Below are 112,973 nucleotides of genomic sequence, written 5' to 3'. Positions count from 1 at the left end.
GACCAAATAGTGACCAGTTTTCCTCCTGCTAACAGCCTGCTGAAATCTCCCAGTGTGAGTAAGTGAGATTGTGCTATATATTTTTCTCTTAGAGCAACAAAAGGGAAGGCTTTCCTAGAGTTCAGCTGAAAGGGTATTGACTGACACAATCTTACACGGTTCAGGGGAGGTTTATGGTCGGAGGCAGCTTCCGTCTGTGGTCAGCAAGTCCTCTCTGCAAACAGAAACAGCACTGGGCATTTTCAGAGATGAGAGGGGCAGAGATGCTTGTTCAATCCTTCAGAGTTTCTAAACAAGGACATCCAGGGGAGAACTCAGCCAGGGCCACAATTACCCCCTAAATGACCCATTCAGTGGTTTGGAGCTCTTACCAAAATAAGCGTGAACCCTTACTGTGTACTCTGGTTCAGCTTGAAGAGCTAACAGGGAATTAGGCTGATTGAGCAGAAAGGTCCTCACAGACCCCTCGTACAGGGTGTCTCCGGTGACTGATGCACACCTGCGATGATGGGAAAGAGAGCAGCTGAGATCTGAGAACCTTCACAAGAAATAATAACTCATTTTGCTAAAGCATTTGACCAAATTATGCAAGTTATTTACATTAATTATCGTTAGACTCATTTCAAGTGATTTTTGCACATGTACACTACTGAAAAGTTTGGAAAATTAATAGCTAAAAATAATTTTGTAGTGTTTTTAAAATAAGTCTCATATTCTCACCAAAGCTGCATTTATTGTAAAAATAAAGTAATAAAACAGCTGCAATTACTCAGTGTCTTCAGTGTTACATGATCCTTCAGAAATCACTATACAGGTCCTTCTCAAAAAATTAGCATATTGTGAAAAAGTTCATTATTTTCCATAATGTAATGATAAAAATTAAACTTTCATATATTTTAGATTCATTGCACACCAACTGAAATATTTCAGGTCTTTTATTGTTTTAATATTGATGATTTTGGCATACAGCTTATGAAAACCCAAAATTCCTATCTAAAAATTAGCATATTTCATCTGACCAATAAAAGAAAAGTGTTTTTAATACAAAAAAAAGTCAACCTTCAAATAATTATGTTCAGTTATGCACTCAATACTTGGTCGGGAATCCTTTTGCAGAAATGACTGCTTCAATGCGGCGTGGCATGGAGGCAATCAGCCTGTGGCACTGCTGAGGTGTTATGGAGGCCCAGGATGCTTCGATAGCGGCCTTAAGCTCATCCAGAGTGTTGGGTCTTGCGTCTCTCAACTTTCTCTTCACAATATCCCACAGATTCTCTATGGGGTTCAGGTCAGGAGAGTTGGCAGGCCAATTGAGCACAGTAATACCATGGTCAGTAAACCATTTACCAGGTGCCAGGTCGTGCTGAAAAACAAAATCTTCATCTCCATAAAGCTTTTCAGCAGATGGAAGCATGAAGTGCTCCAAAATCTCCTGATAGCTAGCTGCATTGACCCTGCCCTTGATAAAACACAGTGGACCAACACCAGCAGCTGACATGGCACCCCAGACCATCACTGACTGTGGGTACTTGACACTGGACTTCAGGCATTTTGCCATTTCCTTCTCCCCAGTCTTCCTCCAGACTCTGGCACCTTGATTTCCGAATGACATGCAAAATTTCCTTTTTATCCGAAAAAAGTACTTTGGACCACTGAGCAACAGTCAAGTGCTGCTTCTCTGTAGCCCATTTCCTGCACACGCCTGTGCACGGTGGCTCTGGATGTTTCTACTCCAGACTCAGTCCACTGCTTCCGCAGGTCCCCCAAGGTCTGGAATCGGTCCTTCTCCACAATCTTTCCTCAGGGTCCGGTCACCTCTTCTCGTTGTGCAGCGTTTTTTGACACACTTTTTTCCTTTCCACAGACTTCCCACAGAGGTGCCTTGATACAGCACTCTGGGAACACCCTATTCGTTCAGAAATTTCTTTCTGTGTCTTACCCTCTCGCTTGAGGGTATCAATGATGGCCTTCTGGACAGCAGTCAGGTCGGCAGTCTTACCCATGATTGCGGTTTTGAGTAATGAACCAGGCTGGGAGTTTTTAAAAGCCTCAGGAATCTTTTGCAGGTGTTTAGAGTTAATTAGTTGATTCAGATGATTAGGTTAATAGCTCGTTTTAGAGAACCTTTTCATGATATGCTAATTTTTTGAGATAGGAATTTTGGGTTTTCATGAGCTGTATGCCAAAATCATCAGTATTAAAAACAATAAAAGACCTGAAATATTTCAGTTGGTGTGCAATGAATCTAAAATATATGAAAGTTTAATTTTTATCATTACATTATGGAAAATAATGAACTTTTTCACAATATGCTAATTTTTTGAGAAGGACCTGTAATGTGCTGGTTTGATGCTCAAGAAACATTTCTTTGTTGAAAACTCTTTTTGCTGCTTAATATTTTTTTGGAAACAGTGATACATTCAAAAGCAAGATTTAAAATATATATTCAGTATGTACTTTTAAAAGGACGCATTAAATGAAAGTGGCAGTAAAGACATTTATATTGTTACATAAGATTTCTACTTCAAATAAATGCTTTTCTTTTGCACTTTCAACTTATTAAAAATCCTGTAAAAAATAAATCACAGTTAAAAAAATAAAATAAAATCAGCAATGTTTTCAACACTGATAATGATTCTGAAGAATCATGAAGTAATTACTGAAGTCTACATTAATGGCTGCTGAAATTAAAACACATTCAAAAAGAAAACTTATTTTTAAAAATTTCACAATATTACAGATTTTACTATATTTGGATCAAATAAATAGCCTTGATGAGTATTCTCATTGAAAAGACATTCAAAACTAATGATGCCAAATTTTTGATCAGAAATATAGTTCATGGTAATATTAATGAATTTTAATGTTTTGTTTTGTATAATATTGGTACTGTGTTGAGTTGCCATTTGACATTTATATGTGTTTGTGCGATAGTGAATGCATGTCTGCATATATTCTTATGTGTGCACTCAAAGAAGAATCAGACTGCTCCTGTATTTACACGCATTACCCTTTTTGAACCTCTGAATCCCTCCTTGACTCCACTTTTGTTGTAAGGAGCAGGAAGGATATCATCACTTAGCCTGTGTAAACAGCAGGTCTGCTGTTGAACTGTGGCCTTGCAACTCCTATTGACACACATTCCACTGACCACTGATGAGTCCCGGGTCTGCTAGCGCGTGTCTTATGTGCCCCGTGTGACAACGTGTGAAAGTGTGTGTGTGTGTGTGTGTGTGTGTATGTGGATATCAGTCAAACTTTAAAAGGAACCTGTCAAGGAGGTGGCAAATCAGCTTTGCAGGCAGGACAGTCTACAGATAAAATGCATCAGTCTACTTATTGATTGATTGATTGATTGATAAAAATTAAATGAAAATTGACATTAAAATAATAATAAATGTATTATTGTTAAAAATGACAATGGATAAATGAAAATAAATTATCTTTCAAAATTTGATTGTTCAATTTTTAAATAATTATATATATGTTACAAAAAGTTATATAATGAACAACAATGGGAATATGTGAATGTGTGAGGGAGAAATGGGCATGCTTTTCTTTGACAGATCTATTGTATGTGTAGGCATGACCTTGTAAATTAATGCAGCCATCAATCCACTAAATTCTCTTTGGATCCATCCTTCCCCTTCACACCAAAAGCCTTTTTAATTTCACCTCTGACAAATATGCATTATCTAAAGTAAAAGAGTTTAATTTAGTGGACGTATTATTTGAATATTTGTACAAATCTATAGACCTAAAGTAATTTAATGTGAAGCTCCAATGTGGCTAATAGGTTGTGTGCTTGTCAATGAAGTTTTCATTTTCTAAATGCACTTCAGCCAGACAAGCCCCACTACCATTAGAAAAGCAGCGAATGAAGCTGGCCTCTGATTATTACGTCCATGGGAATACATCTCACTTAAACTCTCGAGTGAAAGTAATCACATTCAGCCAGCTGCGTGTCTAACTACGCCTATAACACTCTGTGTATTATATAATTTCTTGAAAAAAAACAACAACACACAAATATATTGGGTAGCCTACTTTTAATATATATATATATATATATATATATATATATATATATATATATATATATATATATATATATATATATATATATAATAATTAAATATATATATGATCCTGGACCACAAAACCAGTCATAAGTAGCACGGGTATATTAGTAGCATTAGCCAAAAATACACTGTATGGGTCAAAATGATTGTTTTTTATTTTATGCCAAAAATCATTAGGATATTAAGTAAATATCATGTTTCATGAAGATGTTTTGTAAATTTCCTACTGTAAATATATTAAAACTTAATTTTTGATTAGTAATATGCATTGCTAAGAACTTCATTTGGACAAATTTAAAGGCAATTTTCTCAATGTTTTGATTTTTTTGCACCCTCAGATTCCAGATTGTCAAATAGTTGTATCTCAACCAAATATTGTCCTATTCTAACAAACCATACATCAATGGAAAGCTTATAGATCTCAATTTCAAAAAATTGACCCTTAAGACTGGTTTTGTGGTCCAGGTTCACATAGTGCAAAACATTTCTCACAATATCACAGTATATTCACTATAGTTTAGAAAATGGTAATAACATATGACAAGAACTCAGAGTTAAACTGTGTCAGAACAAATTCTTCTTGATAATGTCAGATAACTTTGATAGAAAGGTATGTAATGAATTAGGTTGAATAGCTGTCAGCTGTTTAATTTAAGTACACAATTAGATAATAACAAGTTAGGTCAACCAATTAGTCTGTGGAGTAAAAAAAGGTTGCATTAGCAATTAAAGAAAAAACATGGTCAGGCTAAAGTGTTTGGTCCCAAATTTTTATCAGTTTTCCTGGTAGTCCACTGTATGTAGAATTTTTGGGTATAATATGTCACAGTTTACTTTAATTTTGCAGTCCTCACTTACATAAATGAACTATAGTGTCCTGCACCCACTAGTAAAAAAATATCAAAGACTATATCTGCTGTCTGAATCATTTTTTATTGACTGTATATATATTTAATATTTTAATATCTAAACTTTAGCATTTTAATATCTAAAATGAATGCATTATTACCACTGATCTGTCTAAATATACAGTATAAATGTATAATAATATATAAATCATTGTTTATCCCAGAACCCCACTGAACCACGAACGAAGGATTAACTTTTTTTTATTTAATTTTTTTTAAACTATTATTAAAAAAAGGGGAAACATGCATGGGTTTTCCAACGAGTAAATCAAGTGCTCGACAACATTAGCCTGGGAATAATTTGGTATTGAATGGGTTAAATGACCACTAGGTGGCGCAGGGTTAAAGTGTGCCAGTCGTAATTGTGTTTGCTCATCGGCGCCCCTAGCGGCAGCGCCCGTCACTAAAGTGTTGTTACGCCCCTCATGACCGCCGAGCAGCCAATGGGCTCCGGGAGGCAGAGTTCTCCCTGTGGCCGCCATTAGAGAAAGGAATCCATGAATTCAAATGGAAACGAGCAGGAACACAGACCGAGTATACGTTTTTAAATGAAAATGAGCCATTTCATGTAGTTTCTAGTCACCTCTCGACGCTTCTAACGCGGAATGTTTTTCGTTTTTAAACCGCTTTCGGTGGGGATGGAGGTATAAGAGAGTCGTTTTTAAGCTAAAACCGATTTTAAGCCAAGGGGGAGGGGGGAGAGTTGCCTCTTTTTGCTCTCCTTTTTTCTATTTTAATAACACATTCCTCTATTTTTACATGTAATCTATTCCCTCACAGCCTCGTCGACCGTTGAGGCCGTTCTTTTTTTTACCTTCTAATTCGGGCTGAACGCGGGAGGCGCGAGCGATCGAATGGGGCTGTTGAATTCCATTCCCCCACCGATTGTTTAAAAATAATTCCGTTCACATTCGACTCGAATTCGGAGAAACGTTCTTTTTCTTTTTCAATGGAAAGCCCGCTGATGGGATGTTCGAGCGCGCAGTGAAAGGATGAGTTCTTGTTTCGTACCGAACGGGGCCAGCTTGGAGGACTGCCATTCCAATCTATTCTATCTGGTAAGAGATTTAAAAACTAAAAGGAAAAAGCAGCCATTTTTAGCCACCTAGCATGCTAACATCAGCCCCAGTGGAGAGAGAGAGAGAGCGAACAGGATCAGGGCCCAGTGTATGTGTGTGATTCAAACACACGCTGCTTGTTTATTTGCTTATTTGTAAGCTTTTCTAAAGAGATTACATGTTTGTAGTGTTTTGCACCAGATGGCTTAACGCAAACCGGCTGTGTGTTTTGATTTGATGTATTTGTAAATTGCACGTAACGAAGAGTGTTGGCAGAATGAAAGTTAGAAAATTTTTACCAGCACTTTGTGCAATTATAAATAACTCCGCTTCATTTTTAGAAACCTGTTATTTTGGGAGTTGTGTAAAACAAAGCATTTTAGGCTTCAGTTCAAACTCCATGTTCATATGTTCGGGGGTGTTTATATGTTTACACGCTTCTCTGCAGGCTTATTTTTGGGTCATTCCCTGAAAAGGTGCATTTCGTGTCTCTCTAATGTGTATTTAGCAAATGAAAAACGTTTCTTTAAGCATATTTTAAAAACACAAACATTATTAATATTATTATTTAGATCTTTTCCTGGGAATGGCCTGTGTTTTCAACTTCTTGCTTTGTTGTTAAATGTGTATTATTAATTTTAATGTAGTTTTATACCTATTTTTTATGTATATATAATGATGATAAAATAAAATCGTGGGCACAACGTCTTTTTAATAAAATACTGTCCAAAATACTGTTTCCATCTTAACTTCACCTTACTAAAATGATGTGAAGTTCCATAATTCAGATTATTTTTTGTCATGATGACATCATTCTTTAATTTTGTTTTTCATAAGCCCTGATACCTTAATTTGTACACTAAGCAGCCAATTATTGGAAACTGGATATTTGTAGAAATAAGTGTATTAAATTCCCCTTTACAATAATAAACATTTTGGAGTGTCATGACCTTGAGCCAAATTCTAGAAAAAGCTAAATTAACCTGAAAAACTTTGACTTTGCATTAAAGGCTTAACTATATTCCAATTATTATTTTTTTATTGAGGTGACATAATATAATCTATCTACTCTTAAAAAGGATGCTTAAAATCTTACAGAAATTACACTTTTTATGGAATCACCCTTTTACCTGATAGTTTTGACAGATTTGATGCATTTGCATTAATCGCGTGAGCCACACATCAGTTGTTTGGCTGAAAATAACCAGTGCTGGGTTTGGGGTTTACCTCGCGTGCAATAAGAGACATGGGGTTTGAAATAGATGGGGCATTCCTGGAGCCTGCAGGGTTGTTTACAGCACTTTTCTGCTCCCTAACACACACACACACACACACACACACACACACACACACACACACACACACACACACACACGTGCTGGCGTCCCATTGACTTCTATTGTTCTTAGATTAAGCTAATTATAATTCCTATGGACCAGCCCTGCATTTTTAGATTTGAAAACAGACGTTATTTGTTCGGTGTATGCATGTTTTCAGAAACATTTTCAGAAACGTGTCCTTCACAGCAAAACAAGTACACAGACACACTCTCGCAAACAGTGTCAAGGCCTTGTGGTGAATTATATAACTTCAGCTTATCCAGTTTAATGCCTGCTGTGTTTTATTACTGCCACAGCACAATCTCTGATATTGTCTGAAGATGGATGGCTCCACTGAGAGCTTGTTTGCACACTTTGTTTGAATGTATTGCTTGATGATTTGAATATGAATAGTTGCAGACTGCAGTTTTCCAGAAACTCGTTTGCGCTCTTAGTCTCGGAAGAGGCTTTTTTTTTTTTAGTTACAGGTGTGCCAACTTTTTTCCTCCTCATGTTTTTTTCCCCCAATATCAATTACTTTTGTTTTTTGTGGGGTGTGTGAAATATTCAGATAATAAAAGCCTCACTATATGATCATGCAGAAAAGTACATCTGCATATTTCTCTGTACATGTAAGCTCTTAAAGTATTTGTCCCCCCTTTGTTTTGCTTGGTGTAAATTTAGCACACCACTGTAAGGCTCAGCTCATGGGAAACTCTTTCTCACCTCAGCACACAAATTTGTTGCCTCATGACACACACTCATTTTTAAGTTTTAGTGCATAATATTAGCCAAGCAGGTGAAGTAAATATGATTTTGAAATTGAGCGAGGAACTTTAATAAGCCTCAGCCAACATCTTTGTAGCCAAAAAGATTTTATTAAATGTTTGTTTATTCACTCTATTTATGTCTAGCATAGCTATTAAAAATGCTAGAGGTAATGTTGTCAGATGCACATTTTCATGTAATAAGTTGAAGATAAATTGTGGCTTCCTGAGATTGACATTTCACATTTTGTTATACTAGTTGGGTTAAGGCTGGTTCACATGGCAGGATAATTAGGCCGATTTTAGCCCCGATTCACCCCTTCCGACAATCTTAGGATGCTCCGATTATCGTAAAATAATCTGATCAAATATTCCTGCCGTGTGTGGTGTGTTAAGACTGCTCCTCTCCTCTGCTCAGAAGGACGTCGGGACCGCTCCGATCTCAAATCGGGGATATCCAACATGTTGGATTTATTTGGCCCGATTTCTTCTCGTGTGTGGTGTCCCCCGAGGACAAACGATCACGCAGCCTGTGGACTGTGGCGTGTAGCCAATCAGAAAGCGAGGTGATGAGGCGATGAGGAAGTACCGGGAAACAAAATCAAAACAGCCGGCGGCATGGCGCACCAGAAAGTATAGTCCATTCTCGCGTTGTCTCCACCTCTTTGACCATCGCCTTTTCTTGTTTTTCTTATGTTTTTTTTTCAGTTAAAAACAAAGCACAAACTATGGCCACTGCATCCTCTTCATCCGCCATGATTGTTTACTCTGAAGTCACATTTGATCTCGAGGGATTTTGCGAGATTTCCCGTCTGACATGGGAATCCTCGGGAGTCAAATCGGTTCGTGTGTGATGTGTTGATTTTGCTGTGTGGCTGCACACCACACACTGTACAACCAAAACTGTTAGACCCGTGATTTTTTTATCGCCGTGTGTGGGGTCTCTCAGGTTTGGAAAATCGGCCGACAATTTTAAAATCGTCCCGTGTGAACCAGGCCTTAGTGAGGTGGATTTTAGGGATCCGCCGATCTATTGGCCTCCGACATTTATTGGCCGCTTTTTGATTATTTTAAAGCCTTCGGCATATCGGAAATAGCATGAAAAGGTCTGATACTGATGGTTTATTAATTACCTGCATAGAAACAACGAGTTGCATGTCTGTTGCATAATCCATCGTTTTTTTCTGGGCAAAATAATTAAATACTTACCAAAACAAAATAAAATCTATTCTATATGTACAAAATATAGTTTGTCAGACAGCATAGTACGGCCTATGCAAATGTGACACTGATACAGCCAACCGGTGAAACGCCCGCGATCAGCTGTAAATTTATCATGGGTAAATCGGCAATACACTGGCGATACACTGGCGTCCCAGTTTATCCAAGGATATCCCATGAACCACTAAGCATTTGGCCTACATTTAAGTGAAAATGAATGGCAGGTTATATGCAGCTTTTTGTTTGAAACCAGTGTAATGCCTGTTTCACACATACTCCGTCTGCAGTGCCCATGTTAACGGATTGGAGCGTTCACATTGCACGCGGTTGCGGTCCGTCGGTGCGTTCCAGGAGCGGTGCGTCTGCAGCAGTGCAGCGATCGTTTACGTACCGAGTCTATTTTTGCTGTGCTGCACACGCTAAAAATGAACATCGATTGACACGGAAATGCACTAATTTCACAATAAATTGATACAATTTAAGGCTACTGTGTTTCACAGTCAACACGTGGCTTTTTGGCTAGGTTTAAAACAAGACAAAAGGGCACTTTTAGATAAACAAGGCAACAATATATGCACTTTTATGGAGGCAGAAAAACAAGTTCTTTAAAACCCGTGGGATTGCTTGTAATAAAGATTTAAATGCAAAAGGCACGAGAGTCCGCTGTTTCTGTCAGTGGTGAGTTTTAATTTGAAATGTTTGTGATAGCCTAACAAGAAAAGTAGGCTAAATGTTGTGTTTTAATGTGTTGCCGCCTGCTTGAGCAACTTATTATACAAACCTAGAAGTGAAATGCATAAATAATACCTTGTTTATATTTGAGTTTAAACTAATGTCTATGAAAGATTGTTACTGTACTGTGATAGAGGATCACAATGCTGAAAAAGCTTTTTTAGTTAATTTTTTTTTAACATCAAAATAATGGACAATGTTGTGTTTGTGGTAAAAAGCCGCGGACCAGTAGCGGACTGCAAACGCGTCCTGTGTGAAAGCACAATGAGTCCATGCTGTTTCTGCATCGCATAGGTAACGCAAACGGACTGCATACGCACTGCAGACTGAGTATGTGTGAAACAGGCACAACTTCTGTGAACAGAGAATACCGAATAAAACTATATTGGCTACATAAAAAGGAATACATAGGCCTAAAGACAAAATATATTTCACTTAAATCATTAACAGATTAACAAAACGAAAGAAAAAAATTGTGCTGATTTCCGGATAATTGTAACGCACTCCGAAGTTTATGGAAAAAAACGAGATGGCTGACTGCAGTTTTCTTTATTTTGCAAAAGCTTTACAGTTTTGAACGATGTTTTGCTTCTATCTGTATAACCAACCAGCAATGGTATGACCATAAATTACCCGTAACAGCTGAGAAAACAATGCAGTGATCGCGTCGGTGCCTCACATGCACATACAACATATCTTTGCTAATTTGACATCGCAGCCTGTTCATTATCAAAATAAAATATAGTTAAAGAAACATAAAAAGTTACACTGCTCAATTTAAATAGTCTGTAGTACAGTCTGCGCCATTCAGTGTGACCAGCGTGTGCCTCACTGCTGATATAGCCTATATGTGTAGGATGATATTTTACGTCGATAATGCGAGTGAAGAAAAAAACTATAGTTTATTAATAGGTTAGCAGCATCCAGATACTTCGCGAATATGGAAACATTTGGATTCGTGCAGAATGAGAGAGGTAGGCTTCAGTTTCATTTTTAAATTAATTCGTTTTGGCTTGATGCTTATTTTTAGCACAACTTTAGAGGATTTGTTGTGGAGAGAAGGGAACTTAAACTTGAAACTTGAATTTAAATAGCCTAATTGTGTTTGTAATTTTGCTTTAATTAAGCTGTATTTTAGCCTACATTATTTCTGAATGTAATAATAAAATGCAACGTACAGCCTACTAATTTAGGCTGTTTTTTCCCTCTCAAAACGCTTAGGAGTAGCGCTTTTTTTTTATCCATGCTGAAACATTTTTTAAATATCTTGAAAAAATGTTTTTAATTCGTTGACAGTTTTTTTTCTTTTTTTAGCTAATACATTTGGTCTTTGGTAAATCTAGAAAAGATGATGCTGTATTGGCTACGACTAAGGGAGATTAGGACTCTCTTCATGATTTTTTTTTTTTCCTTTTGTATAAATTAACGCTGAACTTTATAATTATTTTTGGCAAAGAAAAAGTAAAAAAAAAAAAAAAAAAACAACGTTATTAGCGGTATGTTTTCTACTCAAACTGGTTTCACAGAGAAACGCATGAACAGAAACGTTCAAATACCGATTTGAGTGAACCCAAATTTTTTTCTTGTTTTTATGCCCTGCTTTATGCAATATCGGAATCGGCCAATAGTTGTTTAAAATCGGTATCGGTGCATCCCAAGTCGTTATGCTTCTGAAAATATTTTGAAGATGAAATCTTTCAGTTAAATGGATTTAAAACAGTCACAGTTTTTATTTTGAGTGCATGTGAAGCTATTTTCCTGTCATTGGACGGTCTCCAGGGGCTATTGGTCTTTGAGCGCTGATTGACTTTTTTGAGTGGCTGAAGCTATGTGAGACAGACACTATTGATAAGCATCTCTCGGGAGTGAGAGCAACAGAGAAAGCGTCCGATAGTTTCGGGCCGTGAGATGGAGTGCGTCTCAAGGAGGTTGTTGGTGTCACTTCACCTGTAGCTCAGCTGTTTGCATTGATTCTCATGAGAAGCATCTGCTGTCATTCCTGGCAGCGCTCGGAAGACTTCTTGTAAACCTTTTGTGTAAAAGGGGGAGAGAGGAAGGAGAGATGTTGTGACAAAGGAGGAAGTTATGTGGAAGGCCATGACCCAACAAACCACTCAAGTTTAAGTGGAAAGTCAAAGGAGCCAGATTCTTTAAGCCAAACGTGACTCCTGCCCTTAAAACACACACTTTTTTCCGTTGATGTTTTTGCATATTGTGGTCGTTTCCAATTTTAGACCATATTGAATTCCATCAAAAAAATCACTTTTTGGAAAAACAAGAATGTTGTGCTGGAAAAGTGGAGTGCTTCATGAGGCTGTTTACTTTCCTCTTCCATTTCTGCAAATTTCTTCTTTATGCCTTTAAGGCTATTCTGACCTTTTCCCCCCTCATCAGCTGTCAACGGTCTAAACTTCGACCGCTAGATTTGTCCCATTTTTAGTTTCACTAACAAGTGTGTAACAGCTTTTGCTGCTGTATATTTTTTTTTCTGTGCATCCTCTGCAGATGTTCTCTTTGCATATTTTGCAGGTGTTTGATCTGCACTCCTAAGTCAGATGGAAATATTTTCCAACAGCTGCAACAAGTTTCACTTTGCAACAAATGAACATTGTGAACATGACTGTAGTGTAAATAACTGTCTTTTTCCATCTCTGGATTTAACTGGCAGTGCAAATGAGAAAGACACCGTTTTTAAGCTTGCCATTAGTCAGAGTTTATAGATTATAACAATTAATAGTTGTTTTTGTCCTGATGTCTTTATAAATGCAGCCGTCCAGTTTATGAAAGCTGAGGTCCGCATGACCTGGTCAATTAAGGATGTGCATAACATCACATAGTTTTATTTGTTAATTTGCCCTCATAAAGTATTTATTTTTATTCCCTTCAATATTTTTTATATTCCCATTTTCATGTATTTCAAGTCTTTCTTTTCTATGCTTCACTCATTGTTTTTCTGATCTCTCTTATCTGTTTCGGTCTGAGTATAGCTGATCTTACAGTGGATCGTTAAGGCAGGATTAACTCCTGGGCTGGGGTCCATTAAGTATTTCATAGCTCGAGTGCTGCTGTTCCAGGGTCTGTTCCATCACATCAGTGCCGTTTATCTTCAGTCTTAAAACCAGATAATAGATCAGCACTAAGACTTTTAGGTGCTGCCGAATGCATGCCTTTTCGCAGTTGGTGAGCGAACAGTCTTACTGACAGAAGCTAATGAAATCTCTCTTTCTCACAGGCTGATTTGACAGGGATAAAATGGAAGAGGTATGTGTGGCAAGGTCCGACCTCGGCGCCCATCCTGTTCCCAGTCACCGAGGAGGACCCCATCCTCTGCAGCTTCAGCCGTTGTCTGAAGGCGGATGTGCTGAGCGTGTGGAGGCGGAGCCAGAGGCAGGGACGCCGGGAGCTCTGGCTCTTCTGGTGGGGCGACGATCCCAACTTCTCTGAGCTCATCCACCACGAACTGACAGGTAAGCTTTTGAGCGCAACTCTGAGTTTGTTCCAAAACCTAGTGATAGCATCTTTGAGCATTGTCAATGTGTAAAGTACTGGTGCTTTTATGTCAAGTCGATATACATGTAAAAAAGATGGTTCATGCTGTCTAGGTAGCCAGCTCACTATGTTTCACTGGCTCTAATGAAAAGTCCTTTGTTTTGCGTTTTTCAGTTTCTTTTTTCCTTTTCGCCCACTTTATCTCTCTTTCTCTATCGACTGTGGTCTTTCTGAATTTCTTCCTCCTTCCTCTCTCACACCCACACACTCTTTGCATGTGCATTTTAGTTACTTGTCATCAAAATGTGCCGTAGGCCCAAGCAAAGATCTTCGGTTATTGTTTCTACAGTTCCAGTTTAGCAGTCAGCGTCTGTCACTTGCGGATAAACATAAAAAGTGTGCCATTAAGTTTATACAAGCTATAATATTTTAAATGTTTACAAGAACTGTTAGAGTGATGAAAATGGATCAAGAGCCTTCTGTTGTGCTTGAACCGACTGGTCTGAAGATGTTTGATTAATCTCTGTAGAAGTTATCACCTGTAGATCTGTGTGGCAAAAATGATGTGAAATGCCTTTATAATTGTGTTTTCTTTTAAGATCAGTTCTCACTCTGCTAACCCAGACCTGAGGGTTATTGTTGTTTTGGTTTAGTGTTGTGTTGTATGAAACAGAGCAGCGGAGTCTGTGTGACGGCGTCACTTCTCATCCGAAGTGTGCGAGTGCAAATCCCTTGGTTTGCTGAAAGACAAAAGAAAGGAATAGGAAATATCGAGGAAGTTTGGCTTCATTTTTATTTCTGAAGCTCTTTGAAGGATGGAATAATGAAGAGCATCGAAGCATGAACGAGCAGAAAGCATCATGGATGTCTGCGGAAAAGCTTTCATTTTCCACCTTTCTTTCTTTCCCTGTTTTTTTTTTCTTTCCCCTTTCCTTTATGGACCTGTCCCATCTTTATTCATGCCTTCTTTTACAGTGAAAAACAGAAGGAAAGAAAAATGGGATGATATAGAGGAATAGGAAGAGGCTATTTATTTTTTTCCTTTGTCCATTGACCCCCCTCATTACCGTTCATTGTGCCAGAGGATGGACAGAAATGGAGCCTTACGGGGAAAAGAATGACCAATTCACCCATTCCATAATATCCCTCTCCACGAGAGATATTGCTGTATTTTTCATTCGTTTGTGGAGATGCTATTGCTATAATGGCTGCATCCCAGTTGTGCCTCATGGCTCTCAGAGGAGAAGTCAGACATGTGCTTCTCTCTTCCTCTCGACACCTCTTGTTTATTTCTTCACTCGTTGGTCTCCAGAACTGTGGGAACCCTGTAATATCAAGGAATTTTCGAAATGGTGACTTCGAGGCCTGGATAAGTAGTTTTTAGTGTGAACAAATATTTCAAGTTAAACCCTGCTCTAAAATATTTATTTGGTAAGAGATTGCTGATCTTGAACAGCCAGAAAAGTCAAGGAAGACTTTTAATTGGTCATAAGGTGTTGGAAAAACTGTCAGAAGAGCATTGATTTTATTGCAGTTTTATTTTTTCCGAGTGCTAATCCAGATTTTCAAATGTTGCGTTAAGCGGAGTACTTTTAATTTGTTCCTCTTGTAGGCATCTGTGGTTCTCTGTTCATCTAATTCAGGATCAGATACAGTGTCAAACAGCCTGTGTTTCAGGACTAAATGTTATGCCTGCGGTCGTCTTGAGATCAGCAGGGTCATAGCCACTTGACCTTCTCTCCTTGCTACACACTTGTGAACCTGCTGCTCATTCAGCATCTCTCTTGACACACACTTCTTGATGTCTTTCTCACAAGCACACGTGCAGTCGTGTTTCTGCTGGCCCTCGTACAAACACAGCGGAGGCCCACAGGATGCAATAAAGGTTAAGCTCTTAAGACATACACACGCGTAAATATATTCTTCTGTGCTGGATTACGTAGCACCTGATATAGATCCCTACTGGCACCCTGGCAGTGAAGGTGTGAATCAGTGAACAGCAGGTCCTGTGAGACTTTAAAGGGGATGGAGAGAGAATGAAAGCTGGCACTACCACTTCTCTCATACGCTTCACTCTAGGAACACGTCTCAGAAGGTTTCAAGGACCACATGAACAGGGCGGAATTCATGTGTCTTGCCGTAATGAAGCCTTGTTCCAGTGTTGTCAGTTTACTCTTTGCTTCACAATGTATTTTTTACTGAGTGAGAACACGATGTGTAGTGTGAGAGCATCATGCTTGTTGGACATAGCAACAGTAACTAGGGTTGGGTATCGTTTGAATTGTATCGATTCCAATTCTTCTTAATGATTCCTAGTTTTGATTCCAATATAAAAAAATTAAGTCAAGCATTTATTCTGTCTTTTTACCAAGCATTCTGTTGCAGCTGAATAAGATGAGCAAAAATCAGCAGCCTACAGAACACTTCAAGAGGAACTTTGCCTATGCTTTTAACAAAAACTACTAGATTAATATAAATTTCAAATATTGCAGCGTTGAAGACAAGTAAACAGTCAGTAATAAAATAGGAACAAACAAATCAATTAGCAATAGCAAAAATAAATACAACTGAACCAAATTTCAGGTACAGAAACTTTAATGAAAAATTTATAAACACTGCATAGTTTTCTGTTCATAAATAAAATATAGATAAATTAAAGTTATTAAATGCATTCAGTCAAGATCAGTGAATGATTTTCTTTCGTTCTATGATTAACATTAATGACAGGCAGCGTGTTTATAGCCTGCTGTCTCTTGAACGCACGCAGATCTAAAAATACTGTACATGTGTGTTTTCTTTCTCATCTGTTTACGATCACATAAGACAAAACTGGCTGTGTCTATGGTTATATACTGACATAGTTTTCTGCATACTGGTCTATAAATATGAAAGAAATGAGTTCTGACCCGGAACAACTTTTTCTACAGTGGAAATGCATGGAACTGTTTGAGAACAGACACAAAACTGGGAACCCCCACGCGAAGTGACCTCTGTTCTCTATGCTTACGCTTCAAATGTGTGCGCTGCATGCAAACAAGGTGCAAGTTCTTTCTGTTCCTGCAATTAAGTAGTTTTGAATCACATTATAATGTGAATGCAGGAATCGCTAAGCAGAATCGAAATGCACGCGTCTTATTGAATACCCAGTTCTTGGAAATTTGGAACCGGTTTTCGATACCCAACCCTAACAGTAACTAAGTAGGGCAGAATGCATTGGCGTTTACATTACAAATATAGTGTGGTCAGAATTATTATTATTATTTATTTTTTATTTATTTTTTTTTTACTTTGAGTGTGGTTTCAATTATGTGATCCACAAATGTTTTGAACCGCATTTATTCCTGTATTCAGCTTGGCCCACTTGTGATTGGATGTTAATACAATAGTGTAACTCTGAGGCTTTGTCTGTGGCTGTTTCAGCTCAGATGTTGGTGTCTCTGGATGTTTATTCGTCCATGTTTGTTCCTTCTCCCCTCATACAGCTTGTTAAAGTCTTAAAATTTAGCGGTAAGTGCCATTCCTGTCTGTTATCTAATCACTCCCGTCCCAAGGGAAGAGCAAGTGAAGGAAGAGCTTGAAGGATCTTCTGAAGCCATGTATTTAATCACTAAGCGAGTGGAAGAAAACATGGAGTGCTGTTTTGGAGATGTAATGAGACAGGAGGCCATTTGGCTGATGTTTGAGAGGCAACTTTACCCGACTCTGAATGGAATGCAGGAGAGAGCCAATCCTAGTGCTCCTCTTGCTATGTGATGGAATGATCTGGAATAACCGAACTGCCATTGGAGTAAATGAGCATCTCCTCGGTAGACCACGGCCCTCTATTTTTATGTAAATGTCCGATCGCCTCCCCTCCCCCTTGCTGCTCTCTGTTCCCGTCGGTGGCGCTTGCTGATGTCGGTTCTATCCAGGGGCATCCACAGAACGAGACATGAATAAGGTCTTTTTTCCCTCCTCCTTTCTGTCTCTTTCTCTCTCCCTCCCCTCTACTTTTCCTCTCTCTCCCTTTTGCCTCCCTCCTTCTCTTTTTTTCCCTTTCCTCTCTCTCTGATCTTTTTTGCATAGAAATTAAGGAGCTGTAGTCTGTCTGTAAGGGTAATTGCTGTAGGGCTCATTTCTTCCTCATTTTTCCTCCTCTGACACTCGTCTGCTACACTTTCTCGCTCCCTCCCCCGTCTGCCAGTCTCCCTGTGGTGCGAGTTGTGCTGGCAGCTTCTCTCTCCCTCTCTTTTTCTTCCCGTTCTCTCCCCTCTTCTCTCTCTCCCTCTGGGTTTTTTCTCGAGGGCTACCTGTTTACCGCATAGCTCAAAGACAGCTGCTGGTGATACCCATTATGCTGAAGGCTGACGGGCTTTCAGGCTATAAAATTAAAGCTCATAGTCATAACGACGTTTATTTTGTTTAAATGACATTTAAATTTATGTTTTGAGAAAAAAGGAGAGCACAGACTTTCCTAAGAGTATAATCTTCTATATATTGGCTTACAATATAATACAGTATACAAGATAAAGTGTGTGATTTGAGGCTCTAGTGACTCTAATACATTTTTTTTTAAATGGGTTTCCTGCCAAAATATTTTTTACTTTTACAACCAAATTTTATTTACTACTACTACTACTGATTATTACTATTATCATAATTTTTTTCATTCACAAACTAATTGTATTTACTTCCATTATTATTATTTTTCCTTTTACACTCTGATTTAATTTATTTATTTATTCCCTGTTCGACAACCTACTAACCAATCATTCATGAATAACAATCAAAAATATTGGCGAAACCTATTTTGGGTCAGTCTCAAGTTTTTGCTGTGTAGGGCCACCATAAAACTAACTGCTCCATGTAGTATAGAAATTACACACTGCACCTTTAATATGTGTGCGAGTGTTAGTTGGAGCAGTAAGCCAAGTGCACCGAGAGCCCATCAGTCGCAGTAATTACAGATTGGCCTCTGAGAGTCTCCCACCAACATAATGACACAAGTGGTGATGAACACACTTTATTTAGTATTTGTCCAGTTGTCACGTAGGCCATGACTCTTAGGCACACTGGTGGTGTGCTTGCGGCTTGACTGGAACTGTTTGTCAGACACATGAGCAGTGCATTTTAGAGCAGGAATCTTCTATTGGCAAGCTGTGTGTAGCGTGAACCCTCGGGCCACAGAGCTGAGCCGCTCAGAGAAAAGGTTCTTTGAAAACATGTTGGATCCCATCGACACAGAGAGAACTGAGTGCGCTGGAGGAGATGATGTCTGCTGTTGCCTTTCCCTGACATCACTGCGTGTCTGAGGACTGTGGGGGTGTTCAAAAGTGAGATCATCCCAGGAAGGCCATTTGTAAACCCTCGGCTTGCTTCGACCTTTGACCCTTGGCTGGAGAGCGCTGCCTCCAACAGGAAATGATGTCAATGCAAAAGGAAATAATACAAGTTCCTTTGCTTCAGAAGGTGTGTTGTTGTAGTTCTCAGTTTCCCCCGGGCTTCCGCCGTTTCCTCAGTTTTAAACAGACTTTGGATACCATAACAGTCAAGCAACTTGATCAGACAATCAGACATTGTGCCAGATGCCTACCAGAAAACAGCATGGGTCTTGTACAAACACATTCTGTTTAGTGATAAAAAGACATTTCTAGGTCACCTGAAATTGGTGTTATTTCATTTGTTTTATTGAAGGAGAAAGATTTGGGTTGATTTACACTGCTGGTGGTTTGCTGCTCGGCATTACACGCAAAGCTCCTCTTTGTTCTTCTCTCCGCGTGTGTGAGGTCTGATTTGTATTTTTCCCCCTGTTAATCTTGTTGTGCCATTTGACAGGTTAAGGGCTTTGTGTTGCAAGACTGTGTGTGATTTCTGTAATGCAGGGCTTTGGTTGTTTCTGTTGAAATGCAATTGCTGCTGTCAATAACAATCTATTTTATGCCCTAATGATTGGAAACATCAGTTTACATTGTGCTTGAACGTTGCTTGTGTTTGGCTTAATGGTCAAGACCTGCAGACATGTGAAATAGATCAATGCTTATCTGTCCCTTTTAGCGGGAAGGAACCTGGTTTAAACCTGTTCATGGTGGTTTTTGGACAGTCGATGAGAAACTTATTCAGTAGGGATGCACCAGTACAGAATTTTTGGTAATAGATCATTTTTAAACCTTTTTTTCCAGGATACTTTAAAAATAGAAAGTTGAAAAGAGTATTTATTATATAAATATATATTTTTTTGTAACAAAAAAAAAAGTCGGTGCTGTCACTTTAGATAAAATGAATTCATTTTAGTGGAATAAAAGTATTAATTTATTTTAAAAATCTGTCCGAAACTTTGGTGACAAATTAGAAGAGTTAAGTTTCGTAATTAATGAAATATTGTCATAATATATCAACTGGCAGAAGTGTCAAATAATATTGGCTGTAATCAGTATTGATGATTATTGTTCCCATTAATCCATCTCTGAAATGCACTTCCAATTTTCATCAAGTGCTCTGTGTCTGTGCTGCTGTAACTATGGTGTAGTCGGAGTTGTTCACCCTGTCCCGATGATGCATTAGCTTTTGTACTTAATTCCCAAAACCAAAGAAGAGGGGAGCCCTGCCTTCTCTTCCCCCCATCTTTATGCTTTTCTCTTCTCAGCATTTCTCTGTTTCTTGCTGTACTCTCCTGTCATCTTTGGAAATAGTCATTAATTAGTAATTGAAGCTCTCTGGTCCTTGTAAGGCTCTGCTCTCATATTCAGAGAAAAAGAACAAATGAGAGCAAGAGAGAAAGGAAAGCCAAGGGCACAAGGAGAAGAGAAAGGGATGGAGGTGCATATAGAGAAAGAGAGGGAAGACCGATTACAGCAGAGGATGAAGATGAGCTAGAGAGAAATAAAGAAAGATGGAGATGGGGGGAAGAGACAACAGAGAAAATAAGCAGGAAGAAAGAGAAGAGGCTCCTGTAGCGCACGGCCCTGGCTCTTCCCTGGTCTGGCTCAATCCCTGGGGCCCAATGGTTGAGCAGACATTAATCTCTCTGTTTAATGACCCTACAGCTGATCTAATGACTCCTGCATAGGAACCTGTGGCTGTGGGGAGCAGCTCTACACTAAGGGGCAGGGCTCACTGTCCTGCTATTATGAGCCCATGTGTCTTAGGGATGATAGTATGGTGCTCACTGCTAGTGTACTGAATAATAAAGGGGACTGCTGAAAAGACCAGCATGTTCTGGCCTCCTGGTTGTGGTCAGTATCTGTATTTCTATTATAAAGCTCTGTATTTCTCACTCTCTCTACACATTTGCAAATAATTATGTTTATGTTGTATATGTGTAAGTGTATGAATATATAATCTTAAAGGGTTAGTTCACCCAAAAATAAATTTCTGTCATTCTTTACTCACCCTCATGTCATTCCAAACACATAAGACCTTCGTCCATCTTCAGAACACAAATTAAGATATTTTTGATGAAATCCGAGAGCGTTCTGACCCTCTGAGGTAGTAAGAACATTGTTAAAATAATCCATGTGGTGTCACTGGTTCAACCGTAATTTTATGAAGCTATGAGAACTCTTATGCACAAAGAAGAAAAAAATAAGGGTGAGTAATTAATGACAGAATTTTCATTTTTGGCAGAACTATCCCTTTAATATAATGTTTATTATACACATTTTAATATATAAACTATATACAAACTTTGTAGTTATTCATTATTGTAGTAGTAGTAATATTATTTTGTACAGAAATATTTTGTATGGTACAACGACATTTTAAATATTACAATTTTAAATAATATTTTATGAAATCAATTTATTTTAAATTTATTTACAATTTTAGGAGTGATGGTCTTGGGTAATTTTCCATTTCCATTTGTTTTTGGAGCCTAGTTTGCTTACTTGTACATTGTTTATCTAAAAAAATACAAATCTATTTTTAATTGGAATTTTTTAAAAAAATGGTTAAAGATACCTTCATTCTTATATTTACCTACATTTTCCAATGATTACCCAGTGGTGCATTTCCCAAAAACAAATATAGTAATGATTTTTGCTGTTACCAATAGAGTTCAATAGAACTTGCGACCATAGTTAGTGAACCATACTTGTAGGGAACACAGCCCTGGCTAGACTGTGGGAATGATGTGGTTTGTGTGTTAGTCCTAGACTGTTACGGGTGTTGTCCTGAAGTCGATTCAGTTGTTTCCTCTGATAACTTGAACTTTGAGTTCTTAAAAAAAAAAAAAAAAAGGTTCAGTATCTTACCCTTACAAAACAAACACAGCCAGTGTCAGTTCAACAATACTTCTGTCACAGCTCGTGTGTTTAAAATGTTTAGATTTAATGTGAACTCTTAATGTAAATTATGCTCGAATATGCGTTTATCAAAATATAAATATACCTTAAAAGGCAGCACTGTTTATGCATTTATTTATTATGAATTACTCCTTAATATTGTTTTGCTCCCCAAGCTTAATGTGTTTATATTTCAAGGGTGTTTAAGTGCCGTTTGCACCCTGCAGTCTTTTGAGCGCTTGTTTCTTTGTAAGCCAGCTATCTTCCTCTCTTTGTGTCTAGCGCTCTGTGGGCAGTGGTTAGACCATAAGAGACAAGGTCATAGGGAACGCTTGATAGAAACCAGGTGCCTCCTCCCCACAGTAGAAATGGTGAACACGATGCTTTGGATTAAATGGGTGAGTTGCCATTGACACTCAAAACAGCACTTCTTACGGTAGCTATTTATATAAAAATGGGAGATGCATGATTTGCCGTTATCGAAAGTGACAGTGATGCCTTTATCGGTTTTCCATTATCTTGGGAAAACGGTTATTAACTAAAGCTGAGATTTCATACTAAAACATATAGTTTTAAATCAAGGTTGTCATCCAAAAGCGTTAGTGTGTAATTTCTACGCCATTCCTGCATCATTAAACATAATGGCATAAAATCTGATTTTTAGATGGATTTCCCAAATATCTTCTTTTGCATATTTAACTTGGTTTTATGAAATTATCATCTTCAAATGGTAGGCATGAAAATATTTTTTTTTTTTTTTTATGTTACATGAATGGGAGACTTTCATGGACTCTGCGGTTAACATTTCTTACCATGAATGATCCTGTCAAGAGTGTGTTTCGGTGTGTACAGGTGAAAAGTAGCTGACCCTGTACTTCGAGTATTAAAAGATGCATGAGACAGCCCAAACCACCTCATTTTCTCTCTCACTCTCTGCCTCTCTTTCTGCTTTGACAAAAGACAAGGTGTTTCATTGTTGCCAAGCTGTTAGTCAAATCAATGACATCCTTTAAAAGTGAATTGTGGTACTTGCTGCCTTTTCAGAAGACATCAACGAATTATAGATTTGCCTTCTGGCCTGATTCCAGGTCTTCAGCTGCGTTCAGTCTGCGCTTATTTCACCATATGCAGACACACTCTGACTGAATGACCTTATGATTTGGACCACAATGTATCTTCTATATAGGAATGATCTGAATGTACTGTGCTTTTACTGATGGTTGATCAGAGTAGCCATGAGTTACATTAGTTTTTATTTAAACATTTATGCCAAAAAGCAATCATAAGGAAAACATTTAGAAAGTTGTTAGCTGCAATTAGTACAGACACTACAGATCTGCATTTTAAATATATATGCATGGGCAGAAAAATGTGTGATTTGTTAGGAAGATGTGTATGTAAATTCAGCTTTTTACATGCAAATAATCAAGTGTGTGTTTGTTGTCACATAAAACTAAATGTGTCTGATTTAGGACACTGTGGCAGCAAATATGTTGTCAGACGTCTGCGGTGTTGGGGAATCCTATCTGAGCTGTTTGTTACTGTTTTATCAAGTGGATTTGCTGTGTTTCCATCTGCAGACCAGTGGGCGGGCAAGTGTGGGAGGGTGGGTGGGTGGTGTAATGCGTGCAGCCCCTGGGTGCTCATGGGAGCTGTGCTGCACAGAGACATGTTTGGAAGGAGCTTAAGAGCTGCCAGATTTAAGCAGTGACTCCTAATGAGATTACTGAAGCATGGAGGCCACAGCCGAACGTGATCCAGAAACAAACCAGTGCTCGGATTTACGGCCTCCTTGGACACTGTACCTGCAAGACTACTCGGTGCAAGTCAAGATGGCATTTGCTAGAATCAGTGCATCTGATTAATTAAAACTTGTCAAATCAAAAATACAAGTAGAATTCTTGTTGCTTTAAAATTAACAAGAGTTTCAAATATGGTTTTCTTTTTTTAAACTGCAGGAAAAGAGGCCCCATTTAAATTCAATTAATAACCCAAGCTTTTAATTGATTTAAATCCAGCAAGACCTCTGGATTTTTTCAAATTTGAGTGATTAGGTGTTGCATTGTTAGTCACATTTAGGTTATTTAGACTTAAAGGGATAGTTCGCAAAAAAAAAAAAAAAAGGAAGGTCTTTCATTAATTACTCATTCTCTTGTCCTTCCAAACCGGTAAGACTTACGTTCATCTTTGGAACATAAATTAAGGTATTTGTGATGAAATCCGAGAGTCTTTGTTTTCTTTGTGCACAAAAAGTATTCTCGTAGCTTCATCAGATTATGGTAACATGGACTATTTTTACAATTTTCTTACTACCTTTCTGGGCCTTGAACGTGGTAGTTGCATAGGGTCAGAAAGCTCTCATATTTCATCAAAAATATCTTAATTTGTGTTCCAAAGAAAAAACCAATTTTTGGAAAAAAGTCATTTCTTAGTTCAGTTTAACTATAACTATCCCTTTAAGAAAACACCATGTAAACACCAAATAAACAGCCCCGTCCGTTCATATACATCTCGATATATTTGCATTTGCATTTAAATAATAAAAAAACTCACTTACTGCTTTTTATTAATTGTTACTCAGGTAGTGCAAAACAAGTACAGAAAGTGCATTCTGTCAACTTTTTTAGTGCATGCAATTCACAATTTACTCAATCATCTATTAACAAACATACGTGTTTATTTTAGCACTTCCATCAGTAAACACGCAGCCTGCAAAACGCTGAAATATCAAAGAAATAATACAGTTAAACAAGAAAGTATCCTAAATAAGAAAATTAAATACACCCTGTCTACCGGACGCGAGCTGTGCGACACGACAAAATACTATAGAACTCATTATCCACATGACATGAAAAATCCCCGACAGTAAACTGCCTTATTCTGTTTATTGGGTACTGACACAAAGTTCAAATGTCCTGTGTAGACAGACTCAACCTGTGTAGACATGGTTCACTGTTCCGCCGCCAAGCAAGCGGGCGCATTAACGCCTTGTCTGCTCGCTCTTTCTTTGAAATGGGAATCGTTGCCACATTTCTTGTTAACATCTTCCATTTATCGCTGTCTCGTTTGGAGAAAGTCTCGTTTGGAGAAAGCCTCGCCAAACCTGACCAGCCAGGCCTTTGCGATCATAGGAACTTGAAGACACTTGTACAAACGCGGATGGTTGACATGAATGGAGATGGCTGCAGATCGGTGATGTAGTATTTGGTTTCCCAACAAGGTCCATCACCCAACATAAAATTAATTTGCTGAATGCAGAATAAACTGTATTTTCATGCGCTCAAACCTGCCAATCTAAAGGAAACACTGTGTATGGTGTTTGAGGTCATTTGTGAATTAGGCTACCATAGACTTATAGTCTAAATAAAATTCGTATTATGCTTGTTATAGAGTGCGTGACGTCACGTGCACTATTGCCGGTAGCAGTAAACTTGCGGTGACGCGGTTGTCATGGTGACCGTCACATCCCTATTTGTCTGTATTCTGGTGGGGTACAATTAATAGATTTGTTGTAACTCTTTTTGTGTGTGTTCTGCAAATTACATTCCTGTATGAATGGCAGATCAGCTGTTTATAGACAGCAGCAGGTTGGTGACTGGGTCTCTGTGTGTTTGTTCTCTCCACAGGCGAGGATGACGGTGTGTGGGAAAGCGGTCTGTCCTACGAATGTCGAACTCTTCTCTTCAAGGCCATTCACAACCTGCTGGAGCGCTGTCTGATGAACCGTAGTTTTGTGCGCATCGGAAAATGGTTTGTCAAACCCTATGAAAAGGACGAGAAGCCCATTAACAAGAGGTAAGACTACTATTTCATTCAGATGTTCTTTCATTTACTCGCATTATCTTAAATGGATTTTATGTTATCTGTAAGCATAAGGATTCATTTGATCACGGCTTTAATGGAGCTTGCATTTTTTGCATCCTCCACTAAGGTACTTGCATTAGAGAAAAGCTTGTTTATGTAGCTCAGGTTTCTATACAGAGTAAGATCTAGACCAGATGGCCTCAAATCAACCACACTTTCTTCACAGTCTGACACCAAAACGTGAATATCATTGCTGTCCAAGCATATTTACATACTATCTCAGTGGAGATTTGAATACAGACCTGGTTGCTTATCCAGAGATTGGCTACTTGTGCTACAGTGCAATAATAATTTTTTTAAAATGCTGTTCTCAGGCTGCAATACGTTCTTGTGTGTTTGTGTACATTAGCTTCTTGCAGGGCGTGCAAGCGCTCTGTCTCAAGCTCTGGATTTCTCCCTGTCAGCATCTGTGCTCTTTGATAAGAAACTGAGACGACGTGTGTAGAGGTGGAAAAAAAGAGCAGCTTGGCTTTTCTCTGCCCTCTGCCACAGTTCTCTCCTCACAGCATCATTTATTTGCGCTCTTCTCTTCTCTTGCTCAAGGTCATTTATACACTCTATTAACACAGCCAGACAGCTTTCAAGTAGGTTCAGAATTTTTTTTTATTCTGTCATGCTACAAATCACAGTAAAGGTTGAACGTCTTCAAATGCAAAGCAAGATATGTATTTGAGGCCTTGTTTAATACTGAAATTAATATTTTAATCCTATAGTCTTTGAATTTGAAGGATCAGAGGCTGTTTGTTAAACATGGTTAAAACACACATTCCTTTGAGGTCTTTTAACAAGGCTCTAACTGCGAGTCTGTGTGTTTTATAGCTCTGTCTGTCTGCAAATCACTGCGAAGTGACACAAAAACGGAACAACAGCGTTTCCTCCTTCAGCTCACCCTCTTTCACTCACACACAGGCACTTTCCTTCCCTCCCTCTTTCTGTTAGTAGTGTGTATAGAAGATTTAGCGGTCATAGAGAATCAGTTTTTCTAATTTTCTAATACTTTTTTTTTTTTTTTTTTGCCTCTAGCATTTTAATCCAAATGACGCCCATGAGTCAGTGTGTGCTAACCACAGCATACCAGACTCATTAATTAGTAATTGCATACTTGCATATTTACTACATACTTTCAACTCTTTGTCCCTTTCTTCTATTGTTAACTGATAAAATGTATAGACGACTCCTTACATTATAGTTCAAGTGTTTGGGGTCTGTAATGTTTAAAAAACATTATCCTTCAGAAATCACTCTAATATGCTGATTTGGAGCTCAAAAACATTTCTTATTACTTTCAATGTTTATGCTTTTGGAAATGGCAATGGTACATATGTATATATACTATATAATAGAAATGAAAGTAATGAGTAAAAAAAAACCATACTGATCACAAATGTTTAAATGACCCTTAATGTCAAAGCACCACATGATCTCGTGTCGAGAATTTCTGCAGATTCCAACCACTGGTATGTGGTCAGCTTTAATTTATAACATCTAGTGTCTCATATTAGAAAAATCTGAATCCTCATTTTCTCATTAAGAGACAGACTATGTGGTAAAACATCTTAATGTGTGTAAGTGGTCGTTTTGTATGAGTTTTCACTCCCTACATCCCTATGACAAGATAATATGAACTGAAGGGATCTGATTCTCAATCGGTGCTCACTGAGCCTTTTAAATAACAGACTCAGAGGCAGAGGAGCGGAGAACACTGTGTAGTAATGGGCTGTATGGTGATTAGCATTTCTTCCTGCTACACTGATTCCCAAAACCTGCTTGCGTTTCTCTTAGTGCCCTCAGTGATGGCTTGTGTGTTCAAGTCTTAAGCATGTGTGGGTTTTTTTTCCACCAAGGAGGTGTTTAATTTTGTCCCCGAAGAGCCACCGTAGCAGAGCACACGTGTCCTTTAGTGGATATCACCTGTCACAAATATGGCAGTGGGTTCCTGCATGCCATAGAAACTCAAAACACCTCTGATTCCTCACAGGACTCCATTCATAAACTGGCAGGGCCATCTTAACCGAGCGGCTACAACTTATCCTTTTTGAAACTAGATATTATAATCTTGTGATGCCTACATTAATTTTTTTGTAAAAGTTCAAAAGTTTTGGGGAAAAAAAATTATACTTGTTTTTAGCAATGGCAGATTAAAATAAAAAAAAAAAAAAAAAAATTTTAACAAAAAAAAAAAAAAAAAAAAAATCCAATAAATGCTGTTCTTTTGAATTTTTACATTTGTTGAAATAGACAATAGTTATTGTAAGTTGTAATATTTCATGGTTTTATTGGTTTTACTGTAGTTTTGATTAAATAAATGCAGGTTTAATGAGCAAAAGAGATGGAGAGAGGACTTTCAATATTTGTAAAACATCTTACCAACCCCAAACTTTTTAGCAGTGGTGTAAATGTTTTATGATTGTTGTTTTTATGTTGTCTTAAAGCTCTGTGGACTGTTTGGATTAGGAAGGCGTGTTTAATGAGTGGAGCCGTACTTGCAGTGCAGACATACATGCTTGTGTTCTCTTTTAAGGGATTACCTTAGTAAACCTGTTAGACTTCAGGTCTGTGTTGTCCACACCTTTTGCTTTTCCTGACGCCCGCCCTCTAGATCCTTCCGCACGGAAAGCACAGACAGCTTCTGCAGCGCCGCTGGCTTCCTCTCCCTCTCGCTCTTTCTTTTCCTGCAGGTTTTTTAAGAATTTCAGCTCGTGAGTAGACCCAAACCCTTCCTGTTCTATTCTGCGCTGTGCTGTCTTGCGTATGAGCACACAGTGTCTTGTGGTTTCGCTATAATTAGAGGATCTGTGGGGAAGGGAGCTCGGAAGCCAGGCTCCGAGGAATGCCAGAGAGCTTGTTTTGTTGTATTAGATTTTTTTTTTTTGAAATGGTTAGCACACTCACTGGCTGGTTGTACTGTCACTCGGCGCTGCTCTGTAACCAAACCCCAATGTGTTTTAGCTGCTTACATCATCCTTCATACAGGTCAGAGCTGTGTTTGTGCACACTCTCTCTCTCTCTCTCTCACTCTCTCTCTCTCTCTCTCATGGTGCAGCAGATCTGTTACCATGGCTAATCCACAGATCCAGTGTGTTCTTTTATGGGCAGTGTTCACGGGGGAGCTGGGCGATGCATGAGCCAGTGCAGAACATGATGCATCCCTTGCACGTCACTGCACATTACTCAACAATTATTGTGGTGTAGTGTCGCAGTCATACTGTAAAGGGTATTTAAGATGCATCTGTGAAATTTTTTTTTTCTTTTTTTTTTTCTGTTTGTTTAGTAGGACGGCGGAGGAGATAGACTGCGGCTACAGTGCTGAATACACCCATCAGGATACCTGCCTGCGTGAAACCGCACACATTTCTGCACATCTGTACACACCCACAGAAATCTCACGTAATAAAATCATGCGCTTGCGTAGGCACAAAATCATTTGCATGGGGAAATGCACGCACTGTCTCCCTTGACATGCACACCTATGACAAGGTACAAGCTAGGATGCTTTTATAGGGGTTTGCACACAACTGTCACAAACGCATTCACACACCAGCAGATGCAAAGTCTTTTCAGCGACTGGATTCTGCAGAGAATGAAGTGGCATGTGATCTGCTGTGTTTATCTATTATGAATGAACTTGCTGTAGCTATACTGCTAAAAGGATGAATTTGTCCACAGCAGCTTTCTTTGTCTCGGTCCCAACCAGGCCCATCTTTGCTCTCATGTGACGTCTATAATTTGCAAAATTCAAAAAATCCAATCTCTCAATAAATGGGTGTTCATTAGTGACGCACTAAAATGAAGATTCTGGATGCACTTGGCAGAAACTGAAACCAAAAATAAATTTTATATGATAATCAATTAATCAGTCAATGTATTTAATAATCAAAACTCAAATAAAAAAATGTTGTACAATCATTTAAATTGAACATAATGGAATTTTTTTGTCTACTTTTTAACACCAGAAGTTTGCTTCTACTCAAATTTGTTGTTTAAATGTAAACATTTAAATGGTGGCTGTAATTTTGTTTTCATGAAGTAATGAAGACAGCTAGTTAATTAAAAATGTAATACATTTTTAATATAGTGCATATATTTAGAGTGTTTTGGTCACATTTTATTTTAATGTCCAATTCTTGCCATTTACGAACCATGAACTATGATTTTATCCTCAAATCCCTAATTTGCTGCTTATTAATATTTAGTAAGGTAGTTGTTAAGTTTAGGTATTGGATAGGATTAGGGATGTAGAATGTGGTCATGTAGAATATGTGCTTAATGCGTATTAAACGGCCAATATGTTAATAAAAGACATGCTAAAAAGCAACTAGTTAATAGTGAGTATCGGTCCCTATACTGAAGTGTTACCATTTTTTTTCTCGTAGTTTTCTAGACTGTTAAGTTTGTGGACTACCTGTCACCAGAGAGTTTTATTAAAAATTCTAAGCTAATATTAAATAACAATATATATGCATGGATGAATCATTCACAATAACATTTAGCTTTTAGAAAATAGGGGGGATTTTCAGTTCATGCTGTCATACCAGTCAGAGTTTGGTGCTTTTTTTCACAAATTTTACTATGTTTAAATACTTTAAATGTAATAAGACAGGGCCTTTTCTATTTTATTGCAATTTGGATGGGAAACAAACAGTAGATCCAGCGTGTGTGTGTGCAGAATTGATTCATGCTGAAACTTCAGAGGCATGTCCAGATTATATCATTATTGTCTGATAACCATTTTTCTACCCATCAATTCTGGACAGGTTCAGATAAACTCACGCTATAGTAAATCTGGGCTGGTATAAATCTAGCTCCTCTCCGCTGCTTTCTTAGCTCAGTTCCACAAGACTGATGTGAGATTCCTGACATTCCAGAACTCCTACTCTCTCACTTCCCATTCCTGTTCTCCACTCACACACACACACACACACACACACACACACACACACACACACACACTCACTACACACTGGTTATAGATATTGGTTAATGCTATAGTGTAAACTCCCTTTCTCCGATTTTATCAGTTTCTCTCGCCTTTTTATTCTCACCGGTTTTGTCTCCTCCTCAGATGTTCACTACACTCTGGGCTTGACTGAAGTTCCTGTCTTTGCTCTAAGGGAGTGTGTGTGTGCGCAGCGTGTCCGTTGTGGATAGATTTACAGTCCGTGGAGATGTTCCAGGGTCTCCGGTCTGGCACCTCCCCTTATTTTCAGAATGCATGTTGATTAAAATAGTCATTTTTTCCTGTAAAGTTTAGTTTAAGGTTGAAAATTTACGAGTGGTGCATTGAGAAAGTCAGGGTGGAATGGCCTGCTTTAGAGGGGAGTGTTGGCTCAAGGAGCATTATAGAGTAAATCTACATCAGCTTGGATGCAAAAGGCCAAAAAGAAAGAAAAATCAGTATAGCTGTCAAATTTTTGTGGCTCAGAAATGACAGCTTTAAAAGCCAAATACAGTATTAGGGAGTGTTGTATTGATTGTTTTCTGTTTATTAGTTTTAAAAACAAATTTCACGTTAAAGTGTTCTTCAAAACCTATCAGTCTGAGGCTGTTGTGATAATCTTTGTAAAGATTGAGAGTCTCCAAGGTGTGCAGCCAATCAGGTCCTCTTTTAGTTTGAACGTTGGCTTTGTATTTAGTGAAAGCCTGTTACATAAGATCAATAAACATTTAATTAGCATAAATGACTGTTGACTAACAAACGTTTTGTTTGAGAAAAGTCTCGTCGGGTTTGTTCAGCTGTTATGATGAGGCGAACAGCTAAAGCACGCAGAATATGAGCTCTAGTCATCGAGACTAGAGGCTTTTTAAGTTCTCTTATTGACTCTAAGCGCTTGGTTCAAAGGCCACGCTTTATGAATGAGTGAGAGGATGTCCTCTTCTGTGTGTATAAAGGCTTTGTTTGGAGCATTTTTGATGGATGCAGTAAGCCGTGTATGTTTGTGTGTTAACTGCCATTGCTCTGTGGTCGACTGCTCTAATCTAAAGGTATTTCAGAGAGTCTCGGTTCTCTATTTGTGGTAAACACGCTGCTGTTAGTAATGCACTTCAGTACTGTGGCTGATGTCTTCCAGGGCTTTGGTTTGGAGAGAGAGGGTGTGTAACGGCATGTTCTACAGTTGATCACCTGATCTTGCTACTGCTATTGGTCAGGTGATGGAAGACAGACAGTTTGTCATGTGGTTTAGAGACACATGTGGTGTGTTAAAGGGGTAGTTCGCTTAAAACTAAAAATGACATGTGAAGAATAATTGTAATACAATTTCTGATGTTTGTCCTGACTGTTACCACATAATTTCTCATTAAACATTAACAAACTGGTGATTTTTAGTGTTATTTATATACTATTACAGTATTTGTTAAAATTTGAATTAGCTTTGATTTTTAGATTTTCTGTTTTTATTTCAATTTTAAGTGATTTTTTTAAATAGCTTTTTTTCCCCAGTTTTCATAACACCAACACACTCATAAGACTAAAGCAGGATTCTTCCAGTAGCTCTCTGAGCACTCAACATGGCAAGACAGTTAAATGCAAGTCAATTAGATGTAAAGTATTTTGGATGCTTTACACACCCAGACACACAAACAGGTGATGTCTGAGAGTCGTCTGAAAAGTCGTTGAGTTGAGATGTGAAGTGTGTTTGTGGGTTTTGTAGTAGGAGTTTGCTACGCCCTGACCAGAGCCACTGCTTTCAGGAAGTCAGTAACAGCCCAATACTACAGCTGTAGAATGTTACCTCTCTTTTTCTCTTACTTCCTCATGCTGTTTTTCTCACCACAAGCTGTTCTTAATTTTTTTAATGCTCTTTTTCTTTAGTCGGGTCCTTTTTCCCTCTAAACCTCTCAAAAAGGTTCATGTTACCTATTTGTGACCTCTTGCCCTTTCTTTTCTTCCTTTCTTGCTTTACAGCTGGAAATGCAATGGATAAGCTTGTGTCATCAGGAGTAGTGATGTCCTGAGCTCTATTTTTGGCCTCTGTTTACTAGTGTGGGGACCATAAAACTCTTTTGCATTTGCCTTTTTCTAGATATATATAGTTCCGTTCAAAAGTTTGGGATTGGTATGATTTAAAAAAATGTGCTCATGCTCAAGACTAAACTTTTTTCTGTAGCAATAATGTGAAATGTTAATGCAATTTAAAAAAAACTTTTTTCTGTTTAACTGATTATTATTATTTTTTTTATTGGAATATTTTTAAATGTATTTGTGTGATGCAAAGTTGAATTCTCAGCATCATTACTTCAGTCTTCAGTCTCACCATAATCCTTCAGAAATCATTCTAAGATGCTGAAATGTTGAAAATGGTTGTGCTTTATATTTTGTGGAAACATGATGATTTAAGGTATTTTTTGATTGAAAAGTTCAAAAGAACAGCATTTATTTGAAACATGAATCTTTTGTAACAAAATAAATCTTTGTCTATTTTCACCATTTATTACCTCTCTGCTTAAAAAATACAGACCCTAAACTTTTTAATATTGGTCTGTTTAAGTATTTTCATTTGGCTATATTTTTCTTTGCTTATATGTAACAAACAGCGCAGCTGAAGATGAAATTTATTTCATCTTTGGTAACCTTCTGATGATGAATTGTGCAGGGATAAGGTGTCTTGCACAAGTTGCCATAAGTGTTGCTCCCTCTACTTTCTCTTTTTAGTATTTGTTTTATATATGTTTTTTATTTGGTGAGTGTTAATTTTGGATCCTGGTTTAGTGTGAACTGTTTTTGTTTTGGGGTTGGTCAGTGATGCACACACTGATTGCTCTGTCTGCCGCTGAATAGAAAACTTCAGGAGCATGCTGTTATTGAGCTCAGTGTGTGTGTAGACCATGTGATCAAATGTGATGGTGCAGCAGTATTTAGCTTGCCCAGAGAGCCTCCTTTTGTGTGTGTTGTTGTTGAGAAAATTTAAGACCGGTGTGTGACTGAAATAACGAAGCAATGGCGTCAGACCGAAGTTGCGATAATATCTCCACAGGGGGCAGCCTGCTGTAAAGCATTAGGCTATCCCTAGCAAAGTCCGAGAGCTGTAGAAATGCAAGGGGTCAGTGTGGCGTGTTTACTCGGTTTAGATGTGACGTAGTTGCAAATCAGTGTCTGTCTCTGTGGGTTAGTGGCTGAACCTCTTCTATGGTTCTCTCACTCTCTAAATGCAGATGTTTGGCTAGTGTCCATACTGATGGCATGCTGGCCATACTTTGTTTTTGGAGAGAATTTCTTTGGGTTTATGACCTTCATTATAAAGCAGTTGGAGCAAATAACACTGTACTGCACAATGGCCAGTGATGCATATTCAGAGTAAGTGTTGTGGTAGTTGGTAAGGTGTAATGAGTGGCTGCTAGGGTCAGAAAAGCAAGTCTTTGTTATTCTTATCTCTAGATAAGAATAAATAGTTTGAGTTGTCATTTTAACATGTTAAGGAATAAAATCTGATTGCTTAGAAATTAATAGCATACATCATCTCAACAAACCACATGATTTGAGGCATCATTCACATCCGTGGCACTAACTTTGTGTAATATGAAGTTTAATACTTAGGTTTAGGGCGCTTGTTCAGATGTATGAGCATATATTTATATTTATGCATTTAGCAGACGCTTTTATCCTAAGCGACTTACAGTGCATTCATGCTAACATTTTTTTACCTAATATGTGTTCCCTGGGAATCGAACCCACAACCTTTTGCACTGCTAATGCAATGCTCTACCATTGAGTCACAGGAACACTTACTATGAGCAATAGTAAATGTGGAAATTGTCATAGTAAGCGTAATTAATTCATGCAGGGACTTGCCTTTATTTCACAAATGTTTCCTTTTAAAGCTTAATGCAATGACATTTCATGGAAATACAAGAGGGTTTTTCTGGTTTAGTAATTTAACCAATGGACTAGTTTTGCTTTAAGATGCTTTAATGCCTGTGATGATTCCAGATCAGCAGAGCAACTCTAATGCGCCATGGAACGAAGGATTTTAAGCACATATTAGGAAGCTGCCGTAGTTTGGACTGATTTTCACAGAGCTCAGGCTTTACAGAGCTCAGAGTGTGACTAATGTAGAAAAAGTGTTATTGTCCTGTTACATATATTAAAGGTCCTCATGCATATTCATGAGGAGAAGGGCCAAACACAGTGTAATCCTTGAGGTCAAAGAGCAGACACTTGCATCTCAATGGCATGTGATGTTTCTCACACGTTTGAGATATTGACAGTACTGTTTTTAGAGTTACAAATGAATCAGATTCTGTCTTAGGAATTTAATGATCACATCAGATGGTGATTAAATGATTCACAAGAGTTCAGTGACGCTGATTATATGACTCATAAAGTATGTTAGAAATCCAGTCGGATGATCCATAGTTGTTGGGTCTTTATGAATAATCCATGTTTGTTTTTTCTTTTTGAGGCACATGTGCTACTGTGTAACTTAAACACCTGTCTCTCTGTCTCTCTTTCTCAGAGAACACCTGTCTTGCTCTTTCACGTTCTTCCTGCATGGAGACAGTAATGTGTGCACCAGCGTGGAGATCAACCAGCACCAGCCCGTGTACCACCTGAACGAGGAGCACCTGACACTGGCCCAGCAGGCCTCCAGCCCATTCCAAGGTAATGGAACACTCTTTTTTTTTTTTAAATGCTTTAAAAAAAAAAAATTCTTGTCTGTCCCCTTCTTCTTTTGTTGAAAGTTGAATAGTAAAGTTAAGTGTGATTTCCAAAGGGGTGTTATTTTTATTTTTTTTGTTTTCAACTTTTTTCTTTTTTAATCAACAAAACAATATCCATTCAAACAAACAAAACAGGGAAGGGGGAGCAACAGACATATCAACATTTTTACAATCTGAAACAAAGGGCCGTTAGTGAGGGTCATGTTAATTAAGGCATTTTGCCATTTCTAATCATGTGTTCCTGGGTGGGAAATCCTTGCACTTTAGGAGATGTAAGGCCTTTTCAAAGTCACCATAACATGAAAAAAAAAAAACTGTTCTTATTTTCTCAATCACATTTCAAAATCTTCTGTCAAAAACAATAACTTCCATTCCCCTCTCAACACCATCTCTTCTCTGATGATTTGTGTTGACTGGTGTGAGGGCTGAACTAAGGCTTCCCTCCAGCAGTCTGTCACTCACATGAGATCACAGCAATTAGCAAACAACAACAATCCAGTCAATTCCTGATGGACAAAAATCAAGTCCCACCCTCCTTTTTTTCCTTCCTTTATTGGTTTGGAAAGCCATTTCACTTGGATTTACGTCACTATAGGGAGGAGAAAACGATCGCAATTTCCGTTTCATGCTGACTTTAATACCTTACCTGGGATTTACAAGCCCTCAGTTGCTCTTATGCACCCAAGAACTGTCAGTGGGAAATATTCCTTAGTTTTTATTTTGTGACACTCATTTTTAAATGAAATTCACCCAGTATCATTCATTTAAGCTTGGCTGGAATGCTGTATTGACCAATCTACATCATCCACAGCTGTGCACTAGATCACATCTGCCATTGTTTTGCATAATTGAGATTGTTTGCAGTTCCTGCGAATTAACATTTAAAAAAATAATTCATCCTTTTGATGGGGAAATAACCTTTGCAGTGCATCAGGAATGTGTGATGTGTCAATTGGAACCAGCTGACCTTTTTCTCTCTCGATCTCCTTTGGTCTGCTGCTCACCGTTTCTGACAGTCTCGGATTAGTGAGCGTCAGAGTATGGCGACTATGACCTCATAAAGAGCAGTGAGAGGGGTGTAATGAACTCGTAGCTCACTTAACCGAGCAGAAGAGAGAGCGAGAGAGAGACTGGTAGTGCACAGATTGCTTGACAGAATAAATGTGAGGTGAACAGTGTGATATTGGAATACATTTGTTTGCCTGTTTGTCTGGAAATTGCTTTATATCTGTGTGATGCCCCCAATCAAATGCGGACCAGAGCAGCAGACCCCTCTGTAATGATGGCCGACGTTTGGATAACTCTTTAGTGGATTCAATGCTTCGAGCTTCCCTGCCATGCAAATTCTGATCTTCTGCTTGACCACCTCTCTGAAGAGCTCAACGTGGGGCTTTTTTTTCTGTAAATATTTTGCGTATCAGCAGAGTCTTTTTTTGATGTGTTGTGACAAGATAGCCATCCAGAGGCCAAACGAATTCCGCCCCCTCACCTTGGCTCGATCAGGGATGTGTCAGATATTAAAAGAGCCATTTTTGCCCTGCGAACGAGCCGTGTATGTTTTCTTACATCTGGTTACAGCTTGTTTTTTCGAAATAATGCTTTTTTTGGAGGCTTCGGTTTTGAAGCCAGGATAACGATCTCTGTTAGAGCGTTTCGATTTAAGTCAACGTAACCCATTAAAGATGAATCTTGCCTCCTTTCCATTTGTATAGCATCCCCCTGCCCCCATTCCCTCTTCCCATACCTCTTCCGGATGGACGGAGGTGTCCTCTGTCATTGTAGCTTTTATGGATTTATGTGATGAAGGCCATGGAATGAGCCGGCTAATGGAAGGACACGGGATGGATTCATCCGCTTCCCCCTTCTTTTTCTCCCTGGAAGCTCCTTCCTCCTAATACGTGGATCAATATATCAAGGCAGTTAAAGAAACACACAAGTACAGAATGAGATTTCCTTGGGAAAATTTGTGACTACCTACCTCAGAGTTTAGTTGTTTTTTTAGGCATGAAAGCAGCATGTAACAGAGCCACTCTTGAGAAGCTGAAGTGTTTTGGTAAGATACCAATAGAGTGAAAACTGATGCTGTTGCTTCCATATTTGTGATTCACCTTGTCTTGCGCACTTTCCTTGTCTTTTTCACCCTGTTTCTGTCTCTCTCCTCCTGAGTGACCTGTTTATTTAAGTTGGATTCTGGGCTCAGCATGAGCGCTGCTTGGCAGTAACTGGAGGCTGTGTTGATATGAAAGGTTTTCGGAAAGTGTCTGAGAGAAAGGAGGAAGGAAAGAGACCCGGCTGCAGTGGAGGAGTCATTTAAGACCACAGTTAATGAGGAACAGAAGTGGAGGGAGCGGTTGAGAGAAAGCCAGGCCGGGAGTGTTTGTACAGTGTTCCTCGCTTCATAGACTCATTTGCTTTGGCCCTGTTCTGATTACACGCTCCTTAGTCTTCATGTGTTTCTGCTACATATGCTGGGCTTTCTACAGTGTAAGAACCAGTTTGGGGCAACTTTACAAGCACAGCTCCAGATAAATGGCACTTGGTTGTGTTTTGTAGGTTATTTTGCTACTATCATGTTAACACAAGTACTTGCATGCGTAAACAAAAACTAATTAGGATACTAGGATAGGTGATTTATTCAATACAGACCTGCCAACCTGTACGCATTTTGCGTAGCGGCTACGCATTTTGACCTCAAAGTACGCTGGTACGATTTGTCACCCTAAACTACGCAAAAATCTAGTTACGCCTCTGTCCACGCGCAGTATTCAAAACAAGCAACAGAAAAAGATGAAGAGTTAAACCAATCATAGCGTCTTTTGTTTGTTTTGCATTTAAATAATTCCTGAGTTTTATTTCTCTCCTAGAAGCCTATAGTTTATGGTTTCCGTACAAAGGGGTTCGCGCGCGCCACGTCAGATGCTCTGACAGAAAGGCTGTGTGAGGGTGACAGAGACGCGCTGTTTAATGTGTTTGAGATGTGCTGTTTTCCTTCATGCATAACTTGCATTTCACAGGTATATTCTGCATCTGTAAATGTTAAAAACCAATGGAAATATTTCTAATTTTGCTGTCAGAAGTGCATAAGCTTCTGCTTTAGCGATTCTCCGCTAATCTCCACAGACTTCATTTAGAACGAGCGCCGCAGCGCGCATGCACGCCAATCAGACAGAGCTCAATGAAATAGGAGCGCAATAACTCTTGACTAAAATATACATTTTGCTGAAATATTTGTAGTTGGACATTAAATATGACGTAGAATTTTAAACCTATAAGTAAGTGTATTTGTATGATAGCAACTGTAAAGTGTAATGGGGTAATCAAAATAGCCTTTTTACTCAATTAGTCTTCTGCTTTAAATTTTTTGTTGTTGTTGTTTTTAGATTGCAATGTTACAGTGTAATGTGATTTTAACCCGTTTTTGCACATAATAGCTATATGCCTACATGCTTACATTCACTTTATTTGTTTAATCCAAATACAAAATACCGAGATATATAGGCTACCGTATACCGCAGATCAGCCAAAAAATACAGAGATATGAATTTTTGCTCATATCGCCCAGCCCTATACAGAAGTGTACTGAAGTTTTAATTAAAGTGTGCTGTAGTTTTTCTCTTTTTTTTAATGGCATAAAAACCACTAAATAGCAAAAAATAACTAAACAGTTAAGGTAAACAGTAAAAAACAGTAAACTGTAAACACCCACCCCCCCCCCCACCCCCACGCTGATGGTACTCAAAAAAAGTTCAATCATTATAATAAATTTATTCAATATGGTTATTTAGCGATGCATGTTACACAGTCTTGGTAACTCAGTTTGTGTACCAGCTATTGCTGTCACAATCATGAGTTTATTAAAAAGCATACAACTTTTTTTTTTTTGTTTTTTTTTGTACATAAATATTTTGTGCTGTTAAACAATTAATCGAGATTAATCAAAAAATTTAAATAAAATCCCCCCAAAAATATTTATTAAATTATTATTTGTTAATTGTCTAATATATGTATGTGTATGTAAATTAACATCAAATTAAAAACTTTTTATTTTGTATTTGTAAATGTATCTTTTCAGCTGATAATTTATTATTATTGTTATTTTTTTTCTTTTTTACAGTTTTTGTGTGTTTGATAGCTTTTTCCATTAACACTAAAATAATAACAACAACAATAATTGTAATATTATTAGAGTAAAAATAAAAGTAAAATAAATTATAACATAAAATAATAATACAATTCCCTTATTTGAATGGCAATCTGTGATTGAGATTAAAAGCGCACAATGATTATGATTATCTCAAATAATCTTGATTAGATCAGATAATCGTGATGGGCCTGTGTCCCAGATTCTTGACCTTCATGCCAATGCTGCCCAATATCTCTTGTGTTCTGTACTGTAGGTAGTATGTATGACTAAATTGTTTCTCTTATTCTCGCTTTAGTGATTCTGAGTCCATTTGGACTGAACGGGACATTGACCGGTCAGTCCTTCAAGCTGTCCGACCCTCCGACACAGAAGCTCATTGAAGAATGGAATCAGTTCTATCCCATCAGCCCGACCTCCAAGGAGAGCACAGAGGACAAAATGGAGGACATCGACTGGGAGGACGACTCCCTGGCAGCAGTGGAAGTGCTTGTTGGTGGGTTGGAATAAAATAAATTTTACTTAAAAGGCTGGTAAATAAACCAATTGCATTGTGGGAGCAATACATGTTTGCTGAAAATACTGGATAAATATAATCTAATATGCAATGTTTATCATCTGTAGTACCCCCAAAGTGTGCATTCTTAAGGTGTTCATGTGTGGCCGTTTCTCCAGGTGGTGTGCGCATGGTGTATCCTGCATGCCTGGTGTTAGTCCCGCAGTCAGACATCCCCACTGTAACACCTACGGGGTCCTCGCACTGCACCGCTGTCTATTCAAATGGCCATCAAGTGCCTGCTTCAAACCGTGACCCCGCCATCTCTTCAGTGACCCTGACTCCTCCCACCTCACCTGAGGAGGCTCAGACAGGTAAACATGCCTCAAACTTGACTCAAACCCTCATTTTGTCTCATTTCCGTTACACTCTCAAACTTCTTATCTTTTTGTTTCTTTCTCAAGTTCACTCTCACTCAGCACAGAAGTGGATGCGGTTGCCGGTGGCGATGGATGGATTCAGTGTTGACAGCACCAGTCATCACGGTGGCAAGATTCCACGCAGGATGGCAAGTCAGGTGGTTGAGAGCGTTTGGCAGGAGTGCAACATCAACCGAGCTCAGAACAAGTAAGTGTGCTCAGAGTAAATCTGAGATCAGATAATCTCATTTCACAGTCATGATGAAACCAAGCACAGAGCAACAATGCCCTTTTAAAACGGGTACAAAGCATATTTGAGCCACAGAATGTTTTATTAGTGATCATTGAGGTAAAAAAAAAATAGTGATTGATATTAGGGAACTTTTCTCAAGAGGTTTGGAGTCAGAATTTGCACAAAAGTGTGATTGTTTGATCAGTTCATTCCATCTTGGGAACAATTTTTGACACTGTCTAAACTAAAATTTCATTAATTTCAGGTCATGTTGTCACATTTTAGATTTTAACTATATATACTGTTAATTTATTTGGTCATTTCATCATTGTTTTACATTTTAAATTAAGCTGATAGTACTACCTATAATGGCATATCCGCCTTTACTCAAAGAGGTCAATGTGTGTTCAATAAAATGGTTGCAATAACAGTAAAAAATATTTATAAACTTTTGTGTAACCACAACTTAGCACTATGTACAAAGTATTTGACTTTCAAAAATAAACTGACACTGGGAGATATTTCCTGGACTAAAACGTACAGCTAGCCTCAACAAAGTACCATAGATTTTGTGATTTAGAAGCCATTCAGAAAGTTTGATTCCAATCTTGTTTCATTGTGTCTTTGCAGACGGAAATTCTCTGCCACAGTCTCCAATGGGACCAGCGAGGAGGAGACGCTGATGAAAGTGGGCACCTGGGACTTTGTCGACTCCACACAGAGATCAAGCTGCAACTGTTCGAGGTACAGACATGAACATTCACTCAGTCCTGTATTCTCATAGGTTGTCGTTGTTTAACCATGCTGCTGCTGCCACTAATCACTTTTCAGTTCTTGTAGTGTCATCTGTCACTCTGTAAAATGACAGGCAATACATTTGTCATGGAGTATTAAATAATAATAACCTCTTTGTGAAAACCAGAAAAACTGATTTCTGAGTGATGGTGACATAAGTCCTGCTCTGATTCTTTTATTTGCTTCTCTGATAGAGAGTAGAAATTAATTTTGTGTTAATATTCAGTGTTTGCATGTGTTGGATATATATCTATATATGATGTATCAGGGTGTACATAGTCTTGTAGCTCAGTTGGTCCTTCCACTTGCATGTTATTGCATGGTTTTGTTGCTCCTGAGATTTTCCTGACTTTTAGTCAGATTTAGAAGTATCTGGAAACTTTTAAAGGAAAATCTTAGGTCAAATATATTCCAATTTGGCTTTGCAGCATAACAATTAAAATACAATTTAGTTTTAGATTTTGACACCAAGCATCATTACGGAGCTCTGAGTATGTATGTGTTTCATAATTAAAGAGGGCAATATCACCTTTTAATTTATGTTTGTATGAAGTTTTATTGTTCTTTGCTTCATGGAGTCTACTTCAGCTTAGAGTTAAGGGGAAAAGAAAACAATTATAAGCAATAGAACAAATTAAAACAAAACAAAGAAACTAAGTAAAATGCTTAGTTTTAAAAAATATTTAAGATTTTATATTTTACAATACAAATGAAAAAATAAACAAGTCTGTCCTCTCTTAAAAGAGTCTGCAGATATTGCGGAGAATTGAGTTTAATGATGTAATTAATCTGTGATAGGCTGTTCAGAATGACGCTGGTTACAGGCTACTAATAAACCATGTGTGTGGCAGAAAATGATAACTTGTGTTTGTAGATCTAATGAGACTCACTGACCAACTCAATAGTAGAAGTGTAAAAGTCCAGATGTATCAGTGCCTACTTCAGGTAGATAATGGTTTTATAAACCAGAAGCAAGTACTAAAAAGAATGAGCCCGAACACTGTGAAGCATTGTAAGTAACGTTAACACAGACCTAATGTTGCGTAGTGCTGTGTGGTCATGCTGTTAGTTGTCTTCTCTTTCTCTTCATTGAGTAGCTGTTCAGTTTAGGCCAAGAGAAGGCCAGGCACCATGGGACTGTTGTCATTTGCCAAATGTTTTTTGGAAGAGACCCAGCATGAGAGGTGTGATGAAACTCGGAGTCCCCCAGTGAAGTGAAAATGACCATGCGTCGACTAAGATCCTTTCTGCTTGTTTAGCATTCTGCTTGTGTGTGAATGTGAGTTGTGTGTTATTGTGTGCGTACATGTGAAATTGTTTTGACTGTGTGAATAAGAAAGGGTATAATTTTACCCATGACTTACCTGTGTTCGGGATGTATCTCTTTTTAGCTCTTAAGATTGTGCAGTTTTAGTTTAAATTTGTGTTTACTATTAAATATGTACTATACATCTTACTGACTCCAAACTTCCAAACTGTCACATAGGTCTACATATTCACACCATCTCAGTTCCAACCTCAAAGTAGCCTGTGGTTTCTTTGTTTACATGTACAGGCCCCCCCCCCCAAATAAACTGCTCACACTGCATGTGTAGTACACGCTTTAGTCTCTCTTTTAAACACTGTAAAATATCTGAAGCAGACTGATTTTTTTTTCTGGCTTCGTGACGAGTGGTTGTTGTGAAAGCCTTGCATTTTAAAGGGAGGGATGAAAGCCGTGTATTTAAAGCTTTCGTTTGTAGCTACAGGCTTGTGTGTTGAGATACTGTAAAGCTTGAGATGGTGACTGCCTCTCAAGAACAACATTATAAACGAGAGACACTGTACAAGGAAACCCACAGGGAAACTCTGGCAGCTGCTGGGCTTTACATATCTCTGAGAAAGTGTGGACACACGTTATCAGGTCAGACAGACTCTGATAGGAGTGGAGAGCTTGTTGTTAAAAGGGTGGTTTCTTAAACCTGTCTTTAGACTCGACAAGCAAAGAGTCTTTATTCATAGTGTTTTTTTAACGGATCCAGTAATACTTAGGAAATTCTAAATAATGAGCTAATTGGGAAACTGTTACATTTCTCTGTTACGAGTCTCAAAGGCCTATTAAACTTGAAAAGAAATGTTGTGAACTCCTTTACAGTGAAAAGAAATGAATAAAAAAAACATGATTTCTGGTAATAGGCTTTCTTATTAATGATGTCATCAGTTTATAATTCATCATGTATGCTTTGTATTAAAATATTTCTTTATCTTATCAGGCACAAAACCCTGAAGCAAAGAGGAAGCAGCACGCCTGGTCAGCCGCCCACCGCCGGTCAGACGCAGCAGCCGCCCATCAAGCACAAAGCTGGGGAGAAGCCCGAAAAAGGTGACAAGCAGCAGAAACGCCCGCAGACGCCCTTCCACCATCGCAACTCAGTCTGTGAAGATGTCTCAATGGAAACCGATGCTTCTGCGGGTCAGCGCTTGGCTCTTAGAGGCCAAGAGGGTGGACGGTTTCCTGTGCTTCGCCCATCTGATGTGAGCACTTGCTCAAAACCTCCACAACTGCACAGCGGGGGCGGAGCTACCGTGAGCAACAGTGGCCCGACAGAGATGGTCGGCTCTCCTCAGCCACCGCCGCTGAGCCCTCACCCTTGCGAACGTGGCGAGGAAGCCTCAGACGCCATTAAAAACCCCTCCACACCACACAGCCAACATTTTTACCCTCCTTCCGCAGAGCCATGCCTCCTGCCCCAAAAGGGCCCAGATGATGCCCGTTTGGAGCCCCTCACTCAACCTTTTCCCCCTGCGTACCCCGAGCCCCTGGAGCCCACGCCGTATGTCAGTGCAGCAGTAAACCTGGATGACGACGGGAGTCACGTGCCGTGGAGATTCTTCAACCTGCCCCGTAGGAAAGATGCAGAGTTTCCCACGCCGTCACTACCAGGAGACAAACTCCGAGAAGAGGCATCACTCGGAGCTGAAGGGATTATGTCTGTTACTGAGTGAGTATCACATATGTTTTCATGCAACACACACAATTTCATGCACACACTTGAAAGTAAATGTCATTTCTGAGCCACCAAGCAAAAATAATAGAGAGAACGCTTCCCTCTGTCTTTCATTGATTGAACGAACAGACAACTATATGTAAACGATCTCTGTTATGATTAGACATTGTTCAACAGGGCGGGCCAGTTTACTGAGTACCAAATAGATGTTTATATTCAAATTTGGGTCGTCATACCCATTGATCTGATAACCTGGTTTCTGAACAACCTATTTTTGCGTGTTAGTTTAAATGAGCTTTTTGATTGGGAGAGAACTTTTGCAATTTTTGTGATTTTTGGCTGCAGTGTTTTCAAAAGGAAAGTGGGAGAAAAATCCAGTTTTCTTCCATATGTGTTCCCTTTAACACACATTCTCTTTTAAAACCTCCCTGAAGTCTCAAACAATGCAGTGAACTGAAAGTACATATCTTTAGGATTTAGAGCTCCCCATAACCTGTAAACAGCCAGGAGGATTGCATTGTGCGTTTGTGTTGTGTTATAATGGCTTAAGTGACTGTGATTCTAAAGTGAGAGCGGGACCCCCTTAATCCCCTCCGCTCACAGCTTTTTATTTCCAGCAGCCAGAGTTTGTTAGCGAGAACCCCAAACGTCCTTGTCTGTTTGTGAGCTGTGTTTTGAAATAGCTGTGATGTAGCCTCGTGCACCGCTCACTCAAACACACACATAAACACACTCTTGTTCTGTGTAGAATGTTCTTTCTCTGAGTGCACACACCATGCTAATCTCTCGCTATGTGCCCTTTTGACATCATACTTCACTAATGTGCAGGCCCAGCACTGTTGTGAACTAGGAGATTATGGGTCCATCTCACACGTGCATACAAACACTCAGGGGTTTAAGTGGGGATTTAGACTAGAAAATGAACATGATATACTTTTAAACAACAGCTTGTGGACCTTGTAGATTTAAACAAGAAAGGGACATTGAAAGAGACAAGATTGGGAGACTACTTTTCTGCACTCTTTGTAAAATTAAGGGGCTTTTGGTTATATTATGCACACTAATGTTCAAAAGTTTGGGATTGGTGAGATTTTTGTTTTTGAAATAAGTATATTATGCTCACCAAGGCTGCATTTATTTGATCAAAACAACAATAAAAACAGTAATATTGTGAAATATTATGTTTTAAAATAACTTTTCTATTTTTATATATTTTAAAATATGATTTATTCCTGTGTTGGCATTTGGCAATGAAACATTTTCAGCAGCCATTACGCCAGGCTTCAGTGTCACATGATCCTTAAGAAATTATTATAATATGCAGATTCGGTGCTCAAGAAAAATATTTATATATATTTTTTTCTTGCTTAATATTTTTGTGGAAACTTTTTTTTTTTATTCAGGATTCTTTAATAAATTGGAATTTTAAAAGAACAGTGTTTATTTGAAAAACAAATATTTTTGTAACATTATAAATGTATTAAATGTCGCTTTTGATCAATGTAATGTATACTTGCTGAAGTATTAAATATACAGGCTAAATTAGAAGTATTAATTTCTTCAAAAAAAAAAAAAAAAAAAACTAACTGATCCCTAACTTTTGAATTGTAGTGTATGTAACCTGATAAATGGTTGTTATTAACCATAAAGGTTGTTATTAAAACATTTTTTTTAATTTGAATGCAATAGTATACAAATGAACCTTCTCAACCTACTGTAATTAATTACATGGTTTTCTACGATTAATAATAAACAGTGTGAAATGAGATTGTGTTCATACCCACACATGTTCAGACACTCTTGCAACATACACAAACCCTTCAAACTTCCAAGAAAAGCACCAAGGGAACTTGCCTCCCATGTGGTTACCTTGATTTAAAAGCACAGTCATTTGACACCGGTGCCAGTGCTGTTTGATGACAGTCTCCAACTAAGTCGTGACATGTTTACTTGTGTGAAGAATATCTGCTAGTGTACATCTTATCTGCTTTCTCCAGAAACTTAAATCAACAAGCGGTTACCCACACCGCTTCCAATAGACGTGAAGTAGTTTAAATGCATTTAGCTCTGTATTTTTGCTAATACATGACTTAAATTCTCATGCCTATACTGAGGAATTTGTTATGCAGCCTTATGTCTCACGTGGGATGAAGAGGATTAATAAATAAAATAATACTGTTAGAGGAATGTACATTCATCACATTTTTCCATCTTATATCCTAAAAAGAAAAAAAAAACAGTATAGTCACATCTATTAACATAAAATGGTGTTTGTTGAATCTGTTGAAGGGGGAACATTTGTTGGTCGTTCTGATATTTGGCCCTGTGTGAGAATGTTTGGACACGTTTGTGTGAATAATTTTCATGTAGTAAGAACTTTTCCTCTAAACTGTTGCGGATGAGAGCTATTGTAAGCAACGACTTTATGCCCCTCATAAATTCACAAAGCAGCAGTGTTATGACAAAATGAAGTGTACACATCGCTTAGCCGTGCCGTTGTCTTCCTGGAAGAATGCTTGTTGATAGTATTAAGTTCAAAAATATGTGCCCCTAATCCCTTACTAGAAACAAAAAATGGCTGGTTTGAAAATGTTGTTTTCGCGTGGGTCCTTCAAAAATATTTGATGTTTTAAATAATGCAGTTTCCTTCAGCAATTTTAGACATACGTGAACATTCCAACATTCCAGTACTTTGCATCTATATTGTTTTCACTGTATGATCATTGTTTGCCTACAGTTGCCCAAGATCAGGAAAGAGAGGTTTAGAGAGCTGTCTCTGTTGGCCACAGCGAGATGTAATGGTATTGTAGTGCAATCCCAGTATGCACTTGGCTGGTGTCCTCTTGTGTCTATTCTGCTGTTAAGGCCCAGTGTAATCCCTGTGCTCTCTGGGGTCTCAAAATGGGTTAAATCTCTGGCCAGCGCCACTGTGCGCTGTCACCCCCATCAGAGCTATAGTGGTCTGATCTGTGTGAAAATTACATTAAACCAACACAGAGGGATTTTACATAACATACACAAGTAAAGATTTGAAAGACACCGAGTGATTAGAACCTAAAAGTTAGTAGATACCATTATGATTTATTGTCAGCTAATATAGGGTTTCTGTTATGCTATGAATGTGTTAATTTCACTCAAAATAATCTTTTAATCCCAAATTATTTCCCACTTGATTGGTCTGGGAGATATATTTGTCTCTGGGCAGTATGAGGGTACCAAGTAGTGTATTATAATTCAGTCGTGGTTTGACCTATTTTTCTTTTGTCCAGGTTAATGGTTGCCTCCAAAAGGCCACTCAAGGTCTCAGATGAACGGATCCAGATGTACCTGCAGCGACAGAACCAGCACCTGGCTGCAGCCATCACAGACGGCGACCACGAGCCTGAGGTCGACCCCTACGCTTTTGTTGACGGAGATGTTAAGTTCACATTCTCGGATAAGAAAGACAAAGCTGGGGGAGATAGAGAACCAGGGAAGAAACACAAGGTGAGCAATGTTTTTTTTTTTTTGCTAGAGATATGTCCCATAATGCACTACTCTTTGGGATAAACTAATGTTTAAAAGTTTGGGGTTGTTAAGAATTTTTTTTATACTCACAGAGACTGCATTTATTGCATTTTTACATGCATTTTTTCATGAATTTTCAGCAGCCATTACTCCAGTCTTCAGTGTCACATGATCCTTCAGATATCATTTTAATACGCTGATTTGGTGCTCAAGAAATATTATAATTGTTGAAAACACAAGTTGAAATATTTCTGTGAAAACCACAAAGCCGTTTAAAAGAATAGCATGCTTTAAATATAATTCTTATGCAGCATCATAATTGTTTTTACTAGCACTTTTGATCTATTTAATGCATCCTTACTGAATAAAGAAAAATTATAAAAAGCTTATTGACCCCAAACTTTTGTATGATAATGTAAGCGTGCTCTTCACTTTTCATAAGCTAGTTTCATTTTCACTTAGAAAAATGCTACATTCCGGAAGTAAAAAGGGCGAATATAGTTTCACATGGACTATTGTTCCATGCGAAAAGGAATTTTAGACACCGCAGATTCTCCATTGGCAGTGTAGCGTGTAATATGCTGGCATCATGTCTGCTGTCTTCAGCTCATGGGAGATTCCCATCTGAGATCTGAATCTGACACCCTCAAACGTGGAGGAGATAGCATGAATAGAGGGGGCGAACACAGTCTCTTCCATGCCTGTTGGATTTTCACACATACTTTAAGTGTCTTTTTGGCAACTGTGAAGGATTAACAAAAATCAGCTTTGTCCTTCTGTACTCTGTTACTTCATTGTTTTGTAAAAGCTTTTTTGGTACCTACTCTCTCAGAATCACACGTCATTTGTGTGTCTTGGTAACCTTACAGCTACTTTTTGCTGTCACAGGAGAGGTTTTAAGTAATGTATGCCATATGGTGCAGCACAAACTCAAACAAAAATGTATAACAAGCGTGTGTCTGTTACGTGTAAACACACATAGCAGCGTTCATTTGTTGTAAAATACATAGTCTATATAGAAAATTGCTTTCTTAACTCCTGTACCCCACCCCAGGGTTCTGCTATCGATTACGGGGCAGAGTGATTTGCATGTACAGGCGTTTATTACGGAGTTGGTCATTAGGATGTGAAGTGTGTGCACGGAGGAACAGATTACACTCTTTATGCAGAGAGACGGCTTGCAGCGTAATGAAATTATGCACGCCGTAATGAATCTCTGCATAGCGTGCGGCTTGCATTGTAATGGTGGCTCTGAGATGTGGAGGTTGCATGAGGGGCAGGTTAAGGGTCTGGGGTGGGTTTGTAAGGCACTGAGGGAAAGCTGCAGTCCCATTAGCCTGTGCTATGTTATTTATAATTCTGTGCGTGGAAGATCTAATTTGGTGGTAAAATATAAATATGGTTCCACTCTCACTCACTCACTCACTCACTCACTCCATTTCTTTCTTTTACACTCTCTCTCCCTCACTCTTCTTTTGCTGTCACCTTGTCTCATTGGTTGGCTGCTTCTAGGTGATTGTTAACCAACATGTGTTCATGAACCGATGCACTCTGGACTGTTTTCAACTTGTGTTTTTTGGAAAAGTTAATTAGTGTGTGCCTAATATTGAAGACTACACTGAAAATAAATAACTTGTACCTTAACTGCTTTTATTTATGTCACAAAATCACCTAAATACGTGAATCTGTACCAAATATAACTATTTTGAAGAAATAGCTCTTTGAGGTAACATTTGGAGGTTAGCACTTTTTACAGTATATGTTTTAGTTTTGTCTCAACTCATTTGCAACTGACACGTCAAAGTACATTTTGGACCCTGCGTATCTAATCTAACACAACCTTTGTGTATCTGTGCATTATATAATATCTCTTTTTAACACTTGCTATCTTATTTTCTCTATCACAGGGAGAAGATGGCAATGCTGCTCTATCAGATGGTAAGGACTGTACTGTTACACTCCAGTGATTCTCTCATGAACCCCTCTCAAACCTTGAGTCCATTTATTTTATTTGAAATAGTTTCCCTGTTGACAGCCTGGGTCAGTTTAGTGTGTTGTTGCCCATAAAGGTTAAATGTGTTTGCTGAGTGAGGGAAAGGGCTCGTCCTGATACGGTCTCAAGCCCAGGCTGTGGTTACTCTAGATAAAGCTGGAGAACAAGCCTGTGTGTTAAGCTTTCTCTCTCTTTCTCTCTCTCAGAAGCTCAGCGGGCTGCGGCCCATAACCGGGCTGCTTCCACCAGCCTCATACATGATTCAGACCTGGCAGTCTCCTTCAAAGACCTGGACAACCTCTTCAACTCAGATGAGGATGAACAAACAGTTAGTATCAAGCTATCTTTCTGTTATCTCATTCTATTTTGTCTCCCCTTTCGACACTGTGTGATCAATTTTGTTGTTTTGGCAAATTTTCACAATGACGCAGAGGGCTCGGAGCTGATTGCCATACGTAATTAGATGTAAAAAATATATCATCAATATGTAATCACTGATAAAATTACCATTCCTCGGCTATTTGAAAATAAGGGTGTATTGCAATGGAAATTATTATAATTTTTTTTTTCCTGTAGAGAAATTGCTGTAATTTTAATGAAATCATAGCTCTGATTTTTGGCTAATTTGTGTATGTCTCCATAGCCTGGAGCACGGAGAGCTGTAAATGGAGCAGATGAGAAGTTTGGCAGCAAGGAGTCGAAACCAGCCACAATGGACTCTGTCCCCTTTATAAGTGAGCACAGTCTCTGTCTCTATAAATATACAGGGTTTACTTCATCATTCAGACTCTGTATACTGCTCCCTGCTGGCCATCATGACAATTTTTGCATTGCAAGCAGACAAGCAGTAACATCATGCACATTTCTTTGAGTGGGAACAGGGTGTTAGTTTTCTTTAACGTGCATACATTAAGGGTTCAGAAATACTATATGCTTTTAAATAAATTGATCAAAACATTTTTTTAAAAGTTCTTGGCAACTTTGACATTTTGACTATAAGTGATTTTGCTTTTCATGAGAGTAAGTAGGAAATGAGACAATTTAAAACATAATATTTTTATGCATGTACTGTGTATCGTCCCCTGCATCCTTCCACTTACATGCCATTTTCCCTCTGCTCATCCATCCCTCAGGCGCGGCTGATCTACACCAGATGTTCCCTACGCCTCCATCTTTAGAGCAGCACAACATGGGTTACTCTCCCATGAATAAAGAGTATGGCTGTATGGAGCCTGGCTCTGGCCTCAACACTCTAGATGGTTCTATTGCTCTGGGTGGTCAGTTTAAAATCGAGGTGGAGGAGAGTTTCTGCAGCCCCAAACCTTCTGAAATCAAGGTTAGACGAGTAATAAGACTGCTACACCATGTCCTGACCATGTGCATTGCTGTACGTTTCCATCCTCTACTCACAGCAAAATGCTGTGCAGAGCAACATGATGACAGCCAATGGGAATGCACTTCATGTTTGATATTAGGATTTTTTTTTGCAGCTAAATTATCTATGATCTTTAAACTTGTGCTGAAATTAGCTTGCATGCATTTACTCAAGTGCTTTCTTTAATAACTTTTTTTATTAAACTGCTATTGAGCTGGAATGACACAACAGCAAACTGAATATGGTTTCTCTCTCTCCTCAGGACTTCTCATTTGTGTACAAGCCTGAGTTGTGTCAGCCATTTGTGGGCTGTTCCATGTTTGCCCCCCTGAAGTCTTTGCCCAGTCAGTGCCTGCCCCCTATCAAACTGCCTGATGAGTGTGTTTACACACCCAGCTGGACAGTGGGAAAACTGGAGCTACTCAACTCTGTACCTGCTATGACCATTTTCAGCAAGGATGGGTGAGTTTCACATCTGGTGTGAAATGTACTGAACTTACTGTGTAAACAACACCCGTATCTTTACACAGAATTTTGTATGGACTAAGAGGGTCTCACAAAGAAATGTCTGGGCCATATGTCACCCCCAAATAAAAATAAAATATATTTAGCAATTAAGATTGTTAATTTTGACAGTAAACAGCATATTTCCTTGCCAAATGTAAAAAAAAAATTTAACATTTTAATATCTTTTTGGCTTTCACTCTCAGAAATTATGGCACAATGCAAAAAAAAAAAGTCTTTCCTTTTTGATTTTTGGGGTAAAATATAATTTTCTGCAAGATTCACCCAAGAACTGTAGGTACAAACTCATGCTCTGTGGAATCAGTTACACCCACACACCTCTTGTTCTTAGTAATAGAGAATAGAGAATAAAAGTGAAGAACAGGTGTTAACACTGGTAATTAACCTGTCAAATCCATCTGCTGCCACTGTCCTTTTATTTTCTTATATTTAGAAGCTGCTTATCTCACAGCATCTTCACTGTCCGCACTCAAGCTACTCTGTTTCTCATGGACTGGTTTATTTGAATAGCTGGTGTTTGTTCAGATGACCACCTCTGAACAGAATTGTTATTAATGTCATATTCTTGTAGACTGGTTTGCTTTTTTATGTGATGTTATGAACCTGTGTCAGGGTCAACTTCAGCTATCCTCTTTCATTCTGTTAGTCTCAAGTAAGACTTGAGCTTGTATTGTCTCTTTATACTGGCACTGTATCTAAACAGATGAAAAAAATAATCGGATAAAGTTATTTTCATACATTAATCTTAGAGAGCAAATAGAACATTGTGTTCATGGACATTATATTTGGTGTCGGTAGAAATGTAGTGAAATCGAGAGAGGAGGGGTGTGTTGGGAATGGTCGATGACAGGGCGGTAAGTCTAGTCATAAAGTCCACGCTTGTTTAAGTCAGTCCAAAAGCCTTTTATGAGCTGGTTAGGCTTCTTTTATAACCCACAGCAGCTGAGGGAGAGGGCCACCTCTTCAAAAGGGGGACCTTCAAACGCCTGCCTGTTTTTAAAGGCCACCGGGAGCCACACTCGGCATTCTCACACTCGCACACACGTACGGTCCATGTGGCACAAGCTGTGCTTTCATTTCTTGCACAGCTGCCTGTTGGACCGTCTGTCTAAAAATAGTTTCCTCACTCCCCCCCCACCCCCAGAGGTCTTCTTGGGATACAAGTACAGTACTACAGCTCATGATGATAATATCTAATAATCATCTGTGGTAGTGAGATGTTTTAAATGTTGCTCATTTGTTGTAGGGTTTGACTTCAGCGATGTCCCAATTAACCTCTTTTTCTGCTTTTTGCACTCTAGTGATAACAATGCTATGGAACAAGAGTATATCCAGACGTACACCCCTCAGACCCACACACCATTCTTGTCTAACAGCGCTCCGCCCAGCAACAGCGGCACGAGCATCCTCCCTTCCCCTGCCACGCCTCGCTTCTCAGCTCCCACCCCTCGTACCCCACGGACACCCCGGACCCCCAGAGGCCCAGCCAGTGTGCAAGGTTCCCTCAAATATGAGAACTCGGACTTGTACTCACCGGCCTCGACGCCCTCCACCTGCAGGCCGCTCAACTCTGTGGAGCCTGCGACGGTTCCCTCCATCCCCGAAGCCCACAGCCTATACGTCAACCTCATCCTGTCGGAGTCTGTCATGAACCTGTTCAAGGACTGCAACTTCGACAGCTGCTGCATCTGCGCATGCAACATGAACATCAAAGGCGCCGACGTGGGCATCTACATCAGTGACCCCAACATGGAGGCCCAGTATCCCTGCGGGTGCGGCTTCAGTGCTGTCGTCAACCGGCGCTACGGTAATGGCTCCGGCCTCTTCCTGGAAGATGAGCTGGATATCATCGGACGGGGATCGGACGTGAGCCAGGAGGCGGAGAAACGCTTTGAGGCGATACGGAGCACGTCGCTGGAGAAGACAGGGGGTGGAGGCAAGGATCGAGTCCCGGACGAGCTTATCTCTGTCCTGCAGGATCAGTGCACTAATCCCTTCTCCCCTATGCTGCCGATGGACCCAGAGGGACTGTCTTCCCAAGGGCCAGGGGGTGCCACTGTACCACCATGTGTGCGTGTGGAGGAAAGGGACTTCCACAATGACTGTTACCTGGCTCTAGAACACGGGCGGCAGTTCATGGATAACATGTCTGGTGGGAAGGTGGACGAGACGCTGGTGAAGAGCACCTGTTTGCACCATTGGGCTAAACACAGCGGTGAGAGATTAGAGCATGTTCGCCATTTGTTCACTTCATTTCTGTTTACCATAAAAAAATTAATACTCATCATTAGGCTGGTACTTTAATTATTACAGATATGATCATAAAAGAAGGAAGACATTCACATTTACAAAAAAGAAGATAGCCATGATAACTGAGAGATCCACCGAATGTTCGCAACTGAAATTATTAGGGCGAAAATAGCAAAAAAATCAAATGAGGGAAAAGGACGAATAATATGTTGGTTGGGAAGTTCGCTCACAGAGAGACTTTAAAGATTCACAGAGAAAGCATTTAATTCCTAGAAAGAAATTGCAAAGAAGCTTGGTGTCGATGAGCTGGAGCGATGTAGAGAAACAACCGAGAATGAAAGGAAAGAGTAAAGATATAAGGTAGCAAGTACCAAATACATGCGTTTCAAATAAATGTTACACCATATTGCTGCTGCTGCTGTTGTTCTTTCAATAAGTGAATTTAAAGAGTATACAATAAATGAAATGCCAAACGAACATACAATAATAAACCTTTGTTTTTATCAAAAGTAAACCATGACACCACCTAAAATATAAAAAGGTGTAACAGTTTATCCAGTTTAATAAAATGAATGAACACTAATAAAATAAAGTAACAAACTGACTCCAATATTTTTTTTCCGCCACATGCTAAAGTTTTCAGAATATGAGCCATTCACACTTCCCATTAAGGACTGATTATGGAAATAGAATGGTTCTTTTGTATTGCAAACATGATACTTGACTCTGAACTGCTGCTAATCATTATTCTTTTATGTATAATATTCTGACCATTGGGGCCCGTCTCACACCTAGATTGCCTACATTTCTTCATTTCATCGTTGTTTTGTTTATGGGCTATGTGTGAGCATAGCAACACGTTTACATTAATCTACACTCCAGCAGCGCGGGGGTGTTGGAAAGTTCGGAAACAGTATACCATCGCTCAGCCTTTTCAAACTTCTTTTTGCCCCCAAATGAAGAACGAAAACGAACTTCATTTGAAGTATATCAGGGCTTTTAGGATGATGTGTTTTGCCAGTGGCATCATTTATTTTATTGCACATGTTGTAGATTGTACAACAGGTAAACATCTCAGCAGTGTGGACACGCTTCACTGTAACCAGGAATGATTGCAGAGTAGCAATATGTAATCGTTTTGGCTAAAATATTGAGTGATGCCTCATTTCTGAACTTTATTATTTACTAAGTTTTTTTTTTTGCCTAAATGAAAACTTTTTGGTTTTGGTGTTTTTGGTAAAATATTAGTTTCTGTGTATTATCTGTGTTCTGCTTATGTTTATATATGGTAATGTTGAATATTGACAGATTTGAGTATATGTATCAAACTCTCTCTCTCTCTCTCTCTCTCTCTCTCTCTAGCAGTGGATGTGAGCGGGCTGTGCTCTCAGGATGTGTTGAGAGTTCTCCTCTCTCTTCAGCCTGTTCTTCAGGATGCCATCCAGAAGAAGAGGACTGTTCGCTCATGGGGTGTCCAGGGGCCTCTCACATGGCAGCAGTTTCACAAGATGGCTGGAAGAGGGTCTTATGGTAAGCAGCAAGGGCACTTGTTGAGCAAAAAGGCCATCGTGATTTTTGGAATGGAAATGTTCAAAATTACCCATTGACAAGATTGTTAGTGGACTTTGAAATTGCTGGCAGGGGCAACCTTGATACCACACACCTGTCACTCTTAACTTTACTTCTCTCCAGGCACTGATGAGTCTCCGGAGCCGCTGCCCATTCCTACCTTCTTGGTTGGGTATGAGTATGACTTTGTGGTGCTGTCTCCCTTCGGCCTGCCCTACTGGGAGAAGCTACTGTTGGATCCCTTTGGCTCCCAGAGAGACGTGGGCTATCTGGTCCTCTGCCCGGACAGCGATGGTCTCCTCTCTGGAGCCAAGACCTTCTTTAGAGAGTTGACAGCGGTCTACGAGGTGAGAGAGTTTGTCAGTCTTTAATTTTGTCTCTCACTGTCCACCATACTTTAACACGGAAGTAAGCTATTTCCTGTGAATGGGCGAGACTTCCGATTCATTAGCCAATAGAAGTAAATAACTAGAAGAATTCAGTAAACAGTAAAATATTTTTGCAACAAACCAGTTTGATAAGGAATACAATAATAAATTAAAATAATTTGATGTGACTGACATTAGAAGCCTTGCGCTTTTTTTAACATTTCCTGGATTCTCTGACTTGCTTTCTGATTGGTCTCTTTCTGTTTCTGCCCAGTCTTGTAAGCTCGGTCAGCATCGACCAATCTCCAAAGTGCATGCTGATGGCATTGTTAGGGTGGGTGGAGCAGCTGCCAAGAAGCTCTCAGAACAGCCAGTCAGTGATTGGTTCCTGAAAGCAGCTAGTGGCAGCAGTGATGCATTTGCCAAGCTCAAACTGTTTGCCCAAGTCTGCAGACATGACCTCGGTAAGACCCATCTCTCTCTCTTCGTTATCCCTGCTGTCACAGAAATATATCAAAGAGTACTTGTCTCACTAATCTTCATCTTGTTCCCTGTTTCTTCAGCTCCATACCTCGCTACACAGTCATTGGACAGCTCTCTTCTCATTCAGCCAACCCCTGTCCCTTCTTCCACCCAATCATCTTCCTTGCAATCATCAGGCTCCGCCTCCTCCAACTCTCAAACCTCAATGGCCTCCGGAGGCTCCGCCCTCAACAACAACAATGCTGCCAGCAACAGTGGTTCAGGCCTGCCAGACAACACCAGTAACACCCCCTCCTCCTCAGGCCCTCAGGGCAGCAGCATCCAGTCTGCCAAGCCCAGCTCGTTCCCTCCCTTTGGAAGCATGGGTGTCCAAGGTAACAGCTCCCAGTCTGGGGCTCTGGGCCAGCAGGCTGTCACCCAGAACTCAAGCCTCTCCGGAGACAATTCAACCGTCAACAGCCAGACTCAGGGGCCATCTGAACCTCCAGAGAGGTACACAATGTGTTTGTTGCCTTTTCCTGTCTTTATATGTATCATTGATTAATATGTCATCATGTATAAATTGAAGTCCTGTCAAAATGTAATGTAACTTGTAAAACTCTTAAATACTTGGGTTTAACTCAGGTTAATCAGGTTTTGTGTTAAAAGCACATTAAAGACCCTTTATTTTCCCATTTTAATCAGCACTATGGAGAGAGAAAAGGTTGGAGTTCCTACAGATGGAGATTCCCATGCCATCACGTACCCACCTGCCATCATGATCTATATTGTGGACCCCTTCTCATATGAGGAGGCGGAGCCAGGGGTGTCACAATCAAGCATGTGGACGCTGGGACTCCTCCGCTGCTACCTGGAGATGCTGCAGGCCCTTCCAGCTCACATCCGCAACTCTGTGTTTGTACAGGTAGGTACAGCAGATGATACTAGACATCCTTTACAGTTGGACACGTCTTTAAATCGGTCATCCGATGCAACGTGCACTTTTACAAGTTTTTTGAACTGAAATGTGTGTTGGCAGTGTGTGTACACAACCACCCATAATAATAAAAATCCACTGTTTTTTTTTATCTACTAAAATCTTTACTCCTTTCTCAAATCGAGCCGATCTCAGATGCCTGTCTGTGTGACGTCACACAGACAGGCCCCCCCACGATAGATTGAATGACAGTAACGTTTCAGCACAGACTGGACTGGTGCCTTACCTTAGACCCGACCTGAGTGAGCTGTCATCAGTCTGTAGACAAGAATGTCTCTTAAGTGATTGAGGTGTTCTGTTGTTAGATGTAACAATGAACATAGCAGTTGTCATTTACTACTGACTTCTGAGCTGCGTAAGACGCAGTGGATTACTTTTGTTTTTCAAGGGAATGCACCCCCGATCTACCTAAATGAGTTTGTTTACGCGAATCATTCATGATCCAGTCTCACCTACAGAAGAAGTGAGTATAAGGCTTTTAATGAATCTTTGCAAATAGCCTTCCTAATAATGTGTTAATTAGCAAGTTTCATGATGAATGCGGCTGAAGTAAACAGACTCTCTAAGAGCGGCTCAGAAGAGAGGGGCGGGGTCAGCAGAGCTCATTAACATTTAAAGGAAAATGCTACAAAACGGCTTGCTCTGAAAAAAAAAGTGTTTTTTACACTACCATTGAGAAATGTAACCAAACTATGTTACAGACTATCATTAAGAACCTAAAGAATCACATCAACTTGTGGAAAATGGGCATCGGATGACCCTTTTAAAGTCAGTTTAACAAGCAAATGAAAGGAAGCCAATGCAGCAAGAAGTCCACAACAAGGGGTCTCAAAGATGACTTAAAATTATTTGAAATAAGATAAAACAAGCATTAAAATCTGCAAAAAAAAAATTTTTTTTAATACAATTCCATGGGTACTTTTATAATGGATATATGTTTTTGTAGTTATGCCAAGGTGTCAAATTTTTGTGAATTGTGGGTAAAAAAAATCATTCTTATCCATTGAATTATGAACAAATGGAAAAGTAATTTAAATTCATTGGTTAATGAGAGTGGGAACCCTGAAAAACATTTAGCTATTTTAGTTTAATGTATAGAAACTAGGAGTGTTGGGCAAATATTGTTATGAAAAATGGGGGAACTTGAAGTCAAAAATGTTGAGAACCACTGATCTAGTGTGACTTCATTTCCTTCTGTCTCAAATAGACACCTATAGGAAAGAACAACAGATACGATGTGAAGACAATAGTGAAACAAATCACTGTTTTACATCTGTGCACTTTATGTTCTTAGATCGTCCCCTGTCAGTACTTGCTCCAGCCTGTGAGGAGTGAAGAGAGGTACCTCTACGCCCAGCACCTCAAGTCTCTTGCCTTCTCCGTCTTCACCCAGTGCAAAAGACCCCTCCCAACCTCCACCAATGTGAAATCACTGACGGGTTTCGGCCCCGGCCTCGCCCTCGACACTTCCCTCAGGAACCCAGATGTGAGTGAGGTTCAGCAGATCGATTGGTTGACAAATTCAAAAGCAGTTCCCTTTTTCTTTTTCTTTTTTGACAGTCTCCAAAGCACCTTAAATATATTTTTAAAAAAAAATACACATTAGCATTGCTAAAGGTCCGTGAGTGCTTCAGACTGACGTGTTAAAGTACCAGTCCCCAGTGCCAGCAGTGTCAAAATGAACACCCTTATTTGAGGCTCCCAGAGCCCATGGTTCTGACCTCTTCCATAGAGCTCCCATCCTGGCAGCCCATTCAGGCTCTTTAACGGCTCTCAGTGCTGTATGAGAACTCGGTGACGTGTGGAGACTGTTACACTGACCTCCCTGTCCTGGAACAAAACCAAAAGGGACTCGCACAACCCAACAGTTCTCTTTCCATTATCTGCTTGGGCAGCTCCGTGAGACCGCCCTAATCAGATCCGGCTTGCATGTTTTGGCAGAGGAATCCTAAAGCTCCACTTGCTCTCCTTTCTTCACCGAGCTATTTGTAGAATCCAATTTTCTCGCTACGCTCACTAGCACTGTTTCTCCCACCCCACTTTCTCCCACACTCACAAAAGAGATGTGACTACTCGGTGGGGTTTATTGATTTCATAAGAGAGGAAAAGGTTATGTTGACATGCCCGGGTATGAGGCTGATGGTTCGACCTTAGGCCCTTCACTTTTGTCCTCTTGTCCTGATCTTTGCTGTTTTTATTGGGGGAAAAAAAGTGTCAACTGAAGTTATGTCACTATTTTCCATTAAAATATGACTTTCTTGCCATAGAGACCGGAGTGTCTGCGATTGTACACGCCACCCTTCATCCTGGCCCCAACGAAAGACAAGCAAACGGAGCTGGGTGAGACCTTCGGAGAGGCGTCTCAGAAGTATAATGTCCTGTTTGTGGGCTACTGCCTGTCACATGATCAAAGATGGCTGTTGGCCACCTGTACGGACCTGTACGGAGAGCTGCTGGAAACCTGTATCATCAGCATAGACGTACCCAACAGGTGAACTACAAAAAATGTCCTTACTCAGTAGCATTGTGTGATATGCAGGTGGTTTGTAAAGTATGCAGAATTAATTATTCACTCAACACTTCAGAAAAGTGTAAAGGCTGGAACCATTATCACCACCATAGACATGACAAGTGAGAGACCAGACACCTTTTTAACACTTTTACTGTCATCTCCATGATGAACATTTTTAAGTATAACAAATTAACACATTAAACTAGTTTAAGGATGTTTTAAAAATATTTGAAGGATTTGAGACTAGAGGTTTTAAATGCTTCTGTTTTTGTCATCTCAGAGCAAGAAGGAAAAAGGGGTCTGCCCGGAAGCTGGGCCTACAAAAGCTTTGGGACTGGTGTCTAGGTTTGGTTCAGATGACATCATTGCCATGGAGAGTGGTGATTGGCCGGCTTGGACGAATAGGGCATGGAGAGTTGCGAGGTAATGCTCATGTAAATGGTTTTTAGGCCTTTAATCTTGAGAGTATTCATAGTTTTGACTCTAGTGCTTACTGCTTTTATAAAATAATTGCTACATAAATGTATTATTATTATTAATTCTAACATTGTAGTTTTGTTAAAATAAGGGAAATTCATTAAGTGGCATCCTTCTAGCCAATTGACTGATCAGCATCCTGGAGTGCACATCCAGTGGATGCATTTTTTGCACATAGGAATGGATTTTAATCTTTTTTCCTCTCTCAGACTGGAGTATTTTACTGAGCAAACGGAATCTTCAGTCAGTGTCTCGGAGGCTGAAGGAGAACTGTAAGCTGTGCGGGATCTCAGCAGCTGATACTCCCAGCATCCTTAGCGCCTGCCTGGTTGCCATGGAACCCCAGGGCTCATTTGTCATCATGCCAGGTAGAATCACACTTCCTGTTAGTCTCCGTATGGTGTGCATGTTGTCATCCTTATTTTATGGCTAGTTTGATGCATTAGCTGTAATTAGTGTGCAGAGTTAGTTAGTTTCTGCTCTATTTGTGGCACAAAAGGGAATTGTAAAAATAACTCTCCAGACTTAATATTAAAATGCATTTTAAACCGGATTGGAATAGGATAATTAAACATATAAAATATAAAAATATTTGTCATACCCTTCATGCTGTAGTCGTGTGTCTCTTTGCTGTGGATGTGAATGATAGCCTCAGTGTGTCATAACGCATGTGTCTGCTGTCCCTATCTGATATACACTCCTGTGTGTGTGTCTCGATCTCATAAAACACTTTTCTGCACTCCTATTGATTCCTGTGCTGGTGTGATAATACTGAAGATCGATGGCTTTATTTGACAAAAGCTTTTCATTCTGTCATAGTATCAAGATGTATTGCATCTGATGGATTTTCCCCATCACTCACAGAGCAACAGGGGTATTTTTTCATACTAGGATGCCTATGCAAGGAAAAAAATGGTTTTAACTTACTAAAAGTGAATTACGATTTCAGTCAAACCTGATTCAGTAATGAAAATAACAGTTAATAATATCTTGCACTTCCATCCATGAAACGTTTTTTTCTCTTGATCTCATATTCAATCTGTCAGTCTATCATTTTAATCTTTTCTGTCTCTTTTCTTTGTTCAGACTCTGTGTCAACAGGCTCTGTGTTTGGTCGAAGTACAACTCTAAACATGCAGACGTCCCAGCTGAGCACCCCGCAGGACACGTCTTGCACACACATCCTGGTGTTCCCCACCTCTGCTTTTGTGCAAGTCAACAGCTCCAACTACCCACATGAGAACATTGACATTGCCTTCAACCCTGGCAATGGTGAGGAACAACACCGTCTTTTTTCCAGTCTATTTACTTGGTAGCTTGTGTTTTTGCCCTACTTGAAGATTTTGCCATATGAATTAGTTGCATGCCAATGCAAATAAATTATACTGAATCCTTGCTTCATTTCCAGATGGATCAGATCCAATGGGAAACATCTTTTACCTTCTGGAGCAGGAGAATGACCTGGTTGATCCTGACATCATAAATATCCTTCCTGCCTCACCCACAACGTCACCAGTCCACTCACCTGGATCCCAGTATCCCCACGGAGGAGATGGGAGCAAGGTAGCTGAGACTGACCACTAAAAGGAACAAATAATCAGCATTTTAAGAGAAATGGCATGAACTTGGACTAGCTGACCTTCAGTTAAAATGAGTTGTTAGAATAAAAGACAAAACTCTTTGGGGGACATTTCACATAAAAATGGTCATTTATTCCCATCGTTCTAAACCCAAAAGACTTCAGTTAATCTTCAAAACACAAATTAAAATATATTTAATGAAAGCTAAGAGAGGCACTCAAAGTAGTACTTATTTATTGTGTTTTTGGAGCTCATCTCTATCTTTTCTTCTTTTTCAGGGTCAAAGTACAGACCGCATGGAGTCTCATGAAGAAGCTCCTAATATCCTGCAGCAGCCATTAGCTCTGGGCTATTTTGTGTCCACGGTTAAAGCAGGTCCACTGCCTGACTGGTTCTGGTCCTCGTGTCCTCAGGCACAGAACCAGTGTCCCCTTTTCTTAAAGGTAATTGCTCCTTGCTCATAATGTAGAATTTTTTCTCTTGGGGTTTGTACATTATTGCATCAAATTTCCTTATCTAAACTTGATTCATCCCTAAGGAATACTGTAAATGTGCAAAATGGATATTAGATTATATGCAGAGCCAACAAAACGTTGTTCAGAATGTCATTTTCTTCAGAAAGAATTGTGATACTGCACCCATCTACCTGTCATGCTGTATCCAGGTCACATGACCTTTTGTTTCCTCGTCATGCAGCATTTACAGAGAATCCTGCAATGGGGGATTTTTAAATAATTCAGTACTCAGGGATTGGGCCAGACTGCTGTTGGTGTGTATAAGAGCGAGCAGGAGAGAAAAACAGATCGAAATATATGGAGGGAATTGAGCTCGCAAAGTGTGTTGACATGAATTATTAAGGCAAAGCATTTGATTTGATAAGCAGCTGTTCGTTTATTGTTGACTGTTGACTTGTACACAATTACAAAGTCTGGAGCAAACCGTTCCCTAATAAAGGAAACCATAAACGGGTATGAATGTTTCTGGCATCTTGTGTTTACTCGTTCATGGGCTTGTCGATTTAATTCATTACAGGACCTGACAATGAGAGGAAATGCTCTGCTTTGTAGCTTGTTTTGGGTGGGTGTAGATTAATGGATTCTGTCGACTGAAAATTTCTTCTTGCGTCTCTCTTTCCCAACTCCCAGGCCTCTCTACACCTCCATGTGTCTTCAGTGCAGTCGGATGAACTTTTGCACAGCAAACACTCTCACCCTCTGGACTCCAGTCAGACCTCTGATGTTCTCAGGTAACGTTCCTCTAAGTGTCCGTGAAGTGATATAATTCAGGTTAATGATAGCAGATGCTGAATATTCCATAATGTTTTTGCTTCACAGATTTGTGTTGGAGCAGTACAACGCCCTTTCCTGGCTGACCTGTGACCCTGCGACCCAGGACCGCCGCTCTTGCCTGCCCATCCATTTTGTAGTGCTCAATCAAATGTACAACTTCATTATGACCATGTTGTAACACTCGCAGAGCAGAACTGAGAGCAGGACCTTATCAGGGAACGAAAGGAGGATCTGAAAAGAACCCAACAGATAACTACAGTGCTGGACTTTATATGTACGCGAGTTACAGCGGAGATGATCTGGGTAGGCCGTCACTACACCTGAGACCCAGCACTGTGGAGGAGAATCAGGCGTCTGGTGTTTATAACACTCACTCAAAGAGAAAAAGAGGAGAAACGGAGGCCTTGGATGAGTAATCGGCAGCGTGGAGGCCAAAGAAGGAAGACGGAAGTGCTGACTGGTGGTGTTCTACATCTCTGGATCCAAGGCTACTACAACGGTAGCCTCGGTTAGCATGGATTCGGCCAGTTCTATAATCGATGTGTATGGAGAAGTAACCTGTATAGAGTCTGATGGAAAGGGACTTTGTTGCTCTATGAAATGAGAGAATGAATTCTTGGTTTTAAGACCTCTAATTCCCTATTTCTTTTGGATGGGATTATATCCAAATGAAATGCCTGCATCTGTCTTATTTATTGTAAGTTTTTAATGTATAATTTGTCTGATTTCTTAACCTCTTTTATATATAAAAGTTCTAGAAGGTTTGTATCGCCTTCCTGCTTTAAAGCAATTGGTCAAAAATATATGTACTCGTCTTAATTACAAAAACAAACCAACAAAAAACCCACGAAAAAGATGAATAAAATAAAGTTGCGGTAGGTTGCTTTTAGAGTATTATTTTTTGTAAGGGAGACAGATTATTTGTATTGTCACGATGTACAGAGGAGACCGGATGGGGGTTTCTGTCCACGCCTTTGCGTGTGGACACAATTACAGCTAAGCTTTAGCTGCACGGGACTTGTACAGCAATGAAGTTCACTGTGTTTAAAAATAAAGAGGTACATTGTCGTATATTGTATTTTATACCACACATTTAGACACAAAAACGAAAAACTGCAATATATAAATAATTATATATGAATGCCGCACCAGCCTTGGGTGGCACTGCTTCTGTTTTAGGAATAAAAAGAGTCGACTTCATGTTTTTCCTGTGCTGGTGTTTTTTGGGGGGAGGGACTGTGATGTGAAATTCGAAATCTGATTGTTGTGAAGGAGACTTGTGGCTTTGATGAAGATAACAAAGATCTATAATAACGCTTAGAAGTTCACCCATTTCACTTCACCTCGCCCTCCCTGATTGGCTCTCCTGCTTGCACCTTTTCTGAGTGATAATGGACACTTTTAGACCACAATCACTTTTCTTTGAGTGTGACAAAGAAATGTGTGGTGTAAACGGACTTTACAACCAGATCTGGGTGCCTGTTGGAAATGCAGTGTTTGTGCACAGAGAAAGATCTATTTCCTGTATCTTACTCTGTTCAGAATAAACTGTATGCTGATATTCAAAGACCCTGGGATTTCTCTTACCTCCCACACCAGTTCTACATGCTTTCCAAATGCAAGTGTGTGATGTACAGCATGTAAAGAGCTATAGGGTCAAGCACTCCAAAGTCAGAGTTCACACTGCATGTGTGATGGTTTCACAGTTTACCCTTTGTGAAAATCAACTATAGAAGTTCAAGGGAAGCATTCATATTTTAAATAAATATTGATAATCATTGGCCTAGTGATAATTTAACCAGGCTATTTGCAAACTGCCACTTTAAAATGTGCTTGCAGTTACTGTTTTCATGAAAAATACTATATTTTGCTTAATGAAAAAATATAATTACATCGATCCAACCGTTCTTGTGTAGGTTGCACCTGTTTGTACTGTGGTCTTTCTATGAATGCTACATTTAAAATACTTAGTAATAAAAAATTACTATGATAACTAGTAAATATGAACACATACCGCATGCAGGCCACATTTACTATGCTAATTTTAATAAAAGCAAACGCCATAAAAGGCAAACATGCGTGTTCTATCATTTAATAATTAGGATTATCTGTAAAACAATCAAAAAATTGTTGAATGGGAAAATGTTTCCGAAAAACTGATCTTGCTATTTGCAGCTACCATTTAATGGTCAAAAGAGTCTACGTTGTTTTCTTACGGTTGTGTCTCAAACCCAAGAGAGCAGTTTACATAGTATATTGGGAGTCAGACACAAGGTGGAATTTTATGTAAAAAAATAAATATTTTTTTTTATGTTTATTGTAAATGTTCCATATATATTGCTCTGTTATGCAATTTAACTACGAACACGCCAGTGATGGCCAAACAATGGTGTCTAGGTAGGCGGCTCACTAGGTTTTGAGACGCAGTCAGAGTTCAGCATGCACACCGAAGGCAGATGAGCGCTTGTGCTAAAACTATTCACCATTCTAACTATTAGCTTGCTGTCAGTAAACAGTCTGTGGGACGTAGATGGTTTTATGCAGAATAAGTCAATTATGTGAAGCATACAAATATTAATATTGGAATTATAGTGCTTCAAATAGTTACATCTTGATGAATGGGTCTCTTTTTATTAGATTAAGCAGCTAGCCTGTTAGCTTTCCGGTGAACTCTACTATCTTAACAGACGACGCTCAACTTCCTTTAGGCGTGAGAATCACGAAAGACCGCGGTCTCGCGGGCCTCATCGGGGCTTGGGTTTCGGCTCTGGTAAACTTCAGGTAAGTCTGTTCCACGGTCCCTAATGATACAAAATACAATTTTATTACATTCTGATAAATTAACGGGCAAGCCAATGAGTTTGATACGTTAAATATAACTTTGTATTTCATTGCTGTTCATCTGTGGGCAGTTCTTTCCACAGTGAGCATTCGAAAAGTGTTTTAAATTGTATTTTAAATATTTGCTGGAGCAACAAATGTTAAAACGTGAATATAAATACTCCTAAAATCGAAGTAAGCTCTCTATTATAATATGGGATTGTTTTATTACCATATTCATATACTATTTTAGTTACAGACTTTTACTATATACTTAAAAGAATAGCATAGTATTACCATAGGTTTAACATTGTAAGTCATGTTAATACCACAGTGCTGTTTTTGGTGTGGGTTTTAGTCACAAATGACATCAAAAAATAAATGAAAAAGATGACAGTTATTCTATATTGAATAAATAAATAAGTTCCGTAGTCATTTTACAGTAATAGCAATAGTTGTACTAACTAATATTGTGTGAAGTATGGGTATTATAAACTTATTTAATCTAAAATGTGTGCTTTCTTTGTCTTTCCCTCTTATTCTTTGCAGCAGAATGGCAGACAGTGTCAGTCTTCAGTTTGTGAGCCCATATGCATTTGAGGCCATGCAGAAGGTAGATGTGGCCAGACTAGCAGCTCTAAGTGACCCAGAGCTGCGGCTCCTGCTGCCCTGTCTGGTGAGGATGGCTCTGTGTGCCCCTGCAGATCAGAGTAACGCCTGGGCACAGGACAAGAAACTAATCCTGCGACTGCTGTCAGGGGTGGAGGCGGTGAACTCCATTGTTGCACTGCTGTCTGTGGATTTCCATGCTCTCGAGCAGGACGCTAGAAAAGAGCAGCAGCTGAGGTGAGTTCAGAAGCTAGAAATTGCTTTCATGTGGCCGTTCTATTGATTCTGTTCATTGGCATAATAAATCAGATAAGTTAGTCTTTCTCAGAAGTGCTCTGAGAAATTGAGAGAGTAAATATCTGATGATTCTTATTATATTTTCTCTGTACAGGCATAAGGCTGGTGGCTCTAATGGTGAGAGCATCCTGGTCTCTCAACTGCAGCATGGTTTGACTCTGGAGTTTGAGCACAGTGATCCTCTCAGGAGACTCAGACTAGCTCTTAGTGAGCTGCTGGCCATTATGAACAAGGTTTAGTATACTTTTATTTACTTCTGGATAATGATCTGTCCTTCACTTTAAAAGTGAAGTGTATACATTTTTTTTTTATGTTAAAATATTTTCCTCTAGACAGCTGTAAATTAGACCTGAAATGTGTAATTATTTTATTATATATTATTTCAGAACATCCAAAATCCAAAAAAAAAAAAATAAATAAGCCAAACCAAAAAATATATATATATATATATATATATATATATATATATATATATATATATGTGTGTGTGTGTGTGTGTGTGTGTGTGTGTGTGTGTGTGTGTATATGAGAAGAGTTTATGTGCAAAAAGAATATTTAAACATCATGTTTTTATTGTGTTTTATGTTTTAGTAAGCTTTATTTGTTAGTTATTTTTTACCTAATCAAAATAACCTGACTGCAGTTTGATTGAGATTAATTGGAATGCACAATGAAAAACCACAATTTTTTTTGCAAATGAATTCTTCATATAAACACAAAAAAAAAAAAAAAAAAAAAAAAAAAAAAAAAAAAAAAACACACACACACACACACACACACACACACACACAAACACACACACACACTCTTTAACTGCTTTGAATAACTTTTTTTCCCACATCAGAATAAACCCCATACACTGTAATGGTAAAGCAAAAAACAGGTTTTTAATCATCTTTTCAGATTTATTACAAATAAAAAAACTTAAATTATTCCATTGCAAAAGTATTCATACCCTTACCTGGGACAGTTGAAATTTAGCTCAGGAGCATTCGTATTGCTTGTAAATGTTACTACACTTTGAGTGAAGTTAACCTGTAGCAAATTCAATTGAATGGTTATGGTTTGGAAAGCTACACGTGTCTTAATGAAAGGTCTAACAGCTGAAAATGCATATCAGAGCAAAAATCAAGCCCTGAGGTCAAAAGAACTGCCTGTAGAGCTCAGAAACAGGTTTGTGTCAAGCCACACATTTGGGGAAAAATCTGCTTCATTGAAGAGTCACAGAAGCATGTAGTGTCTCTTACCCTTTAATGGAAGAAACTTGAAACAACTAGGACTCTTCCTAGAGCTGGCCTTCTGGCCAAACTGAGCAACTGATGGAGAAGGGCTTTCATTGGAGTGCTGACCAAGAACCTGATGGTCACTATAGTTGAGCTCCATGATCATATGTAGAGATAGGAGAAATCTACAGAAGGACAAATATCACTGCAACACTCCGCCGATCCAGTCTTTATGATGGTGTGACCAAACTCAATCCTCTACTCTGTGCAGACACATGAATACACACTTGGAATTTACAAAAAAGCACCTAAAGGACCTTCAGATTCTGAGAAACAAGATTCTCTGGTCTGATGAAGCTCAATTCTAAGCATCATGTTTGAAGGAAACCAGCTCTTTTCATCACCTTCAGAGCATCACCCCAAAAGTAAAGTGTGCTGGTAGCAGCCTCATGCTGTGGGGCTGTTTTTCAGCGGCAGGGACTGAGGGACTCGTCAGAGTAGAAGACAAGCTCAATGCACCAAAATATTGAGATAGCCTTAATGAAAACCCAGTCCAGAGCATTCAGAATCTCAGACTGGTCAGAAGGTTCACCTTCCAACAGGACAGTGACCCTAAGCACACAGCAAAAGTCAATTCTAGACAACTCTGTGAATGTCCTTGAGTGGCCCAGCCACAGCCTGAGCTCGAACCCAATCAAATTTTTCTGAAAACAACCTGAAAATGTGCATCTGCCCCCATCCAACCTGACAGAGCTTGAGAGGTGAAGAGATGAGGAGAAGAATGGCAGATAATTGCCAAATGCTTATGAGCAAAACTTGTCGGTATCATACAAAAATCTCTTGAGACTGTAAAGGTGCTTCATTTAAATGTTTAGTTAAGGGTGTGAATATTTATACAATGTACTTATTTAAAAATAATAATAAAAATAATTATGAAGTTGTGACATTTCTGTTTTTGCTTTGTCAGTATGGTGTATGGAATGTAGATTGATGTGGAAAAAAGTAATTTAAAGCAGTTTAACATAAGGCTGCAACATAACAAATGTCAAAAAATGAAGTACTTTTGCAAGGCACTATATATATGTGTATATATATACTTTTCTTGAACAAAAACCAGCATTTTTAATGAATCAATTGATACTGAAAACTGGAATAATATATATAATATAATTAAAAATATATTTAAATGAAATATTGTTAGTTTAAACCTAAATAATATTGAACAATATTATTGTGTTTTTGTTCAAATAAATGTAGCCTTTGTTGACATGAAAGACGTATTCTCAAAACATTAAAAACACCAACCCCAAATAATATAGGTATTATGATCCTTTTAGCAAACTGAAAGACAGAAAGAACTAAATTAAAAGGCCACATGCATGTTTTCCTCAGTATTCCATAAAGATGTTTAAAGAAGATGTTTGTTAACTTTAATTAATTCTATCACACATAGTGTTCAAATATTTTCCTGTGTTCAACAGGTGGCCGACTCTAATGGAGAGTTTTTCCTCAGGTCCTCGGAGTTGTTTGAGAGCCCTGTGTACCTGGAGGAAGTGGCCGATGTTCTTTGCATCCTACAAGCAGGTGAATGGTGTAAAGACTGTCAAAAACTTTACTTGACAAGTTAGTGAAAAAAAAACAGTTTAACTATTCTATGACACAATCATCGTTACATCTGTAAACATTTCCTTCAGCATGTCAGAAAAGAAAAACTTGCTAAAATGATACTTGAGCTGTGCTTGTCATTTGTCTTTGTTTTGTCCTTTATTTACTGTCTTTTAAGATAAAACTATAAATTCGTCTTAAACGTAGAAAATATATATTTTTTTGATTTATCTGCTCCCAACAGAGCTGCCTTCTTTGCTGCCCATCATTGAGGTGGCCGAGGCCCTGCTTCACGTGCGAAACGGAGAGTGGTTCCTGTGCCTCCTGGTGGCAAATGTCCCAGACAGCTTCAGTGAGGGTATGTCCATCATCTGCTGAAATATCCAACAAATATTGAATCTAAAACAGTTAAAAAATTAACTTTTAATCCATTCGCTTTCCTGTCCTTTAAAGACAGCCCTCGTCTAGTGATCCCAATGCTCCAAATAGTAATGAAACATCTAAAATTATCTTTAATTGTGCATTTTTCTGAAGCGTACGCATAAAGGCACTTCCGGTAGCGCACAATCCCGATAAATACACATATACACAGAATTACAGTATTTAAGTATTAATCTGTTATTGCTTAAGTGAATGTTTGGGGAACTTTTGGGGAAAAACATCTGATGTGTAACATTATATTAGATCCGTGCATTACAGTAGGGCTTAATATATAGGCCGTCTGTCTCATTTATGTTAATGTAACAATAAAAGAAAAGAGGGAATCACTTGCTATTCTTGATTGAACTGTTTTTGTAGTTTTAATAGTTAATTTATTTGTAATGACTACACAAAAGGGATTTTTTTTTATTTTAATTATTTGTTTGTCTTATTTGAATGCTTTTGTTTAAATGTAAAACGGAAAAGGTAATGCATTATTTTTCTTATATTTGTTCTGTTGTTATTTATAATAATAAAAGATAAAATCAACAAATAGCTATATTGTGATTATTAATATAGTAATGATTATTAAGAAAAGAAGTGGAGGAAAAGATGCAATGCTGCTAGGTGATTTTGCTTTGGAACTAATTTTTGTCATTTTTTTGACCGAGTCCAACAAATCATACATCATTTTGAAGGTCTTTTAATGTGAAAATAAATGTGAATGTGAAAATCAAAATAACTTATTTTTTAAAATTTGCTCATTGTGACTCATTTTGCCAGCACAGGCCACATTTAGAAATATTCCACATTATGAAAGTTCATTGAATTGTGAATTCACTTTTAAATAGTGGATCAGGGATTTGAATCGGAGATTTGTATATTTGTTTTCTTTTTAAGATACCAAAATATAACAGTATATTTCGGTTTTCTTTATTGACTATAAATCCACGTGAAACTCAGTTTTACTTTACATTTTATCTGCCTTATGTGTGACGATCATCCGAGAGGTGCTGAATTTTCATTTTGATGACTGACTATGTGCAGTTTGGGCATGGGTGTGTTTGTGGACCTCTTTATTTGTGTATGTGGGTTTTCCACAGAGATGCTCTAAGTGGAAATAAAAACATCTGAGTCTGTGCTATCTTTTCATCACTCCTAGGTCCTTGTTGAGTCAATAGCTTATTTGTGTGAGGCTCCATTCAGAGCCAGTTTGAAATGTTTTGTATTATTGAATGGCCAATTCTCAAGGCTCATTACCTAGACAGGATCTTTCATTGGAAGAATATTCCGCTCAAGGCTGAATCATTAAGGGAAAGAGCTTGTCTATGGAGATGCACTGTAATCAGATGCAGCATGAATTGTGACAGACTCAGCTGCGTTTTCTCTCAATCAGGCGTTTTTTCATAAGGGGCTATTGAAACTAATATCATTCCGGCACTCGCTCATAATAGATTCTCTGTAATTCTAATCATTCAGCGTGGCAAAATGTCATCTGTGGTTAAAATCACATAGTAAAATGTAAACCGATATTTTAATTCAAGGTGAGAGGAGAGCTGGATTCCAAGCCAAATAAAGAAAGATATTTGTGAAAAATATTTTTAAATAATCTCATCTGAGCCGTAACATAGTAGTTGCCATGATTCAGTCAAGTTTAGCTGTGGTGCTCACATGGACTCACAGTATCAAATCTGGTCTACATCTTGTCCCAATAAAAGGTTGCATATATAATACTTGGAAAAAGCTATGTGTTAGCATTCCTGTTCATCTTAGTAAACTGAGACTGAACCATGTTAACCAGCCCATTATTTTCTTCTTGATCGAATGTGTCTTTCAATAAAAAGTGTCAAAAGGCCCAAAAGAAAAAGAAAGTGAAAGAAGCGTCTTATTCTCACCCAGGATGCATTTACTTGTTAAAAAAAAAAAAAAAAAAAACACAGCAAAAACAGTAATATTAAAAAAAAATAGTATTACAATTAATAATAAGAAGAACTTTGTTAGTTCATTCCTATGAAATGAAGCTGAATTTATGGAGTCATTACTACAGTTTTCATTGTCACATGATCTTTTAGAAATCCTTCTAATGTGTTGATTTGGAACAATCTTTATTATCAGTGTTTAAAACATAACATTTTTGGTACATGGTACATTTTTTACGTGTTCTTTGATGAATAGAAAATTAAAAAGAATAGAATAGAAAATATGAAAAAGAAGTCTTTCCTAGTAATTTTTTTATTGTATTTACTGTCACTTTTGATTAATTTAATGCATCCTTCCTGAATAAAGATTTGAATTAAATCATTGCTTATCTTACTGACCCCAGACCTTTGCAGTGTACTTAATGTATGTAATAAAAATACAATAATATAAGTATCTTTTATGTGGTTTTTAGGCTGCTTAAAGTTAAAAGCAGCACATTTCATCAAAATTGCTTCTGTGTCCTCATGTCTAGTGTGCAGGGGTTTGATAAAGAACGGAGAACGGCAGGATGAGGAGAGCGTGGGTGGGCGACGCAGGACAGAAGCTCTCCGGCAGCTGTGTCAGATGAACCCTTCTCAGGCTCTGAACATCAGGGCCATGGTGGTGAGTCTTGAGCATTATACCACCTGTCATGCTTGGTAATGCACCGCAGCTAAATTGATCTGAACCATGTGTCATTAAAATCAAGCCCTTGGTCCTTCCACAGGTGGAAGAGTGTCATCTTCCAGGTCTGGGTGTTGCTTTAACTCTAGACTACAAGCCAGACACGGCAGATGAGGCGGTCAGTCCTCTTGTGTCTTATGTCAGCGGGCTACTTCTGGGCACTAATGGAAAAGTGCGTACCTGGTTCAGTATGTTCATTCGCAACGGTCAGCAGGTAAGGAGGAGCAACAGAAGCACAGTTCATGTATGAAAACATAAAATTCATGTATGTGTCTCACTTCAGAGGAAAAGAGAGAGCAGCTCAGTGCTGTGGCAGATGCGGAGGCAGCTGCTGTTGGAGCTGGTGGCCATCTTACCCCGTTCTCGCAGTACCCATGTTCCCAACGACAGTGACATGGACTCAGAGAGCAGCTCGGGATACTCTGGCCTGCGGGAGGAGCATGTGGTGAAGGCCAGTGCGCTGCTGCGGCTCTATTGCGCACTTATGGGGATTGCTGGTCTTAGGTATGCTACAACTGACACATATCAGTTCTTTAAAGTATAAATGGGTGGTGTAGTAACTCTTAACCATGAGTAATTAAGATGCTTAAGGTGCTTTTTTTCCCATGTAAGAAGTTCTGGCTTCATTCCATTGCAAGGTTATGGAAATTAATTCCTACATTTTATTACATTCAGTTCCTAAGGACACTGAATGCTAGCTCTTCCAAATGTTTAGAAGTTTTAATGGTGGTTACAAATGTGTTTTCTTTCCACAGGCCCACAGATGAAGAGGCGGAGCAACTGTTGCAGTTGATGACCAGTCGTCCACCAGCCACACCTGCAGGAGTGCGCTTTGTCTCCCTGTCCTTCTGCAAACTGCTGGCGTTCCCTACCCTCGTCAGGTACACACTTTGACACTAATACTCCACCTAAATAATGATTTAAAGATTAAAATAGTCATGTCATACTCCAATTAAAATGTTCTCATTGAGGTACAGTCGTAATGTGCCAAAAACCATTATGATTTAGTTTCACACCATTTTCCACCTCTGACATCAGAAATACAAGGATTTCAGTACAAACCGTTTTAGCTGCTGATCTTTTTGGACTTCTGAAACTGTTACTGTTACACTACAGTTCAAAAGATTGTAGTCAGTACAATTTTTTAATGGCCAGTTAGTGATACTTTTGTCAATAAGGAAGCTTATGTTTAATGGGAAGTTCAATTCAGTTCAATTCATCTTCAATAGTTTTATTTACTCAAAGTCCTAAAACCCAGATGCGTCATCATGCTGTTGTTGTTTCTTCTCTCTGCAGTACTCCAGAACAGGAGCAACTGATGGTAATGTGGCTCAGCTGGATGATAAAAGAGGAGGAGTATTTTGAGAGGTACAGAAGCCCTTCAAACCCATAACAACCAATAAATGCATTTTACAACATACTAAAAATGCCAGTTATTTTATGATCGGCAAGAAGGAAATCTTCTGGAGAAGTTTACAGGAAACAGAATCATTCTGCTTATGAACCAAAAGTCTGTTTATCTTTCAATCCAATTAGTTTTATTTCATAGATAACTATTTAAGAAGTATTTGGAATTACATTTTGAATTATTTTCACATTCTTTGTGCCTGCAATTATTATTCCTCTGAGGTCTGCCCAATCTGGAGCATTCAGACCCACTTCTGTTCTAGATATAGGCGGTTTGAAAACATAGGCTGGTGAGGCAATATGAATTTTAGCCATCAGTACAGGTTTTTTTTTTTTTTTTTTTACTTAAAGGCCACTTTTTTTAGTAGACGAAAAGATAAAGTGTGTTGTGCATGTGTAAATGTGGTCAGTATATTAGATAATTTTATGCATATAAAAGGGAGAGGGTGAGAGCATGAATGATAAAATGAAAACAGATGGGGTTAAGCTGAGGTTAGGCAGTGACAGGCTTTTTCAATTTAATAACTAATAAGCAGCTGATAGGTTATAAGTCATCTCCTGTAGCTTGTGCTCCTCGTGACCCACTGTGATTGGAGTGCTTATCCACACTATAAATTTAGAGATAAATGTCCATCGATGCACAGCCGAGCGTGTTTGTGGTTAGTGTTATCTCATTTGTGAAGCCCACTGTAACCCTGGGGGTTGATATTTATCTGTTTGTTCTATATAAAAGAGTGTTTAAATATGGACTCTTTTTAATGCATTTTCCCCTTCTTCTCTGTCTTCCCTTTATTTTGCTTTTCCGTCCCCCTCTTCTCCTCCCTTCTCTTATTCTTTCCAGTGCCGCCGGTGTCTCTGCCTCTTTTGGAGAGATGCTATTACTGGTTGCAATGTATTTCCATAGCAACCAGCTCAGTGCCATCATCGAGCTGGTTTGCTCCACCCTTGGGATGAAGGTGAGTTTAAGCAATCAGTTGGTCAGCCAATGAATAAAACTAACAGTAAAGTCACTTCAGCACTAATCTGGGGGGATTAGTTTTCTAAATGATATTTGAGTTATAATTATTAACATCGTATGCCTGTCATTTCATGTAATAAAGATGGGAGTGTCTCTTGAATGTATTTGGATGTCATGGAAGTTTGTGCTGTGTATGCATGTGTCACGAAACCTATTGAAATAAACTGGACTTCTATGTGAATAGTTATATTAGTATAGTTTGTTCAGTTTTTGCAAAAAGTCTCTTATGCTCACCAAAATGGAATTTATTTGATCAAAAAATACAGTAAAACAGTAATATTATGAGATGTTGGAGTACATCTGTGAAATGTTCCTTGGAAATGGTGATACAGTGATTCGGGATTCTTTGATTAATAGAAAGTTGAAAAGAACAGCATTTGTTTGAAATATAAATCTTTTGTTTTGTAAATGTTTTTACTGTCCCTTTAAAACAACTTAATGTGTCCTTTCTGGATTTCTGCATGTTTATTAAAAAAAACCTCATACTGTCCCCAAACTTTTGAACAATTGTGTATATGATTAGGGAATTCTATAATGAATGTGCACTAGGTAGTACGTTTAGTGAGAATTGTCCTTTTAGTTAGAGTAATGAGTGTATAAATAAATGAGTGTTAAAAATACATTCCACAGTCGCAGATGTTTCTGTCCCGGTGGGTTTAATTTCACAGAGGACCCCAAAGATAGCCGATGAAAAAGTAGCTAATATGCTCTGTAATTTTTTTTTACCAAAGTTGTGTGAGGACACACAGACTGGAATTTCACAGAGTACATCTGTGAAACACATATTTCAAACAAACCCACCTGAATAGAATTTTAGCTGTTTTAGACAGCCGCTGTGGACATTCTGAACATTTGATGTTTAGCTTATAATGAGCAAACATGCTTTATTATTAAGAAAATTCGTTTTTTATTAGACAGAATCAATTAATTCTAGTGCCTACAGCAGTAGGTCAGTCTACCTATCAGTGGTTCACTCTAGAGTTTTTTTATTTTTATTTTTTTCTCTCTATAAAAACAAGTCAAATTTAGAACCAAACAAAGGGGTACTTAGTCCTGTTTACTTTGGGGCTTAAATGCCAACATTGGTTAAATTCCAGAATTAGTCCTCTAGGTGTAAACATCCATTATACTTGGCTTGCACTGTAAAAGTCAGAGAAGAGAGGGTGTTAATTGGTGTATTTATTGATTGTTAGTGTCTAGGAACATGCACATCCCAGAGAAGGCTAAAGTACGTCTGTGTAATATGTTTTTGCCCTTAGCTGAGTCGTACGTTATTGATGTGGTACAGATAGATGAGTCATGGAGGGTTTGTTTAGTCAGAATGAGTCACTTTCGGCATAAAAAAAAAAAAAACATAATTTGTTTTTGAAGTTTCTAAACCTTGCACAGAGTTTAATCTGGTTGAGGACTGACTTAAACTCCTTATCCTTTCACAGATCGCCATCAAACCCAGCTCACTGAGCAAAATGAAGACCATTTTCACTCAGGAAATCTTTACAGAACAGGTGCCTCTTTCTTTCCACTGGATTGATGGTGTTTTAATGCAAAACAGTCGTTAGCCTCTCCTAATAAGAGCAATGTTTTTGTAAATATAATTGTGTGCTTCTGAGTATGTGCAATTTATTTGACATTGCAAGAACTGTGTAGGCACCATATCAAACATCTTAATTACTAACAGCCTGTCATATTATTACATGCACTATTATAGATATCCTGTCCTAGCAGATAACTTTGAGAACTGCATGCTTGCCATCTGTTGAACATGGCAGTCTAACGAATTGAAACAAAGCACTTTTTGTCATTATGGATAAGACATCTGTTGAATATCTTAAATGTAAATGTAGCTGCACAATTATGGCATCAAGATGGATATAGTGATAAGTGGATTTTTGTGTTGTCACAGGTGGTCACAGCACATGCTGTGCGAGTGGCCGTTACTAATAACCTCAGTGCCAACATCACAGGATTCCTTCCCATCCACTGCATATACCAGCTCCTGAGGAGCAGAGCCTTCACCAAACACAAAGTGTCCATAAAGGTAATTCTGAGAATACTCTTCTGGCTGTGTTGGTCCTGTTCTGTTGGAATTCTGTTGTGTTGTGTTGTGTTCTGTTTTTTTTTTTTGGGGGGGGGTATCATATCAGCACTTTGGCGCTGTGTTCCATACTATTTTCTTGTATTCTCCGTTACTTTAGTATTCTATTCTATTCTGTTCTATTCTTTTTGTTTCTTTGGTATTCTTTAAAAGCAAACTTCCAGGGGGGTGGGGGTTGGGTGGGGTTTTGGCACTGAATGACTTAATAGCATTTAAATTAACACATTATAATTGTTAATAATATATTTAAAAAAAAAAAAAAATTCTAAAAACTAGTGATTTCTTTTTCCCCTTCAATTACCAGTTTTTATTAAAGAACATACAGTTCTTGATTCTTCAGCAGAATAAATCATGATAAGTATGTCTACTCTCGTTTTACTATAATACCAATAATAATAATAATAATAAAAAAAACAGTTGAGAAACACTGTTTTATATATATATATATATATATATATATATATATATATATATATATATATATATATATATATAATATATATATATATGTATATGTGTGTGTGTGTGGTCTTTCTCATATATTCATTCTGTGGTATATTATTTGTTTTCTGTTCAGTTCTATTGTTTTTTTCTTCTGATCTTTTGTTTTGTTCTGTTCCCATCTACTTTATTTTTTTGTTTTTCTATTGTGTTCTGTTTTTTGCTACATCTTAGTTACATCCTAGTTACATATGCTAGCTTGTTCTATCTTGTTATATTTTATTTTGTTTTCTATTATTTTCTGTCTATATATTCTGTCCTGTTTTCTATTCTGTTGACCACCCTCTACGGACACCTTGGCAATTGAATTGCCGTTGGCTAGTAAATTTTGTATTTTATTTGCCAGACTGATATACTATATATGTATGTATGTGTGTGTGTGTGTGTGTATATACTTTAGTAATTAGAATTAAAACTTGGTAACTATGTATTAATAAATATTAATAATTTTAACTGAACTTAGGACTGGTGGTGGTGCTTTTTTGGTCATTCAGTGTTTCTATAAGAAAATGGGGAAAAAACTAAAATGATACTGATAAGATAATAATAATACTATGAATTCTACTAAAAAAAATAAAATAAAACGCACTAAGGATTAATGAGCTGCAGGATTCATGAATATTAATCCGGTTGTGTGCGTTTGCTTGAACTGATTTGCTGAAATAAAAACAGGGACAATAATAGCCGAGTGCCAGCTATTGTCAGAGAATATTGTTTACATTTAGTGTGTCAATTCTGCATGTTATGTAAGACTCTCTCGCTCTGTCTTTCTCTGCATGTGTGTGAGACAAAGTGACGGCGAGGCGTGCGCCTTCATACTAGAGTTTACTGTACACCAAATACTGTACATCCATTCAGATGAACTGAGAAATATCACAGATCGCTTGACAGGAAATGAAACTCTGAAGCACTCTGTCAGTGTTCAGCGAGTGAAAATATATCTGTGCTACACTTACACCAAAGATTATAGAAATACTTTGCTTATACTGAGCTTCCAATTCACACACTGGCGAGTAAAATCTGAGAATATTAGACATAATTTAATCGCCAAGATGCATTCTCATTTACTTGGTTTCCGATTTCCTGTTTTATTCTATTCTGTTCTATTATTTTTGATTGTTTTCTTTATTCTGTTCTTTTGTTTGTGTTCCGTTTGTTAAATTCTATTGTATTGTAATTCTGTTGTTGTTTTGCAGTCTATTTAGTTGTTTTCTTTTCTATCCTGTTTTGTTTTTCTGTTCTGTTCAAATCTGTTCCGTTCTAACTACACTACATTACTCTGTTGAGACTGTTCAGTGCTAGTATCGACTTGAATCCATTGGTTTCTATTATCTGTTTGACTGGCTGGCTCCTCTCCTGACTCATGGAAAGACACTCCATTGATTTAATTAAGGATGTGGTTTTTGAATGTGGTAGCGCATTGCCCGGCTAATCAGAATGTTTCCTCACAATTACATCGTCAGCCTTAAAGGCTGGAATCTGCCTCCTCTAGAGTCAGTAAGCCATGTTATAGCTATTGATCTGCTCAGCTGGAAAGATGATTTAATCACCCGAGTGCCAGAGGTAGATGATTGGATAATTCACTTATTCTGAATGATCTCTGAGTGTCTTTCTTTCTTTCTTTTGTTTTTTTCTTAGGACTGGATCTTCAGACAGCTGTGCGAGACAACTACTCCACTCCACACTCAACTGCTTCCATTAATTGATGTTTACATTAACTCCATCCTGACCCCTGCATCCAAGACCAACCCTGAGGCCACCAACCAGCCAATCACAGAGCAGGAGATCCTTAATGTTTTCCAGGGCTTGGCAGGGGTGGGTGGAGCTTAAGCATCTTTTCGATAACGTTGACTGCAGAATCTCAAAAAAGAAAAAAACTAACTGTGATAAATGACTGCCCTGCAGTAGCATAAATCAGTTGCATAGATATTATTGAAGGTTATTTTTAGACCAACGGCATCTGGATATTGCAATATGTACAAGCCAGAGATTCAAATTTTGGAAGACCGATAGAAGCATAAATCATATAGGTCAAAAGGCACTTTAATAATATAATATAAAATATAATATAATAATAGCTGAGGTTTAATAGTATTAAAGACCTGTTATCATGTGTGGTCTGTGGTAAAGTATACATCACTGATACTGACAATTGTCTTTAATGTAGAAATTAATATTATAATTTGAACTGCATTGACATTATTGGATGAGAACAAGATTTGAACTAAATTGGATCAACTCTGAACTGACTTGAGCTGAATAATGACACCATTGTCTTATGTGTAGCTGAATTGAAGTTTGCAACATTGACAGTTATTAAACTGCATTGATACAATGTTCTAAATTGAGCTGAATTATGGTATTATCTTCTGTCAAGCTGCTATACAACTCAAATTGAATTTGTTTCATAAATGAGGAATTTTACAACATTTTCATATTTAATAATGTGAAGCTTCTGTGAAACAATCTGTATAATATAAAGCGCTATAGAAATAAAAGTGTATATCTCTAGTTCTGTCCGATACAGATCAAACCATTTATTCCTGTACTTTCTGCTCCTTTTAACCTCTGTTTGACCTCTCTCCATCTCCCCCTCTAATTTTTCTGTCTCTCTCAGGGAGATGGAGGGAAAGTCCGTTCTCACTACACCATCACCACCCAGTTGCTCATTCTCTATTACATCCTGTCGTATGAGGAAGCTCTGCTCGCGAATACAAAGACGTTGGGTAGGTATATTACACACTTAACTGACATAATTTAGGTGGAATTTACTTACTTTATATTTTTTATTGAACTTTTATTTCATATGCATTTTTTTTACTTTATTTATTATACATTTTATATAATTTTAAGTAAGCTATTTATATTGTATTTAATAATTACATTTAATTTTATGGACAAGGATGGAGGGACACTTCATTTTAAATGTGAATAGTATATTTCCCATTTTGCATTTCCTTAAATTAGAATTCACTTGTTTCCGATTGATCCATTCATTTCAAATTACAGTTTAATCAGTTGAAGAATGTTTTGTTGTGTTTTCTGATTTTATCTTCTCTTACAGTCTTTTTCTTTGTTCAATTTTAAACGATTCAACTATTAAATGATAGTCTCTGAACAATAGGACTTAATCATTTTATCTCCGGTTAATCTGGTGTATGTTCGCTTATGTAAGTTCCTGTCTTGCCACCCAGAGTGCTGTTATAATATTAGGATGAGTGCGATACAGCTTAGCTTCTTGCTCTCTCCTCTGCATATTAAATTGCTTCAAACTCACACCAATCACTGCAGTTTGACTTTGCTTTGGAAGCCTCTCATCGGTTATTAGAGCGGTTACTCTTCAGTGTTTATGCACACAGCTCTTCCCAGAGTGCTGTGCTTATTTAATCTCTCTCTCTCCCTCTCTTCTCCTCTATCATTCTGGAGTAATGATGCCCTTTGGCTGTGCTAATGAACTGGAATACAATGAAAAATCACCTGTACATGAGCAGCACCACAGAGGCCTATTTTTAACAAACAGCCTGATAACCATGCGTTCTCTCTCATCCCAGCGCTTATGCAGAAGAAACCAAAATCCTACTCTCCTGCCCTCATGGACCAGATTCCCATTAAACACCTCATTCGCCAGGCCCAAGGACTGCAGCAGGAGCTGGGAGGTAAAGGACACCCGTTAACCTCCATTGCACTTACATTCAGCAGAGTAGATTTCAAATATGTGACAATACAGCCATATTTAGTTACATGACATTGACACTGATACTTGATATCTTTCTAAAAAGATGTTTCATTCATTTTATGTGCATTGGTTTACAGGCTATATACATGCAAACAGTGAAAATGCTATTATACTATAAATATATATATATAAAAAGTTCAATTTAGCTTTGTACTTATTGTTTATTATTTTATTTATAAACTAATTTGTACTTTATTTTTATTTGATTTAGGCTTACATTCTGCTCTTCTGCGTCTACTGGCCACAAACTATCCTCACCTGTGCATGGTGGAGGACTGGATCAGTGAAGAAGAAGTGACTGGTACTCTTCCTTTACTGAGGAAGATGTTGCTGACATCCTCATCCTGCAAATACTCCCAGACACAGCTACGAGAGGGTACAAGAAACTCACACTATTAGCCACTTAGTTAAGAGCAAAATGTGGAAATCACATTTCTCATGTGACCGAGATTGCATTAAAGATTTTCTGCCAATTACTACATTTTCGAAATTTGACTCGTAATTTAAAAATCATTTTGATGGATCCATTTTTACACAGTAAAAAATATTAATATGGATTTAAAGTGAAGAAAAGGGGATATGTCAAAAGTCAGTTTTGGTTATATCAACACAAGGTCAAAATAAGGAAATGGAAAGGCATATGTCTATACAATTTATTTATTTTGTAAAATGTATAGCCAACATGGGTAAAACTGGAGAAGTTGTCACTCAGGTGGATTCTGCAAAAGCAATTAGCACATCTCTGCTGTACAATGTATTTCTCAAGCAGTTTTCACACTACAGGAAACCAGACCACTGAACTCTACATTTGAGACTCATAAGGCCCTTTGGCACTGGCCGAGATCACAAGTGTTTATTATGGTCTATGATATGAATAGTTTGTTGTTGTAGTCTGACCTTTCATGTGCATGACTCAGTTTTGCACCTGCGGAGTAATGAGCCTGAAGGTGTTTCTGTATTCATGCAATGCTGCTCTGACAGGCCCGTTTCTCCACAGGACTCTTGTATTCACAGACGGTATCAGGCTTATGCTATATTTAATGATATGGAAATAAAACAAACAAATATATTGAAATCTAAAGCCTCCAAATATTTTATATTGTCTTTGAATTAAATGGTCATTATTTATGTGTATTTTTTTTTTTAAATTAATCATTTACATTTTTTTTTCTTAGCTTTCCAGAATGTTCTCTCTGGTGGGCCTAGGCTGCTGCGTATCCTGGAGCACCTGACGCTGCTCTCTGCGGGAGATCTGATCCCATATGCAGAGGCTTTGACTGGCAGCATGGGGCTCCTCTTAGAGGACGGTGTCTCTCACAGGATCCTGCAGACTGTTAACAAACTCTGGATGGTACTTAATACAGTCATGCCACGCAAGTGAGACTTCCTCTGTGTTTAGTAAAAATGGGAGGAAATCTTGCACTTCAGCACTCGTTCTAAGTCTCTTTCCTCTGTCAGGCTGTGGGTGATGACGGTAAACGCTCTGCAGCCTTTAGTAAAGCTCCTGCGGCAGCAGAAATACACTCAGAATGATCTGATGGTGGATCCTCTCATCGTCCTGCGCTGCGACTCCAGAGTCTTCAGGTATTACCTGCTTAGAAATGCCTGATAAGAAATACCCTATAAAGAAATTCTATAATTCATGCTAATCTTAGTCTTAAAGGAATGTGTGTTTGTTCTCATGAAGTGTCCTCCACTAATGGACATCACTCTTCATATGCTGAATGGGTACCTGTTGGCATCTAAGGCCTATTTGAACGCCCACCTGAAAGAGACGGCTGAATTTGAGCGACAAGCTCAGACTGTATCAAACCTTGGGCTGAGTGGCCAACCTGATACACCTGAGGTCACAAGAGAGGAGCTGAAGAACGCTCTGCTTGCTGCTCAGGTAGACACATGCACAAACACATCTCTAATATTGATCTCTGAATTGCCAGTTTGTGCATTTGGCATATTTGTGTTGTTTTTGTCCAACTTCAGGACAGTGCAGCAGTGCAGATCTTGCTGGAGGTGTGTTTGCCGTCCCCTCAGGAGGAGCTGCAGCTGGAAGGAGGTGGAGGGCCCGACAGCCTGTTGAGGAGTGTTCAGTCTGCTCCAGGTATTCCCATGAGGAAGCAGGTGGGCGACGCGGGGGCTGGGCGGGGGGCCCAGAGAGAGCGCGAGGCAGAGGGCGGGCTGCTCAGTGACCTGAGGGAGGTGCAGTGTCTCATCTGCTGCCTGCTGCACCAAATGTTCATCGCAGACCCCAACATTGCCAAACTAGTACACTTTCAGGTAATTAAGTCTCTCTGTTACAGTACTGCCATCACCATTATGATACATACTTAATACATACATGCATAACGAGCATAAGACACAAAATGCTTTTTTTTTCTCTATATGGATTTAACATTTTTATGTCATGTATTTCAGAGTGAAACATGATGTTCAATGGGGAAAAAATCATTTTATCCATTGGGAATTGATTAGATTGATTAGTGACAAGTGGTCTCTGTATGACAGGTGGTTGGAGGGGAGGGGTTAAAATCAAGTTACAGTACTGTTTAAAAGAGTCAGTAATATTTTTTTAAAGAAATAAATGCTTTTATTAGCAAGGATTCATTTCATTCAAAAGTGGTAGTAAAGACATTAATAACAATATAACAGATTTTGGTTTGAAATAAATGCTGTTTTTTTAAATCCTTAAAACCTGTATCGCAGTTTCCACAAAAATATTAAGTAGCACTGTTTCTTGAGCAGCAAATCAGCATATTTAGAATGATTTCTAAAGGATCATGTGACACTGAAGACCGGAGAAATGACTGCTGAAAATTCAAATTGTAGGAATCAATAAAATTTATATATATATATATGTATATATATATATATATATATATATATATATATATATATATATATATATATATATATTTATATTAAAAATAGAAAACAGTCCTTTTATATTGTAATATTTCACACTCTACATTTTTTATTGTACATTTAAAAAAATGCAGCCTTGGTGAGCATGAGAGAATTATATCAAAAAAATTAAAAAATCTTTCCTACCTCAAACTTTTAGAACAATAGTGTAAAACAATGTGACACTATGCGCACCAGTAAATGATTTGCAAATTTAGCAGGAACATGTATTAAAAAATCGGGTCATTTTCATCTTGCCTTGAACAGTTTTAAACTCAAATTAACTATGAAGTATGTTTTAAAGAATAAAACAGCCTTTAGGTTTTTGTGAATCAGTTTCAGATAAAGGAAAACAAAATCAAAGTAATCTCTAATTGGGTTCTAAAGCTGTAATTGAGTTCTGAAGGTTTTCTAAATGTTCTTTAAATGTTTCTTCAGGGTTATCCGCAGGCTTTGCTCCCTCTGACGGTGGCAGGTATTCCTTCCATGCACATCTGTCTAGACTTTATCCCAGAACTCCTCGCTCAGCCACAGCTGGAGAAACAGGTAAAAACTATCAGTTGGTCCATCCATGTTTTCAGCCAGGACTACTAAATACATCAGTTCCCACTCCCAAGTTCCAGAATTAATTTGAATTCAGGTGTGAGTCCCTTAATTCATTATCCCATGAATATACACATACTAAAATTTCTCTTTTTTAGAATTTATTATTTAGTATGCAAGATTCTTTATAGCTGTACTTTATAGTATGTACTACAACTTAATTTAGAGCTGTATAAGTTGAAGTATTAAGAGAACATATTTTGCTACTCAAATCACAGACACATGGTGAGCCCTCAGGGTTGACCTCTGGGCTTGATGCTAATGGCAGTTTTGTTTTGTCTGGCACAGATCTTCGCCATACAGCTGTTGTCCCATCTGTGCACCCAGTACGCCCTGCCCAAATCCCTCAGTGTGGCACGTCTTGCCATTAGTGTGATGGGCACCCTCCTCACAGGTAGAAATAACTTTCATCTGTTGCTTTATCTTTTTATCCTTCTTCCATTTTCTCTTTACCTTGGTCTCTGTTCTTATTCATTTATTAGGGCTGGCATTTTATTAAAGAGTGTCTAAAAATAACACTGATAATTGGAGATATCAGACCATTACCTTGACTTCTTTTGTAGCAAAAACCAACCTGTGCAAACTTGTCCCATTATCTTAGTACACACTGCCCTCTGCTGGCCACTCATTACTGCCTGTGACAAACCTTCATCTGCAGTGTTTATAAATTATGCATCAGCCATCCATTTATTGTTTTATTGAATGGAGTACCAGAAGAATCTTGAGCACTGTTAAATCCTGCAGTTCCTGTGCAGTTTTAGTTTTATGTTATCTAGTGCATCTGTTCTCAAAACAACCAAAACTGCACGTGATTCTGATATATAGATTTACTTAAGTAAATATTTTCGGTATCTTTCACAGTGCAGACCCGTGTCAAGCGCTTTGCATTTTTCATGCCGACGCTGCCATGCCTGGTTTCATTCTGCAAGGCTTTCCCCCCACTCTTTGATGATGTCATGTCCCTGCTGGTTCAGGTGGGACAGGTGTCTGCTGCTGATGTCACTACCAAGGCCAGAGATATTGACCCTCTAATAGCCAGTGAGTGTATTCTTCAGTCTTATTTGACTGAACTGGTTTTAATTTGTATTGGTTAATTGCTATTGTATGGGGCAGGGACAGGGCAAGATTTTAAATGATTTTACTTAGTTCAAAGTCAGATTTAATAGAGTGAAAAAGTGCATGCTGACTTTTTCAGGTGCCTTTTGTTCTTGAAGTATTTTTTCCATTCATTTTTTCCATAGGTTGTTAAAAAAACGGTAACACTTTACAATAAGGTTAATTAGGTAACATGAACTAAGAATGATCAACACTTCTACAGCATTTATTAATCTTAGTTCATGTTAATTTCAGCATTTACTAATGCAATATTTAATGCACTGTGTACTAATGCACATTACTTAATGCACTATGAACTAACGTGAACAAACAATGAACGACTGTATTTTTATTAACTAACATTAACAAAGTTTAATAAAGAGTGTAATAAATGTAGTGTTCATTGTTCGTTCATGTTAATTAATGCATTAACTAATGTTAAATAATGGCACCTTATTGTAAAGTGTTACCAAAAAGTCTTAAGAGCTAAAGAGTTAAAAGCCAAGAACCAAAACCAACTAAGCAGCGAGGTGAATCACAACATTACAAATTTTGATTTGGAGCATAAAAGTATTTACATATCTGACCAAAAAGAAAGGTACATGACTGTGTATTTATGGCTGTAATGAGGACTACAATGTAAATATATTTTACAGTGTGCATTTACTTGTGTTTTTTCTTTTGTATCGTCTTTTTTGTCATTGAAATACTCAAGTTTTTAGTAGTTTTATATTTGCATATGGCTGCACAGTTGCAGTATGGTCTTGTGTGATTATTAAACAACCCCAAAAAGCCATGATTCACATTAGCATAGTTTGAACATTTCTGACAACTACTAGTTATTATACAAATCTAATAATATGGTATTGTGGCTCAAAAATGAAAATTTTGACATTTGAAATAAATAATTTATACATTATTGTTAACTGCATATTAAAGCTCAAAGGCCTTTCTTTAGTTTTCTTATTATATTGATGTTTAATTCAGAATATAATATTAATATTTATTATACTAATATTGCATTTAAATATTCATTGTATTAAAACTATAATTATAATATCTCATTATTATATTACCATCAGATTTAACTTAATAGACTTCTAAAAAGACTTGTGTTAGTGACAAGTGACCTGTGACCCCATCACAGTTGAAGTAAATGAATATCCATTTGCAAATTCAGGTAGCCCAGATAACTAGGTTCGTTTTCACTCACTTCACTTTTGGGTCTATTAAAAGTGATTTGAGATTGACTTTCAAGTCTGATGACCCTTAAAGACTAATTGTTTTTACAAACTTTAGCAGACAAAAAAATGGCATTCTTGGCAAGTTAAGAGTTTTAGCACAGTCTGTTGAGCATGTCAGCTTCTGTTTCAAAGTGTTTAATGCCTTCTTTGTTCCTTTATCTTTTATCTAAGCATCAGTAATATGAAGTTATCTTTTCACAGTTAATTTCACAGTATTTATCAAGATATGATCACAGTACGGTGTGGCCAAGTCATGTAGCCCTAGATTTAGATCTAATCCACCTTGCTCTTGTGTTTAGGGCTCCAGTATGTGAGACAGAAGCCACAGGAAATACTGCTATCAGAATCCAAATACTCTCTACGCAAGAGGTCTGCAGAGGAGCTGGGTGGAGCCGATCCTGATGTACAGCTGTGCTATCAGATAGAGGCCACCTTCATGGACATCATCAGCTCCAGCACACAGGCACTGTGAATACACAAACAGACAAATAGAAATGTTAATGGGACTGTGCATAGATTAGAATGAGTTTTTGTACCATGTAAAGGTTAAGCCTCATGTTACAGAAATCTGCTTATGAACATGCAAAGCAGTATAATGATAGATGACTTACAGCTGTTGGACTAGTGCTGGGACCATTTCAGTTTAAAGACAGTCCACTCAAAACACTGAACATGAATTTTCTCCTCCATTTTGGCATACCACAAGTTATGAAAACATCTGGAATGAAGGTAATTAAAAAAAGAAATTCTAATTTGATATAGTTTTACTTATATGGTATAAATGAGTAGTCAAATCATAGGGTACCATTTTTCCAAACAAAGGATGAGATCTGCTGAAAGATAAAAATATAGATTGCAATTCCATATTCAGTTGCCAGCCAAAACCACCATCTATATTTGACTCAAAACTACGTTTGACTTTCCAGGAATCGTCTTTTAAGTCTTAAGTGAATTGGACTTTCATTCTCTGTCCTGTCCTGAAGGATTGGAATAATTCTGGTCAAAAGCAGCTTGCTGTAGATGTAGTAGAAGGCATTTTCTAAATAGTGTGTTAGTTAAGTGTGTATTTGAGTGTGCGACAAAATGTGTGTCCAGGGCACTTAGCAGTGGTATTATTGGTCTGTTTTCTAGACCACCATTTAAAAGAGTATTTTCTTGGCTCAAATTCATCCGTGATGTCTGAATTTTGTTTGTTACCTTGGTTTTGTATAAATGTCAATCTTATGCTGTATTAAAACATATTTTTGGAAACTCTTTGTTTACTCAATTTCAATTATAGCTTACTTATAGTTGTATGTTGAGTTGAGAAACATTAAAAATATATTAAAAATTACACTTCAGTTTTATTTAGCACAAGTTGAGGAGGAAATATGTGAAAAAAACAGTATTAAACACATAATTTAGATCCATGTGGGGGCGCTCTTGTCACATGTAGAAACACAGGATCCGCAGCCTGGAGTACACATGGAAACGCTTATGCATGTTCAATGATGACATGATCAATGATTGAAACACAGCAAAAAACTTGGCCAATCACATGTTCATTTTGTTCCAGAACAATGGTTTTTTGTGTTACGAGAGCTTAAGAAAATTCTCATTTAATTTGCAATCGAATTTGGCCCCAAATACTTCACATTAAACTAGACAAATCCAGTAAATACAAGAATGTACTGTTTTAGAGCCAAATTACACCATAAAGTTTGACCTAACCTTCACATTAGCTTTTTTTGGAGTGGATGAATGAAAATCTGTCATTCTTACCCTAATGTTGTTCCAGGCAGACTTACTTTATTCTGTGTAAGTCAAAAGAATATGTTTTGAAGAATCTTGATAACAATTTTGGTTCTCATTGACATCTATTGAAACAATATAATAGAAGTCAATGGGAACTAAAACTTTTTGGTCACCAACATCCTTCAAGAAAGTCATACAAGTTTGCAAAGACTTAAGGGTGAATAAATGATGACAGAATCATGCTCTGATCCTTTTTTTAGCCTCATTTGCATCACTTTTTAAAAAACGTTAATAAACAATACTTTATACATATTTTGTAATGTCCCTTTAAGAAGCTGTGAAGTTTCTCTTGTCTGATGTGCAGTATGTGCTCCTATATAAGGATAAAATAAAAATAACTATGGCATCCACATCTGCCCATAGGGTGATTATAAATGTTGTTGTGTATGTTAGAAGTGGAAGAAAAGACACAAAATATGCATTCAGAGTGTGTAAATGGTTCTCACCGCAGGTCTTTTGCCTCTACAGAGCTCTGACTCTGAGCTGCTGTGAACGGCCTCAGGCTAGCGAAGGCGAAATCACAGCTCAGTTTTGTTTCTCCTTTAAGGCGCTGTCAAATTTAAACACCTTTTTTTGCACCAAAAACTTCAGTGCTCTTTTCTCTATTTCACCTTTCCTTGCACCTCCATTCTTGTGCGAGTGTGCGTGGCAGAGAGAAATGGAAATGTTTATCACCTCGCCTAGCAGAGCCGGCTTTCTCTGTTCCAGGGCCATTTCTCGTTACTTGCTCATTTGACCTGCTATTGAGTTATTTTCCTCACTTCTGGATGTCTTGAGTGGGAAGTTTGCCGTTGTGCGCATCAGTAAATCGAATTGACTTTGTGCTGCGAGACAAAGGTCTGCTGAAATCTAAAAGCGCCGATAATGTGATTCAGGCTTTGATTTGGTAATTGACATCTGTTTAGTGTTGTGCTCCTCACTGCACAGCATCCATTTGTGAAATCCGCCGTGGCGAGTGCCAGCTTTCCATCTGGCATTGGCTGGCGGGCATGTGTGCGAGATTAAATCCGATACGGATCTTTACAGTAAACTTCAAGATTGTAGGTTGTGGCCGGTCAGGCTATCTTTTTTTGCATCTTGTTGCAGACGCTCAAAGATGGAGACGATTTTTCAAACGAGTTCAAACGGGAATGTCAAGTAACTCTGTGAAGCCTGCCAGTTGGAAAGGCGAGCGAAACCGAGAGAATTTGTCTCTTGCCCAGATAGTTATATCAAGCCTCTGATCTCAGGGACCGAAGCCTTTGGTGAAATTCAAAACATCTTGCTTCAGAACGCGTGGCTCTGCAGTGAGTTTGTGTGTTTTATTTCCCACTGAATCAAAGCAAGCTGTGCTGCAAATCGTGTTGTCAGCGTAGGCCGACTGAACTGGCAAAAGCTATTTACAGACGCTTGCAATCAAATCACCATATTTCAGCTCCGGCCCCACGGGCTCCATCTAAATGCAATATGCCTCGGTGTTCATGGCACCCTGGAGCCTTACATCATGTCTTTAGTATTGTTTATGAGATTAGAGATTGCACCATGTAAAATACTCCTTCCTTTGTTAGCTGCGGGCTCATGGTTGAAAGGTACCATATGCCGGCATGCGGTCTGCGGCGTGCTCGATCTAATTACCCCCGCTATTACAGGCTGAGCTGTGCGGCCCTGGTATGTAACCTCTCTGCTCCACGCTCGCCGTTGCGGGCAGAATCGGATGCGGAGGAACCTTAAGGGCTCTTGGATGCTATACCATCTGGAGAGACGGGAGAGCATATTACATCCCACACCTGGTGAATGTGTGATTAGCTTCTGGTCTGAAGCATAAATCATTTGCAGCCGGTTGCTCTGGGCCCACATTGACTTCATCAGTCGCTCTGGGTGACTACGTTAGTAAAAGCAATAAAGCTATTGAAAAGATCGTCTGAGGTTACGGCTGTGCGTTACAGGTGTTTTTCAGACATAAGAAACACTCTCATATATATGAGCTTAAAAGCAGAATTGTGAACTGATTTCACGGTGAGTGGGAGCAGGAAATGTTAGATTTAGCAGCATTTTGCTGTTGCTTCTCAATATTTTATATTTTTGCACATTATATGTAGTAGAGGGATGTTCAGAGTACTATACTGCCACTTAGGTTTCCAACATTCAGTGTGCCATGATTCAATTCTGTGGTTGTTTTATACTGTTTTTGCGTTTTTCTTTCTTTATTTATCTATCCAGTCAATGTTGTGTAATGACGGAAAACTATCTAGCACAGTGGGTCTCAGATCGTCTTGCTTCAGGACATCGTGTCGTCTAGTACTATTATTTTTTTATCACAAAAACATGAACAAAAATGTCCTTAATAATATATTATAATAAATATCTGCATATATATATATATATATATATATATATATATATATATATATATATATATATATATATATATTATATATTAGAGCTCGACCAATATGGGTTTTTTTGGGGACCGACGCTGATATTAGGGATATATCGGCCGATATTCTTTGTGTATATTATAGTACAGTACCAGTCAAAAGTTTGGACACTTTCCCATTCGTGTGTCCAAACCTTTGACCTGTACTATATATAGAATATACAGTATACACATAAACAGAATATATATACATAAACACATTTTTTGCAATGGTCACTCAAATGTGGTGATCAAACACTTATAATGACGTGACAAAGATATGTAATGGAGGCAGGACATTTAACAATTTAACAATAAACTTTATAATCCAAAATGAGTCTGACATCAGTGTACTGAACAGTAAAGTTAAAGTTTATTCAACTTTATTTCAATTAATTTCCATTCAACTTTATTCCATTGAAGTTTATTTCTTCTCACAGAGATGAAACTTAATAGAAAAGTGTGACATAATATATCTCTGTAAATAAATACAATTTAAATTCACGTCTCGCGCACTTTAATGCCCTTTGCATGTAACGTGTACTTTCCCTTGGAACCGGAATCATGGTGGAATACCATCTCGCGAACGTGGCGGCAGATCTTCACCAAATTCAGCTTGAGGAGCCTTCTCGAACGCTTCCCTCTGTGTGTCGGTAGCCCCCAATTTTCAATGGTATTCCATACACTTAAGATTTAAAGCGTTTTATTCAGGTCGCCAGTAGCAAACAATGGAGCATGCTCTGCTGGACAAAATACATAACACCATTTACAAGCATTTTATTCATTGTTTATGTTCTGTAAAAAAAAAATATTGGCGGCATATTCGCTGATACCGATATATTTGTGACAGGCTCATAACGGCCGATCAAATCGGCAAACGATATATCGGTCAAGCTCTAATATATATATATATATATATATATATATATATATATATATATATATATATATATATATATATATATATATATATATTATTTAAGGACTTTTTTGTGTGTGCAGTCGTTGTTTCTATTAATTTTGTTACATTTGCCTGGTTTCACAGACAGGGTTTAGACTATCCAGGATTAGGCCATAGTTCAATTAGGACATAGTAATTTTTATAAAACGTGCCTTAGAAAAACATTACTGAATCTTGAGCCAAAACAAAGGTACTGATATATTTTAAGATCAGTCAGTGCAGGTTAATTTTAGTTGAAACCTCAGACATACATTTTAGTCTGAGACCAGGCTTAAACCTTGTCTGTGAAACCGGGGGTTTATATACTCAAATTTACGTATGTAGTTGAAATATATGAAATGTTTAATATATTTAATTTTAAATATTAGATTATAATTTCAAATTTAATTTAAATTCTAAAATATGGTTAAGGTAAATATTTATATAAAAGTAATGTTAATTCATGAAAATAATATTAACCTTTGTAGCCTATATTTCACTTTATACATATTCTACTATAAAACATATTATGGTCATGAGTTTAATACAGTCTAGGTCATATTTTCATGATGGTATTACAAGAATCCCACACAACCTATTCTTCTTGGCGTGTACTTGTAGTTTGTATACATTAAGTCAAGTGGCAGATGGATTTGCAATATAATACTGTAGTTTAGAACGGATGCAGAGCTTCGAATTCAACAACAAAAGATATCAACAGTGTTTTCTCCTCATTCTTTAAACATTTATAAGCCTGTTTATTTTGCTGCTTTGATTATATGGTTTATTGCACTAAATTATTTACATTTAGCATAATTTTCTCCCAGGAGAAAGAACTGATTTAGCCAGCATTGATTTCATAACAAAATTCTCACAAAATAGCAATATTTTAGTGTTCATTTGTTTAGCATTATATAAGTGGCTTTGTTATTGAAATCATTTTTTAAAAAGCCAAAAAACATACCTGTTGTCATTTGTCAGAACAAGGGACCATCTTTGATGACTCCAAAGCTCACTTAAATACACTGTAATCTTTAATTACCAGTGCTGACATGGCGTATTACTTTTCACTGTTTCCCCTCAGAGAGTAAATTGCTCTTAACCAGCCAACCAGCCATTTAACGCCCTCATTATATACACATTTGACCTCGTTCCGATGGCTGTAAGCTGCATAACGCGTTCTCTTAAAGTGCTCAAGAGCCTTTGAGCACCTCTCTCTCTCTACACAACAGATGGCTGCAGTGCTGAGAGAGTATACATATTAATAGCACAATTACAATGCTCTACATCAAGATTGTGTCATTATCATTGTGATTGAAAAAGCAATTATGGTTCTTGATTATCATCAGCCACTGTAAATCTCTGTTATTTTGTTGTTGCCTCTGGGCACGATCCCCCATCCGCTGTCAAGAAAGCGATCTCTGCGGTGCAGGGTTTGGGAGACGAGCACTCCTCTTTGACTGCCAATTAATTAGCTAGCCTTGCATTTGCATAATCGGCTCCTCGGGTGGTTTTGGGAGATGGCTCAGCCTCGTTCTGAAGCTGTGGTGACATTTTGAAGTTGTAGATACTGTTCAGGGATCAGGCACAGGAAGTATTCGCTTTGAAATCTGCTGTTTGCTCGGCGTGTTGAAGTTCTTCATGCAGGTTGTTTTAAGGCAATCACTTCAGCTATCAATGCATTTATTTTGGCTATATTTTGTGTATATATACTATATATAGTACATTTCAGTGCAAATCTAATAGATGTAATACATATACACACACACACACATATGGAAATATAATTATGAATAATCATAATATTAGATATTGGAAATCATGTAATATTTATAACTCTCAAAATTTACTGCCTTTTTTTTTGTGGCTCTCAATGTAGCAAGATGTCCTTTGCAGTCAGATGGTGTATTTGATTATCTACCTGCAGGGACTAACATGGCTATGCTGACCAGTCAAATCTTGACCACTTACTTGATAACTTTGTACTAAAATGTGGAGCTGTGTATGCATTTGCAATGTATTTGCTTTCCCAGCACAATCATTCCCAGGGCTGTACTCCCATCACATTATCCATAGATCCATTGAGAGGATATGTACTCTTTTGTTATGGGAGGCGGGGGGTTCCTCAAGGGGAGTGTGCGTACCTTCACTTTGTAAAGTCACAGATCCAATCTGTAACGCTATTGTAACCTCAGGTGTGAAATCTCGTACAGCCCACAGCTCAGTGGCTTTAGCAGCTCAGCTGTGAAATTATATCTGTTCTACCTCTTGAGAGCTCCAGAGTAGTGGGATGTGTGTATGTGTGTGTGCGTGTGGAAGACTGTTAGTGGTCTTTGTGAAAAAGAAGAGAGAAGAAAAAAAGGAATAAGTGGTAGGCCAGATCAAGAGTAAAAGCTGTTTAAAATCCATATGTATTCCTCATCGAAGGCCTTGCTATTGCATTCCACAGCTGAGTGATTCTCAGCCTCCAGCCACTGTGTCTCTGTGTCCTTGGAACAGTCCAACAGAGGAACATAAACAAGCTGTGGGGTTAGAGGACTCGCCTGAGGAACCTGAGGCTGATGATACATAGGGAAACGTTTTGGTCAATGTTGCCATTGATGGGCAACACTGTATATTATGTATGTGTGATTAATTGTGATTAATCATTTGAGAGTACTAAATTTACATAAGGTGTTCCTGTAAAAGATTCACAGCACAACGATGTAAAGATCCGTTGCACGCAATGATGGCTAATCAGTTCCATGACTGGATTTTGGAATGCCAGACACAGCTTTATAAAATGAACCATGAAAGCTAATCAGATTTTTACTGCAAGGATGATTTCATTTTGTGCAGAACCAGTGAGCAGATTAACTCCAAATTGCATTAAAAAGGCTGCTTCACACTGGGGATAATGAAATATGAAATCGGTAGTTTTTCAGTTGATGGAGAGCGTGTAGGTGGCTGGGAAGATGAAGGAGAAACTCTGTGGATATTGGGAACACTTATTTGGAAAGCCTTTGTTATGATTGGAACGTCTTCCAGCTGTCGTCACCTTTATCACCACCTGTTTATTGTAGCTTTGGGAGTGATGAGACAATTCAATTTTTTCCCTCCAAGCACATAAACACATGAAATGGGCTCTTTATGACGCTTCTAATCCTTTATGAAGTACATGAACAGACTGTCTGGACAAAAAATATTAGGTTTAAGGCCTCTGAGAGACAAAGAAAAAGGGAAGAACAAAAAACGGTTGTTCATTTTTTTTTTTTCATTCAGGTTTGCCTCTATCCATGACCTTTCAGTAACCACTTTAAGTGGTGTCAGATGCAAACAGACACATGAAACATGACCCAATATATATATACAGCTGCTGCACTGTAATTCTTTGTCTTCTAATATCCAGTGCAGACAGGATATGCCCCTATTAAGTGAAGGTGTGGGGGTCGTTTCTTTTTAAGAAAAATAATGTGCACTCTTTAAAACCTGCAAATGAAATTCCCACGTTTTAGTGTGATAAAAAGTCTGTTAATCGGCTTCTGAAAAATGCTCTACATTTGTCTTCATGAACTAAGTCGGCGTGTAATTGCTCTTTTGACACATGAATGTGTGTGTGTTTGTGTATGAGCAAGTGTGTGTGTGAGAGAAAGAGAGAGAGCGCTCTTGAGCGGCCCCAGAGGTAATTTTCACCCGTCTTTGCATGATTTTCTCTCCTGGTGGGATGTAGTGTAACACGGAACAAGTGTAATATCACCGTTTGGAGATATCAGGGCAACTTTTATTTAACACTCAATAAATAACACAAACAATTTTCAGTATTTATGTCCTCTATTTTATTTTATTTTTTATCAGCAGTGCCTGGAAATCATCATCTCATCTCATCCCATAAGCATTCACTGATTATGGCATAGCTGATAAATTCTGTTACGTGTTGAAATAAGCAAGTAAACAAACAAAAATAAATGAGAAGAACAAATTGTAATTTCATTAGTAGGTAAAGGAATAGTTCACCAAAAAAGTGGACATCAAAATAATCCACAAGTAACCCACACGATTAATGTCTTGTGAAGTAAAAAAGCTGTTTTTATGTTAAACAAATTCATCATTAAGACATTTTTAACTTTAAACCATCAGTTTGCTATCAGTAGAATTTGATGTGAGAGGGCAAAAGGGAATAGGCTTTTTCACGCCTTAATGATGGCTTTGTTTCTTACAAACACAGCTTTTCACTTCATAAGATATGAATTGATGTTCTGGAGTCATGTGGATTACTTGTGGATTATTGTGATGTTTTTATCAGCTGTTTGGACTCTCATTCTGACGGCACCCATTCACAGCAGAGGATCCATGGGTAAAGAATGTAATGCTTAATTTCTTTAAATCTGTTTCAGTGAAGAAACAAGCTCATCTACATATTGGATGGCTTGAGGGTTAGTCATTTTTTAGAACATTTTCATTTGTGGGTGAACTATTTCTTTAATAGTAAGAGCAATTTGCAGCAGCTTTCAAGGCATTATTGCCTTTCTGTAACTCTTTGCCTTCATATTTTGGGCTTTCTATTCTTTGTGTCATGTGAAATGGCTCTTCCCTCTTACTGTAAGAGGAAATGAGCTCAGTGGTGTGTGTTTAGTACCCCAACTGCTGCTGTAGATCAGGCTAGTGGCTCTCAGAGGGGCCGTCAATATGTCCTGTGCACAAAAGCAGCCGGTCTCTAGCCCCTATGACTCTAACCCTGATAGCTCATGTCTCTCACAGTTCATTTAAAGAGCCATGGATGAAAAGTGTGTATGTGTGTCTGTTTCTCTCTTAAAGTACAGGTACATTCTACCCATGATGGTGTGTTTAACCAGGAGTCAATCTGGTAATGATGCATCCATATGCAGTATATTTTCTACACTGGGGTTGTGATCACCTTGTCTCAGCCCAGGCTAAAAGGTAATATCTTAGAGGAGATTGCAGGTGACCTCACTTCCTCCTTCCACCGACATTACGCGTTCCACCATAATAACCCATTTGTATTCCTCTCATGTACGAAACTCCAGGCTGGCGAAATTACTTTCATCCAAATTATTTTTGTGACCCAAGGATATCCTATCAGTCCTTACTTTTTTAAGCCACTCTTTTCCTCCTTCATTCATTGCAGGCTCCAGTGATCTGGCAAAGGGAATGTGTGTGTGAGTAGTTTGACTTTTTCCTCCTCTAAGCCGTCTGTTTCCTTTGGCAAACACTGCCGTGTGCTTTCACTGTTTATTAACTGCCTCTCGGGTGCTCTAACTTTTTCTTGGAGCCCTGTTCATGAAGTTTAACAAGCTCTCTCTGTTTTAAAATCAGCTTGATTTAGTTTCCAGACGCTGAGGGGTGAGACCTCAGGGGCGCTGCGACCCTCCTCATGCTCTGCTGGTTAAAGTTTTGTGTCCTCAGTCAAATGGGTAACTTCAAGTGTGAAATATTGATATACCTGAGCTTAGGAGGGTGAAAGAAAGAGAATTGTTTTGGTTATAAGTGTCAATGTAGAACTTCAGTATAATTAAAAATGTAAAAACATTTTTGAAAGACATCTTTAATGCTCACCAAGGCTGCATTTATTTGATCAGAAATAAGAAAGAACAGTAATATTGTGAAATATTATTACAACCTTTACTTTTGAACAGTACATGTATTTAAATAAATAAATAATTCATTTATTAAACAAGTATTTTTTTTTTAAATGCCGCACAAAAGTAGATATTTTGAAGAATGTTCATGCTGCTCTTTCGACACAAGTTCGTAAAGTCCCTTCAGCTCAGTATATGGTTGAAACAACATTAGGGTGAATAAATAGAAGAAGTTATAATTTTAAATGATTGTTGAAGCTTTCACAAAGTCGAGAATAAGCCCAGCAAACATGCTAAACAGCCATGACAGCTCAGATTTACAGTGTTGTGTTTAATTCAGAGCAAAAAGAGAGAGAATGACATATTGTCAGCGTGGAGTTGCTTTATAAACAGTCCCAATTAGCATGACGGATGGTTCCTGCCTTCAATAGCGTCCCACGAGGACGTGAATATACAAGTCCTGTAATGCTACAAACAAATAGACAGGAATTTTTCATTCTTGCCGTCTCACAGCGTGCCTGCTGTTTTTTATCATACCTGACAACCTGTGCTATTTTAGGGAGAAGGCTTGTGGGACAGATCGACAATGGATTGCATGTGTAGGTGTGGTGGAATGATGAGCCGGAGATGGAAGTGTGAGTGTGTGTGTGTGTCTACACTTAATATTGAGCAAAGCCTCTTGTGGGATAGAGCCGAGACGTGCAGTGATGTTTTCTCTTTTCCCAGGGGATCTTTCCACATCCTTCCTTTCCTAGCCACTAACCAGACAGGATGCTCCTCTCACAGCCAATCTGCCTGACAAATGGGAAGCAGACTTTTAAAAAAAGCAGCGCTCTATTTCATCTTATTCCAGCAGGTTTGACTTTGATATGCAGCAAAATAGCTCTGTCTCATTAACCCCTGATTTTCTCTTTGATTTCTCTTCTGAGCAAATTCCAGCATATCTTGCTACCAAAATTGAATGTTGTAAAAGTAATATTTTGTATCAAACTGATGTTAACAAAAACAACATAATGTAATTTTCCTTTACCAAAGTATTGTATAGTAAAGCAGTGTATCGAATAAGGGTCCAAAATTGGGTCCTGAGTGATTTAACCATTAAATTTTTTTTTTAATTTTTAGTTCTTTAGAATGATGTGACACTTCATGACTTTTGTGGCATTTACTTTGTGAACACACTTACACACACACACTCACACACACACAAAATCGTGAACAATGTTTGAAATATGTTCTTAAAAAAGTCACACTTGTGCAGATCATAGTCAAAAATGACCACCATAGAAAATGATATAAATATAAAATATATAAAAAAATATATGAAAATGCAGAGTAGACTCATGTATTTTATTTTTTTCTAATATTTTTATTATTGTAAATAGAAAAAAAATAGCGCATAGTTTAAAGGAGTATTGTTTAATACAACGAATTCCCCTAAAAATACAAAATATTAAAGAAATATAGAACTAAAGTACAGTACGTTCATTTAAAAATTGCTGATAAACAGTATGTGACCCACAAATAAGCAGCATCAGAGATTTAAGAAAATTGTATTGCCATAAATATCTCATACCAGCCAAGAAAGTGTATTTAGAATGTTTTAATGAAAAACAAACAAACAAAAAAACTCTGGTCTGAAGAGATGCATGGTAAATGTCAGCCAATCAAATTTTAAGAACACAACTAAATCTTGAATAAATGTATATTTGGAATCATTGTCCATGTTGGAATTCTTAATAAACTTAAAGCCACATTTTACTCTCATTTTGCGCGTGTTAATTTTGGAGCCTGCTTCAAATGCTTCATAATTATGCTAAGAAACTCATTATTAGGAACATACCCTGAGGACAGTAATGAGTTTGCCTTTTGTCATTCTATATTTATAAATTAATTTTGCTAGGGTCAAATACAGCCCTGAGGACATCTGTTTCCACAGCTGTAAATCAGGATGATAATTGTAGTGAATGGCAAGTGATTCATCACGCATGTCTGTGTGCATGCAAATATCTGTCTATATGTGTGTTCTACTCTGATGTAAAGCATCTCATGTTAATTGCACAACTCAGATTTGTCATATTGAAATCAGTTGATATGCATTTCACGTGTTTGTATATGTAGAAAGGAACACACACACACCAGTGCTGTCTTTCACATAAAACCATCCATTTGACTGTTCATCTTCAGGTCTGATATTTGATAAACAAAAAAGGAGAAAAAGGAAGAATTATCTTTAGTGATGACAAGAACTGATTTCCAATTTCCTCCAAGAAATGCTGCATTATCGCGGAAGACTCAGGCCATTTGGTCTACATTACTGTGCCAGCCTGAGGCTGTAGATCAAGCCGACAGCTGTCGTAACCTGGACGAGTGCTCACACTGACGACGGACTGAGAAAGATATGCAGTCTGAATAGCTCTATCAAACATGCCCGAAACAGACCCTGAAGAGAAAGAGAGAACGATTGATGTCAGTTTTTTCATTTTTCATAGTCTCATGATAAGAGCTGTATAAAATTAAAAGAAGCTCTTACAAGGTTTTTTTTTGGAACTTTTTTTTTTTGGAACAATGGCAAAATATAAATTAAGATGTCATTGCAATTGACCAATCAGATGAAAGTATGTTTCTGATCGGTCAATCATTCTGTCCAACAGTCTGGTATTTTCTAAAACAACTGTCTGTGTAACTGAGCTACTTTATTTATTTATTGCACTTAAAATTTAATAGAAGTCTTTGCACACGAGTTGTGTTTTGTCGTATGCGTATTCATCATTGTCATGCACATAAACCTTGCACACTGAGTCAAAATGCTTGCTAGGGGACGTGAAAAATGCAGAAAATCCAACTTGATCCAATTTTTTTATGACGGACAAAAGTTTCAAAGGCAGTCTGTAAACGTTATTGGCAAAACGTGAGGTCGTATTTATTTTTTAACGTGCAAAAATTTCAGACTCAGTGTGCAAAGACCTTGACATGTGAGAAAGTAATTGCAGAATGAGTTATAATTATGAATAAATTAGAATTAATACATTATTAATAATTACAATTATTAATAATACATATTACATACAGTAACAAATAAAACATCATGGTTTTTGTTTTGTTTTGTTTTTTTTTACCCTAAAATAACATTTTTAATTCATTCTGATTCTACACTGACTTCTGTTTCCTACCAAATGTCTATTGTGGGAGTATGTATAGTTTGGTATGTGGGTATGAAATTACGTGAAAATGGCGAATAGCTTTACGGCAGCAACAAATGCATGTGTACAGCTATCGTACAGTTACACTCTAGTAACTTCCACTCATTTAACTATAGGCTTTAGTTAGGTTAGACGTCATAATAAAATAAAAGATGTTTCGTCAGCTGAACAGTCGATATATTGTAGGCTCCAAAGTAGCAAAAAAAACACAAAACTACATACAGTTGTTTTAATGTAAAAATATTATTATTACATAGCCTACACAAAAGTAAGCAAAACTAGGAAATAGTAAATTGCAATCACATCTCATCACAATTTGAGTCATGCTGCTGTCTATTATTCATAATGCATCTTTCTCATGTTCTCTCCTTTAACACATTTCTAGAGGCAGCATATCAGGTCAAGCATCAGACTCAGATAGTGCCGCTCTATTAGACTTTATTCTGTATAAGAGTGTATTTTTATCTTGGGCTTTGGCAGGCAGAATATATAGAGGCTCATTAGTTAGCTGTAATGTCTCTCACTCTGTGGTCTGTGAACACGCCGTTGTCTGGCATATTGAGGAATGACCTGAGCAGGGCTGTGTGTGTACAGAGCTGGAACTGAATACCGGCTTGTCTCTGTGTTGTCGCATCAGGGGGAGATTTAGAGTTGATGCAGGGATTTAGTGGCAGTGGATAAATGTGTGTGCTTCTGTAAAAGCACTTTAACCATGCTTTTGGGAAATAAAGTATGTGTGTCTGATACAGTCTGCTGTCTCCACAACAGTTTGAACTTCTGTTCTGAATGTCTGAACTTCTAGTGTTTGAACACCAGTTTGGGGCATTGGGATGACAGAAAGGACATAAACATAAACAGACATAAACAATTCTACAATATAATGCAAATATACATGCAATAATGCAAATTGAAATAAACACTTTTTTAAAAATAAATGTTTAAAGCAGTGTTTTATATAAAATAATATAAAATAATGTAAAATATAAAAAAGTTAATTATCATTATAATTATATAATTATATATAATGAATAATGTATTAAAAACTGTAAAATATGTCTATTATATATTTTTACTTCATTTTTATAATATATTATAAAAAATACAAATATATATATAATGCATATATAAGTTATATACACACATACATACAATTATGTACAAATGTATTTTATATAATATACAAATTATATATCTATAATTTATTATATAATACATTTTACATCATCTTAGATTATATAATATGATAAAATAATAAGAACATAATATAATATATAAATTATATATAATGTGGTTTTACATAATTCTATGTAATAAGACAAAATAAAGTTATAAAATAATAAAAATATATATTATTTAAAAAAAATTAATAAATATGAAGGCCTATATATTTTATAAATTGCAAACAATTGTAAAGAATATTTTTATTCATTATAAATTATAATAATTTAACTTTAATTATAAGTAAATTACTTTTAAAACCCTGTTTACAAAGTTTTGCCAGAACCAAAAAAAAAAAAAAAAAGTGATGTAAGTTTATGAGGTTTTTCAAATGTTTTTTGTTCAACAGGCATAAAACACAAGTCATATTGTTAAGAAAAGAATTATGACACCTCTCCTTAAAAAACTGTCCTGTATCCTTTTACAACATAAACATCAAACTGAAACCTCAGAGGTGATGCAGGGTCTAGCAGTGTTTTTTATCACCATGACTGAAAATAAAATCTACTGATATGTGAACAAAAGCACTTTCCATTTTATCAGGGAAATCTTATTTTGGAGGGCACATCAGGAGGGACATTTCCTTTAATGTCCTCGCCTCGCGACAGCTGTGATCTGATAGATTCCCATATAAAGCGATAAGACACGGACGATTCCTCTGTAAACCCTAGAGCTTGTCTGATAACGGCTTCACTGATGAACAGGCCTCTGTTAAACCGGTCTGGACTGTTTGCCACTTAATTCAAGAACATCAGCATAACCCATTAGTTTCTCATTTCAAAGGCTCCTATTTGTGTCGACAAGCATCTTGTGCACAGGCTGTAATTTCCTGCAAAATGTCTGCCCGCATTTTACATCGTTTCAAATAATGACAGCTGCATGATGCATGAAAAAGGGAGAGTTAATACACAGAGCCTTTCAAATGTCAAGCAGTCCGCTGTTCATGTAAACACAATGCCTGAGTCACAGCATAAAAGCCTTTATGAAGGCGTCTAATGCAAATCCCATAGATATTAAACCCTGTTCATTTTTAGGAGCATCCAGGGGGCTGCATTTAAAACACTTACTCCTCCTACGTACCTACTGTATTTACTGTTTATGCATCGTTTATGGATAAAGTGCTGTTCGATCTATATTTCTTCCTTTTGCTGTGACTTTTTGACTAGCCTAACTACTGTGTGACAGCATTTATAATTAATAAATTCTAACCTCACAGCAGAGAATACTGCTTCGATAGGGACTTTCTTTTTAATAGACCCCGTTCATATGTTACTTCAATTACAGCGGAGTTGCAGAGTGGCTGTTAACTGCAGTGTGCACACTGACCTCGCTTAAGAGCACTTCATTAATGAAAGCTGATAATGGACTCAGACCAATCTACGATCTGAATTCTTTAAATAAAAAAGCCCTCTGAAGGGGCACTGGAAACAGAAGAATTGTTTTAAGATTTAATTTCAAACAGAGTTCACAGTTCATTGACACTTTTGCAAGCCTGTTGTCATTTCTCAGTAGTACTCATGCATATAATAATACATTTGTTCACAAAACAGGTGATACTACAGTGTTAGTTAGCAGAGTGAGATGTGCAAATGACGAAAAGCACAGTAGAAATAGATATAAAATGCATTTTTATTGCATTTTGTACATATATTTACAGTTATGCTGAGAAAAAAAAAACGTGTTACTATCATGCCAAATAGCTGGTTAATTCACCTCATTATAGGCTGAAAATGAAATGGTAAAAAGAAGAGGAAAATAAAGATTCATAACAGTATGCAACAACTATGAATCACAAGTCGTATGAATCTTAAATATAAAGAATACACAGAATTGAGATCACACGATTACACATATGCATTTACACTTAAAGTAAAAACAATAAATATAGTTATTAGTGGTTCTAAGTATAATTAAGAATTGCTTGTACTTAAGCAGTACAACACGAGGGAGAATGCTGTTGTTTTCTATATATATGATATTCCGCTTAAATAGCAAGATTGATAGTGTTATATTGATTTTTATAGAAAGACAGTTAAATAAACAAGAAATTAATATTAGGTAATGTTCATTTTAGACTCAGACTAGCCAGTTATTTTGTCTGTATTTTCTCCTCCAAACAAATCTAGACAGAATCAATCATATCTGAGCACCAACAATAACTATAGTTTCTGAATGAATCAGCGTTTTTGATCGAATCTGTTAAGTGAACCAGTCAGTGACTCTCAATCATTCCTAAATGAATCAGCATTTTTGAATGAGCCAATGATTCACTTTTGTTCCTGAAAGAAATTAATTTGATTGATTCACTGATGCATTCATAAAGACTTGTCACTTGTCGCCACCTACTGGTGTAACAAGAATATTGCATAAATCTTTTTAATGAATCTTTGTAAAACAAATGCAAACGTTTGCCTTAATACTAAATAAACTTAAAGTGTTTATTATGTACTATGAATGACATTATGAATCTGATATAAAAAAGCCTCAAATGAGGACCTTTTGTGGAAGAGGGGTTGACTGATAATGGAGGAAACACCTCTGATTATTGAGTGATGATTTAGCCTACATGGCAAGCTAACATCAGATCGATCGAATAATGAAAACTGTGAGATTAAATGAGGGGCATCACACAGCCACAGGCAGAAAAAAGATAACGTGAGAGACTAAAAATCAATAGAAAGAAATTTATGCTCAGCTGTATTTTTTAAAAGCGTGTTAAAAACTCAGGACGGCAGAAAGAGCACTTATCTCCCAATGAATGACCTGCAGATATAAGTCCAGTTTAATGGGGTGTCTGGGAAAGCCATTAAAAGTGCCCAGCCATCATTAATGGAGATCTCATATCGTGTCAAATGGGCTTGTTCAGGCATCAATTCACACATTGTAGCTGTTAAAGCTAAATTCAATCAAAATCCCAATAACCCACTTTTAGTGGTACTTAATCAAAACACGATCAGAATATGAACAGGAAATCATCAACAAATGTAGGAAAACTATTAAAAACACAGTTTATTCCTTGATAGGGAAATATTGCATATTAGGAAAAAATATTTTTGTTACTGTTGATGGAGTTATGAACAGGTGCACACAGATTTCCGTTTCCCCTACATTTCCAAAAAGCTCCACAAATTTCCACAGCATTGGAATGTGTGTTGTTTACAAAGTCGAACACATCCTTGTGTCTATGCTTATGAAATGTTTTGAATAATTTCATAGTGCTTTCACTTACCAATACTTTCAGCTCCATTCTACCATATTTAAACCCATTAAGCAAATTTCCCCTCAAAATAAGCAGTGAAAATGTGGAAAAATATCACAGATTTGTTCTGGGCTTGGATGTGGAGTGCTGATGGAAATGAAGTCTAAGCTGAAGCTGTTTCTCACTGTGAGGGAATGTCATGGCCTGAGTTTGTAGCCTGGCTATATTCTCATTTTTTCATGTTCTTGGCTTATCATCATGCAGTTTATAGTTTCATATTAATGCTCTCTTGGTTTTAGGCCTGGTACTAAACACGATTAAGCAGCCAAGTTGGAACTAAAAGCTGTGTGACCTTTTTTTTTTTTTTTTTTTGGAAGTTTTTATGGTGGTGAGATAATGAGCACAACTGCTCTGAGCAAATCCTATTTGAGGATCCCATGTCAGATCAGAAATCTTACATATTAGTCTCTATATACTCTGAGTTTCTTGTATGATGCATGAGGAGAAGGGGTGAACATTTTAGATGACATTTTAAAATGATACATATAGACACAAACACACCAGCCTTTGCAAACTCTAGACATCTCAGGCCCCTTTTCTCCATCTTTGCTGGATATACATCTTTTCACTTGTGAAGGTCAATTCATTTCCCAAGTAATTGCACTTCAAGGTTCTTAATTTTAATGAGATAGTTAATCATTTAATTCCCAACCATATCAATAAACCCTGTCAAAATTATTCTTTATTAACCTCATAATTGTCAAACCTCATTAGAGCAAATGGGCAGTTATAGTGTATAGCTGAGCCCAGGTAATGAAGGGTGGATCCAATCGCTGTTCATGGCCTTTAATTCCTGTTTCTCACGCTGTGAATTATCCATCCTCTGTGAAAAGCGTTCTGATGCTGTAGACCATCATAAAGAGCTGGAAATTACGTTTAAATCACAAAACATTAATCACCTTTCCTCATTAAGCCCAAATCAATCAGGTCTAAATAGCTGCCCATCATTATGTACAAAAGTTAATACAATCTGCAAACAATGCTTTCATTTTCCAGAGAATAAAAAGTTAAATGAACGAATATAAAAACAATGTACTATCTTAAAAATATTACAATAAAAGGAGAAAAAGGAGGTAATTTTCTGTTTATTTTTAATTTTGGTTTGACTGTAGCCCTGTAGTGCCAGACCTAAAATCAAGGTGACTGCATTTATAAGAATCATTCTTCATTCTGCCTTCTTGCTCAAGTCCCAAAATGCATAAGACCCTTAATAGATTTCATGTTCACCTGCGCATGTCAGCGGAAGTAAAAACCTGGTGAAGCACGCGACTCCCACTCCGCTCCTGAATATTTCAGTATTTAGATTACCTGCAGCAGCCTTGCTGAAGATTTGTCGGAGCACCTCAGACAGGAGTGTAAGGGGGGGAAAAAGCAGGTGGGTTTTGAATTAAAGATGAGCCGTGGGGTTTAAGAAACGGATTCAACATGAATTTTTGATTTGAATCTGCCAGATGAGCAGTATCCACTTACCAGATGCAGTTACACTGTTGGCCACTGGGTGGTGCTGTTCACCCGTCAATATTTGTGTTAAGGGCAACAGCACTAAAAGCGCCGTTTAGGTTGCGCTTGTATTTCCCATACTCTTTTTTCCGACAAAATATTACTACTAATAAAAAAAAACACCAATAAACTAAACTATAAACAAGCAAATAACTGCAAACACGCAGTTATTTGCTTTACAAGCTGTTAATAGATGGACTGGAATCATGTGGATTACTTGTGGATAAGTGTCATGTTTTTCTCAGCTGTACGGCACCCATTCACTGCAGAGGATCCATTGGTGAAGAAGTGATGTAATGCTACATTTCTCCTACAAATCTGTTCTGATGATGAAATAACTCATCTACATCTAGGATCACCTGAGGGTGAGTAAATTTCCAGCAAATTTTAATTTTTGTGTAAGGTTTTCCTGTAATGTTCAAATACACCTACAACACAGGCTAAAACAATTGTGTTGTAGTGGTCCACCTTTACATATCAGGTTGGACTAACTGTAATGAACAATATGTTGTAGTTCACAGAAGATATTTACATCTTTATTGTTTTATTCTTTCATCCTCTGGTGCTATATTTTGTTTGTCTTCATTTATATCCTTAGCTACCTGCTGTAATTATGATAACATATGCACTTTCCACAACATAACATATTCAGGTTGCTTTGGTAATCGCCTGCAAAGAAAATAAATGCAAATGTAATTAGGCGGTGTGATTGGATTATACAGTATGGCATAAATATCTCTGAACATGAATGAAATTAGAACAGCACTTTATTGCCACTCTAGAGTGCAGTAGCTTTGGGTTTCGAGCTGAAAGCATGGGTTCTGCCGGTCTGCTTGTCTTGGCACAGATGGAGTTTGTCTTGGATTGAGGAGAATCAACGAACCGTACTGCGAACTATAAGTAATGTTCATTTCCATAATCACACACAGGCTTTTAATGGGGGGTGCTGAAGGATTTTGTGGCCCTCACACTTTCTCTTTCTCTCTCTCACTCTCATTTCCTTATGTACACACACATATTCACTCCAATTTGAATTCTCAATTTTAAATGGGTCTCAACCAACAGCATTCAAATTCAGCAATCTGTGGACCCTCTTCAGTCACACCATGTGCTCTCTGTCTCCTCTCACTGTGTTTGGAGCATGTTTAATTCTATTTAAACTTGATTTACTAATTTTTTTTTTTTATTTAAGAACATAAGCTCTTTAACTTTAATGAATGAATTAATGATTGAGCTAAGTATACACATCTCCCGATTCAAGTCTGATTCACAAGCTCTCGATTCAGTATCTGTATGCACAAAATATTCCATCCATACTTTCTGAAATATATTAATATACACCACCCACAAGTAGTTACGTCATCTTCATGTTGAATCGGTAACTAGTTTTACAAATTCAGGATATTTAAGGTATCATCACATTGATCCAAACTGCTATTTGAATGTTTTCTTAAAAGATTTGGCTAAAAGAATTGTTTGTTTGTGAGTCAGGCATGTACATGTGCATGTGATTGATTCATAGAGGGAAAAAAAGGTTTATAAAAGTTATTTGTTTGTGAATCTGATTAAACCAGTAACACTGTACAGTGTGTAATGTGAGGACAACTCAATAGAGTGAGGACCCCTCAATAGCCCCCCCCCCCCCCCCCCCCCCCTTCTGTTTCTTGGTGAACTGTTTTTCCATCTATCACATTATGACGCCAGCCTCAGGTAAAAGAGGCTGTAGATTTATCAGCTGATTTTTTTCAGAGTTGATTTTATGCTATATTTCACAGATGTCACTATTGTTAAAATATACAATTTCAGTACTCACTCATCTTCCTTGTGTTTACATATGTGACCCTGGACCACAAAACCAGTCTTAAGTCGCTGGGGTATATTTGTAGCAGTAGCTAACAATACATTGTATGGGTCAAAATGATATATTTTTATTTTATGCCAAAAATCATTAGGATATTAAGTAAAGATCATGTTCCATGAAGATATTTTGTGAATTCCCTACCATAAATATATAAAAACTTAATTTTTGATGAGTAATATGCATTGCTAAGAATTCATTTGGACAACTTGAAAAGGCAATTTCTCAGTATTTTTATTTTTTTGCACCCTCACATTCCAGATTTTCAAATAGTTGTATCTCGGCCAAATCTTGCCCTATCCTAATAAACCATACATCAATGGAAAGCTTATTTATTTAGCTTTCATGTGATGTATAAATCTCAATTTCGAAAAATTGACATTTAAGAAAATAAAAATTGACATTTGTGGTCCATGGTCACATATAGTCATATAGATGTCATTTATATGAAAGACTGTCCGTTTGTAGTGTGTAGCGTTTTGTTTTGGTTAACATTACTAAATGTAAGTATTTTTGTTATTTAGTTTTTAACATTTACTGACATTGCCTGTAACATTCGCCCGCGGGTACTTGCACATGTACTGTAATTTAATTGCATCTGGCTCAATTAATTTGGTGTGTCAACAGTGTTTGAGGCAAAGTTTCAAAGCTTTAGGCTAAGCATTTTCTGAATAAATGAACAAAAACCACAAGTGTTACAATTATCCCTGCTCCCTGCTACATAATCAATAATAATAAGCTTAGATAAATCAACTTCTGGTTCCTCACAGCAGGGATGGAGGAGATGAAATAAGCTGCTTCACATTTCCACAGCTGTAAATTCTATATGACAGCAGGCTGTTTAAATTCCCATCCAGTATGGTCACATCTCCTCTTCTCATTCAGCATTCTCTGAGCTCTTTCTGAAACCCAGATGGACAGGCAGACAGATGAAGGTGTATTTGTCCGCAGGCTTCCTTTCTTTGCCTTCCTCCACCTCATTAAATACAGCATATCACTTCCCGTTGTCTCTCCGTTCTCCCTTTCCTCTGTCTGTATATGTGTCTCATGTTTCCTCTTTTTACCGTGCCATGTCAATGCTGCGTAAAGATGCTCTCTGTTGTTCTGAGGGGCTGTTTGTGTTTGAGTGTCTTCATCTTCTCTTGAACGTTCCTATTTCTTTCTCCACACGAACAGATCCTGCATGTCTACGGTTGAAGCAAAATGTTAGTCGTTTGTTTTTCCCAGTGATTTTCTCAGGAGAGAATTTCTAGTGAATCTTTATAAAGCAAGGCAGCCTTGGCATAGTTATAGCCCTGTCAGTGAGAACCTTCTGTTTGTTCCCTGTGAAAACAATTTCCAAAGAGTGTATATAGACAAAATGGAATATCACATGATGTGTACAGTGGCCTCAAAAAGCAGCTGGACAACGAATTTCATTGAAAATGGATGTTTTACTAATGTTTTGAATTGCATTGTGGTATGTTTTTCATTAGATGGAATTATATATGTATCTGTAGTCACTTGATGTAAGCATCAATATCGGCCTTTGAAAACCAATATTAGTTGACTGCTAATCCTATGATTTGAAAGAAGAACCTTATTTGGATCATTCTGATATAGACATTATATTTTGTTCTTTGGTCGGTTAGATGAAAAGCAAGACAATTTAGTCATTTGAAACCAAAGTAGCCCCGTCCTGTTTGCACTTAGTCGCTGTTGTATTTTGTATTTTGAACACCCATACATCACTCCTGTGTGTAATGACTGCTGTGATATTGAGCTTGTTTGAATGATGGCTGGTTCGAGCCATGCTTTGATGTTTGTGGAGTGCTGCGGCAGCATCAGATGACCTGACAGGTATCAGGTAATAATGGAGCTGTAGACAGGGGCAGCATAGCAAGGTAGGATTGGTCTCAAGTGCGCTCTCTCTCTCTTTCTCATTGTTTCTCGCTGTGTGTTTCACCTTTCGGTTCTGTGATGAATTATATATAGGAATCAGTCTGGCTGTACATTGGCTTTGGATCAAAGCTCAGGTTTGTGCATGTGTGTGCATGACGATGGTCTGGACCTCACATTTTCTTTACAGTATTGTTTTGTAAAGCATATTTCCAACATTATTTATTTACTCTGTTCCTAGGGGGCTGTCCAAAACAACACTGAACACTACTGACTTTCACTGGTGTCATGGTCAAATCTTTACTTTCAGTCAAAACTGAAGTGTCATTTTTATTTATTTATTTTTCGACCAAATAGAAATGGACTGTTTTCTAATATTTGCGTTTCATTAATGTAAATGTCACTGAGGTCCAGTGTTGGTTTGGACTCCACTGACTTTTGTTATACTGTTGAAACATTCTTCTAAATATCTTTTTTCCACTGAAGAACAAAAGTCATACAAGTTTGGAATGAGCAAATAATGACATAATTGTAGTTGGATCATTTTAATTATGGTATGTTTTAAGATAACAATGAGCGAATCCAAAATGGTGGAAACCGAAGTTTGGTAAATAAAAGTTTTTACAGAAGTTCTCTAAGTCTTACTGTAATTACAATTCTACGAACGGGAAGGTAAATGCACTACACAGACAGCCCAGGTCACGCTGTTTCCATGGCTGGACAACAGAGGATTGCATTTCAGTCTTGGCCAAACTAAATGTGTTGAAAGATTTAGAGCAGTCTCTATACAAGAGAGCTCTTCACTACTCTTAGGTTTCCTGTGTAAAACAGTCTGAGGAGTTCATCTTCGTGACAAATGTGAACTCTTGGCTTGGTGCTGATTAGCCCTGTCAAAATATCTTTGTGTTTCATTTATGGCCCTCCCTTTGTCTCCTCTTTCCTTTTCCTTTCTAGTCGGTGTCGGTATTGACCTTCCTGTGTAACAAGTGAACTCTTCATGCTGTTCTGCTCTTGTTTAAAGGCCTGCTGTCTGGGTTTAAATGTACAGGCTGCTCCTATGTGTTGTCTGCTGCCAATCAATGTCCTTATGTCCACTTCTCAGAAGGTGCCGGCCCACCTATAGATTCTTCTGTTCAGATGAAGTGAGCCATTTTGCCTGTGTTGGAAAAATCAGATAAGCTTAAACCGAGGTTGAAAGACTCGGTTTTCATGCTTGATTAGGAGATTGCTTTTTTCTACTCCAGGCATTTTCAGTATCATGACTCTAATCAGTTGCTTTTGAAAGCTAATTATGGTTATTCCACTGATAGCATGTGTGTGCGAGTGCAGTTTCTGCCTGTGTATTTGTTTGTTTAATGTGTGAATATTCTGAGAATGGTATGTGAGCGTGTTTGTGTGTTTGCATGTAGGTGAAAATGAGCTGTGCGGGCCTCTGTAAATGGTGAGATGTTCTCTAGTGACAGTTAGTCATAGTGAAAAATAAGGCAGGCATAAGTACTAGGGATACATGATTCAGGGATATATGCATACCGTATTGGTTATCGGCCAATATTATGTTCCTTTTTTTTTTGGACATTTTATTCATGCAAATTTTTACATTTACATTTAAATTATTGTTATTGTCATTATGCACTCACTTTGTTAATCTTAAAAACATTATCTTTAGTAAATCTCAATCATTTTAAAATGAATTTTCATACTTGATAATTTTAGTGTTTTATTTTTATTTAGACAAAATAGTATAGAATATGCAATATCTGCAATTTATCATGCAGAATAATTTCTTTCAGATTACAGATTGTATATCGACAG

The 112,973-nt window shown here is 37.9% G+C and overlaps 2 protein-coding genes across 5 annotated transcripts; both read left to right on the top strand.

The window, feature by feature from the left end:
• Positions 1 to 5,440: 5,440 nt before the first annotated feature.
• med13a (mediator complex subunit 13a) lies at positions 5,441 to 64,529 on the top strand. 3 transcript variants are annotated; one of them, XM_042732637.1, is made up of 30 exons: positions 5,441 to 6,048; positions 13,320 to 13,554; positions 25,461 to 25,629; positions 35,151 to 35,296; positions 39,795 to 39,992; positions 40,172 to 40,366; positions 40,457 to 40,619; positions 41,274 to 41,387; positions 43,691 to 44,419; positions 47,695 to 47,911; positions 49,840 to 49,870; positions 50,132 to 50,253; positions 50,569 to 50,659; positions 51,059 to 51,261; positions 51,563 to 51,762; positions 53,127 to 54,040; positions 55,441 to 55,605; positions 55,768 to 55,991; positions 56,287 to 56,476; positions 56,576 to 56,987; positions 57,180 to 57,399; positions 58,766 to 58,957; positions 59,739 to 59,962; positions 60,264 to 60,406; positions 60,670 to 60,828; positions 61,547 to 61,732; positions 61,869 to 62,023; positions 62,319 to 62,483; positions 63,186 to 63,286; positions 63,375 to 64,529. In XM_042732637.1, the coding sequence occupies exons 1-30, from the start codon at positions 5,983 to 5,985 to the stop codon at positions 63,505 to 63,507; spliced, it is 6,462 nt and encodes a 2,153-aa protein (XP_042588571.1). In that variant the 5' UTR covers positions 5,441 to 5,982; the 3' UTR covers positions 63,508 to 64,529. The 3 variants fall into 3 exon arrangements, with proteins under 3 accessions (XP_042588571.1, XP_042588570.1, XP_042588572.1); XM_042732636.1 differs by having other exon boundaries at positions 55,438 to 55,605; XM_042732638.1 differs by lacking the exons at positions 62,319 to 62,483; positions 63,186 to 63,286; positions 63,375 to 64,529 and having other exon boundaries at positions 55,438 to 55,605; positions 61,547 to 61,772; positions 61,869 to 62,010.
• Positions 64,530 to 65,683: 1,154 nt separating this feature from the next.
• Positions 65,684 to 88,794, top strand: ints2 (integrator complex subunit 2). 2 transcript variants are annotated; one of them, XM_042732639.1, is made up of 25 exons: positions 65,684 to 66,110; positions 66,699 to 66,995; positions 67,150 to 67,288; positions 69,760 to 69,862; positions 70,128 to 70,241; positions 72,756 to 72,886; positions 72,990 to 73,160; positions 73,230 to 73,450; positions 73,702 to 73,827; positions 74,243 to 74,314; positions 75,195 to 75,309; positions 76,808 to 76,876; positions 77,275 to 77,409; positions 79,606 to 79,782; positions 80,585 to 80,693; positions 81,519 to 81,623; positions 81,915 to 82,079; positions 82,879 to 83,080; positions 83,162 to 83,287; positions 83,390 to 83,591; positions 83,684 to 83,977; positions 85,040 to 85,147; positions 85,493 to 85,598; positions 86,066 to 86,242; positions 87,843 to 88,794. In XM_042732639.1, the coding sequence occupies exons 2-25, from the start codon at positions 66,703 to 66,705 to the stop codon at positions 88,013 to 88,015; spliced, it is 3,633 nt and encodes a 1,210-aa protein (XP_042588573.1). In that variant the 5' UTR covers positions 65,684 to 66,110; positions 66,699 to 66,702; the 3' UTR covers positions 88,016 to 88,794. The 2 variants fall into 2 exon arrangements, with proteins under 2 accessions (XP_042588573.1, XP_042588574.1); XM_042732640.1 differs by having other exon boundaries at positions 66,098 to 66,110; positions 66,702 to 66,995.
• Positions 88,795 to 112,973: the final 24,179 nt, after the last annotated feature.

Source organism: Cyprinus carpio, chromosome B10 (genome assembly GCF_018340385.1).
Source record: "Cyprinus carpio isolate SPL01 chromosome B10, ASM1834038v1, whole genome shotgun sequence".
NCBI lineage: Eukaryota > Metazoa > Chordata > Actinopteri > Cypriniformes > Cyprinidae > Cyprinus > Cyprinus carpio.
The sequence above is the reverse complement of the archived record's forward strand: the minus strand, read 5'-3'. Positions and strand labels throughout refer to the sequence as shown.

Excerpts from the sequence above, each read along its gene's own strand:
- med13a (XM_042732636.1), top strand. The coding sequence starts at position 5,983 with ATGAGTTCTTGTTTCGTACCGAACGGGGCCAGCTTGGAGGACTGCCAT. Across the intron at positions 51,262-51,562 it reads CCAAACCTTCTGAAATCAAG|GACTTCTCATTTGTGTACAA; the intron begins GTTAGACGAGTA and ends CTCTCTCCTCAG. Across the intron at positions 54,041-55,437 it reads CCATTGGGCTAAACACAGCG|CAGTGGATGTGAGCGGGCTG; the intron begins GTGAGAGATTAG and ends CTCTCTCTCTAG.
- ints2 (XM_042732639.1), top strand. The coding sequence starts at position 66,703 with ATGGCAGACAGTGTCAGTCTTCAGTTTGTGAGCCCATATGCATTTGAG. Across the intron at positions 69,863-70,127 it reads TCTTTGCATCCTACAAGCAG|AGCTGCCTTCTTTGCTGCCC; the intron begins GTGAATGGTGTA and ends TGCTCCCAACAG. Across the intron at positions 83,081-83,161 it reads AATACAGTCATGCCACGCAA|GCTGTGGGTGATGACGGTAA; the intron begins GTGAGACTTCCT and ends TTCCTCTGTCAG.